Raw genomic sequence first — 144,179 nt, 5'->3', positions numbered from 1 at the left:
ATATGCTCCTTTTTTTAGATTTACCAGGCACATTAGGGCACATTTGCACAAAGTATCGGATCCGTAATCGCTGATACCAGCCTGAATTTTCCTCGGTACTGGATCGGAAAGAAATTCTGTGGTATTGAACAACACTAACAAGCACCTTAAATGTCACACAAGTTGGATTTTTAAAACCATTTATGTGCATTTTTAAATAATAATCTCTACATATACTTCAGTTGAGCCGTTGAGCTCCTACAGTCACATTCTTCTATGTTCCTGTTCTCTTTTTGTGCCATATCACGCGTTACTGCATTCCTGTAGAGACTGATCGTGCGGGCACTTACTTAATCATTTTTTTCTTTGTACATCTACACTCCATCAGAGATGTCCAGCAACAATAGATGACTATATCAATTATATATGAATATATCGATGTCTATATCCCACTGAGCCTTGTGTCTGATAGTAAACCAACAGCGCCCTGTGGACACTAAGGTACATTTAAGAGTGGAACAAAATTATGTTAAAGCTTTGCAATCAGTGTTTTTGGAATCGTTTGCCTATATTTACGTGGGTTAAAATGACTTTTCTCAGCATAAATAAAAAGCTGCAGTACTTTTACATGAGGCCCAACAATGTACCAATAAACAAAGAGACATGAGCGTGTGATATCATGTTGTCTTCTGGTGAAAAGGTAGTGGAGTGTTTTTTTTTTTTTTTTCCGTGGAAGTGCATAAAGAAAACACTGATACATGATCCTACGGGAGGCGTAGGACATAAATGCACAAACATACTAAAGTACGATCATTGACCGTCTCGTGACATTTCACTGTTCTGCTGGAGACCTGCCAGGGGAGACAATATTAGGAAGGTGGTCTTAATGTGCTAATGGTTATACATCTAGATTGGCTGAATTCTTGCACAACAGCTCTGTTTCATACAAGGAAATACAAAAGAAAAGAAAAGTAGAACAAGTTATCTAGGCGTGAGTTCATTTGTAGTGTTCATTTTGCAGGGCGTGAAGTCAGTTAATTATTGTGTTGTGTATGGATTAAACACCTGACTGTTGTTGATGTAGGTGAAAAATGTCCGTCTCACTTTAATAAAGCTCTACACATCCTCTTCATGTGTTTCCTTGTTACACTTTACAGTCTATGAATTGTTTACTTTGACATAAGTCCAGAGAAAAATATTTCAGTTTTCTTGGACAATTTCTGTCATTTTCTACTTGAAAATGACAGAAATCGTCTGCGTCTGATGAAACTTTCTGTTACTAAACTGCTACTGAACTTCATTGTATTTTTATTTGTTTACATACGAACTGAAAGAACAAGCTCACACCAACACGGAACCTTTTTATCTTTAAATACCCTCTTATAAGATTAAACAAATTCCAGCCTTAATCCAGGCGAGTATTTGCTCTCTTCTCATCAACAGAAGCAGTGACAAAAAAACAAAAACAAACGAACAGAGGAGACTGTAAACAAACTTAACCAGAGAGAATTGCAAAGGAGCAAATGTCCTGACGCTGACACACAGAGACCTCCACCGGGTCGCACGTGAGCTGGGAACAGGTCCAAATTGCCAGCGTGCAGCCGAGCTCCTCTCCACTTATTTACGCCTGCAGATCAGACTATTTATGTACATTTAAATGCAGCTCTGTCTGTCTGCGCGCCTCAGCAACAGCTCGGCGCGGAGGCTTGATGGGCCTCATCCAAAACGCAAACAAAACAACGTGCTATTTCACTCAAGGACTGTAGGTTTTTGAGGTGAAGGACAACCAGCTCACTCTCCACCTTAGCTCGGAGTTCGAGGTAAAAGCTGGGACCGGTAATTCTGTCTGTCGTACGCAAACCACCGTCGAGCAGTTCAGCGCACACGCGCGCGTGCCGCTGCGTCTTTTTTTCATCACCACCGGTACAGAAAACTGCGATATTTAAGGGAATATTAAGAACGGTGAATCTCTGCGCTTTGGCACACACTCACTTGCCACTTCATTAGGTGCATCAGCCAATCATATGGCACAATTCAATGCATTTAGACATGTGGCGGTGATCAAGACAACTGGGTGAAGTTTAAACCGAGCATCAGAATGAGGAAGAAAGGGGATTTAAGTGAGTTCTGAACGTGGTACGGTGGTACGGTGGTACGGTGCCAGACGGGCTGGTCTGAGTATTTCAGAAACGGCTGATCTACTGGGATTTTCACACACAACCATCTCTAGGGTTTACAGAGAATGGTCCACTTGTTAAAACCAAGGAATGCAGAATACCCTCTCTGAACGCACAACACCTAGAAACCTTGAAGAAGATGGGCTACAGCAGCAGAAGACCACACCGGGGGCCACTCCTGTCAGCTAAGAACAGGAAACTGAGACTACAGTTCACACAGGCTCAACAACACTGGACAATAGAAGATTGGAAAAACTTTGCCTGGTCTGATGAGTCTCGATTTCAACTGCAATGTTCAGATGTCAGGGTCAGAATTTGGCGTAAACAACATGAAAGCATGGTGTGGGGGATATTTTCTTGGCACACTTTGGTTTAAATGCCACAGCCTACCTGAGTATTGTTGCTGACCATGTCCATCCCTTTATGACCACAGTGGACCATATTCTGACGGCTACTTCCAGCAGGATAACGCACCATGTCATAAAACTCATATCATCTCAAACTGGTTTCTTGAACATGACAGTGAGTTCACTGTACTCGAGTGACCTCCACAGTCTCCAGATCTCAATCCAATAGAGGCACCTTTGGGATGTGTTGGAACAGGAGATTCTCATCATAGACGTGCAGCCGACAAATGTGATGCCATCATGTCAACATGGACCAAAATCTCTCGAGGAATGTTTCCAACACCTTGTTGAAAGTATGCCACGAACAATTAAGGCAGTTCTAAAGGCAAAAGGGTCCAACCTTTTACTAGCAAGGTGTACCTAATGAAGTGGCCGGTGAGTGTATGTGCAAATGAGCCGTATGTGCAGTTTCTTTCTCAACCTCAGTCACCCGGCTCTGTGCAATCAGAGGAAGCATCTTCAGACATGACGATAGTCTAACAAATACGAAAGATACCGAAAAAGGTTTCTTTCACTTCACTTTGATTCAAGTTTGTCTATAAAAAGCGATCCAGATTGTGTAAGAAAGAAGGAGGAGAGGAGGACAAGAGAGCAGCAGAGACAAACGGACAAACTGCACACATGCAGCAAACAAGAGCACGTACACACTGTGCTAATAAAGCTGTGTTCATAAGGACGATCAGAAGCACAGAGGCAGAACTGTGTTGACAGTTTTATTACAGAGAAGTAGGCTGGCATATGGGCATGAATTACAATACACACGAGTAGTAAGAATGGCAAACTAAAAAAAAAAAGAAAAAAAAAGGGGCCGTTCCACTACTGATTATATGTAATTAATCACAAATAGATGTGCTTCTAGTCTGGGCGTTATATTTGTCTACAACTTGTCATTTGACAACCAAAGAATTAAAAGCTGGAACGATTTCATTTCCAGACACACTCCTATTTTTTTTATTAGCGTTTGTACAAATCGGGTTTTCAAAGTTTTGAGAATCATTTTGCGAGAAGAGGGGGGGAAAAAAAGATTTTATTCAAACTTTATGCGCAATAGCCTTTTGTCTTTTTCAGTCAGACGCACTGTACCTTTGTGAAAACGAGACAAAGATGTCACGATTACGGTGGTCACATACAAAACGGAGGAACTTGGGGAGAACTGACCGACAGGTGGGGGAATATGAGGGTGCTCCGACAAGAAATACTGTATGTTCGTTCATACGAGAAACATTTTAACTCCTGCAGGCACAAAGACACGCATACCTACGCTGGGTTGGGCTGAACTCAAAGAAAGCTTGACCCCCCAGGGTAGGTCACACCCTACATTAAAAAAGAAAAAAAAAGTATCACATGCACACTTCAAATGCTTCCTCGCAGCTCCTGGATCTTAAGTGTCTTTGAGCGACTACAGCTGCACAGACTTTAAAGATTAGATTACACCTAACTCATCTTTCTTAAATGCAAAAGAAGGCACTTACATTTTTGCAGCTGAGCACAGGGATGAGTCGGCGAAGTCACAACAAAATTTGCATTATCGGGACGCGTCCACGCGATCTGAGTGCGTTATCAACAGCACATCAGGCCAGAATGGAAAATGTCTTATATTTTGGTGGAATGCGATGAATTGCAAAAAAAAAAAGAGTTGTGTTTTCAGTTATTAATATATTATTATATTATTTTACGAGTCAAGCCTCGCGCTACCTGCACAACCGGGTAGAATAACACAATCTACGGGCGCTGGAATGAGGGCGGTAGAGGTGGAAAGATGGAAACCTGTGCCAACAACACACACAATTAAAAAAGAAAAAAAAAAAAAAAAAGATGACACGGAAACGTTGTTCTGTGGAAAGCACGGGAGGCTGACAGGGGGGGGGAGGGCAGGAGGGAGGGAGAGGGAGGGGGTGGGCAGATGGCGAGTAAGATTTCACTGGAAGTACAGGCCTATCAAAGCACTCAGGTGAGATGCGTCGTGATAATTCCTGTGCACAACCGGAGCTGCTGCTGCTGCAAGAGTAAATAAGCAACTGAAACTGAAGCAGTTGAGGTATTTTTCTTTGACATTGTGATCTCAGGTCTCACCCCGTATTCGGATTCCTCAAATTTTGATCGTGATTCACGACCTTAAAGTAATCTACGTTTTTCCATTAAACCTCTTTTAAATCAGATTTTTTTTTTTACCCCCCCCCCCGACATAAACTAATCTCTTGCTGATCTTTGCATGTTTTCCGTCAGGATTCTTGTCTGACAGCATCAATCATTAATCCGTCTGATTAGCTCCAACGTTGCGTCACTCCAACATGGGCAACGATAATCACAGTGACTTAAAAAAACAAAATCAGAGCATGATAAGTTTTCCTCTTATCTCTCGTCTCTGGTTAAAGAAAGACAGGCCGTCCAGGCTGCCGGGCGCCGCTGCCACTTTGACTCCGACTGTTTGTTGTGCCGATTAATTGAGCTCTCAATCGCTTTCATGGTAGGCGCAGTTGTAACAGGAGACCCACACCTGAGCTGCATTCACTGGCACTTTTCTAGTCATACAAGGTCAAAATGCTTCTCTTTTTTTGCAACACTTTTCATCTGAATTTATTTGGCTGAGATACAACTTAATTTTGTGTTCAGCTACATATATTGGGATTTAATTATTCCTGTGATTTGGACATTTCCAGGACATGCCAAGCTGTAGATAAAGAGGTGGTGTTGGACGAGGGCTGATTATACTGCTTGGCTAAAAAAGACCAACAAGCGTACACGTCTGTACCTGTGCGAGAGGAAGTGACTCTCCTAAGCAGCAGGTAGCAATGGTTTGTACTCGCCTTTCGAAGAGGAGACTCTGGAGGAGAGCCGACGCTGTTTCCTCTTCCAGATGTACACTGCAAAAACAGCATTACTGGAAGGAAGCAAGATATTCTTACATTCAATCGAATCATCTTGCATTAAGGACAAAACAAAATCTGCCAATGGGTTAAGGAATTTTCGCTCGACAAAAATGCACCCTTCTCATTTGTGGGTTTGCTCAGCTGATCAGCCAGTCAGAGCGGTTTATCTGTCACCCATCAACTGAAACCTCCACTGACAAGTGAGATACACACACTGCAAAAAATAAAGAAAAGCAGCGTCACAGACGCTCACAACGTTCAAGCATCCCCACAGTTGTAATACTCGTCGTGTGCATTTTAAGTTTCTCTAAATGTGTGGTTTTTGTGTTTTATTTTGAATGTTGTTGTTTTTTTGGTACATGGCAAGCTTCTCCATACAGGAACAGATAATATACAAATAAGTAACACATTTTTGTCTCATGAACATGTACAAGATAGAGCAGCAGATACAAAAAGCAAACAGAATAAAAATACTGTATATAATAGTGGGGGTCATTATCTACCTTTATACAATCCAGAGTGGAAAAAACATGGTGCATGTATCAGTAAATACAGCGAGACCTTAAAATGTGGATTATCAGTTCAATTAAGGACAGTTGGACTCAACAATGATCCATACGAACTAGTGTGGTTTGGAAAAGTGGATTAGACTCAGTTTCAGTTGGTTTTAGCTCATTTCAGTTATGATAAATGTAGCTAAATGGAAGATGCTAACGCTAACGCTTTACTAAGAAGTAACGTTAGCCATACAAAACTGTAGCGTCCGTCTGACATTAAAAGGATGACGAGGAGTGATCACAGATATTCAATTTATTGTCTTTTATTGACTGAAATAGTTACTGTCGGCCGCAACTACGCTAAAACAACAACATCAACAAACTCATCTAACAGCCCTCCTGAACGTAACTCAAGAAGTAACTTAAGGTTTGACTTCATCAAAAAAAATAAAGCATAAATTAATATTACCTGACACTAAATGTGAACCACAACACCAGGTTTCTGTGCCTGGATTCCAGTTGTTTCTTCCTAATGCAGCGTATCCATTTACTTCTCTGCTCGTTGGCTTTCGGGAGCCTGTAAAAATATATCTCTGACTGCTTTTCAAATCAGTTAATGGCACAACAACTCTTCTCCATATTTTAAATTCATTTTACAATTTAAAGCCTATGTTTCAAACTAATGCTGCTAATCCCCATGATCATCTGTCACTTTTTGCCGCTCAGTGGCCGTAACTATGGAGACCCACGAGATAACCGAAAAGCTGCACGTGGTTATATTGTGTAACCGAGATTGTGTTTTGAATGCCTAACTTGTCATGATAGGGATTTGTGCGATTGTTCCTCGCGAGCCCTGTCAAAGAAGAACCTCTGTCACCCTTAGGGACAGACATCGCCGTCGGTCCGCCTCAGCTCGAGACAAAGACACAAACGGCGTGGATGTTGTGATTCACGGATAATTTGGGAGTCATCCGTGGTTAGCGAAGGGAACTAAAACACCTCCCTGCCACTCCCTCGCAGCCCTCACCGCTTACAAGCAAGTGTGCGAACTCTCACACTCGTAAATTTAGGTACTTGAGAATTTTTTTTCCCCTTTGTTGAGAATCACAGTCGTTGCAACACCGATGCAGAACGACAAGAATAGACAAGATGCTGCAGCCCAGTTTTTTCTTTTCGTTTCTTTTCCAAGGCACTGTGTCGTACTCTGTATATATTCTTTACAGCTCATTAATCACAGCTTCACACAGTCAATTGGAAACCGCAGGGAGGGGCCACACCCTTCTGCCAGTGCTCCACCTGCCCTGATATGATTATTGATTTATATCTGATTCCAGACCGATAAGGGTGGTTCTGATGAATCACGAGCTGCGTGTCTGTGTTTCTCACTGGCGGATACGCTGAAGGGGAGAGGCCGCCAACGAGGCGAGGGTGCTACTTGTGTGTTTTTCACTACTTGACAGGTTCTGCACCCTCGTGACTCGGGAGATAATGAATTTCGAGGGAACACACAGGAATCTGTGGGGAGGTAGGCGGGAGGGAGGGGGTGGGGGTGGGGGGTGGGGGGGGGGGGCGCTCTGGTTGCTTTGTAATATGCAGAGTGACAGATTGAGATAATGAAGTGCCTTCATTATGTTCTCTCCTTTCCAGCTTTATATTATATGAATGCAGGTGACGCTCTCTCTGAGCTATGTCATGGTGTCTTAATATCTCCAGGGGCGAACAATCGCATCTCTTGTCTATAGGCAGCGCGAGCAGGGCGGTTAGACATTATGGCATAACAGCACACATAAGAGTAAGAACAATCACTTGAATTGTTCATATGTAACTGCACATCTTACAAAAAAAAAAAAAAAAGAAAAAAAAAGAACGCTTGGCTCCAAAACTCCTCTGGCATCTAAATGTTCCCAGTACAGGTGTATTGGGAGAAGCAGTTGTGTGTGCATGTGGTTTGTTATTGGAGAGCGAGCTTTGCTTGTGGCGATATCACTAATTGAAACATGAAGTCAGCCTGAGGGGAAGTCAATCCGCCCTAATAAAGAATGCGTCCACACACTCACGCATTACAAGCAGCCATTGTTCTTCATCTTTTCTTGTGCGTCGTGACTGACAGTGACTCAGGCAGAAGTCGGGCCCGTCTAATCAAAGGCTCGTTTACGACCGATCCGCTTATCGGGTTAACGACAAACTTGATTTATGTTGACAACAACAATGTCAGGAAGCTCCCCCGGTTTCACACCTCGGCGCTAAAAGGCAAAAAATCGGTCATTAATTTTGACGGTGCAGATTTACGATTGGCAGGGCGTGGCGGAGATCATTATAAGCATCTGGTTTATTCATGCACGCCCAGAGCCCAGCATGTCTGCACGTGTAAGTGGACTAATTGCTTTATAAAATCTAAATTAAAATCTCGTTACTAATGTTTTTCTTTGTGCACAAAACGTGTACACAAAGTCAGAGATTGGGATTTCCTAAATGCTCTTACTGATAAAAGAGTTTTGGATCCATTACAATGCATTGCATTATTTTTTTTGTATTTAACCTAAACATTACTGGAGTCACTGCATTTGACTATATATACATATATATGTGTCTTTTGCACAGGTTGACAACTTAATGTTTACCTGCCTCCTCCTGCCAACAATTTAAGCTACAGTTTACACCCATGTCGTAATTCATGTCATTTAAGACTAATGCGTTTAAGAAGCCCCCCTGAGGATATTTTTTGATAAATGATACCGCGCTATAAAATAAATAAAGGAGATTTGATTTGGAGCTTTGTTATTTTGTCATGCAACCAAATAGCGCGTCGGTTTATTGAGAAAAACAAAAAACAAAACAAAAACTGAGTCAAATTAAACTGAGAAGAGGCTGAGATCTGAAGTGTGGGAGCTTCACACACGTCGTCGACATGTCTGAAGATCGAAACAATCACTGCAGTTTCAGGATGTGCACCGTATGTGAGAATAACCAACCCGGGGTGCGACCACAAACTTCTCACCACCTGTTATCTGTTGAATAAGGGCCAGAAAAGTCATTTTAAATGCACGTATTTAAAATGTAGTCCCAATTAGCATTTTAACATCTGTTCAGTTCTTCTTTGAGTCCTGGTGATTGTTTGAGACACAAATGAAGAAATTCACAAGGCTTTCCCTAAGACAGGGATCTTCAGTGTTTTTCAGGCCGAAGGACCCCCCTACCTACAATATGTGCTCTGTATTGAACTGATAAATATACATTATTATCATTTTGCATTCAACATTAAGCTACTCAAATGATACAGCGATACACAAACCTAACATCTCCTGCCTGCATTTAACCCTTTATGTTGGATTCATGTGTTATTGTGTTAAATAAACTAAAATTTGTGGGGGACAAATAAAAAAAAAAGTATATATATATATACATAAATGTCTAATTAACCCCCATAGGGTTCACGGAGCCCTTAGTGAAGACCACCTATGCCCTAAGATATCCTGCGATACAGGCTACATACATTTTTACAAACCTTTCAAGGCGCTGAAGAAACCCAAACACCCTCAGAGAGGGGAAAACCGGTGCCAGCGCTCCTCCACTTTGATGTAGAGCCAAAAAGCTTTAATGCACCGAAGATAAAGATGCGCTGTTCGCATTAGGCGCAGAGACTGAACACACGATAATCAAGATCATCATCACAGATCTCTTCTAAAGTTTTTATTACAGTCAGACAGAAAGAAGCGATACCTCCCCGGTGGATAATTCTTCTGTAATTCCTCAAGGAGGGGGGGGATTACAGAGGGATATTTGCATAAAGCAGGACATATTTCTCTTCTAAACGGTGTTGGCTGCTTCACCGGGCAGATCAGTGCAGGCTGGCTCGCTGTCAATTAAAGCACTGCAGGTGAAAGCAGTGCAGTTTAATGTATGCCTACCAGATGACTAATCCTCGACATCACTGCAGTTACACTTTCAACTTCCTCATGTTGTTCTTTTTTTTTCCTTGCCAGTCAATAAAGAACTTCCGCAAGTGGTCACACGGGTTCAGTGTGCATTAATCATCGATACGAAAGAATGCTGGTTAGTCCCAACACAACTGAAACTGTTGAAGCATATACAGAAGTAACACCTATAAAAAAAAAGAAAGAAAAAAAAAACGCCTGTAGTGTTTTCCCCTCCTATAGCTTTTTTTTCTTGTGTCATGTCTTTAACTATGTGCTGTTGGAACATTTATTCTGCTTCTGATGTCCCAAAAACTCCATTTCAGTCTCAGCACAAACAAAACAAAACAAAAAAAAAAACTCCCCCATGCCTTTGGGCAAACTTGTTGTAAGTTGTAATTTCTGTTCTCTGAGCCATTCCCCCCCATAAAGTTTCGACTGGTGAAGAACCTGTGCAGCCTCTCCCACCTCAGCCTCTGATATTTCTAACTAGGCGTCTCTCGGCGGCCTCCCTCAGTAGTCTCTCGTCTGGTCGGCCACTTTGTTTGTGAGTGGGCGGAAATACGCGTGTGCTATGTCCCATATGTTTCACTAACCACGGGTTTAACTGCAGGCTATGTTCAGGGACTTGTACTTTTCAATTACCTTTCATCCTCTGAGACACTTGCTTGTCATGCGGTAATTGTAGCCGTGATTAATGAACAGAGGCTGCTGGTATGTATTCACGTAGCCAGGTCACTAACCCAACATACCGCAGCGTTATAGATTATGATTGCGTACATCAATTTAATTAGAATTCTGGCAGTAGGACTTAGCACAGACATCTTCACATCACAACAGGCCAGAAATATGCAGGAATTTCATAATTATTGCTCCATACGTTCCATATGTTCAATAGCAAATGATACAAACTGTACGTGTACATGTGTTACTTAATAGTGTACATATCTCTCTCGCACACGATGAAAGTGCCTTGTTGATGTGAGAGGTCAGAGGAAGCGCTGCTGGTGGTGGTGTAGTGATGTGGGGGATAATTTCTTGCCACACTTTGTTCCCCTTAGTACAAACTGAGCCTGGTTTAAAAGCCACAGCCTACCTGAGTATTGTTTCTGAACCGTGTCCATCCCTTTATGCTACTTCCAGCAGGATAATGTCGCAAGGCTCAAAACTGGTTCCCGGAACACGACAATGAGTTCACTGTACTCCAGTGAACCTCCACGATCACCAGCTCTCAATTCAATAGAGCAGCTCTGGGATGTGGTGGAACCGGAGATTCTCATCATAGATGTGCAGCCGACAAATCTGCAGCAACTGTGATGCTACCGTGTTAATATGGACCAAAAGGCAGTTCAGAAGGCAAAGAGGGGGTCCAACCATTAACCAGCAAGGTGTACTAAATAAAGTGGACGGTCAGTGTATATATTACGTCTAATAATGTAACTGTATTGGACATTTGACAGTTGCAGAACTGGACAATCATTGAGTAACTTATGCAAAACGTACCTCACATTACACAACATCAAGCTAGCTTAACGAACCATTTCTAAGAAGTACCTCCTCTAAAAGGGATAATTACCAGAACCGGAAGCCATATAACACCTGGTGTCATAATTTATGGGAGCTGGACCTACAACTCAGACAATAAGACCCAAGAAATGGTTACGTAAGAAAAGGCTTTAATGTTTGTGGCTTCTTGGTAGATGACACTACCAAGAAAGCAGGCTGACAGTTTGGCAGTGAGTAACGAACTGAACCGGGCTTATATCTAGGGGAGAGTGGAAGTGGTTGATTGTTGGCAGGTGGCTTGATTGAAGATTTTGACACCTGACATTTCTGGTGAAGTGATTTACTGCTCGGCGTAAGACAACAAATCAGACAGAAACTGCAAGGGAAAGAGTGCTGGAGCGCCGCCGCTGTGCTGCTTTATCAGTGGAGGAAATAAAACCAAAACAACCAGCACCCACACTCATAGGGGATGTGACAAAGAGCTGCTCATGAAGTGTATGCAGGTTGTTGAACAAGCGCAAAGCAAGTAGCTACAGGACATGTTAAGTACAGCAAGTGAACGAAAAAAAATCAGCCAGCACAGCAGTAGGTAGCTACTAGGGAATGATTCCAGTGAAACACAAAGACCACCAGTAATCTCCAAAGAGATTACAGGAAAAAAAAATAAACCACAGCCACTCTGACTAACAAATTAGCATCCTTTCAAAGCTGGCTAGAGATTGCCTCGTCCTAAATTGGAGCATGGACCTGTGCAGGAGTCCAGTCAATCACAGCGGAGGACAGGACGAGGGAGAATGACAGGAGTCCAGTCAGTCCGTACGGCCGGGCAGGATGTGAGACTAAAAAAAGGGTTTAACTTGGTTGGAGGGATGGACAAAGCCACTGTGGCCACCATCAAAATGTAAGTGGGTCCCCTAAACGTGTTAGCTAGCGATGCTACGCTGAGTATTTACACAACACTTTCAATTTAGTTCAGTTCAGTTCAGTTCAGTTCAGTTCAATTCAATTCAATTCAATTCAGCTTCATTCGTTCCCAAGGCAAAGGCCAAAAAAAGCCTTGAAGAAAACCAACACTCAACATTCAACAATAACAACCCTAACACTGTCAGAGATAACATGCAGGTGTCCTCCTATGTTTCCCAACAATACACAACTGCTAGGTGCATTAGCAGAAAATGAACAAAAATGTAAAGACAGTACGCATTAAAAAGTACGTATTAAAAGTACCTTTGTAACAAGAGACGGATTTTAGATTTAAAAGTCTAATATCAGAGGGGATGATAAAGGATCTAGAATAATGATAAATAGATCAGGAGAACTTGTTTTTACCCTCCTTCAGACATGAGCTAAGCTGAACTGCACGGATTCAACCACTGAGCGTGTTCCTGAAGCCACTGCCAGTCATCTGGCAGCTCTGCTGTTCAATCAACTTGTTTACTACCTTCCATCCTGTTGTTGTCCAGCCCCTTGTACTAATGAGGATCCAAAACTGTCTCTTATACACCCACACACACACACAAACACACCTGTTATCAGTTAAAAACCAGCTCCACCAGGAGCCAACGCCCCTGCTTTGCATATAAGTGGTGGTGTGTTATTCAGTGAGTGCTGTCACGTCACATTGCACAAACTGTATCGCGCCCACAGATATGTCTTTTTTCTCGGTTACATAACAAACAGCTTTGTACAGGCAGGTCAAAAACGCAGAGCTCACTTGATTTTTACGATTGGAGTTTGAAGACAAATCGAATCGGTGCATAAAACTTAAGGGGCGTCCTTGAAAAAAAAAATAAAATAAAAAATATCATCCTGGTTTTAAGACTGGTTTTTATTGTTAGTTAAACAAAGTAAATTTTAAACTAAATTGATCGTTTAATAGATTTTTTACACTAAACGCTACGAGAGAACAACTTTTTACAGTCCGTTAACTCAGTCATTAGTATATTTTTAGATGCACTGGCCCATTTAAAGCCAGTAAATAGCACTAAGCACTATTTACACATGCAAGCGTACTGTATAGCCCTGACCATCATTTAAAAGACAGACTGTTTTACAATTGTATATATATATATATATATATATTATAAATTATTTAAAAAATAAATAAAAGTAGGGACAATTCCAGGACAACGACAGTGATAGAAACATAAGCCCATCAGTCATATTTATATTCAACAACATATTCTCACGTCTTTGTATAATATTAATATAATATATAATATAGTATTGATTTAAGACTCTGGTCACTCTGGTGAAGTGATGTAGTTGCTATATGATGCGTCTGAATGAGGCCTGTGTTTTCCTCCTGTACTGCTCCAATATTAAAAACAAAATGCGGATGAGTATTGACAGTAACAAAACACAGTATAAAGATGTGTGACAGGTGTTACTATCCACCTCCCTGTAAGTTAATTTCAGCAGCTTTGGTGATTTCCTGACTTTTCAGGAAAAGCCATTGTCAGGTTTAAACTCTGCCTTGCAAAGGATTTGGATTTATGACTAAATACTTGCGAAACCCATGACATGTTGTTAACAGGATGACACGCTCAGTTGTGTTCTGTGTTCACTAGACAAATCTTTAAAAAAAAAAAAAAAAACAAGCCGCCCTCTTGGCCTCGAAAGTGGAGTGTAGCAATCACATGAAACTTCAAGTATTCCCCCCGAAACTCTGTCTAGAGACAGAGGAGCAAAACAGCCTGCCAAAAAGTACCAAAAACTCAGAAAAACAGAAAAGTAGCATGCATTAATAGAGCTCTTCTGTGTTAAACGCCTCCTGAGACCCTGCGTCCTCATATGGGGACATTACGTTTTAAATTTGTGGCCCTTCCACTATCCTTCACTATCCTCCATTATAGTAATTATTATCACTATAGTTATTAATTGTTTTGTGTCTGTCTGTTTGTTTTGTTATTTCTTTATTTATTTATTACTATATTTTAAAAATTATTAATGGAAACATTATTTTAGTTTATATATTCTAACTATAATATAATAATGTAATAATTTTATGTATTTAATGATCATATTCTATTACTATTTAGTTGTTTTGTAATAATAATTATTATTATTCCTTTATTATTATATTCATAATTTGCTGGTAAACATGTAATTATCAAATGTAACACCATGAAAGGTCTCACACACACACACACACACACACACGCACACACACACACGCACACACACACACACACATTGTTCATACTTTGTCCATATCTGTATTGTATTGTCCAATAAAATAATAACAATAATAATAATAATAAAAAAACATTGTGGCCGCTTATTCTGCTTCCTTTCCTGCTGCTTCCTTTTATCTTCATAACTAGATACTAGTTGGTGTAAAAACACGATAGCAGCCATTTCAGCTGATTAATTCTGCAGCCGATCACGTGACAGAAATGGACATGGTACAAAAAAGTTACAGTTGAAACTTTTCTAGTTTAATATGACATGAGAAATAACATTTTGAGATTTTTTTTTTTTTTTTTTTTTTTTTTACATGTTGTTGACTTTATTATAATATTGAGTGAAACAATCCCCGTGTCCACACATGAGGACATATTGTTTATTTTTCAAAAAACACTTCTGGTTCCAAGACGATGCTTGGCTTTTATACTTCCTAATGAAATGGAGAATTTGAAAATGCATAACAAAGCTCAGGTCTCAGGAGGTTAAAGGGCGGCGCAATAACTGTGGAATGTAGGTGTCTATTCTATTCTATTCTATTCTATTCTATTCTATTCTATTCTATTCTATTCTGTTCTATTCCGTAATCGAGTGGAAGAAATCGAAGAAGAAACAACAAAGAGAGTTCAGGCTCAAAGTCGGTCAGCAGTGTGCAGCTTACAAGTTGTGTGCCTTTTGAGGATCAGTGTGTGTGTGTAATGCACGCAATTGTGTTTTTTGTGTGTGTGAGTGAGTGTGTGAGCGCATGTGTGTCTGTGCTTTGGGTGGGGGCTCAATGAATCGTCTCCCCACCCTGCAGGGAGTAGTGCTTCCTCTCCAAGGTTCAGAAATAACCAACATACAGCTTTATTGTTCAAGAAAACCTGCCCCCCCCACCCCTCTCTCTCTCTTTCTCTCTCTATTGCTCTCTTTCACACACACACACACACACACACACACACACACATGCATGCACACACACAAAGACCCCCTCTCCTTTTACAGATCTGACTAACTGACAAGTAGGAGTCTTGGTTACACCCTGACTCTGAGGAAGAGAGTGAGAAAGCGAGAGAGAGAGAGAGAGAGAGAGAGAGAGAGAGAGAGACCGAGAGACCGAGAGAGAGAGCGAGAGAGAAAGACCGAGAGAGAGAGAGAGCGAGCAGGGGGCAAAGGGAGAGGTTTTGTGGACACTTGATGTGCTGACAGGACAGCGGCGGTCACACCCAAACCGTGGCGCCTGACCTTCTACAACAAACAGTAACACCCTTAAGCGCACGCACACACACACACACACACACACACACACACACACACACACACACACACACACACACACACACACACACACACACACAGTCACATCATCTTTCCCTCTTTTCCAGTGAGGATGTTTTCTCTCTGTTCAGCCTGCTGGTCCATGTTAGCAATTTGTGACTCAGCAGGTCGACTACAGTCTGCCTCTTTCATAATCTGGGCCTCTCTCTGCGTAACTGGGTCTGATGCAACCTCTGCAGCACATCTTTAGATTCACTTTAAGCATTTACATTTACATTTACATTTTTAAGCATTTACATTTTCACAATTCTACCAAATTAGAAGGATTTGAAAGATATAGTCCACATCTGACACCATTGGTTTTGTCAATGGGACGTTCACAATTTTAGACTGAAGCGCTTACGAGGCTCATTTGAATCATTAGCTGAGTTCACATGGAGACTTTTTTCCCAATCTGATTGAAGGTTTCAGGTCAGCTGTTTACATGTGACGTAATCTATTCAGATCTGATGTTCACATGTTTCACTATTTTTAACGGAACAGACGTTTTAGAGACGTGTGGAGTCTCTAGTCTAATCTAGCAGCGGTTGCTATTGTTTTTACAGTTTCGTTATTAAAGCAACGGTTTGTGAGGTCATATCCACTTGTGCTATTGTGTTGTTTAGCCTCATAGTCGCCGGTCTTCAAGGTTTTTCTCAGCAGTTCTGAATTTACGTTGCATTTAATTCAAGACAGAGCATGCTCAGACAGAACGGAGCATGACTTCATTCTGATTCACGGTTTGCATCGTTGACTTTCAATCGGTTTGGGAAAAGGAATATTCTAAAGCTGTGAAACCGAATGAAATGTCATTTGGTTTGGGGTTCTAAACCAAATGTAATCACAATATTTGGCTCCATGTAAACCCAGCTATTGTTAAAGTTCAGAGCAAAGAGATTGTCTAAGTCTTGACTGAAGCTTCCTGTATAAAAATATACCTAAGACTTGATGAGGGAACAGTGAAAGTGACTGGCCCAAGATCACTTGTATGATGCTATACTCAGTCTATCTCAGATTGTTTTGTCAGGACAAGGCCCGAAACACTAGTAAATCCTCCTTCGACCAAGGAAGGTGAAGCACTGGAGCGCATCCTTATCTGATACCGGTGCCAAACTGCTACGTTTGAAATGGTGTCCAAACCAAACCGGTGCTTAAAGAATGGAAAACATGCAAACTTTCGAGACTTCGAGCACTTGTGAAGGTGAAGTGACCGTTTTGCCTTACCCTGGATTCCACCGAAAATCTGCGTTGCTTTTCGGTCTGGTTACCACCGTTTGCGTCTGTACCAGTGCCAGTACGGTATCGGTACCCATCCCTTAACCCTTAGTGGATGTCCTACCACACCAGAGGAGGGGAGTTATCGTTACAGTCAAAAAGTGCTGAAAGTTAATCATTGTGAATCTGCTAAAACACTTTGCTAAGCTAAGACACAGAATCATGTTTGTGAGAGAACGAGACCAAACCAACCAACGAGCGACAATGATCCTAACCATAACCCTAACCCTAACCCTAACCCTAACATGTCCAGCCCTTGCATTAAGATCTGATCTGGTCGATTCGATCACGTAAAAAGACAAGTGTGAGCACTCCCAGAACACATCGGAGAGAACGGACCTCTATCCCTCATTTGGACGTGGTCTGGGTCTCATGTGTCCGGAGTCTGTTGGTAGTGTAATGTGCCCTAGGTCACATTAAAGAGTGTATGTATGGAAACAGCCAGGGTTTTGTGAAGGTCTAACAAACGTCAGGGCGGAGATAAAGAATCAGCTTTATCAGCTTCATTGGCCAAGTGTGAGTGCACATACAAGGAATTTGACTCCGTTGGTACAAAACAAAGCACTTAAATAAGCACAAAAAATCAAGCGTAAAAAACCTCATAATCATGACATGCACAACATAATTAGACTTTCAGAATAAAAAAAATAATTATTAAAAAATAAAGATTGGGATGAGATATATACAATGGACTTGAGTTTGAGTATTTACAAATAACGTAGAGTTACTGTCACTGAGAGTTTATCAGAGTTCCTCAGAGTTCGTCAGAGCGACAGCCCCGGGGGAAGAAACTGTTTTTGTTGCGGGCGCTTTTGTCATACAGTGTTGTGTTCTGCCGCCCTGAGGGGAGGAGTCTAAACAGAACGTGTCCGGGGTTAGTGGGGTCAGCGGAGATTTTACCGGTACAAGTCCTGGATGGAGGGAAGGTCGGCACCAATGCCACCGATCCCAATGTCCTCAAATGTGTACTTGTGAATTTGTTAAATTTGCATGTCATATCAAACTACACTAGCTAATAAGCATAAATAAACAAGTGTATTGACCTTCGGCTGCCAGTACATGGCAGACAAAAGTGTCTCCTTATGAGGACAACAGGTCTGAATGCAACAAACCTAAAATGTGACGTCCCCATACGAGGACGCCGGGTCTCAGGAGGATAATCTTCTCCGCAGACCTGATTGTTCTCTGCACGGAGAGATTAAGTAGGGACCCCCTACCTACTATATGTGTTCTATTCAACTCGGCCTAATACTATTTATAAATATAATTATTAATACAATTTTACATCCAGTATTAAGATATTCAAATAATACACAGGTCCAGATATTAATTTCTTTATTTCAAACTTGTGCAACAGTCGGGTGGCTAAACTGTGGGGGAACATTAAAAAAAAAAAAAAAAGGTCTAAAAAATGTCTAATCCATTGGAGCCTGTAGCTGTTACTCTACTGAACCCTAGATGATGTTTTAGTTTTAGTTTTATTTGCACAATTAAAATTAAACAAATAATACAGACATAATAATAATAAGACAATGCAGGGAGAGGCAAAAAAAAAACAACCCACAGTGGTATTACAAGCCTCCACCTTGTAATAATAATGAACTGATATTTCAATTCAAACATCAAAAGGTATGACTTCATGTTGGGATTTATTTGCATGAAACTGAGATCGGACGTGGAAACGCATGTTAATGTCAAGTATGAACACAGGTACCTACAGCTGGTCGCCTGATGACACTCAGATAGCAGCGGGAGGAGGTCCTGCCAAAGCTGACGGTGTCGTGTGAGGAGCAGATACGGTGCATGACTGGTGGATGTGGAGCCCACGGCCTCACTCCTTGGTCTGGCCGCCCAGGCGGGTAGTACTATCCCACCCATCACCTCATAGAAATATTAGTATAAAAACACAGCTTAAAGTTTCCTTAATTCTTTACAACACACTGAATCTTTTTTTTTTTTGTTAAATTTTGTTACCGAAGATCTTAGCTTAAATGGTCTTGCTCTTATATAGCGCTTTTCTACCTACCCAAAGGTACTCAAGGCGCTTTTACAGTCAGAGACACATCCACCCATTCGCTCACACAAGCACACACACTCACACACCAGCGCCAGTTGCACTGGGAGCAACTGGGGGTTCAGTATCTTGCTCAAGGACGCTTCAGCATATGGCACACTCGGGGGATTGAGCTGCTAACCCTTCGGTTCATGGACAATCCGCTCTACCTACTGAGCCATAGACGCCCCAGCTTAACTCTGTCCAATGTGTTAAAAAAACGGCACAATCGTCAAAAAAAGTTCCCTCTGATCTCGTTCCCATTGAATAATTGCAGGGGGTTCGTCCTAACGTACCTTTTTCTGCTTTTATGAGCTTTTATTTTGCACGTGTAGACGAGATCAGATTATCAGCAGCAATGAATTATTGTTCTCTTAAAATTCCTGCTGCCAACTCAAGCAAACTCTTATCTTCTCATTTACAGTTCACCACCTCAAACACGCCCTCACTGGCTCACCGTCAGATCAGCACAAATCACAAAGGAGAGCTCGAATTAGCTCCTGTCGACGTTTTCGAAACGCTCCATTAATTTGATTTCCCCCAGCCGTTTAACAATCCGTCTGTAAAGTTATGGACAAAAGTCCCAATAAGGTCCTAATAAGACTCAAATGACAAATGCTCGAAATTACTACGCGTTCGATAAATTGTTAGGATTCATTTAGCCGCGAAGACGCAAGCGGCAGCCAACACAAACAAGGCACTGTTGAGGAGCATCTTGAGGGAGCCGCTTCTGCTGATCAAAGGCACGAGACAACCGAGGCTAAAATAAGAAGCGGCGTGGAGTTCCTTGAAGGTGTTCGCCAAATAACTCGAGCTCATGTGTCACAAACTGCGCCTGCGGATTTGCGTAACATTCACCGACAGCAGCATTTGAAGCGAGCAACAGTAACAAGTCAGCAAGTGGTTTAGACATGTGGAACTGCAACGTCTTGGTGGCGCGTTGGAAAAATGAGAGAGAAAACAACAGACCCGCATGCACAGACGGTGATGTTGAAACGCACAGGCTGGAGTTACATGTTCAGATTCGTTGCCAACTCTTTGACATTTCTTTTGATGTCTGATGCTTTGTTTTTCTTGATAATTGGTGCTGCTTCATGAATCACGGCTCGCCGACTCTTTCAGACGAACCACAGCGCCGAACAAATCAAAAAGAGATAATGAACACATCGATCGGGCATAACATTATGACCACCTTCCTAATGTTGTGAAGGTCTCCCCTCGTGCCTCCACAACAGTTGTGACTCATCAGAGGATGGACATGGGTCTTCTGAAGGTGTCCTGTGGGGTCTGGCTACAAGATGTTGTTAGTTTGAGGGAAGGGGCCTTTTTGCGGATCATCCCATAGATACTTGATGAGTTTGGGATCTAGTAAATTTGGAGGCTGCATCCTGCTGGGGGTGGCTGCTGCCCTCAAGGAGTCACTGGGTGGTAGATGTCCAGGCGACATGAATTTCAGGTCCAAAAGTCTCCCAGAAGAACGTCAAATTGTCACAAGATGGTCGACGTTCACTTTCGGCCGTCGGGCTCCAGAAAGCATCAGGTCGGAGTTAAATTCAGAATCAAGGTTTCCAGGCTTTTCTAGACTAGTCATTAATGTTGCGGCTGACCGGCGCAGATTTATGTCAAAATATGGCTACGGGGGAATTTTTTCCAGTCAGTCAGATTCACGTTAGGACTAAAGTTTGTCGGTGAGAAACAGTTAAAGCTTCACTTTATAAACGTGCTTAAAGTCCTAGTGTGTATACGAAGGCTAATATAACAAGAACTTAGAGCACAAACGAAACAAAAGCGACGACTGAATGAACGCATATAAAAACAAACACGATGAATGGCTCTAATTCAATCTTCACAGCTATTAAATCCATTGACCTTTATAAGCATCGCTAAGCTGTAGTTAGAGCTGCTTCATTTCATTCCATGTATTTGTGCCTCCCTAAGCCACGTTTGCAGCGGACTGAACCATGTGCACCTTTCGCAGGGAGATATTAAGAGACTGCGCCGTTAGAGGAGACTAATGACACAAAAGCTTTCTCACTTAGAGGGTTAATATTAGAGCTGGTGCAATTAAGAGGGCAAAGGTAAAATTAAAGAGCAAGGGAAGAAATACAAAAGCAACGACAGACCTGCAGCCAGTAGCAGTACGAGTGGTTGCTGCGGAGGCAATAAGGCAGAAGTGTCTATCAGGAGTCGACATGCATGGTTGGTGTGTGTGATAAATGTACAAAATAAAGTAAAACAGCGGATTGTGCAGGCGGACGAGCTGCAGCGCAATCAGGATCTGATCCGATCCAGGTGCGTCCTTATCGAGAATTAGTGCTGCGGTGGCACTTTTATGAGCCGTTAACCGACCTTTTGATCTGACCAGCGCTCCCTCGCCGGCGATCGTAAAGCGCCTCAATTACTTTATGTGTCGCATAAAAGTGTGAAGCTGATATTTGTTGGCGTATAAAGGTGAGCAGATAAAGCTGTGGCCACAGCTGGATACTTACACATCCTAGTGGATCTGAGGAGGCCGACGTCAGCCAGCAGCTCCGGCGCAGGATTGCGTTGACAGACTAATTAACTTAACGTTAATAACCTTATCTTTTTTTTCCCCTGCAGATTTCTTATGATCTTATTTATTACAGCAACCAGTCCATTAGTTCATATATTGTACTGAGTATAAAGAACAGGTTTGTAACGTCAGAGAAGGAGGTTTTTACACCAATCAGCCACAACATTATGACCACTAACAGGGGAAGTATGTTACATGTAGCAGGATGCAGCCTGACACGGACACACACACGAGTCAGAAATGAGGCAGTTTTAGCTTGGAGCTGCTGCTCTTTTGCTCCATAAGGGGCTAATTGAGGTGGTTCAGGTGTCTGGTGAGACCACCCCCCCACCTGGGCCTGTGCCTTTTACCGAGGTTAACCGAGGCAGGCCCAGCTGACGGGGAGACCCCGCCGTTGATCCAGAATTTGCTGGAGGGCTTGCGCTGCATACCTCCACTGCTCCTCATTAAGAACTAGAACGCGAGCCGAGAGGGACGCCGGGAGCACCGATCTAAGCGTGACCCCCAACTCGGATGAGCGGATGAAAATAGAAGGCCGGCTCAGGTATTACGTTACATCCGCGTTCACTGACATCGCCGCGCTAATTAGCTGCCCAAACCCACCACGTGGAAGGCAGCTGGAGCTTCGAGGAGCCTCTGCGAGTGGAGTGTGTTTTAATCAGGTTTCTAGGAGGATCCAGGCGCGCGGTGGAGCTGAGCTGAGCGCAGGGCAGGGCCGAGGCGGAGTGTGGCATAGCAAACACAAGCCAAGTCAAATAAAACAGAACTGCGAGCGACGGCGCGGGAGAGAAGAGACTCGTCGACGCGCTCCCGTGGGCGCCCGCCGCACTGTTTACAAAGCAGAGGCAGCGATCAAGGCGGCAGGTGATTCTGCCCGCTTCTCGGCGCACTTAACCAGATTATCGAGAAGATCCGTCCGACAGATGCAGAGTTTCAACCACAATCACGCGAGAAACCACCTCTCCGGGGTCCACGCCTTCAGCGCAATTACCGGGGAGAACACAGGGATCGTTACAGATCGGCCGCATTAGCGCTCAGCGAGGGTGGTTACGGTGGTCGGCAGGGCGCGGCGCAGTCGTGCTAAGCAGCCACATCAGCAGGAGGAAGGTGTGCGCTGTCTGGCTACTGGATGTTATTCAAAGAACTTGACTCTCTTTGTTGCCGCCTCATGGAAATCTCCATTCTGCCGGAGTGTTTGCTTTGGATCAAGACGTGAGCCGCGCATTTACGAGCCCGGCGATCAGCGAAAGAATTTACTGACAGTGTTAATCACGGGGCGGTAATAAAATAATAACAATAAAAAAAAATAAATAAATTGCACGACTTTTGTTGAGCCCCGGAGGGAAAGCGTTTAGTCTCACAATGCAGGTCAGAGGTCAGAATTTGCAGGCCAGCACTCCACAAAGAGATGATCTTTGTTCAAAAATAATAATAATAATTGTCTGTAGTTGCACACTGGCCAGTTCACACAAAGGTTGTATTTCCCCTGACAGTTAACATGTAATTGTTTTTTTTATTATTATTATTTTTTTTTTATATCCACAACATAATGATCTCTGCCACCTTCATCTCTGGTCTCCTGAGGCAAAAACCTTTCAGCAGCAAATTTTTTTTTTATTTCCTGGTACAAATGACAAGTTGTCAGTTTTTGATTGTTCTGGTTTAACAGCTGCCTGTAAAACGATAAAATTAAAGTAGCTAAAAGCCTTAATGAGAGAGCAGCGCGGATGATTCATCCCCCGCTGATCCATCGCCATCACTACCCTCGTAGTGTAATTACAAACGTGCAATCAGTTCGTAATTTGAATGCATCGATCAACAAAACTTGACCCCGGCAACAGGTGCTTTGCTTTGAGAGGATTTAAAGGCGCACGATTACTGTAAATTGATTCTTGCCCACAACGTGGATTAAACGCACACTTTTTTTGTGTGTCGACACGTGTGCAAATACCTGTAATTTTGTTAGAGGCGATCGTGTGCGTGTGCAGTGACTTCCACGTAAATAGGCAGCTCCGACCTGAGCGGCTGGATCTCTAGGAATGTTTAGATGTCCGTATAATTGTGTATCCATTGCTTGGAGGAGATGCATTCCTATAAAATGGAGAAAACAAAGGAGCAAGAGGAGGGTGTACGTGCACATGGCAACTAACAAGTCAGGAGGAGGGAATGTATAAAGTCCCTAACGCACTGTGCATATCAGATTTTTATTTTTGAGAACAAAAAAAAAAACAAAAAAATGTCCCCGATCCTTAACTGTCTTCGGTTGCAGTGTTTTTTGCCTGTTGTGTATACACGCTTACAGTACGCGATGGGAGTCGCAACTTGCCCGAGCACGCTTTCTTTCCCTTCAACCTTCGGGAGGAGGAGGAGCCGCTGGAGACAAATACAAGTCTGTGGGTTAAACACCGTATACAGTGTCTTTTCCATATGTTCGAAACCTTATATCAAGCCCGTAGCCGTCAGAGTGACTGGCATGTTTAGACAGGAGGTGCTACAGTCTAACAGTCGCAACACAACCGCGCACGGCAGACACTCGCACAAACAAAAAAAAAAAAAAAAGGACATCTCGCTCCGGACGTGCTGAAAGAATATGAAATGTATTTTTAAAGTACAGGAGGACGACAACAGTAATAATCAATAAAACACAACACATGTGCAAAGAGAGTCGAGGGTAAAAAGCGAAACGTCTTTACAGTGTAAACCGACAGGTTTTTGTTGCAATCAGTGGAGTGCGCGAGGACACACGGTAACATTCATAAACAAACACGCCAAGCTGCAGCTCGGGTCAAAGGAATTCAGTGTGTTGGATACAGTAAATGATTTACAGGCGACAGATTGTCTCAACATCAGAGGTTTTTTTTTTTTTTTTTCTATGTGAAGTTTCAGAACTAATTGTCCTTTGCAGTAAATTGGAGCAGCTGACTGGTGAAAGTCTGTACCACCCCACACACACACACACACACACACACACACACACACACACACACACACACACACACACACACACACACACACACACACACTAGAAAGGGACAGCTAGCGTTGCAGATTTTCCCATCTACACAGATGAATCGACGTGCACTCAAAGGTGAAAAAACAGGATGTGAAATGGACTGGATTTATTGTGTTGCTCTTCCTGTAAGGTACTGTGGCTAAATGAGGTCCAAAACGCACCGGGTCAGGAAACAACACATGTGGAAGACTATCAATGCGGAGGAAGGGGCAAAAAATAGTTCACCTCGGACCTCTGAATATGAGCGCCGCCAGCCAAGGTCTAACATCATTAATGTCAAACTCAACGTCTATTAGAGAAAAGAACACTTTGTCATGAAGTCTATTACTTCACCCGTCCCTCCGTCGCACTTTCCCGTCACAACTTTCCTTTGGATCGATTCTTAACGTTTTGTGTAACAGCGATCAGTAAAAAAAAAAAAAAAAAAAAAAAAAAAAAAAATACTGTATAGCGTACAGAGTCTTTGTTGTTTTAGCTTCTTGTTCTTTACTATAGAGTCTTTGGACATTTTCATCTGGTTGCAACTAAACACACTTGAATATGTTTAAAGTTGCAACAGTAAAGGCAGGTGCAAATCTAACTGTTGTGTTTTTACGGTTGAGGACCAGTGCTATCTTTGGGGAATCTCAGTCACACATATATTTAGATTTGTTAAAGCCTCATTTATTTTTCTCTCTCTCTTTTATCCTTCCTGCTATATCTCCACTCCTCCATCCGTCTTTCCTCTTTTTTTTTTATTAAAATATTGTGGAAGTGGGAGGAGTCTCGAGTCCTGGGTCTCCTTCTCTGGACGACCTTACCATCCGGTAACATTATAAGACGCGGTTTACGAAGCCTTCGGGAGAAGCAGCGTTTGGTGCAGGGCGTCCACCGTCCGTTTGTCCAGTCCCTCTCGGCCGTCCAGCTTTGACGCCGCGGCGCCCGCGTGCTGCTCGGACGCCGCGGGGAGTGTGTGTCCATCTTGGTTGGAGTGTATGCCGAGGCTGCTGAGGAGCTCCTGGAGGCGCGTCACCGTGGTCGCCAGCTGCTCCTTCTCCTCCTCCAGCGCGGTGACCTGCTCCTGGAGCCGGCCCTCGGCCTGCACCAACGCCTCCACTCGGCTCTCCAGGCTGCAGACGCGAGCTTGGGACACCTGTGTTGAAGCGAAGGTGTAAATGATCAAAGCAGAACGAGGAGGTGGCTCCTGTGTTGGTTAGCGTGCATGGAGGGGAGGGGGGGTACCTGCAGCTCCTCCAGCAGGTCGAGGTTCTGCTGTCGGAGGCTCTGGTTCGTCCTCTCCAGCTGGGCGGCTCGCTGGTGCTGGTTGAGGGTGGGGGGCGTGTCCAGCAGCTCGTCCTGCAGCACGTGGTACTCGACCTCGTAGGCCTGGAGCTGCTTGGACACGTCCATCTCGCAGACCTGACACCAAACACGATTTAAACAATTAAACTCAGTTTCCAACTCCAGTGTCTCAAGGCTCATTGAGTCTCGCTCTGTAAAACCACCACCCAGGCGCTCGTGTCTATTTTGCCGGTCGACTTCACCCTCAACAATGGTGACTGAAACTTTGGCCAAATTTTTGCCGATAATTCACCTAAGATGAGTCGTACAAATGTTCGTATCTCCAAACCTCATCAGCTTCCTCAATGTGTTTCATCTTTATTGATCCAAAACAATCAGCCAGAAATACTAAAATGTAGAGCTGGGCGTATCAAACTAAATATCGATAGTATCGATACCATCATGGCTAGTATCGGTATGAGATCGATACTAACGTGATGAGATCGATGAACTAAAGGAAAAGTCACAAAGTTATTCAATGATTATGACATTTTAAATAAAAAGTTATCGGTATCTGCGATACCAGCCCTGTATTTACTTCCCAGTATCGGCCACTGCTACTAAAACAGGAACACGCTCGTACCAAGCGGACCAATCACAGCTCTGCGTGGTCACAGTGCATAGTTACACTTCAGGGGAGGGGCACATCAGCTGCTGGCATCTGTCACCGTGGCAATGCCGTCAAATTGGCGTGCAAGCCAGAGCTTCTCTAGCACATTAAGATTTCGTGGGTGAAAAGCGTTTGCTTCGTTCTGCCAGGTCAATTAAATCATTTGGGAGGGCTTTATTGCACGCAGCCATACACAAAAGAGTAACACCGACAATCCGCGGATTGTTGAGTTTAATTACTTTACAACGAAATGACTCTGATTGTTTATCGGACTTTTAACTATTAACTGTAATGAGGCGTTTCTCTTCATCAGTTAAAAAAACGCCCTGCGTCCGTGTTACCAGAGTCGTATTTTGACAAGAACTGAATCTGGCTTCTCTTGCTTTTTGTTTGCTCACACTTGTAAAACAAAGCTGCAACATCTGGGGCGGGAAAATTAAAAAAATTACTAATTGAGGCTGTTTTAGAAAACTGTGTCAAAACTTTACAGGAGAGACGAAAACGGGTTTAGAGCCTGATTTACGAGGAGGCTGGTAACAGTTCAGGAACCGACACATTCCTGGGAGAAAGTCTTCAGCAGGGTGGAGACTATCACCACAAATGCACGACTGTTAAAGGCTTTAATCTCTTTTTATTGCACTGTGCTCACTCTTCTATGCAACGCGCATGACATCACGCTAACCTGTGACAGTGTTACCTTATCACTACCGACAGGAATGCAGGTCAAAACAAGGAAAAAAAAAGCTGCGTGGAGCTGGAATTCCCCCCGTTTATGTGTCATGGACACAGATTAAACATACTTAGCACTTCGTCCCGTACCCATGAATTTCACACTGTAGAAAACAGGGACTTACATCCTGTGCGTACACTCCCAGCTCTACTCTTTGTGTGTCTGTGTGTGTGTTTTGGTGGTGAAACTGTGAGTCACTCTACAACTAACATAGAAACAGCCTGGTGTGGAAAAACGGGCCTGGAGGGAAAGTACCCGCGGATCTAACTCGTACCCATTTGTTATCGCAGAAACTTTACATGATGCATACCTAGCGTACCTCGATAGCAATTCATCAGAAACGTCTTTCATCTCCGTGCATCTCAAGGGGGAAACAATAAACCACATCACTGTGAACTGCAATTGTCTTCTTGGCATCGACTTAATTGAAACTGAAACTCGTGAAATCATTCACACAATAAAAAGGCTGATCATAACTCTGAGGGCTGGCTGCAGGAGGCGTTCAAACGCCTGAGCCTGAAGTTATTGACACACGGTAGTTTTCCAATTACTGACGCAAGAGGTAAAGGTTAAATGACTTCACTCATACTCCACCCAGCAGCTGCTCTAGAAAGCGCTGGGTGTGGCTCCCACTGATAGCTCGTGTCACTCAAGCAGCTTATCATGTTGTAGTTTTTTCCATTTTCTCGTTGCGTTGCCGCGCGATGACATTGTCCTCTTGCCGAAAGCTAAAAAGTTGAACAATGAGTTGAAACACATCTGTTTGTTGAACTTGAGATCGTTTCTTGTGGACACTGAGGGCCACTAAAACAACAGACAGCTATTTATAGCTATTAACAACGTAAGAGGCTGGTTTCCTAACTGACACCAATCAGGGATAACATTATGACCACCTCACTAATATCGTGTTGGCCTCCAAAAACAGCTGTGGCTTATCGGAGAACGGACATGGGCCTTCTGAGGGTGTCCTGTGGTGCCTGGAAACAGGATGTTGTTAGTGGAGGGTTTTTGGTTCATATGGGTTGAGGGGAGGGGGGCCTCTGTTCTGTGGATCATCCCACAGATACTTCACCAGTTTTGGATCTAGTGAACATGGAGGTCTTGTGATGTTTTTCACGTTTTTTTTTAGTTGTTACTAAACCGTTTTTTGTGTGTGTCTGTGTCCTGCTGGGTCACTGCTATGTGGTGGCGGTGCCCCGTCTGATCTAGGTGGGTGCTACGTGTCTAATTAACGCCCACACGAATGGCAGTCCCTAAAGTTTCCCAGTAGAACAACGGACCGTCACAAAGTGGCCAATGGTATTTACTTCTCCTCCTCCCGACGGTGGTCATAATGTTGTGGCTGAACGGTTCTCAGAGTCGACAGCAGGTGGGAAACCCTGGTTGCACGCGATTCAGAATTACACGGAAAGCCAGAATCTTTCAAATGTGAATGCATGTGCGCCATTTAAAAATCTGTCAGGAAGGGAAAACGTGATCCCATTCCTCAGAGTCACTCTGCCAAATCTGAACACACAGAAATAAGACACATAATTGCAGAGTCACGGCGCAACAGTGGATAATCTAAACTAAAACCCACCCTCAGATTGACACACGAGAAAATGTATGTCAGAGTCAGCAGGTTGATTTATCTGGATATCCACTGATACATTACAAACAGGAACTGCTGGCTGCTACTTCAGCATAGTTTTGACGGTAAACAAATACAGGGTACAACTAGAATTACCGCTTCTGTTTGTGATTTAATGAGGCGTTCAAAGTTTCACTGCAGCAGCTGTGTATATGTACACTTGCCTGACTTAACCCCAGAGAAGAGTCTGTGATAGTGTCAGGTAGGGAGGTTTTGGGTGTCAACTACCAACCAATCAAGTTGCGCTTCACGTCAATCCAGGGTTTTAATGACCATGACCTCTACGGACATAAAACGCAATCACGTAATCTCACGAATTGTTTGTGCGTAGTAATTAGCATATGAGTTATTGTGTCGAAGCCAAATTCTAATCGGGTCAACCAAGATTCCAAGGCGTGTCCCATAAATAAAGTTTAAAAGCATGAGACGGGCGACTTGGAAACTTGACGGGTGTGGCTTGTTTTCAGGTTGTCACATAATAGCCTGGCCACGAGCGTCACATCTGCAGCGACGTGAAAACTGAGCTCAAGCCTAAAGTTAATTGACACTGCGGAAAAATTCTTGTTCACAAAGCGGCTCCGGTTTGTCTAAACAGTGAAAGTCGACGGCAAATGTGCGTTAAAGGTCGGCTGACTCGTCGCAGGGAGTGAGGACGATGGAATGACGTCCAGCGCGCCTCCAAACGAAACTCCGGAGGAGCTCGTGGTTTCTACCTGGGAAAAAAAATAAATAATATCCTGCATTCCATTGATAACATTTACCGTAATTTGTGAGAACGCCACAACTTAATGACGGAAAGGCGCAGGTGTAATTAAAAGATGAAGCAGTTAGGGAATGTCACACAACTACACAACTAAATCACGACACGTTAACCGACCATCCACCTCATCACAAATCAGCTCCTTAAAGGAAGGGTCTGTCAAATCTGCACTGCACCCCTCCCTCCCTCCCCCTCCTCCCTCTTCTTGTTTATATGCTGCAGATACACTACTCCCTCCCTCCCCCATGAACACACACATCATGGAGAAATTATGTAGTTACACACCATGGCTGAATCACAGGTAAAGTACTTCACCTTTCTATCGTGAACAAAACTGAATTTACTGAAGAGGCACAGAAGTTCTCTCATAACGCTTGAATTCCAATGTGCTGAAAGGCTGTTATTGAATTTGGACAAAATTACGCAAAAAAAAAAAAAAAATACATACCCTACCCTCAATCAAAAAGTTCCATTTAAGAGGTTGTGCGTACCACAAAAGGGAGCCGTTTATAAAATTTCTGATAATTTCGTGTGAACGTGCATTGACCCTCCCGTTCCCGGAGTTTCTGCGTGTGCTACACTATTATTGACAGTCCTTCATTTTTTTTTTTTTTTTTTTAAATTGAAATGGGAATTGATAAACTGTTCTCTCAACGCACAATTGACACAATTTTTTCGTTGAGAAGCCTGGATCGGGGGGAGCCGGACTTCCCTGACTGGGACTTTTGCAGCTGGCTACACATCCACATCCAACGTCTTCGCCGCTTTTTTACCCCCCAGTGTGACGAGCGGGTCCACATCCGGCGCCTGGTGGCTGCAGGAACGGATGGCTGCTTGCTTGCCCCTCCCCAAGTCACGTACCCCTCGCCCACCTCCCACTGACCCCCTCCCCTGATGCAAGGCCTGAGTTTTGCTGAGGTGTTTTTTTTTTTAATGTTCCCACACTGTTCTCCTCACAGGAGCATAGAGTGGGGGTTGCTTTTTTCTCCTCATGTCATTTGACATCTGTCTTTTCCATACCCTGTCTTCCTGTCTTGTCTCCGCCCCCTTGTCAAAAATGTATGTATGTTTTTTTTTTTTTTGTATGTGTAGGGACGGGTTGATGACTAATTTCGCTGGTACTTGTAACTAGTGACAACAAAGGGTTTCATCATCAAATTGTTCTAAAGTATTTTAGTGATTTTTTTTGCTTGCATCAAAAACGAAACTATACGTTTTCAACCCGTTTTCGAGGATTTGTGTTTTGTTAAGTACCACTGTAAGTTTGGAGGACGTTAGGCAGATTAAGTTATTGTTAGTTTTGGTCTTTTCATTGAATTTGGATACAGAAGTAATAAAAGGCTCTTTTCTCTTTGTTTTTAATTATATTTTTGAGTGAACAAAAATAACCAACTCCGTCTGCATTTCTAACCTGGTTGATGGTTTTCTCCATCTGCACCAGGCCCAGGTTGGGCAGCGTCGTCTTGATGAAGTCCACTATGGACTCCAGGTTGTCCTGCTGCAGGATCAGAGGCTTGTGGCTCCCCAGCAGGCTCAAGGCCACCTTGAAGATGACCTCTGAGCCCTGCAGGAACAACATATCTGCAAGGAGATGCAAAGGGAAACGCAGGAGAAATCAAGATATGCAAGACAACGAGGTTGGAAGAGGCTTTTACCTAAGATGCCTTCTTTTAATTCCACATGTAAAACAAATGATGACAGGTGCTGACAGCGAAGATTACTGCATTTATTTGTGACTTAATGCCTTTTCTATGGAAATGGTTGGTTTGACGTCAGTAACACAGTTTAAACAAACATAAATATAGGCCAGGTTAAATTGAGAGAATCAGAGGTGGTGTGTGTTTGTATGTGTGCTTTGAATGCATCAGGGTGTGGTGTGGGTTAGGCAGGATTGCATGAGATCATACACAAGATTAAGGAATGGGAGCAAAGGTGTGTGAGCTCCACATGTGATATCAAAGACTTGACAAAGCAAACACGATGCCCTTCAAGTGTTAAACACGCACACACACACACGCGCGCACACACACACGCGCGCACACAAACCCACGGGTTACGCTCAGATGAGCACGAGGAGCCAGTGTGTCTGGTTCAGTGACTAAACACCATGTATGAAATTAAGCATGAAAAAAAAAAAAACAGTAAGTAAGGAATGAGGGAGAGAAAAGCAAAATAGGAAGGAAAAAAAAATCATATAGCAACTGTGGGTGTGATGGTATTTACACAGACAACAATGGCCAGTAACTGACTTACCTAATATCAAATATGTGTGTATGTATGCGGCTCACTGTTAGAGACTAAGAAAACATTTTTAAAGAGAAACTACACATCATTCTGCTTCTATCAACGGTTCTGGGATTCTCACAGAGTAGCGTGATGACAGAGCACAGCCAACGGTGTGTTCTGCAAATACAGAAGTGTGCAGAAATGCAGGGGGGGTCTAAGACTCACCAAAGACTCTGGCCACGAAGCCGAGGGGGAAGTGCGAGGCGAACACGGTGAGGAACCAGGGGGTGGCGTACAAGCTGGGCCCGATCTCCTGCTGCTCAAGGTGGGTGTAAAGATCTCGGTGGTAGTCGTGGAGCAGCCGAGACAACTGGTACATCTGAATCTGAGATGAACGACCGGAGATAGACTTTTTACTGGTGCGACGCTCGGTGTGCTTTTATTATTTTTATACATTGCGTTATAAGAAGGATTTGCTCCGCATTAATGCGCTGGGGGGTCCGTGGTAGCTACGCCACAAACTCAGCTCTTGCTCCTTTAAGTTCGTGATGCAGGTGGAGGCTAAGGCTACATTAAGCTAGCTCACAGAAGACTTGACGACATAACTATGAAAATCTTAGACTGCATAAAGATGGATGACAGAACTGCTCTTTTGAAGTGAAACCAAAGCAAGTAGAGCTCCCCCTGGTGTCCGGCTGCTCAAATAATTAAAAAAGAAGAACCGTGTATAAGCCAACATTTGCTTGTAACAGGAGGATGTGGAGCAAACCTCAGTATTAATTAAATGAAAATGAGTCTGGCAGAAGTGTGGGCAAGTCATTGGTATCGTGACTCAGCGTGGCTCAACTCTCAGGCTTTACTGTGCAGACACACAGCAACATGTTGGATGCTTTACTCTGCCCACATTTGAATACTCCAAATATAGATATGGAGGTCATATTGGGGCGGAGCTAAAGCAGCTGGGACATTGAGACCTGCCCACCCAACTCTTGTTAAAGACTAACGAATGAAGTTGTTGTTATTAGAGTTGAGTTTTTAACATGGGGGTCTATGGGGATTTGCTCCACTTGATAAACTGCAGCTTTCTGAACTTCCACATGGGCGGAGGTTGCCGTCAGCTCTAAAGTTGCAAGATGGCACGGCCTGTATCCCTGGGAAAATAGTTTAGCCAATGCTAGGAAGTGGGGTTATGTTGTCCATAGTTATATACAGTTTATGGTGCAAACACTACTTCTGCAATAGACTCCTTTTTAGTAAACAAACGTCCCACTGGGGTGGACGATATGGGCAAAAAAAAAAAATCCAATTATTTTTTTAACAAATTGCGATAACGATAATCCAACGACATCCTTTAAAATGTAATCTCTTTACATTCGTAAGTGGCGGAACCAGTTTTTCAGCATATCTTCCAAATAACTATATAATTTGACCAGTGTCAGTCAGATCAAAACCAAACCAATTCCAGATAAATAGATAGATTACTATATTTGTCCCCGAAGGGAAATTAGGTCGTCATAGCAGTCGGGTATTTGAATACCATAAAATACAATAGAATAAAATACTGAGGTATAAAAATAAAAGCAAAGATAAAAACATAGGCAGATAAGGTGCAGTGGCAGGATGATGGCAGTAGTACTGATGATATGATGGTAATGTTATCGTAACTAATCAGTATATAATAGTAGTATAGTATATATAGTATATAATATAATAATAAGAAGAAGAATTAGAAGAGTAGTGACATAGGCCCACGTTTCACCACTAACTCATTTGCTGGCGTCAGAGATTCCTGCATATTTCCTCCATGTGAGACTATCTATCACCCGCCTGTGTTTTGTTGGGACATCACGTTATTGCCACGTGAGTGAATCCTGCCTGCTGACAGGCTTCTGAGGCACGAATTGGGACTTTCACGAACTTCTCCTTTACCATCTATGCGTCTTTTGTTTGTTTTCCGTTCAAGATTACGATGACGTTCATGATACTATCACGGACGATACTATCACAAACCTCCATTTCTTGTTTTCAACTGCATAAGTAGCTGAATGTGAACATAAAAAGACAGCGAGGGCTCAAGCGTTCAAGCACGATGTTGCGCCACCACGTACAGCGCGTCCGTCTAGAGTCGCTGTAAAAAGGAGAAACTCAACGCTAAATTATAACCGAAATCCTTCACTGCAGGTACCTGTGACGGGAGTATCATTAACCGCTCGAGTCGAGTATTAATCCAACTAAATTCCCATGCAAACCAAGCATCGGTAACCTCATCTGAGCCTCAATAAAAGTGCCACAGCATTGGTGGGAATTCTTTTTTGTTTAAACAGGAGAAGGTAAGAGGATCGCCGCCAATTCTGAAAACATAAAGGAAGAGACGAGACACCGGAAACTTAATATAGATGGTGTGAGACTGATAAAATGACAGATGAGGAACGTTTAAAAAAGACAGATTCTGTAAAGGGGAAGGATGGCAGTATGGTATGGGCTGATCTCTCATTAAATACCAGTGTAATACTTAGTACAAAGGTCACATGTTTGGTTTGGGTTAGGCAGATACAGTGAGGGTTAGGGTAAGAAGTTAAGGAATGTGTGTGTGTGTGCATTTTACCTGCAGGATAATCATGTCGGGCCGGTACTGTTTGCGCAGCCCTACATCATACATTAGAAATTTGAGCATGTTGAAGGCGTCCTCCTCCCCCATGTGCAAAAGCAGCACTCCAGCAATGAAGGACAGGCCCTGGCAGTAGCCCACCTACGACAACAATAATAACAAGTTTGATGTCCGCAACACCGTAAAGACAGCTGACGGTTTATCTGATCGAAGTGAGGGGGGGAGAGAAACATGCAAAAAAACGAAAGCGAATGCACAGAAGAATTGCACCGATACCTCAGGGTCAAGCAGCGAGTACGCTTTCAGTATGTTATACAGAGACAGCTGTCCTGCCCCCAGCTGGGCTTGGAAATACGGATGAGTGGGAAAAGTGCGACCTGCGAACAGAAAGATAGAGCACGGATCAGAATGAGCGCGAAACGCTATTTGATATACAACAAACGGTGTTTTAATGGAGTTTGTCTGCCAGGCTCCTGGGGAAAAAAAAAAAAAAAAAAAAGCTCTCGGGGCTTTTGAACGATCCATGAGATACAGAAGCCTCTGGGTGTCTACACGTGTTGGAACACAGGGTGCAGACTGAACTTCGCCTTAGGATGTGAGGCTTCACACTTGGCTATTGACACGAAAAAACGCTCAGTGCCCGAGCACGTGTCGATTCATTCCAAGTCAGCATCGGGTTAAAAGATCGGGTTAAAAACACTCACACGCATGAGTGCGGTTTTATACAAATACTTCGTATTATAGAACTTTAACACCGAACGGGACACGCTCCATTCAATGTGACAAGATAATGAGGCCTGAGATCCTTAAAAAAAAAAAAAAAAAAAGATGTGGGCGGTCTGATAATTGGCAGGTGTGTGCGTTTTGGGACGGAGGACTTCTTGACTTATAGTGTGCGATTGTGGGGGCTTGCAGATGACAATGAGGACGGTGTGAGCGTATACATGTGGAATGCACTGTTGGGGCTTTATGTTTTCGAACGTAATGCCACGGCTCCCTCCCCTGCCTGAAGGAAAGTGTGTTTGTGTGTGTGTGTGTGTGTGTGTGTGTGTGTGTGTGTGTGTGTGCGCAGTAGGAGCGCCTGAAGTCTGATAGCAGCCTCCTGCTTGTTTATGCGAAGCGTATGCATTTTCTACCTGCATACCTCCGAGACGCTTCGGTGCTGTAAAGACTGTGTGTTTATCTTAAAGCGCATAACACCTTTCTATTAGACGAAAGCGTCAGTGCGCTAGCTGTTACCTTCTTTTTTTTTTTTTTTTTTTTTGATGTATTGTGAATAACACGATAGGCGGATGAAAGGCACAGGGTCAACAGCAGAAAGGCGGGAGGGTAAGTGCTACAGGGATGCAAGTGTGGGTGGATGTGCCTATGTATGTATGCATGCATGTATGTGGGTGTTACATGGGTGGGGTGTAGGTAGTGAGTGGTTGCGGGTTTCTGGGTGGGAGGTGCAGCATACATTTAAGGGTGAAAGTGTTAAAACGAGGTTGGAGGAAAATAAATTTGTCGAAGCGCTTCGATCCAAAACCCAATTAAATCTTTTTCGCTCGCCCCGAAAAAAAAAAAACAAAACAGCGAGGATAATAATAATATTTATTCGACATCTGCGTCATTCGCGGTGTATCGATTGCATCTGACCAATAAATGCTATAAAAAAAACTCTGCAGGAAATAATTAGCACGCCTCATGCACACACAACCAGCTGCACAACTTTACTTGCAGTATAAAGGTGTATCACAGTCACAATCTGACTTATCGCTAATGTTTATATCAGCCACAAATAAATTGTTGTATCTATGTGCGCTCGTGTGTGTGTGTGTGTGTATTACCCAGGTCTATGAGGATGGCGTGTTGCTGCGAGGTGAGCTGCTTCAGCAGCTCCTTGTACGGAGTGTGGTTGGAGGGGGGTCGGGAAGGGACCGTCTGTCTGAGCAGGTACTGTTCGGAGAGGAACTTCCAGATCTCGCCGCGATGCTGCCTCGGGACGCCTGTCAGAGATGACAGAGATGAAGGACCACAAGGGCGCGGTAGTACAAGGTAACCGCCGCGTGCTAACACGCTAACTGACAGGCGCGAAGCAAAATCTATTCCGACGACTGACGGTCCTGATTTACCAAAACTCTGCTAAATTTGCAGAAAAGATGACGATGAAAGAACTTTAAAAAAAACAAAAACAAAAAACAAAACCTCACATCGGCGGAGTAATTAGTTTCAGACAGGAAGTGGTTTGTTCGCCTAAAGACAGTGTTGTACAAAAGATTTACAGGTATTAACGTATGAAGATGCCAAGTACAACCACAGTCTCATCATTTTGTTTATCCTCCAACAGAGACTCAGGCAAAACAGTCAATGTCACTTTCATGGCTGTGAGTTTAACTATAACAATGACCAAACGAATAAAATTTAGTCAACCGTTAAAATTGACATGACTTGGCCTTTTACAGTTGGCTACACTATGATAATCAGCTTCCTGGAATCTTTATTTACATTTGGCGACTGCTCAAGAGCGATTCTTGTTTTTCCCTCTACTGTAATAATGTCTTTATTAAAAGGCTTCAGTTGTGCAGACATGTCGATTTTATTACTGTCTGGAGTCAAACTGGAAAGTTTCCCTCCATTTGTCAGTCTATGTGCTAAGCTAAGCTAAGCTAAGCTAAGCTAAGCTAAGCTAAGCTAAGCAGTTGCTCGATGGCTACAGTTAGCAAAATATTGAACAGGCAAACATGAGTGGTATAAGTCTCCTCACCAAGTTCTCTGCCAACAAGCCTATTTCCTAAAATCTCAAACTTGTTTTTTATCTATTCAGCTCAAGGCTAGTAGTAGAAGCTGTGGAGAAACTAGTTTAAGATACTTCTTTTTATTTTTGTTCAGAGCAATCTGGGCTAACTTTTCTGTTCTCTGTGAAAAACGTGCTGATACTAGAAAACGGACTGAAGAGAAAGCCCTCGTTTAGAGACTCAGAGCAGTAAAACTGTTGAAGGGGAATACGCACTGATTTTTACTGTGACTGCAAACATTGGAATAAAAACATTTTATTGCATTCGTGATCTTTCCGTTTGCTGTGTTTTGAAAGGGCTCCGAGCTGAGGCAGACGATAAGAAAGTAAAAAAATGACAAAACATATTTTCAGTTTTGGAGTTTTATACATTAAGCTTTGGTCAATATTTGCCAATACCTGCCGAAAGAACACACACATCCATGAAGAACTGATATACGTATGTGCGGAGCCAAATGTGTACCTTGCGCAACGGCAGCATGTATGGTCTCAGAGTCAAATTTGACCTTTGATCTTCCAGAAGTTCCCAGCATTTTCTCCCACACCAGAGTGACCTCCTTCAGACACGGTGTGATTTCCTCATAGTCCAACTTCAGACGCTTGTTCTGCAGATCGCTCTCTGAGGCTGCAGACATTAACACACAAAGAATATATGTCAGTAATGCAGCAAGTCCTGCACCCTGGTGTCTTTTGTTGCAGGCTGTGCAAAGCCGAGGAGCCGCCGCTGTCACAGGCCACCGTTCTGGAGGGTGACTTTAGCTCCCGCGTGTGCGCTGCTGCTGTCTTTCTAATTTCGGTTTGGTTTTTGCACTCAACACGAGCCTCTCGGTGCACTCGTGCACTTTCACAAATCGCTAGAACTCACTTTCACACGCTCTTTGTTGTGGCATGCCAGTGGTCCTACCAATAACCAGAGCATTTAAAGCTGATTAAAAACCGTCTTTGATAATTCGCAACCATCCTTTCAACTGGGAGTTCTGTGAGGCCGAGGGGAGTCGCTGCAGAGTGTCGTCGCTACGGGGCTGATCTGGACAAGGCACATGTCTAAGTAACATCCACACAAATGCCTTTTTTCTTTTACACGATGAAAGAATGTTGTGGCTGATCGGTGCACATTGCTGTTACCGTCACCTCTTTAATGCACAAGCTCTGCATTCGATGCACGACGGCCAAGAGGGATGGCCTCCTGTAAGACACTCCACAGCATCCAGCATAGCTGGAATGAACAAACTCGGGAACTTTATGCCATGTAGCATAGAAATTTTTATTATATCCAGTCATACAACTTTTTTTTTTTTTTCTTTTTTCCCAAAAGGCAGACATTTTGATTTGCCACTGCGGGGAAAGTACAGATTTAATACTGAAGGAACATTTATGGCTCAGGTCCACTAAGTGTTCCAGTAAAGCCACGACCAGCGTTCACAATAGCAGGACCTCCCACATGTGGAATGCAGCCGTCATTAAAACATCTGCGCTTTCAGTAACAAGTCAAAAAATGTCTGCCGCCAAAAACAGGTCTATTCAGAAATTCGACAGTTTGACACGTACGCGCATAATACCGAACGCTGAATTATCAATAATTGTCTAATGCAATGTGTGATTTATAATCGCAACACCGCCCCTGATGTGTGATTTGTTTTTTCTTTTTCTTTTTTTTTTTGCATGGGGTAAACCCTTCCCCTGGACTTTGCGATCGATAAAGGGCCCACGAAGCAAACAAACACAGAAACTGTGAATTCCGTTGCAACGTGTTGACACCAGCGATCAAAGAAGGTGAGGGCACACCCAGCAACCCTCATCTGTTCCTCTCTTTTTTGACAACACCCTTCCTCTCTCTCCCTCCCCTAATCTCTTAACCCACAACCCATCTCTTCCCCTCTCTCACATTTCTGACGACTCTTTTCTTCACCGTCAAATCGCGCGCTCGTCCATCAAAGGCGCTCGCTTTGGCGCGGCTTTCCCCTGTGGACGCCCCCACCCTTTTCCGCTCATGAGCGAGGTCCACCCAGCGGCCAGCTGCGACTTGGCCGCGTTCGGGGGACAGTGATATCACTACTACGGGAAAGGACGGACACAGCAGGTCACATCCCGGCACCTTCCAGGAAACAGGGTATGTTAGGTGTGTAGCGAACGGGGCGAAAATTAGCTTTGTCCCGACGACATTTGACGAAAAGCGAACTGGAGCGATTCGATTACACCTCAGACGTAATAAAATAATTACACTTATTCGAGGCTGTTTTGCACAAAACTAAACCAGATTCAGAGAATTTGAAGATTCCCGAATACTTTTTTTTTTTAAATGAAGCGCTGTAAAATTACAGCCTCGAGAATCAAAGGCAGAAGTAGCGGGAGTGACCTGGAAGCCGAAGCCTGAACAATAAAGGAAGAGAACTTGGACGGAGCAAATAGCCGACACACCCAGAGTAAGAATAGATGCTGTCGGCGGGGCAGTGGCTGCGCTCGTCTGTCTTATCACCCGTCTAGAGCGAGCAGAGTCTAGCCCGTCCGAGAGCGGCTCGCTGGCGGCGGCCCAGCCAGCCGCTCTCTCTTTCTCCTCGCCTCCCACTCTCCGCTTTCTCTCCCTTTCTCTGCTGCCGGAACACTCCACCCCTGATAACACACAACAGGATAGGATACCCCACCCTGAGGCCAAGAGACACACACACACTTATAGAAGTGTGCACACGCTCTCACAGTTGACCCATAAAGCTGGCGGCAGCAAGAGAGATAAAAAGATAGGATGGAGAAGGGGGGGGGGGTTGTTGAGCTCCACCCAGACGAATAACGAACATGAAGGTGGAGCGCACCCTGTGGGAGGAATAAAACATATATTCTGGAGAAAGAAAAGTTGAATAAAGTGCGACTGTGGCTGCACAGCCAATCGTCACGATTAGCGCGACAGACGACGCGTTGGGTGTTGGGCGTGACTTAACATCACAGGTAAGTTTGGGGTGTGTGTTTTGTGGAGCTAGGCGCGAGCCAACTAGGTCACCGACGAGGTGGTGATTTCGCCACGCCCTTTCGATATGCCCAGCGGCAAGCACACACAGATGCGCGGTGTGTATAATTTGCGGCGGCTCTACGATTTTGAAAGAAAGAAAAGCAGGTGTGAACTCGATAACCTAACCTCGCGGGGCGCGCGGCTGGCGGAGGCAAGGTGCCAGAGATGCCTGTAAAGACGGACTGGTTTGCCTCGCTGTTGAGAAACCAGATTATTCGTGTAATCCAGCGGCGTTAACAGACAGACCGGCGAATTCAATATAACCATGCGAGGGCCTGGCAGTGTATTGTGGTTAAATAATACGAGGTGCTTTTACATGAAGAGTCATCTTTCTATTTAGACTGTCAAGTTTTCACTTCACTTTTATAAGCCACTGCTGCATGCACAGTGGGAGGGGCGCTACAACGCCGTGCGCTGCAGTGTTTGTGTTAACGGTGACTGTAATAACACAGTATTGCTTACTTTCTTTTCTTCTCTTAAGAGCGCAAAAGAAAGAGTCCGTTCAGGCTCCCAGCGTTTCGATTCCCTCAATTCGCCCGGCTCACCTTGGAGTTTCTGGTTCTCTCTTTCCATCCTCTGCAGCAGGATCTGCTGCAGGATGGCCTTCCTCCACAGCTCCCTCAGCTCCTCCGAGCTCCTCTTCGTCCTCTCCTCCGGCACCGCTCGGATGGTCGAGTCCCCGCTCGCTCCGCCCACCACCAGGCCCATGCACGCATGGCCCCCTTCTAAACAGGGATCCCCCCGCTCTGAAAGACACGTTACAGCAGCTTATTAAAGTTTATCAGGTTGTTCACTGCAGCAAAGAAGCTAAATTACAACCAATAACAGTTACATTTTACAATTCAACATATTTACATATGTACTTGACTCAGTATTTTCAAGGGGTCAGTTAATCATCTACAGCACATGCACAGGTTTCTATTATTTTCTGCAGACTAACTGACCGATCGGTGTTTTAGAGTCAAACGCACAGATTTGCTGACATGGTTTACGACTCTTTCACTATAACAAATGTGAAAAAGGAAGGCTACGGTCAGTGTTAGTGCAGGGAGGCACTCGGTCGAATTTTCCATTTCCACCGGATTAACGCTTCACTGCGTTCATACGTGCCGACAAACTTAAATTCAGGGCAAACAACTTCAGGTCACCAACTGAAAAGCGGCTGCCTGACCTCCTTTCTCTTTCTATCAATCTCCCGGACACGCAAGTAAAATGAAAACAAATCGCTAAACATAGATACACTTGACACAGTTGGGTGCAACACACACACAGAGTTAAAAAAAAAAAAAAAAAAAATGTGTTTGTGTGACTCCACCCCAAAGTACAGGGTGGATCCCAAACCTCAAAATACCCAGTGTTGTTTAGAGGAAGGACATACCAACTATCCAGATAGCACTTGCGTCTCTTTCAGTTCGTAGGAACATCATCATCAGCGAGTTTGATCCCGCGCCCAAACACGCACACACAAACACACGCACATACCTGAACGCGTCTCAGGTATTTAAATGATGTTTGTCTTTCCAAAGACTTTTCTGGGGAAAATCTGAAATATTTACGTAACCTATTAGTAAAACACAGACAAACCCAGTTATTGTACTGCAAAGCGTACGCACACAATGACAACTGTGTTCTTTGTATAAGATGACACTGACAATTACATTCTACTATATATATATATATGTTCACCAGTTGTCCTTTGTCCAAAAGTTTCCCAGCTCGTCTCCTGTCACTGGTATTAATGCTATGCCTGATCAGTGTGCACACACAATGACGACAGTGTTCATTGTGCCAGATGACACTGACAGTGATGTGCTGCCATATATATATATATATATATATGTATATATGTATATATATATCTATATATATATATATATCTATATATATATATATATATATATATATCTATATATATATATATATGGGTCACAGACGGTTTACAAGACATGCTGAAACCAGCAGAGTCCATGTACAAACTGAGGGCCCATCAGCTGCAAGAGAAGCGAAGACAAACCAGACTCATATGCGACACAGACGCACTCACAGACAAGGGCATTAAGGCCTCTTAAGAGAGTATTTGTTAGACAAACAGAGGCTGCTGCACTGTTTAAACAGAGCGCCGCTCGGGAGTCGGCTTTTTAGGTGTAAAAAATGCAAACGCAGATGTGAGCATGCACACGAAGGAGGCTCTCCATTGACAAAATAAATATCTTAGCCCCTTACCCTAACGTGACCTTAACGCAAACACGAGCCATCACACACACACTCACACACACACACCCTCGCTCAAAGTGGCGTGATCCACTCCCTCAGGAAGCGACTTGGACAGAACCAGGCTGCAGCGCGCGCGCACACACACACACACACACACACACACACAAATAACATAACATGCAAAGTGGGTCAACAAGGCTGGCGCTTTACTCTGGCGCTCTTTCTGTGTAGACTGTCAACATGACCTTGAGACACCGCCACCCCCTGCCACACACACACACACACACACACACACACACACACACACACACACACACACACACACATACACACTCACACACGACACACCCATGACCTCATATATTTAAGCACATATAAATACACGCCCAGCTCAACCCAACTTAGCGCCGCTTTCAGAAAGCGCACTTTTTCCTACACTTGATGGAAGGACAGATTCTTTTTTTTTTTTTTGGCCCATTTTAATTGAAAGGGACACTTAATGCACAAAGGCAGGCCTGAACCGCACTAATCCCCTATAAAATGCACATTCAGTGGGAAAGCTAATAAAAGAGCGAAAGAACACACAGGGGCGTGTCCACAAGTGAGCAGAAAAATGGGAACGCAATAAGCCGCGAGATTATATTACTCTTGCGAGAACACCTTTGTAGAAGTCATATGGGTATGACTGTGACTGTATGGGAATTTATCTAGTGTGAAAATGTCTGTAGGTGTAAGGTGCTGTTACCTTTTGGTAACGTGGCAAAAGTGACACTGCGGTGAAGTTCACGGCTTTCTACGCACAGTGACTCAAACGACACGTATCTTATATTGTAAGACTCCCACTGACCTTTTGGCCTAATTTGTCGTATTATCTGAACATAGGTTGGATGAAAATTAAGAATAGGTGGCAGACTGTGGTTTCAAACAGCACTGGCCCGGTGTGACTGCGTCTTCAGAAGCCATGTCTATTTTTGGCGCGGCTTGTGTCACTGCAGGTGGATCCACCGCTCCATGACAAAATGTGACATTGTTTACTTTTCGGAGCAGCTGACACGTTACGTGAGATTCACCAGAAATGCACCGCGGCCGCAACTGATGTTTTATCCTAAATATTCTTTGGCGCTTTACGCCGTCGCACCATATAATTTCCAGCCTATTTGCAGGGACGCATCGAGGCCTCAAAATGCTACTTCAGTGACGAACGCTGCACATAACTGTAAAATACCGGCCGCATCTCTCACGGAAACACTCTAAACGGGATGCCTCTGCGGCGGTGTTGCCATCGTGGGCTTCGTGAATTTATTCCAGGCCTCTTTAAAGTCTTTAAAGTGTGCATCCTACCTAAGACTCTACATCTAAAGGCTTCAACATTAATATCACTGATAATAAATAAAGAGCTGACAAGATATTCTTTTTCCTTTTCTTGAAATATATAATTAGAAATGTAATATGTTTAGGGTTTCGGGACGTTGCTGGAACCGAACTGAAGAATGTAATGCTGAGAAAAAAAAAAAAAAAAAAGAAGTGAACTTATAGAACGTACAGGCACTGTGTATCAACATGTTTTTGTGTGAGCATACGTGGCTCACACGTTTCCTGCAGGGAGCTCGAAGGCGTTGCAGTGTGACCAACCCATCTCAACTGTCAACACTTATACTGTCTTATGCACACACGGTACATATAATTATGAGAACACAGGATACAAGCGGACATGCAAGCACAAGCAAGGTTCCCATCTTTGCATGGGCTTCCATACACGCAGCGCTGCGTCAACATATATCGGGAAAGGGCAAGTGATATCTGAGGTGAAAGTAATACGCATCGCGCTTTTTTTTTCTTCTCGTAACACGTTTGATAGGCATGTCAGGCTGTCGCCAGGCCGCTTCACTTTTTAATATGCTCGAGACATTAAACAAGTTGGGCTCATACTTTTATACAAAGATATAAATAGACTGTGAGCTCCTAATTTATTTAGAATAGCACTGACTTTCCTAAACATGTATTACATTTATATAATTTCTGGACAAGACACTCCAGATTTGTAAATAAATATATAAACTGTTCAGTTCTCCTTTTTCCACATGGTGTTGACACAAGACATGATTATCAGGGAATGAAATGGTCCCATGAGCCACTGCGAGGAAAGAAACCTGCCAGGATGAATGTCATAACCAGTTCGAGTTCTTACTAGAGAGAGAAAGAGGTGTAATAAAGACAACTATTCTCACTTCCCTCCTCTCTTCCAAACATCATACTTAATGAAAGAGAGACACGGGGTGGAAGGTTCTGTCATTACACCCAAAGTCTACATGTGCACACGTGGTTTCTGTTTTCAATGTGGCCACAAATAAATATATAAAAAAAAATGCATTGTGTTCTTCAGCGTCCTGGATATCTGTTTCTTTGTTTCTTATTTAGATAAAACTGTAAAGTTCCTTTAGTTTCTCCATATTTTTACACAATTACATGTGTTTTTTTTTTCTTTTTACATGAAGAGTGCATTCACAATACTAAAGTATATGTGTTTTACTACGGAGGCTGGAAATTGTGTTTAAAGGAACCACATTGGAGTGATATGAATCTTCTTGAGGTCAATGATGATACTTTGACTAATTAAAAAGTTAATCATGGAGTTCCACACGGTTCAGTGCTAGGACCATTACTTTTTTATGTTACATGTGTTTCTCTTAAGTTGAGTTCAAAGTGTTTTTTTCTTGCTTGGTTTGTTACTGAGGTTTATATACACTGATCAGGCATAACATTATGACCACCTTTCTAATACTGTGTAGGTCTCCCTTGTGTGTCCAAGTTGTGAATCATCAGAGCATGGACATGGGCCTTCTGAGGGTGTCCTGTGGTGTCTGGTAACAGGATGTTGTTAGTGGGGGGGGGCCTTAAGGTCTAATGGGCTGAGGGGAGGGGCCTCTGTGGATCAGGCATTGTCACAAGGTGGTCAGCGTTATTTACTTTACCTGTCGGTGGTTGTAATGTTATGGCAGATTCTTGGCATTCACAATTTGAATGCCAAGAATTTTATGACACTTGAATGAAGCACGATACATAACGGCCTACGAGTGTCGATACCTTTTTATTTCTTACTACATTTTATTAGAATATCCTGTGCTGCTAATAAAAATTTCACTCCATTCATTTGTATTCACTAACAATGAGTGTGATACAGTGGCCATGTACCGATTTAAACAGGATCAGCGTACGTGTGTCTATTCTTACCGTTGGCGTCCGTGCCTTTTTGAGGCGTAGCGACCCGTAGGAAGATCTGCTGCCTCCATGAGTGGCGGTGGCTGCGTAGAGGACTTTCCCCTACGCAAGATGCTGAATTTGGCGCAGAGAGAGCTGCTACGTCACTGAGAGCACACACAGGAGCAGATCAAAGTCAAATGACTTGATAAAAACGTGGAGTACATATCATTATCCACCGCACACACCAACGTCATACTGCACACACTGATGGGTGTACCTCTTTTTCAGGTCGGGACAATCGTTCTCTTGAACAGGGGCCAGAAATTGAAATTTCAGAAAATTAGGGACAGAGGAGGAGGAGTGGAGACGGGCACGGAGACCACCGAGAGGACTGACATAGGGGTGATAAAAAAAAAAAAGGAGATGGAAAAAAGGAAATGAGAAAAGAAACATGAAACCCGATTCAGGCAGAGGCATGCGTTCAGGGCATCACCCTCATCTCGTTCAACCTTCAGAACGACCGAATCACCTTTCACACAGGAAACGGATGAGTGATAAGCTTAGCACGTCTCTGCCTGAACGGGTGCTTTTACAGTAATGTGGAAATATGCGGCAAGTAATTACGAAAAAAAAAACCATATTAGATCACGTAAAGATGGAGCGAAGATAGAGAGCATGGTATGAACTGAAAAGCGGGTTCTCACCTTCTCTTACTGAGCCGGGCTCCAGCAGAAGGTGAGGAAGGATGGCGGAGGAGGAGAGGAGAGTTGGATGAAGGGTAGGGAGGAACAGGAGGAAGGGCAGAGTCGGAGGGGGCATTTCTGAGAATCAGTGCGAGTGCGGAGACCGTGAGAGAAACAAGAAAAGAGAGTCAAAGATACTGAGCAATGCATGGGGAAGAAAAGAGCGAATAGATAAACGAGGTGGTAGAGTAGGCGTCTCATGGAGCGTATTTCTCCTTGGTTATCAAGTTGTTTTTTTGTTAGTATCAGTGTATTACACAGACTTTAACAAAGGGAAGACAGTGCAGCAGGTTCAGGTTGAGGAAAGATGGAGCTAATGCCCAAGGGCGAGGCGGATTCTTCTCTGACAACCACTTAGTGCAGTATGCTAGCTGCACAAGCAGAAGTAGCTCTCAAAAAAATACTCTCGATTTCCCCGCTCGCCTTTGACACTGTTACATGTATTACAGAGAAAAGTAACACATGTCACGCTCTAATAAACATGTTTGGCAACCCAGGAGGCTGACGTCACGGGCTAATTCCTGGTTGTTGTTGTTGCCTCAGGTCTGCAAGTATACTGCGTTACACATCGCTGACAGAAGACAAAGAGTCAGACGACTGCAACACACACTGAAAACAGCAAGTCATCTTCATCTTTCTGTTGCTGTTAAAATAGATCAGATTGAACAGATCAACACGTTGTGTTTTTGTCCAAACTGGCTTTGCAACTACCTCCATGAGTTGTGCGTCTCCGACTTCAGTCGTAAATGACTTTCCCAGCCGGGGATTAAAATATTTACAACGTCTCAAGAACAAGAGATTTAAAAATATCCTTCGTAAACGAGATAAAAGTTTTGCGTACCTGCTCCTAACACTGAATAAGTGGCCTTATCGTCACTGTCCACTGTATCAAACGAGCAACAATCTATTGTTTCCTGTTTTGAGTCGGCACCCAAACAAAAAAACATATAGAAAAGCAAACACACACACACTCACTTGCTCTGGTGTGGCGTCTCTGTGCTGACGGAGTAGTGTCGTACGAGCTTGGGCTTGGTGGCTGCTGTCGGCTCCTTCGGTGAGTGAATTAGCACGTGCACCGGGGAGCAGTCGAGATCGGAGGAAGGAGTCGGGGGGTGGCTGAAGGTGCTGGCCCGTCTCCTGAAGCCCTGCGGCCGGGCGTCGCCGGGCAACGAGGAGGAGGAGAGCGACAGGGGAAGAGAGCTATCGAGGTCCTTCAGGTCTCCTGTGGAGTTGTGGCACCTGGAGATAAGGTGGGGAACGACCGTGAGAGGAACGACATGCCAGACTTCACGCATCAGCTGGACTTGACTAAAGGTGCATTCATGCTCCTGCGTCGGATACAATCAAGCTTCTCTGTGCGCTTCAAGCAATGGTGCTTGGAACTGAGCAGCATGTGTTGGAATAAGAGCCAATAAATGCTACACTGAGTAGTTAGAAGTTAGAAGTAACAGAAAAAAAGGAAGAGCTGCAATAATCTAGTACTGTATAAGGATGTAAAGATGCATCATGAGACTGTTAAAAATAGGTACAAATGTGTGACAATTCTGGTCAGCTGAGATGAAAAATGAATCGTAATGCCCTTTTTGAACAGCAGAGGGCGTAGTCTAGTTTTGACTTCGTACCTCACTGTCAGGTATTCACACAGGACCACATATGCTGATCTTCCTTAAAGAAAAACATGTAAATCCCAAACTAGGAACACATGCAAGCCTTAGTTTGTTTATCTGAAGAGATTTTGTGTATTTGTATTATTCATTTAGTTAATTTGATGTGTTTTAAAGATCTAGTTTTTTATTTATTTTTTGTTGTTAAGATAAAATGTAATTTCAGTTGCACTTTTAAGAAGGGGACAAATGTGTTGCATTGCACAGTTTACGCTACGTCAGAGAAATAAAAAGGGATTCTCTTTGATATATTTGAGGCGGAAGCATAAAACTAGGAAGTGTGTAAAGCAATAAATCCCTACAAGTGGTGTTTCTATCAGATTGAGTCTGACCTGGTCTATGGCTACGAAAAAAAAAATCATAAACTGCAACCACCAACCACAACTGCTCTGACCCGATGTATGAAGTCAGTGCGCGGGCGTGTAGGTGTAGGTGTAGGTGTAGGTGTAGGTGCTTACCTGAGTGGGCTGGTGGGTCGTAGATGAGAGGAGCTGGACAAGGGGTCGTCTAGACAGGCCTGGTCCTGGCTGCTGTTGACAGTACAGACAGAGGAGCCGCTTTCACTTCCCTCGCTGTTGTCCCTCTGAGCTCTGGCCTTGCTGCTTCCCTGCCAAGAGCACGTTTGCCAAGATTATTCACTTGGGTTATTAAAAGAAAAAAAAATGGACGTGCACATGCCACAACAATTATACAACAATTATATTATATATAATTCTTCCATTGTTTTATTAATTTTTTAATTTCATTTATTTGTTTATTATTTTTTTCCTTTTCTTTCATCTATCTATCTATCTATCTATCTATCTATCTATCTATCTATCTATCTATCTATCCATCCATCCATCCATCTATCCATCTATCCATCTATCTATCCATCTATCTATCTATCTATCTATTCATGTCTCAGGCCGATCTGTCTCCATTACTTCAACACTTATCTGTTAACAACCACATCTGATCATAACAACAAGAAGAACTATGTACTGTAATGTATATTGTAGCTTGTATATTTTATGTGTATTGCATTATCTGTCCTAGGAACCATGCTGATTAATATCTGGCAGGGGGACACCAATGTAAATCAGCCCTTGGCTGCAATTAGGAACATCTACATTTCCTTTCTCTCTTTTTTTTCTTTTTTCTTGAAATGAATGTTCATCGACGAACACTGTCCCTGCTTAAATAAATAAACTGAAATTGAATTAACATTTTTAGTGTCTGTTCATTGCAATGATTGGCACATCTTTTCATGCTCGTGAACAGTGTGTATATATATACAGGTGTGTACTCGAGCATAACTGCACATAAAGTGTTACCTTCCAGATGCCCTCCAGGGACTCGGTGAGCGAGCGCTTGGCTCGGCTCTTGAACTGCTCGAGTCGCTGTCGACTGCTGCTCTGCTGCTGAGCCTCCAGAGGTGCCGGAGCCGCATCCTCACACGCCTACATACACACACACACACACACACACACACACACACACACATACATAAACAGGAATAAGTGGTTTTCTGAGCTGACTTTTCTGAGCGAAGTAACCTGTTTAAGAAGTGAGAGTTTGTGAGTAAGAGTGTGCTCCTGGTGTACAGTACTGCGTGGGTATATGTACGGGGTCTGGAAACGAACCCGTTTGCTGTCTCCAGGTAGTGTGTGCTGATGGCTCTTCTGTCTCTCTTCATACAGGCTCCTTAAAGAGGCCATCACCAGCTCATTCTCCTCCTGATCGCTCTTTGGACGAGCCCGCTGAAAACACAAATACAAAATATAAATATAAATATAATATTAAAAAAAAGAATATAGCAAATATCTAGTTGTCATCACTAAAAATGTAACTTGAAACATTGTGCCCTGAAAATAAGTATATGTCTGTCTAAGTTACTGGATACATTAGTGCTATTATGTGCAAACTGCTAAGTTGTAGTTCAGCTTCACCACCAGCAGGTGTCAGCTGAGTCATAGAGAAATATGCAACTTCACTCCCTTTGCATTCTGTTACTACTGTAACATGTCAACTCTTACTGAACATCACTACATCCAAAGTCTAAAAGGATCAATTCCAAGAATAAATTAAGTAGAAGTGCTTGATTTAAACAAATCCACCGGTGTTTCGTGAAAAATACATAAACGCTAAACAAGGTGAAGTGAGATCGAGGGACAGAAAGGAGATATCGAGACAACAGAAACATTTAGGTCACGTGTACAGAGGAATGAGAGCATCACTGTGATGTGCCACATGTAACAATCATGTGATTGAGTCAAGATAAACTCTGATAAAACTGTTGACCGACTGGTTTGTTTTCTTAAGAATTTGCAGCCTGCTCTGCGGGTTGGCAGATGGAGCAGATACATTACCACGGTGTTCTCAAAGACAGAAGCTTGCTCCTGGTTGTCCAACGTAGCCAGGTGTTTCTGAAGCTCCAGTTTGGTTTTAGATGGGTGCAGACCTGAGAACGAACCAAGAACACTGTTGTTTATCAGGTCCTAAGGCCCGAGTCTCTTGGTCATGTGACTTAGCAGATAAACATAGGATTCAGTCTGTTTAATTTGTTGACGAAAGGCAAAATTAAAAGACTTGTTGTGAATGTGTAAAGATGATAATTAAAATCATTATATGTGTCTGCCAGCGACTCAAGTCGTATATAGACTGTACGAATGAAGAAAAACTGAATAAAAGTAAGAACATTCTGATGGCACACTAAATTGAACCATCAAATGTAATCACATCATAAATGAATCCCCTATTTTAATAATCACTGCACAACTCAATAACATGTTTTGACCAATAAAATTCTAACTAAGACTTCATTCTTGAGTCATCTCTGAGATATCATTCATTAGCATTGGATGTTTACGTAGACAGACGAACACACAGACAACCTGAAAACACAGTAACTTCAGCCACTGCTGAGGTACGAAGAAGTTCATCCCCAGTTTGACCTCAGACTTAGGGCTTATTTAAGGTACTGTGGGACTAGACGCCTACTTCCTGCTTCATTTCACTCTGCGTTCTCCATCTTTATTGATCCAAAACAATCAATTCAGAAAATGGGGAGACGGAGAAGCAGCTGGAAATAATAAAGCAGAAACACGCGACTACCAAGTGCTCCAATCACAGCTCTTGCGGTGGCCGCGGCACATTACATTTGTGGAGAGTTAGGGTCTGAGGAAGCTCATCAGTGTCCACACAGAAGCTTAAACCGCATACTGGGCCTTTCTAGTTTGTGTTTTTGGTTAAAGTCTGTTCCTGGCCATTTACAAACTTGTATATTGTCCATTTACGGAACACATTTGATAAGGAAGTCAAACACTGCCGCGGCATTAAAACCGTTCACTTGAACGTGATAAATGTACAAGGCCTGAACAAAAAGATCAAAACATTTATTCACAAGAGTAAACATCTGAACGTAGCTGTGTAAATGTCACCTGTGGACGAGGTTTAGAGACGTGCTCTACTGCTCGTAAACGCAGACTGCAGTGTAAACCAACGCAATATCTTTGACAGCTCTTCAAATCTGTGCCGTCTGACGTTTCAAGGCCAGTTTCCTACCTTCTATCCGCTCGCAGAGCCGGTGGAGCTGCTGCATGGGGCAGCTGTCACACTGCTGGCTCTGGGTTTTCGCGTTCTGCTGCAGGGCAGCGACAGAGAACGCCTGCTTCAGGGTCAGCATGATCTCATCCACCTAGGAGAGGAAGACAAATACGTCACCGTATTATCTGTTAACTGGAGTTAACATCATGTGGATCTGCTCCTATCAAACAACTAATAACACTAATACAGTCTAGTCTATATTCTATAAAGTTTAGGAAGTATTTTGTTGCAAAAGACAAAGTGCTGCCAGATATTCAAACAAGTTTCTACAAGTTTGGAAGGAAATATTTACAAAAAGGGAAACATGGCATAAAAAAACAAACTTGCATGACACAAAACAGATAGAAATGCCTCAATGAACAGGAACAAACATTATGGTAATGATGAGGAATACGGATATTTTGGTTTGTCCGCATTTCAATAGTGAAAGATTTGGATTTACTTGCGTTTAACAGGCCTCATTTAAAAAAAAAAAAAAAAAATCAGGAAGTTTACAATAGAGACCTTTTATCAAACCAAGTCTTTTTTTTTTTTTAGACCATGACTCAGCGGAGCACAGATGCACTGAGTCACAGATCCTATGATCTGGAGCTGCATTTAACCAACAGAAAACAACAGCAATTAAGAAACGTCAGCCTCACGCCTCGTGGGAACCGAAATCTGAATCCGAGTCAAAGTTGTGAGATGTAAAATTAAACCGTGTTGTCAGATCAAACAGGAACACTGAGTGGGGAGCTCTGATATGCAAATATGGGGAAATTAGTTACTGGAAACAGACGGTGTTCAGCTGCGAACTGTGTCCGCACCAACGGCTTCAGCAAAGCCGCTTAGAAGCAAATACAAAATACACTGAAAACGTGTGAATGATATTCACCAATAATCTAAAAGCAAGTACTATTTTAAGCCATCTCACCAGTGATTCATCAGTACACTGGAAGATATAGCACACAAAGTGCCAGTTTCCCCCTTCAACCGTTTCCCTGCAGATGAAGCCGAAGTGATCCACATGGTGAATACCCTGGAAAGAACCAAAGAAAAGTTTTCCATCGCTCACAAACACAAACTTTTGTAGACGCTTTTGTATAAAAACAAGCCCGTCTTACCTGTGAGCAGAAGGAGATTTCTCTGAAACTCTTCTCTATGGCAACTTTCTTAGTGTCTGGACTAACCAGGAAGATCTGAGACCTGCCCACCTAAAAGAAAAAACCAAACCACGAAGAAAAGACAGTTACACCGGTGTGTGTGTGGTGAGAGCTGCAGCTGGGCCTGTATTACAGCATCAGCTCATATACTGTATCAATCTGTGTACACATTTTTGTAAAACAGTCTGGATTAAACCTCATCTGGTACAGTTACTATACCGTACCAACGTTATCTGCATGGAAAGAATGGGTGTAAATATGTGTTACTGAGGCTCATTTGGCTCAGAAAAATATTTCAGTGAACATTTTGTCTTGAACAACATTGCACCTTAGCCCAGACTCCCCGGAAAGACGCAGACGTTGCAGCCAAATACACAAATCCCACCGCGACATCACATGCAACATGCAGTTATGACGCCGTCTGTTCCGACTCCACTTGAAGAGTTAACCAGAAAAATTTGGTCGTGTGATTTTGTGGTGACTTCCGACCAAAGAAGAAAAAAAAAAAAAAGAAAACAGAACCACGGCTACAGAGCAGAGCAACGTACGCAACTTTATCTGCAGCTGTCAAAACACGCTTACGGCTGCTTACTCAACCCTAGGTCGTGTATACATACATTTATCAACTGATGTGAAGGCTAGTTCACTTACATCAACACTGCGGCATCTCTGACATCTGACTGGAAATGAAAAACGCATTTTAAATCGATTGTTAGAACTCATCAGTAAGTGTCTAAAGCTCATTTCAGATCTTGCATTAACATCCGTAATGTGCAACACAATAGCGAGATACCAGCTCAAAATACAAGTGTGAACAACACCCGGGACATGCTGAGGACACCTGCGAGTGATCTGATCGCAACTGCATTTGTTTTGTAGCGTGAACACAATATTGTGCTGTAGTTACGTTAAAGATCACTTTCTTAGCACGAGTGACGGAAGGAAAGTTTAGCCTCATTCATGCATTTCACTAAAAAAAAACTAATAAGATGATTTAATATATCATGTCCTTGTTGCTGTCAAAAAATAAACTATCGTCATTGCGTCATTAAAAACATGCTGGCATTATTCCTGTGATTATGTTGATGCATGCGGACCGTCATGTGGTTAAGTAAAGTATTTCCTCCTTTCCTAAACGCATCATAACTTAACCTTGGCTTTCAATGACTGAGTGAGAGACGTTTGTGTGTTTCAAAGTAAGCATCACTTCACGCGTCATCGCGCGCTCACAACAAAACAGCCGTTCATGATCCCGGTAAAACGACGGCAATTCAGTAAAGACGGCGGCTGTACACAACAGCACATACGCACAAAAAGACGTTGATGTGTGTTTGTAATTCAGAACACGTTGAATCTAAGCTAAGCTAATCTAACATATTATATCACTGGATTTGTTCTTATTCGAGATGCAAATACCAGGCTTTAGCTGTGATTAAACTATTAGCGAAGCCCAAAATAACCTACTTCACTCAATCTGTCAGATGAGGCAGTTTCATTTCTTCTATTCTCAAAAAGCACCAATTAATTTTAGGATATTTCCACCTCAGAGGGGTATCCCCCCTTTCACACATCATCAGGGCCAAAAGGAGGACGGTACATTATTTTCTCCTCTCAACAAGTTCCAAATCTCAACCCCCATGAAAAGACTCATTCTAGTGGAAAAGAAGTTTTTAATATGGGTCATCAGAAAGTGAGGGAAGCGGTGACATCACCAGGATGAGCTCACCGACTGTGGCTTCAGCAGGATGCATCGTGATAGTCAATAATGAGTCTAAATCTGCTGAACGTGACAGCGACGAGCCCTGGCGGTTCCTGTGCCAGTGATGACTATTTCCTGTCCGACGAACAAACAGGAAAGATGTTGTTGCCGCCTAGTAAAAGGTCAGTCAGGGGGAGCATGACTGGGCTCATTTTAGGCAGCAGTCAGCTTTTGCTCTTGCTGAGTGTTATAATATTCTTGTCTGTTTTTGTTATCTTCCTCCGTGCTTCATGAGCGAAAGCGCTGAAGGAGGCGTTTTTTAGGGAATCCGAAACAGGACTTCACTGCCACCGCAAATGTCCATCTTACTCTCAATAAAACTCTCAATAAAACTGCAAAAGAGTCTAAACCGAGGAGTGTTCAGCTTAAGGGAAGTGGATTTTATGATTATATCATGGATTCATTTAGATTTTAGGGGAAATACTGTATGAGGTCATTAAATTGTGGCAATATGTGACAAAAATAGGACAAAGATCATTTCTGTCAGCAGGCCAACTGCATAGAAAACAATAAAAAGGAACTAACTAGAAAGAAATTCACTGAAGTGAAAACACAGAAAATGAAAGTAGACTAAAATGCATTGCTATCTACACACAATGTTATAATATTTTACCACAACGTAAGGCCACTGTCAGGACGGCTGAGCCTCTCAGGGACTGAAACACAACTTCAAATGAGTCTCAACTCACTAATGATCAGCATTACTTCTGATTTCAGGTAAATAATAATATCTAAGTACATGTTCCCTCTATGCAGAGGTAAAGTAGTGGTAATAAATACCGTATTTTCCGCACTATAAGGCGCACCTAAAAACCTCCAATTTTCTCAAAAGCTGACAGTGCCCCTTATAATCCAGTGCGCCTTATATATGGCCCAATATTGAGCCACAACAGGTCTCGCAACTACGGTAAGCAGCCGCCGACTTCATTTTCCCCCGTAGAAGAAGAAGCGCGCGGTGCATGCTGGGATATATGACTGCGCGAGGCGTGCCGTTTCATTTCCATTTGTGTGTTTATGTAAAGACCCCAAAGTGGCTCCTATTAAGAGACACGCTTACGACGCAGAGTTTAAACTCAAGGCGATCAGTCACGCAGTAGAACACGGGAATAGAGCAGCAGCGAGAGAATTTAACATGAACGAATCAATGGTGCGGAAGTGGATGCATAACGTAACCCCAGCCTCTACTGTAGCGTCTATTCTATGCGCCTTATATATGAACAAAGTTTTAAAATAGGCCATTCATTGAAGGTGCTCCTTATAATCCGGTGCGCCATATAGTACGGAAAATACGGTACACACATAAGGGATATGAACCACACAGTCACAGCATAGTGTGTGTGCGTGTGTGTGTGTGTGTGCGTGTGTGTGTGTGTGTGTACACGGCCACTTACCGTGAACAGCATGGTCCTGTTCTCCCTCAGGCTGGTGGGCTGCACGTCAGCAGGGCGGGCATGCGGATCAGTAGTGTTGGTGTTGGAAATCTCCGGTGAAAGGCCGTTCTCATCCAGAGCTTGCAGACACGGGAAGCTGGGGTCCCTCTTGAAGAGAACGTGACGAGTCCCCAGGGTGGGGCTCCCCGAAGCGCCGTCACCGGCGGCGCCGCCGCCACCGCTTCCCAGCCCGTTGGACTGGAAGCTCAAAACCCTCCTCAGCCCCCCCACCAATCCTCCGCCTTTGTCGGCGGCCGCCGAGCTGTTCAGCTGGCTGAACTTCTCGATGCACTCGTCGATCAGGGCGGGCGGGGCCTTCTTGTGGGCGACGCTCACGCGGCCGCAGAACAGCACCTCGAACTTCTTGGCGAAGGCCGTCGGAGACATGACGGGAGCGGGCGCCGCCGAGGTCGTCGCGTTGGAGAAGGAGGAGAAGCACGTTTCGGAGGAGTCGCTGTCTCCGGAGCTGGTGGACGTCTTGGCGGAGACGGCGGCGACGTCATTGTTGCGCGCCGAGCTTTTGCCGGCTTGCCTCAACGTGCTGATGATCTCAGGGACCTGGAGGGACGGAGAAGAAAGTGATAAGGACCTCTCTGTAATTTTGTAATTGCGCGTCATTTAGCCGGTGTACCGTTACTGATTGGGTTGTGCGTCCGTGTGAATATGATCCCGAGGCAAAGAACTCGGAGGCCCGGCTGGCAAAGCAAAACCGCACAACACGTATCGTACAACCAGTTCTTATTTTCAAAGCGGAGAAATCATTTAATCTGTGTGCACTGATCAGCCACAAGATTAAAACCGCTGACGGGAGAAGTAAATAACACCGACCGTATTGTGACAGTTCTGCTGGGGAACTTTTGGACCTGGCATTCATTCACGTGGATGTGACTTAGACACGAACCGCCCATCCAGACCACAACCAAGCCCCCCCCCCACCCCACAGAAGTGACAATCCTTGATGGCAGGATGCAGCCTGACACAGGCACACAAACACACACAAAAATAGTTTAGGAACAACTAATAAAAAAATGAAAAACAGCACAAGGTGTTGACCCGACCTCCGACGGTCCAACGCACTGGAACAAGCCTGATCCACGAAGCCCCCTCCCCTCAACCCATAGGACCCAAGGGCCCCCCACTCCCAACATCCTGTCACCAGACACCGGAAGACGCCCCTCAGAAACGTTTAAACCCTATTAAATCAGCGAAGGATGTTAGTAAGACTAATGATATATTCTAAACTCACATCTCTACGAGCTGCTTAATAACAGTCTCATTGCCGCGGTATCTTTCTTCCGGTATTTACTTTGATTTTTACTACCCTATTCATTTCTCGTGAATTACACGTACGCAGGCTACCCAGAAACAGGTGGCTGCTTACAGTAGCAACAGCGGGTAAACAAACACACGAAAGACAACCTGGTCCAGAAAATGATTTTTCCATGCAGATGCCACACCTCGCTATGAGCTAACCCGCGGTATAAAGTGTGTTACGGGTCCCTGGAATAGAGCGGCCCTTCTGCCTCAAAGTGGGCTTTGTGCTCTCTCTCCCTTTCGCCCTCATTTGATCCCCCTTTTCTTTCCCTTGTAAACTTTTCTTCGGCAACGTCCATTTCTTAAAAAGTGACCATTTAAAGCCGAGCGCTCAGCAGTATCCCAACTTTGACGTATTTCCACTGTGTATCTTGGCTTTCCGCATGCGAGCTTAATACTCGGTGCGAGAGACTGTTTATGCGTGCGAGAGGAGAGGGACCGGGAGACCTTTCCAAAAATGGATCTAAGTATTCCTGCCCGCTTTGAAGAGCTTCTCCATGAACTGTAATACACTTTCACACGCACAATTTTCTCATATTTCGGGAACAAAGTCGTTTTGTGTGCACTTAGTTGCTCAGATTGTATCAGCTGCTCTGATTTAACGCACCGCCCTGGAGTGTAAGTGACCTGAATTAAACACGCCCGGCGTTGCATGAACAGGTGAAGGTAGACTTTTACTTCCCATGCAGCCTTTCATCGAGACAGAACAAAGAAGATCAGTCGAGGGCAAAAGTATGGAGGACTTCATGCCTTGCAGTATAATGTTTTAGTGCGCACTACACAAAACAACTATGAAGATTGTTTTTGCTTGGTGCATGCCAGCCTTTCGGTCTGACGCAGGAAGTGAAGTGCTGCCGGTTCACAGGGAATGGGTTTTTTATTGTTGGTTTGGGCATAATTGCTCAGAGCAGCTCATCTGTGAGAATCCACCAGAACATTCATTAATATTTTAATACGATTTATACCGCAGCCTGAAGGCTGATTTTTCTTCTTCTTCTTCTTTATTTTTTATGTGACAGTTCTACATTGTTATCACCACATGAAATTATTTTGCATCCTCTATAACCCATGTCCTCCTTTGACATAATGCTACTGTCTTACCAAACATTACTTCTATTTTAACACAATTCCAAAACTGATGTAGCGGACGACAAAAAACACATTGCACTGTGGGCTTAGGGGGCAACAGGAGTCTTTTTAAAAAGTCTGTTTACGTTGTGCGATGCTGCGCTTGTGTTTTACTGTTGCCCTTTTAGTGTGTTAATATTAATGTTAGTGATATAAAATAGAGGAGTGAGTCTAAAGGAGCGACTCTTCTTTTCGGCTCAGAAAACAAACAGCTGCGTTTTTAGACTGTAACCGAAACACGATGCTTTCTCCTCTGGTGCCGGAGCAACGCTGTGGGCGGGGGCTCTAAGGGACAGGTCGGGTAAAACGACACGAAAACGAGACGAACACGCCGAGACATTCGGCCCTTACCGACACGACTGATGGCCTGAGCGGTTCATCTACTGGCGCTGCTTAAAGCGGCAGATTTCTGAATGGAGTAGCAATGTAAACAAACGATGTTTGACTGCAAAAATGGCACCTGCGACCCACAATGCAACTTTCCCACTGAAGTGTCAAGAGCTCTCACAGAATAACTGAAAGGTTAAAACATATCGCTGTTGGTCTGTTGTATACTACAAGTGACGTGGCATTATTATTAAGCATTATTGCCGTTTTAAGCAGCTGTGCTGAACATCAAGATAAACAGTGACACACGGAGCAATATTAGCATTCAGATCAGCCAGGTTTTTGGCAACGTGGCAATTATAATCGATATCCAATTTCTCCTCTGGCTGTTGACTCTTGACTGTATTTACTCTACATCATCTGTTGACTGAAATATCTGGTTATTAAGTAGGTGAATCTTCTTTCTGTGGTCATGAAAGCCAAAACTATTTAGCGTATTTCTTTGTTCAGTGATGCACGTGTGTCGCTAACCTTTGTAATCTGTGCCAGCCTGACTATAAGTGGACGGTCACTGAGGGTTGAACGAGGACGGCCCAAAATAAAACTAAATAAGTGAACCATAAACCAGAGCTCTTGCTCACACGTCTCCTGCCTCCACTCTTTCCATGATTAATAGGGAAGATTTCCATGACCATTAACAGTGGTGCTCATTGATGGGGCCAGATTTAAAAGGACGCGAGAGCCTTTTATTTCACCTGCTAATGGTGACATGATGATGAAATGCTAAGTTTAGAGTAGCTTATCGCCAGAGTGTCACGATGAAGCTACACCTGGGTGTCAGGTTTAGCGCGAACAAGCATTTTCTGAGCCTGGCGTGTCAGAATATGGGTCAGTCAGCTGGGATATCGCCACGGGGCATGTTTCAACCAATAAAGACAAAAAAAACTACCTCTGTGTGCATGCAGCATCACTGTAACATGAGCAAACTGCTCTCTGGAAAAGGAATCGGGGCTGATGTGAGAACCGTTACTGTAACAGTGTTGACTCTGCTGCTACAAACCAAAATTTCCAATTGGAAAGTCACATTTTACAGGTGACACACTTTGCAGGAAAGACCTAGCTTCCACTTTTGTGTGACTATGGCTGGAGAGGAAAATGTAAGAGGTTCAATGACCTGCAAAGATTGATGGAAAACTTTAGTTTGGGAAACACTTACAAAAAGGTTCAAGATCACATTATGGCTTGGTAAACACTAGTCTGTGAGAAAGTTCAGTGTAAGATTTAAGGTTCTCTATACTTTATACTGTACAGTATACAGTGCACATATCCATCTAGCCATAAGGGCATTTGGTTCAGTCCAAGTCATTACAAACTTTGGTTTGATAACAGTAACTAATCAGTCAGAACGGAACCGCGACTTTAATTCGATCTGCATCACAAATCCAGACCGAAAGTAAAGTCATAAACCTCAAACTGCAAGTGTGCACGTTTGACCACGACCTTGGCTCAATCCCAAGCCAAGTCAGCAATAGTTCTGTGTGGCTGCAAATGCTAACGGCATTAAAGGAAGGAGAAGAACCCATAAAAACCATGGATCGTGAATCACTGTCGACCAAAACGGTAAAAATAGCAACAACCCCATCTTCTTTTGGTTTTGTCAAATGTCAAACCAATGTCTTTGGGATAAACACCATTAAGTTGAGATTACGGAGACACTAACTATTTTTGTTTTGTTCCATGCAGCACTCTGTGATCCTTCACACACACTGTGCTGTTCATTTGTATCCTTTTGCTTGCGCGTTGCTACATCAGCAGTGATCTAATAGTCAGAGACATTTCTGCTCTTATCTGAATAAAAATAACTGGGCTCAGCCTAGTTAGACTCAGGCTTATCATTAGGCTTCTTTAACCCAATCGTGTGGCACATGTTTACTTGTATTTCTCTTTGGAAAACATGTCTTCAGACATGATTTAGCGTTTCCTGTGCTCCTACCTACCGCAGCTTCCCCTATGATAATAAACATAACTAAAATACAGGAACCCCAAAAAATGAACAAAATTGTCCCAGAGTGAGACAAAAGAGGAAGTTTGTACTTTTGGTGACCTATGACCATCACCACCACTGACACACCGGGTTGGTCACACTAAATAATGTAGCGTAGCATCCAGTGTTGCGTATCATCTAAAAAAAGGAGCTTGTTAGGACATATGTTTTGATTTAGTTAAACAATAATACTGGAGAAAGTATATTATCAGTCTCTCCTGTCTTATTACCAGCGTTCATGCTCGCACAGTGGTCCCAGTTGTACACAGCACACTGGAAGCTTAGCAGACCGGGGGAAACAAAAAGGAGGAAGTGGACGAGCGGAGAGCCGAAGCAGAGGTTGAGTCACATCGGGTGATGTCATCGAGGCGAGATGCCTGAGCAGCTACTAAATCTGCAATCTCATAGAAACACGGCCAGCCCGGTCCTGCTCTGTCTTGCCTCAGTACGAGGTGTGCTCAACCCATGCTCTCATGCACTTTTAGCAAAACAACACACGGTGCTATTTTCTGTCAAGGCAAGCTCCTCTAGAGATGTGGTGTCAGTTAAAAACATCAAGCATTATTAATGAATATGGTTTTGAACGGCGGAGCAACCTATGTGCATTCGCTAAGTTACCGCATAGTTTTTAGTTATTTCACTTCATTTCAAGTCTTTGAGTCAACACTGCGGCACTTAAGAGCATTCCTGGGTGACATGCCAACAGTCCAACCTTCATGAATCCTGTCTATTAGATATAATCTCCACCACGGAGGTACAGAAACAGACTAACTGCTCAAAAACATGCTTTCCCCCCCCCCAGTGGATTTGTCTGTGGCAATGCCTGTGTCTGTTTTCTCTGAATATTCTACCAACAAAGAAACAGTCTCCGTATGATAAAGTGGTTAGGAATACAGACTGGTTTTCTTCAGCCCCCGCTCACTTCCTGTTTACATAGTGATCCGTGACAGGTGAGGTGACTTCACCACCTACTCCTAGATGCAGGTGCACCGCGGCATCCAGCGGAGCTTTGTATTTGTCTTGAATACATCCACTGAAAATACCGTTGAATAACTTTTAAATTACAATTACTGCATTTCTTTTAAAACATCTTTCACCTCAAGTTTTCTTTCCTGACCAGCTCCTACTTTCATCTCTACATCTTTCTTAAAATTAACAACTACCTGTCTACCTTTCCTTGTTAAAAATCACATTTTTATTGCACTGGTAGTGCTTAAAGGTAACAGAAATACACAAACAAATAACAATTTTAATCAATAAAAAAAAAAAAAAAAGCACAGGTCGGACAGGTTTGATCATGACGTGCTCACAGCTGTGACTTCAGGTGCGGCTACCGGTGGTGGTGTAACTTTAACACTAGGTTGTGGTGGCGCAATGCTACCGGCACAGAAGCTAACAATGGATAGCTGCTGCTCGCGGTGGCTAACAGTGGCCTTGTGGCTAGCGCCATGACATAAGCTGCGTTCATAATATAATAGAAAATGTAATAAATGTATAAATTCACACACATTTTTGATGTTTTTGGACTCAAACTCAAAATCTAACTACATACCTTCACATTTTAAGACCTCATAAAGTCAGGATAAGACTTTTTAACACTTTATAAGGGTCTTAATGTCTCCAAAATTGAATGATCAACTTTTAATACTTTTCGAGACCCCGCGGATACAACAGCGGCACCAAGACACCACGATCCTCCCCGTCTAGCCTCCATTGTCTTCTCGCGTTTAATCGTCCTGCCACTAGTCTACTATCTGTCCACTGGCGACAGACTCTCTCTGCTTTGCCAACCCCCGTCCATTTACCTCGTCTTTTTCCATCTGCTTCTGCTACTTGACTCTCAGCAACACTTCCACCAGCACATACATTCAGTCCTCGCCCGTGGCTCCCCCCCCTCCTTCTCTCCTTCACTCCTCCGATTAAAGTGATGCCAAAAGCTAGTCCGTCTTTCACTTACTGTAAAGCCCACCGTCTCATTTTTACTCCCACTGCTTTCTTTGGCCGACATCTGCCCCTCAACGGCTCAGCATTATGATGTTATCACTCTTGTACTTTCTCATCGGGTCACTCCCTCCCCAAATGGATTTTCAGTTGAAATCCCCGTCTGACTAAATACATTTTATATGACTAGAAACGGCACACAACTCAGTCTGACTCGCAATATGTCAAACAGTTATCCTGCTATAAATCACTCATCGTTTAATCCAATTTGAACAGCAATGATCCAGATAACTGGTCGATAATGTCAAGCGATGATAGCAACATTGGGTGGCACCAACTTCTTAAATATGACATTTAAATAATCACATCAGGCTCTGAAAAACTGATTATTGCATTATTTTGGGATTTCTATGATGAAATGTTTAATAAGTAGTGTTAAATTAGAGTAGAGTTAAGTAGAGTTAAATTAAGGGGATTTATGGATCTCAAGATTGCAAACAGATGATTTAGTTCTAAACTACTTTGTTCTTGCGTTTCTAAATGGGGGTGGGGGGGGTGGGGGGGGGCATACACTGTATCTTTTACAGGCAACGTTTACAAGAGGCTGGTGTCAGCCAGGAAGGCAGCTGGACACGGCCTCAGTCAGTCGCCCGCTGACTCGGCCTCTCGCAGAGGAACGACGCCGAGAGAAAAAAAAAAAAAGAAGCTTGGTGTCTCTCACCGTGCCAGCATTAAATAGAACTACTGTAGTAAAGACCTTGAAAAGAAGGAAGTTACACAAGTAGCCGGCCACTAGTAAAAGAGAAGCTACAGTTCAGTGCGAAAAAAACAAAACAAATAAATAATGAAACGTTTCGGTGGTGTTTGCCAAACAGAGCAAACGGGAGGATATCGTTTGAGCAGATTCAGCAGCGGCAAAATTATTTAGAAAAACTGACAAGGGCGATTGTGTGATGGACACAAATATTTCTACAGTCTTGTCAGACTCACTTCAGGCCTGGTCAAAGATATGTAAACATGGGCTGCCTATATTTAGCATTTGTAAAACCTCCCTTGTTTAAAAACTTTTAAAACACATCTATGCCACCATGCTCACTGAAAAACCTTTCTCGGTTTAAACGTTGAACCGTTTCATAAATTGCATCTCCTGCATCACAAACAGTACTGTAATTGCAATGCAGGCTTCACGTTTCTACATCACGCCTGTATAAACTCTAAACCGAGGGGTCCGGGGGGGATTTGAAATCTTCAAATCTGGATGTGCGCTATCTAAAGTTTATCTAATTGTCACGTTTCCAATGCTATTTATAAGTTTGAGAAACTCCAGTGCAGTGATGTGTCCCACATCTATTAAACAGCACTAGGCTGACGTGACAAATGTAAAAAAACCTAATACATAAAACACAGAAATGCCACATGTTTTAATGTGCGAAAACATCAAAAGTAACTGAACTATAGAGTCGACTAGAGACGCCAGAAGGAAAACTTAACAGAAAAAACCCAGTGACACACCAGCCTGCCAAGAAAACCTTCAACATCAAAGACAAAGTCCCACTTCCCATGGTCATGTGCCTGGGTCTTGTGCCTCGCGGAGCATAGTGAAGTTCAAAGTTCAATTACTTACAGCAAGTGAAGCGCAAAAACAGAGAAAGGGGAAGGTTTTAAACGTTGCGGTGTAGTCGTAAAGCAGAAAAAGTCGGTGGGCGACCGAACGCGGTTACCCGCGAGAGTCCGACACGCTGACATCACCGCATCACTCACTGAACTGCTTCCCGGCACAAGAGACAAGCATCGGTGAAAGCGTTCGAATGTGATAACAGGGGCACAATGTAGGGGCTTGTTGTCAAAGTGAACTCTCGACGGGGAGTAAATTGGGTCAGCAGAGCTCACAGACGAGCTCCGATGTTTTCATCTGAGAAGAAAGAGTGGGTAGTGTGGGAATGTTAGGTGTAGCACCGAGACGTCCAGGTCGACAGGCGGGATGAGAAGCTGACGAATGCACCCAGGTAAAGACGGACTGCTCGGAAAAACAGGCAAAACAGCAGGTCGACAACCCCTCAGGGTTAGACTGTCGGTCATATAAAGACAGGAAGGTGCCCCTGGTTTACCAGCTTGTTTTTACTACAGGCCAAAAGTGTGTCACATGGAGGGAAGTCGCATAAAACGAGAAGGGAAAAGCACGTGAGGCCGAAGAATTAAAAAGGAAAGGGAACGGCCAAACGGGAAAAAGGGGGGGAATTCAGAATCCGACCACTGAACTATCACTCGGAAAATGTGGGTATTCATTAACTCAAAGCACTTCTAGAGAGCAAGTTGTTTGTCGAAATCAAAACGCTGACTGTGGCACTTTCCGAGCCGAAACTGAAATCTGTTGTTTCAGCCGAGAGGCTTTAATGCTACCTATTTTTCTAGCATCCCTTTCGCTGAAGCCAACTTCTGACAGCTCTGCAGTCCGAACGCAGAGTCCCTCTTCGACACAAAGCTTTAAGCTGGGCGTGCGAGCGAGAGCGGCCACGACAGACTCAAATCAGACCGTGTGACTAATGCCACGGACTGAGCGACTCGCCTCCTGTTCCAGGAGTAAAATCCTGGAGGTGATATCACCGTGACTCACTCACACGCTCCCTCACATACACCTTCTTTTGACTCGCGTCTGCAGCAGCTAAGCAGGCGAGCTGGATTTTTTTTATGTACACAGCTTTAAGAAGAAGACAATAAGGAGCCACTGCTACACAGGATCAGCAAGTGTGACACCGTCCAGGAAAAAAAAAAAAAAAAAACTGTTCTGCGTCAGGAGGAAAATGAGTGAAACTCTGAGATGTGATGCATTGGCCACAGTTTTCTGAATTTCTCAGAAAAAAAAAGCATTTACCTAAAGATTAGTTCAGTGACAATTTTCAGATGGATTGTTTCCACCCTTGCATCAAATAAACAAGATAAAAAAAAAACATAATCAGACAGTACATGCAGTGTTTAACATGCATCTATCAACAAGTTTCAACACACCAGGGTTGAAATGAAATCTACCAATTTAAGAGGAAGTTGTCCTTTTAAATCTAAAGTAAACGCAGCTTATGTTTTCTTTCTTTTATATATATATAAAAAATAAAATCCTGCACGACCCTCGAAAAACCACAATTCACCGGCAACAGTTTGTCAGTGATGATATTTTACATCAAGCCATTTTAGTAAAGAAACATAACTTAACCACTTGTGGCCTCCAGTTAACAGGAAGAACAGGCACAACGAGAAATAAACAGAAAAATACGTTGACGTTAAAATCAGGGCACACGAGTTCATTACTTGACAGTAATTAATAAAATAAACAACTACTGAGGTGGAGTCGTGTGACGAGCTAAGCTATGAAAGCTAACTCGGTGAACTTGGCTAACTGTCCACTTAACATAGGACGAGCAAACTAACAAACACAGGCTTCTCAAAACTTACATCTTTCTGTTCTTGTTTAATGTTGAACAGGTTGAGTCGCTGGAGTCGCGCTTTCATCCCATCCGCCATAAACTTCCCCCAAAAAAAACAAGAGCTGAGCAGTTAGTTACTCTTCCTGTAGTGTGGGGCACGTCTGTACCATTTCATTGGAAAGTTGGTTTTGCTCCCCGAAGCGGAGGAGGACCCTGCGGCTAACTGTCAAACACCACCGCGTCCGGTTTAGAACTTTCACAGTAAGATACATTCCAGTAATTAAAGTGGACATCCATTTACACTTTGTAATATTTCCTTTTATTTTGAAGGCGCGACGGATCACTTCCGACATTGTTCCACGACTAACTGTGGTGACTTTGACGCTAGGGCCGGTCCTCCAATGCGTTGATAGGATGGGGTGGACACAGTTCCTGTCCGGGAGCAGTCAAAGTTTAGGCGGTAGACTTTCTGGGAGGCGTTCATCGTGCCTGCATGTGTTATCTTCTTTGGTATGACCAAATATAAACAGTGTTTCCTGTCCGCAGGCAATCATGCAGGAATGGATGCCCCAGGGGCGGAGATGAATGATGAACTTATCCCAGAAATGTTAATGACAAGGTCCTTTGGTCAACATTTGACACAATGTGCACAATTTATAACAGTTAGTGCAGCAGATAACCGAATCGTCTCATCCCCATGCCCTCAAATGAATTAAACCTTACTTTAAATCTGAATCTGAAATACAAGAATCTGTCTACAGGCATCATTTGTCATCACTGAAAGATGCTGTAATGCTATAATATTTGACACAAATTAAACGTACGATTAGTGAAAGGCTTGTGTAAGTTCTATTTAAAGAATAGACAAAAAACCCAACACATTTAATTCATTCTATTAATGTGTTACTTGCTGAAAATGCAGAGATGATATGCATACAAGCATCAATCAACAAATTATTATCATTATTATCATTATTATTATTATTATTATTATTATTATTATTAAAAAAATACTCCCACTCCCAGTTTAGTTTTAACTCCCCTGGTGTGATTTCAAAGTAATGAAAATCTTGCTAAAAATAATCAATTTAGTCATGCACTGATGAGGAAAATAGTTTTAATTATCAAGTCTAGCAACAAACTACAAGCCTATTAAGTCTAGTAGCAAGTAATACTATAGTATCTCACTGCACTTCAGTCATTACCATCTGCTGTCTAACAGTGGATTTGTGATGATAATAATTAAACTACATTTCTAAAGACAGACGGACAGACAGAGACATTTTTAAGAACTAGTGATGGAGATTAAAACACACATTTCAAGCAGCTGCAATCACAAAAACAAAGAAACAAACCCCCCAAAACACAACGAAAAATACTTTTATGCATATAAACACCTCTACGGCGACACCTAGTGGCTTTTGCTTTAACCACCGTGGAAGCAGGGGGAAATCCCACAGACCCGCTGAGAGTACTTCTGTTCCCAGACACAGGGGAGGTAGTTTCTCTTTATATCTGCAAAGCGCACAATTGGAACTGATGCTACTTATTCTCGTGGCATTTATTTTTCTATCCCACGTTCCGACACCCACGTTCACAAAATACACAGAAGGACAAAACAAAGCAACATGATACAGCATACTAATAATTCTCTAAAAGCAAGTCTTAACCCTGAACAGACTGAAAGAATCAGTTCATCTAAAAGGTTCACGTAGTGAGTGTTCTGGTCAACTTTAAACATTCACTTGCAAATAATTACTTTTTTTTGTATTAAAGTTAAAACATGATTGGCTAGTATTAAAATTACTAAATAAAATCAATTCAGGCGATGCTACATACATATTCATCTCATGACCACACGGTAGAGAAAAAGTTCAAGATGTTCCTCTTAAGATTCAGCCATTTGAATACCTTTGTTTTGCATGCAAACCCCACGTATAAAAACCCATTTGAATATCTGCCGCGCATGAAATTGTGATGAAAATGAAACCGCTCATTACTGTACCATCACCTCCCCGACCTGAAAGTGACAGTAATCACACACATGTGGTGTCATCTTGTGCGCGCGCGTGGTTTAGCGTTTTCTCAGAGTGAAATTATTGGCGCGACGCATCGAAGACATGACTCTCGGAAAACGTGAGATTTTTCGAGGTCTGTCCGTGGGTGATAAGTCTAGATTATTCTGTCGCTGTGTACGTCAAATGGTGAACAATGCATTTAGACTGAGTACTGATGCTGAGTGTGTCACATCAAACGACTATGTGTGTGTCCAAAGCTCTCCATTTTCTCTTCCCTCTCCTCTCTTTTCTCTCAGGCTTCAATGCTCAGACTATCAAGTGTCCTGGGACCTTTCACTCTCTCCTCGCCTCTTGGTGACTCGTGCCATCTGATCTGGATCTTTGTATGCCAGGAAATTCAGCTTTGCCTCTTGTCTTTCTTTTTTTTTCACTCTCCCTTGCCTTCATGTTGTTCTTGTTTCTCTCTCATAGACGTGTGAATGTGTGATTCGTCCCAGGAAGTAAGGCTGCACGATTCTGGAAAAAAATGTGAATCACGAGATTCACGAGATTTTAGAATTGAGATCATGATTCTTTAGCACGATTTTTTTTGTTTGTTTGTTTACAAAATGTTTATTGCACTGACGAACTTTAACAAAACAAAGAAACAAAACAAAACAACAAAAAAAAAACATTCAAATGGTCATGCAAGTTGCCTTGCGGTGCTGCAATGAGGGCAGAACACACTTTGCAATGCACCTCAGACTGTTTGTCATTGTCTGGCTTAAATCTAAAATACTTCCACACCGCCGCATGCAAACCTTTTTTGGGCACGAGTTCGGTTTGGGTCTGTGGGTGACTCTCGCCACTACCACCTGGGGTTTCTTCATTTAACTCTCTTTACCGCTGACTTCTCTCTGCTTCTCTCCCTCACTGTTTCCACGCACTCAACAGCAGGCGGGCTTCCTCCACTGACAGAATCACGTGTTGTAAAGACGCTTTAACATAGGTCAAGGGGGAGTCAGCGGCAGCGCTGCCTTTAGGGGCACTTGAAAAAATCCGGGAAGAAATGGGAGCATTTGTTTGTGATGCCTCAAGTGAAATAAAATGCTTAAGAATTGCTGTGTTTTGAAATGAGATCACGCATATGTGTGAATCGAGATCGCGATTTTCTTTTTAACGATTTATCGTGCAGCCCCTACCAGGAAGGGACCCGGAAGTCGTTTGATGCCCTCCGGATCAGATTCTTTATGTTTGCAGTCAATAGTTCAGTCACTTTTACAGTCTGCACCGTAAATCTGCTGCTTCTCGACACTGAGTGACACATATTGCATGATGTATACATATTTATACACATGACCCTTCATTCTCGGGACGTTAAGGCTGTTAAATTGGAGCATTTAAAAAGACTAAAAGAAGTCTGTGTTAATGACACAGCAAGTATATAAAGCCCCACAATGTTGCCCACTTCATAATTAGCTTGCATGTAAACGTGCAGGCGCGCACGTGTGTTTGTGCGTGTGAGCCCAGCTTGACAGAGCTTGAGTAACAGGTGGTCAGCCAGACATCATCATTGGATTTTTTTGAAGGTCTAAAAAGACAGTGCTAACAACAAGCGCACACACACACACACACACACATCACAACAGGTGCTGGGCCACAGGAAGTGGTCGCCATGGTTACATGGTTCCACGTCCTGTGCGGTTGGCGTAAAGTATGCTTATTTACTTTCAATCGCACACACACACACACACACACATGAAATCATGAGAACAGTGAAGCTCAACAGTGAAGTGTATGTGTGCATTTCCGCTTCATATGCTGCAGGCCATGTGATATTTACGGTACACCAAACAGCATATGCAGGCAGGACATAAGCCTGCAGGTGTGTGTTATGCGAGCCCAGGCATGTGCACATGTAGCAGAGATTAAGGTCAAACTGCCGTTTTGTGTTTTGACTGATTTAGTTTCACGTTACCCTTCATTGTCTCCATTCTCCGTGATTTACCCACCCTTTGAAGTCCTCAGTATGTCGGGCACGGCACGCTATCATATGTCTCTGGCCTTCCCCGGACACCTGCTGCAACTGTGGCTTTAGCGCGCCATGTGGAGGAGAGGTGAAACGATTAGAGGTCAGGCGTGTGTTGGTCGGCGGAGTGTGACGGTGTACACAACTGTTGGAGGGTTATATGCCTGTTGGAGGGTTATATGCCTGTTGGCGGCGTTAGCGCGAGAGTTGTCGCGAAGAGTAAAAGCGAATCAGTGGGATGCAACTGAGCCAAAGCCAAAGCCAAAGCAGACACCCTCGTGCCGTGTCATAATAATAAACAGCTGCTGATGCGGGCGCGCCGAATGTTCAGGAAGCTTTTTGACATACAAGACTATTTCCAGGCTGATCCCGGCCTCTCTGCTCTGGAGGCTGAACCCGTTATTTATGTGTTGACATACTTCATGTTATGACTAAGCAGTGCTTGTATAACTGGAGCGCAGAGGAGCCTGGAGATCTTTTAACTGTCTCGTACCTGTTGGCTGGCGCTGGTTGATCACCATAAGAAAAGTAAATAATATCTCTGTGTCTTTTTTATTTGGTTTGTGTGCAAGGAATCTTATATGTAGTTATGTTTTCTAACTGTGATGTGGGTATTTTAGAGCATACCAGTGGTTTGTCTACAACACAAGACGGCGTTGTTTGATTTCATGTCATTAAATTCATGTGAATACTCTTACCTTGGTGCTGTCCTGGCACCTGAAGACATAGCAGGCACACTCTGGCGTGTCCTTCACCAGACAGGCAAAGCTGCAGGGCTCCTGGCTGTTGTGAATTAGCTTGGTCACTTGGTGAGGACGACATTTAAACAACACCGTGTGCGTCAGGGGGCTCCAGAGAACTCCCTCTCCCAGGACGGACACACACCGCACCCACGACGCCGACACGCACAGGAAAACTGTCTTGTTGCGTGTGGCAGGGTTCAAGGGAACACCACAGCGCACCCCGGCGCACGGCTCCTTCTCTGCAGGTTGAGACCGGCTGATTTCAGCCACCACCCAGGGCAGCATGGGCATGGTGGTGAGATGGTGCACCGGCAGAGAACCGATCATTGTCAGTTTGTACCGTACCTCCTCCTCTACTTCATCCTCCACCTTCGCTCCCTCTCTCGCGCCTCTCTGAAGGCTCTGCGTGGAGGAGGTGGGATGGGAAAAGGACGGGCAGGAGAGACGGTTCGGAGTTAGACCCGGACGGGGTTTGTCGGAGCTCCGAGGGCCCGGGGCTTCGTCTTTTCTTGACTTCACTTCAAAATACAGGCCTTCCATGGCTTCTGTGACCGCAGGCAGCGGCCCTCCTCCGTTTCACCTGCAAAAACATTAGTTAAACATCTGATACCTTCATTGTCAGTGGCTCAGCTTCAGTCCTCTCTCATAAAAATCCCTTGTAAAAATTGTAACATGTAAAGATGTCCGGTCACCTGTACATAGTTTTTCAACACTCAGCTCTTTTGCACAGACATACACGTTAACACAGTCTTATACACATCACCAGTCTTCCTTTTCCTTTTACACTGCCCTTACTATTTTTTTTTAATTGCTGCTATTACTTATGTTGATTTTGATGGTGTGTTATGTTCCCCCAGCTTATGAACAAAGTATTTTTCTATTCTATTTCTGTTCTATTCTAAGATAGAAACAGGAAGATAGTAAGGCGACGTGCATTTTTGCTGTGTGTGGTTTAAAGTTGTGGCTGGATTTGTGATCTACTTTGTCATGCATCTACAAAGAGGACAGTTTTCCCAGGACACGGAATCAGCAGCGTGGAAATCAAAGGGTGGTGGGGAGGCTATACTGCAAAGTGAGCACCTGCTATTTACTTAAGCAGTGACATACAGCTCCACTACCGATGTGGACCTTTAGTCTCAAGGACACACAAACACATGACTGCTTTACTGTGAATATCATATTCGGCCAGGTCGTGTGTCAAGAGAGGGAAGTAAGAGATCCGGCTCTTCTCCCCTGCCCTGCATTTCCCACACACGCGGGGGATGAGATCAATGTGTTTCCATTGGTGAAAACGCACATCATCATGAAAACATCACTTACTGGACACGGCGAGAATGCTCTATGGAGATAAACATCACGCCGAGGTCTGTTTACTCACCTCATGGCTGACCTTGCAATGTAAACAAATCCTCCACTAAAAACGTCGTATATCAGAAAACGGGTCCGTGCGCTGCGACAGAACATCATGCGGAAGTGAAAACTACCTTTTATCGGAGGGGAGCGCGGCCGCTCGTGCCTCCCATCACCGTTATTGCGATTTTACGCACGAAACAAGCTATTTTTACGCACGAGATTGCGCGGAGTGTTAAAAGACGCACCGCGTCAATTCCAAAGTTACACCGCGTGCCATTTAATCGGTCGACCGTTATTTCGCGTTCTCTCCCCGTCCCGTTTCTCACCTGTTAGTTCACTCCTAGTCCGACGTGCGTGGCGCGAGAAGAGTTAACGCCCGTAGTTTTCAGAGCGGCTGCACACATGTACACAGAAGGGAGCGAGAGACCTTTGCGGCGCACTAGTTGTCCCTAGTTGGAGTTAAATATAGAAGACGGGGCCAATCCCACTAGCCCTCCTTTCTAGGCTGGCACTGCAAGTGCATTCCGTATGCATGCGCGGCCTGAGGATGCAGGAGGCGAGGTGTCGGCACGTAGTGACAGTAAATATATAGGAGTGCATGTACGTGCTTCCGCGTTGTCACTCTGTGTTAATGAATGGTTAGGAACTATTTATTTTATTTTATTTTTACTGAGCATGACTATTTTTTAAAGCACACACAAAGAGGCAAATAAATAAAAGACACAGCCTTGAGTGAATTTCAACTTGATATGTTGTAACATTTATTCAGATCATGGATCATGGTGTAGGTCGTGGGTGTATGTAAATCCGATACAAACTGTCCACTTAGTGGCGCTCTAAGCTTTTAGGCTCGTTCGTTCTCCACACCAGCATCACTGCAGTCCACAGTGGCCATTTTTCCCTCCACATACTGCACTAACACAATAATATATCACCAATTTCAGTGCGGTTTATTTCTATTAATTAAGATATTACGCATTCAAAGTTTAAACAATAGTTTTCAATGTTCAGTTAAGTTATAGTTCCAGCAGTCCGCTCTCTTTTAACTCTTTATATTAGCAGCAGTGCAGTTAATGCCCAAGCAGTGCAGAATCATAATAAAGGCGAATAAAGTTGACATCAGGAATGTGTCTCTAGAATGGTCCAACATTTTATCTCAAATCTTCAGCACAAGGTACACTGAATCCGTGCATCACTTCCTGGACAGATAAACTCAAACCGAAGGCTCCATGAAGCCATGAATTCTGTAGATTATTAAAAAAAAAAAGAAAAAAAAAGGATAGAAGTAGAAATGGAGATCTGATGCTTAATGGTAAGAATGGCACAGATATAATGTCAGATTTGTTTAAAAGAAAAAAGAAAAAAAAAAGAGCCTGTACTAAACCAAGAATCTCTTCTGGAGTAATTAAGACAATTTGTGAAACGCTGGTCAGCTCGTCCTGCTTGTTGTAACTGTGCGTCTGTCAGTGCTACACTGGTTTGGGCTGAAGCTTGTTCTTCTCTGGCTCAAAGAAGTCTTTAATGATGGCGTCAACCAACTCGTCCAGTTCCTCCTTCAGGTGCGTCACATCGCTGATGGAGAGACAGAGAGTAAAAGCTAAATAACGATATAATAAAGTAGCCGCTACACAGAGCTCAGTGTAGCGTAGAGATTTAGAGGTGAAACAGTTGATTCATAAAATATTAACAAGCAGCTCAATCGGACATTTGTCTTTTATATCATTTTACATGTGATATCTTTGGGGGTTTGACTGCCTCCTTTTAGATTTATAGCTGTGCGTATTACTGCCCTCTGGAGGCTAAAACTATTTACTACAATCATCCTCAAGTTACAGCATTACTGCAGATTTCATCACTTCCTGATTTTCCTGATTTTTGGGCTGAGGCCATGATGAAAAAAAAAAAAAAAAAAAGCAATAAATACATCAGTCTCTTGCTGGCTACGTCTCCACGGTGTCTCACCTGTTGCCAGGAGCAGCACACAGCTCTGTGTAGTATTTGATTTTTGGCTCAGTGCCACTGGTCCTCATGGTGGCCACGCCGCCGTTAGAGAAAGAAAAGGTGATCATCTGGCTGGAACTGGAGGTGGGAAGAACCTGGGAGACGAGAGGAAAGAGAAACAGGCGGAAAAAAACATTGTGTCACTTGGAGATTCAGCTAAACACACGCGCTCAAATGTTATGTATACAAAAAAAAAAGATTCTTGCCACTCCTGCAGCGACGTCTGCCAGCTGGACTAAAAAAGGTTTGAAAGCTGGGACAACCACTTAAAATTTATTTAGTCAGTAAAAGCAGCTTTTAACTGCTGCGTCTCTGGTAAAGAACATCCACCCAGGCTCCATAAATTCTCTTAGTTAAAAATTCCTGCGTTGATCTCCACCGACAACGGTCTAATAAGGTCAAAATATGCCCTCAGCCGCCCGTTTAATGGGAGGCAGCACACTGCGCGGCTATAAAAGCACTTAGCGGGTTACTTGTGAATGAACTACACGTGTCAGTTGTGTGCCCTCACAGCCTTTTTGTCGGGTTGGTTGCTGTCGAAGCCCGTGGTCAGATCCCGCACGGCGGAGACGGCGAAGCGGCCGCACTCGGACGGGTACCAGTCCCTCTGGCCCTCGTAGTTGCGCAGGCGGTCGAACAGGCCGCGGATCACGTTCTGGTCGTGGCAGATGAAGTAGGAGTTCTTACTGATGTGGTAGCCGTACCTACGAGGAAGACGCGAAGAGGCAGAGTCAGCGTCTGCAGCTTCAGCGTGTCTGAGTAACGGGAGATGTACACGAGTGCATCTTACTCGTCGTAGATCGTGGTGAGCTGTTGAGAGAGGCTGATGCTTTTAGTGGCCAGATAAGAAATCATCTCTCCTGCTATCGCCGCAGCGCTCACTCCATCCTTGTCCAAAACAGAGGGACTACACATGTAACCTGCAACACACACACACACACACACACACTTTGAGTTTATTTCCAGTCTGTGTAAACGTCCAGTCTCTGTACTCAGCTGTCACTTGTATTAAAAGTTTGTGAAAAGGCATGCGACTCCAATTACAGCCTCATAATCTCGTTACGCAGGAATGTTTCAGGCTGCGTGATGGAGGAAATGTTTGACCGGTTATCTGTGACATTAACCTCAAACAGCCCGGTGTCTCGTGTTTGACCGTAGCTCAGAACTTGAAACGACAAAGTCCTCAGTTGACATAAGCCATGTCATGGTTTCCATTAACTGTACGAGTCTGTGTGATGTGGCTGGAATAAAGGTGCTAATGCACTGTAGCCGACACGCAGAAAGGAGGTTATAAAAAGTTGACAGACTCTGACTTTTGATTTGATAAATAAGGGTAGAATCATCCACGTTATTATACAGAAACAGGGTTAAAATGTAATTTATTTACTTCATTCATCAATTCATTTATTTTCTGTATTTGTTTTAACATATTTAAATGTAAACTAACCTTTTTTTAGTTATTTGATTCATGGATGCAGCGGTTACACAGGTGTGTTGTTCCATTCACACTTTTCTCAGTGTGCTGTGAAACGACCCCCCCCGCCCCCGTCTAGTTTAGATCTTGTGAGCCGGCGAAGGGATTTAGTTAACACTCAAATAGTAAGTTGACCTTGGTCGTCATATGAATCTACATCACTTGAATAGTTTTCGGCAGATCAAATTAACTCGGCCTCTCACGTTGTGGAGCTCATTACGTGGACACGAACTTATAAGGTGACAACACGGGACTTCTTCTCTGTGACTCTACTAGTGAATTGTTTGTGTGTGTGTGTGTGTGTGTGTGTGTGTGTGTGTGTGTGTGTGTGTGTGTGTGTGTGTGCAGATACCTATAGCCTCCTCAAAGGCAAAGAGAACAGTCTTGCCCTGATCCAAAAGTTCTCTGGCTCTGTTCCCCATCCACTTGAACCCTGTCAGTGTTTCCTGTCCAAACATCAGAGACTTTTGTTAAAGCAGTGGTGAAAGTCACAACGTCAAGTCCACAATTAGTTTTACGTTAACACATCTTGTCCCAAAGTTCTCAAAACATTTCATTCCTAAAAACCATTTCAGAGGATCAACATGAAAAAAAATAAATAAATCGGTGCACCTTTATAACCATTAACACTTATTTCTTTTTACAAGTCGTTATTAGTTATTTATAGCTGATTATTTGCAGCCCCATGTAGTTAAAAATGCAGGTGAAACCGCATCTTTTGGATACGAGGGAACGGAAAACGCAGCTCAAATCATTCCTGATCTTGAACGCTCCAAACGTGCGACGTGACAGCGCGGCGCCGGCTGCTTTACCTCGAAGTGGAAGCCCTCCTTCAGAGCGATGGCGCGCAGTATTTTGGACGAGACGGTGCTCGACAGCATGTAGAGGTTCTTCACGGCGGCGGCGTCCGGGTTCTGCGCTTTCCAGCAGCGGAACATCCACCAGCCGAGCAGCGCCCCCAACTCGTTGCCAGAGAACACGCGCCACTGTCCACTGATGCGCGCGCGCACACACACACACACACACACACACACACACAGGCAGAGTTTAAACATGATGTCATACACTGTATCATCATCATCAGTCTGTGATGAGAAAAGCATTTAGACCACAGCTGATCCATCGACTTTACATGACGATTATGTTTTTGGGGTTAATTCTGATGTTTTTTGGACATTTTTAACTTTTAAAGCTTTGCACCATCAACATCCTGCTCTGCATATGCTCATGATTTACAATGAATTGTGTGTGACCCTGATTTAATGTGCGTACCAGTCACTTTAAGCTGAGTTGTTGGTATTGACGTTTACACAAATCCTTGTTTTATTGCTTTGAACTGTGGGTCAGGTCGTAGTTGTAGGCCACTTTATCTCTCTAAAGGAGTGAACAATGGGACCTTCAGCTGATAGGGGCTATAAAATAAATCTATTTTAGGAACTCGTTGCTCATTTGCCTTTATCAGTGCTTTATGATCTGTCTGTGGATTCTGGGTTAAACGTTTGCTTCCCTGGGATTTTTGTGACTCCTGCACTCTGTATTTGTCCCTGATAACAATTCTCTCCTTCTAACTTATTTTTACTCAGTAATCTGCCTTCTTAATCAATGACTTATTGGAGTTACTTTAAAATTTGTTAGCGAAAGAGTGTGAACCTATCTCACCAATTATTGTAGTATATAAGGTTTCTGAAGGTTTCAAAGTGAAATTTAAGACTTTTTAAGACCTTTTTACGACCTTTTTACGGGTTAAACTATCACATCTACTCAGGACGTCCCTGGAAACATAACAGGCCGGGGCCAGAGGGGGGTCACACCGCAAATGAAGCTGTAAATGGACGTAAAGATTTAAGACTAAATGTAATTTAAGACCTACAATGCTTGTATTTAAGGCTTTTTAAGGCCTTAAATTGGGATGATCAAATTTTGGACTCTGTGGAAACCATGATATAATTAGGACGGAACAAGGATAAGTGACACAAAGCGCAGTGTGTGGGTCGAATTAGCAAAAAAAAAAAAAAAACAACAAACAACAACAAACCTTTCCTGCTTCTCAGCGATGGCCAAGCGATCAGCGTCAGGGTCATTCGCCAGCACCACAGAGGCTCCCTCCTTCTCCGCCAGAGCGAACGACAGCGTCTGCAAAAGCAAACATTTATTACAGCGCTGACCGTAACGCAGCCGTCTACCGCTTTGACACAACGTGACGTGCTGCGCGCTGACATCACCGCGTTGACGTCCAGTACATACCAGGACTCCTTCCCCCTCCTCAGGATTGGGGTATTTGACGGTGGGAAACTCGGGGTCGGGAACTTTCTGCTCCTCCACGGCGTACGGAGGCTGAAGGTCGAAGGCCTCGAAAGCCGACTGGACAAAGTTGTGACCGACGCCGTGCACAGACGTGTGCACGATTTTCACCTCCGACTTCTTGTTTATCTCCCTGTGAAAGACGACACACGGGACTACTTTTACCTGGGGACCTACAGTCATTTATAATAACTGCAGGGGTCATACGTCATCTTAATCCAGAGCAAAATGGCAATGTATGTAATTCGTAATGTAAGCAAATGACCCTTATTATCCTAACACAGCAACTCAGAATCTCCTGTGATTTGGGGGATGTAGGACTTTTTTCTGGCTTGGAGCTTATTTAAATACTCTCAGGTACAATACTGGTCAAAAGTTTAGTATAGTTGGTCAGAGCTTCATCCTACAGCAGGATAATGACCAGAAACTTTAGTCCAAGCTTCACCAGAACTACCTCAGGATAAAAACATGATGGAAAGCTTGAAAAGTGGCTCAGTCTCTAGACTTTAACCCCGCTGAGCCAGTTTGTGATGAACTGGACAGAAGAGAAGAGAGAAAGCAGAGTACCTGACAAGTACCACACATTTCTGGGAACTTATGCAACAAAATTGGGAAGAACTCCCTGAAAAATATTTCATTTCCATTTAAATCAGCCAAAATAGTAAGTTTGATGAGTCCAAAGTTATATTTTGGGTTATATATTGATTCCAAATTCAGTTGCTTTCATCTCATTTAAAATGAGACATTAACAGTATACATTTATAAAAAAAAGAAAAAGAAAGAAGGACCCGTTTTGACCAGTAGTGTAGCTCGTAAATTGTCCCCGGGGATAAGCACAGTCTCATCATATCACAAGGAAGCTAAATATATAATATTTACTCTGACATGTAGTACAAGCAGAAAGTGGAGGCCGGGGTAAAGTCAGTAATAGTAGATGTAGGGAGGTAATTTCTACATCACATGACGTCTTTAGGTAAAACTAGTCCCGGGCAAACAGGGCTAATGTCTCCGTGCTACCTACCTACATGGTGTGTGAACAAATAATAAGCATGGACACAGTCATCGTTTATGTGTCCCTCAGCCTCCGGGTATTTAAACAGCATATGCTGCTCAGCAGTTTATCTATGAAGTACCTGTGATGACAGTGCTTCTGGATGGCTTTGAAGTACTGCGTGTTGATGTCCTGGAGCGGATCTTTAAGCAACGGGCTCTTCAGGGCCTCCTCCGTGTTCCAGGACTCGGGCCAAGGCTTCAAGTTCTCCTCAATAGCTGCAGCGATACCTTTATCGTGAGGAGAAACGATCTGGGCCCCGTTCTCCCAGTACACCTGGGATACACACAGACCAGCAGAGGAACTACATTTAATTAAATGAATGAAATTAAAAAAAAAACTGAGCCTGAAATATATTTTCCCACAAAAAATACAAATTAAAAATGAATAACTAAGTGTTACCTTGTAGCCATTGTCCTGTTTGGGGTTGTGTGAGGCGGTCACCATGATACCAGCACACAGACGCAGATGGGAAACAGTGAAAGGCTGCGGGAAAAAAGGGGGGACACATTTTAAGCAGACAGACAACGGAAAAATTACAAAGAAGCATAGCAAGGATAGTCTGATATAAATTATAGTAAACTGGACCGAAATCATTGTTGAAAACAGACACAGTTCTGCAGAGAGACAAATACTTGAGCTGGTGTTTGTTACAAGTTGTCATGGAGGTCGGTGGTGAAACACGGCGTTAGCTTCCGCACGTTCTTATCCTAAAAATTATTAGCTACAAACTGCACAGAGGGAACTGTGTAATACATAACTTTGTAAATCAATGTTCCCACAATTACAGCGAAAATGATGCTTAAATTAGATTTATCACAGACGTAGGGATCTGAGACAGATCTTTGACTGAACGTAACCTGCTGAGTCACGTGTGCGTTACGCAACGCGTCGTATACTAGACTGGAATTAGCATTTTGAGTGGAATTTGCCCCGTAGCTTCTGCCCCACTGTCATTGGCCCCACAGGCAAACACGACGGCAGACAACACCAAATTATCTCAAATATATATTATTTACTATTCATGATGTAATGTTTTATCATTATCTGTGTCTGCAACGTCCACAAAAACCCCAAAATGAGTATCTGACAAATATTCGAGCCATTACCACAAAGGGTGTCGGGGTGATGTCAGAGAACAGGTGGACAGGAACCCCTCGGCTGATGAACACGGCTGCAGCCAGGCTGGCGAATCGCCTGCTGCCACCGCCGCTGGGCGGGTGGGCCCGAGCGTCGTGGCCAATCACCACCCCTCGCTCCTTAAGGTTCTCAAACTTCTGCTCCAGGTAGCGACAGAAACCCTGCGAGGGAGGAAACAGGAGGAAGGGGAAGGAAGAGTGGACTTGAATAATTACATCGAATAAAAGTTTTATTATAGAGACTACTCAAAACAACGTTTTAATGTAATAGCTTCATTAAACCACTGTTAAACAATTTGGCGCTGAAGGGTCAGATCAATTATTAAACGATAATAATAATAAATAATTAGGTTACGACTACAACAGAATGTAGTAAAATGCTGCAGTTTCAGGCCTTTAGTCTTAACCTGGGACTGAATTGCTAATTTGTAGAGCAGCTATTGAGTGAAATAGAGTTAATCTATAAAGTGGTTTATAGCAAGCAGTAAAACCTGCATACACATAGGAATGAAAGAGCTACGCTTTTATCAGCTTTATTTGATTACTCCTGAATACGCTGACTCTCAAGGAGATCAAGTCACGAGAGCAAAGGCCTTTAACTCGTGCGATTACACGTAGGTTACAACGCCTGGTGACAAGATGCTGGCTCGTCATCAGCGAGCTACGCACTCGAGAGAACCACAGAAATCTATAACACGTGCGTGACTGGATGCCTGATGTGTAGCGGGAGCTTATCCATTAACCAACCTGCGTGGTCTGGATGATGGTGAGGTCATTCATGCAGGATACGCCAGGGCCCATGGCTGCTCGCAGTCCCGCGGTGCCGAACTCCATCCGGGAGGAGAAACATTTCTTCAGGCTGTCTACTTTTCCCTCCTTCACCAGGTTCTGCACCATCGACACCGTTTTGGGGTTCTGACGATGAAAAGCAAACCCGCATCTCGTCACAACACAGGGACGAATCCGACAGTGGTTATCGGCTGTCAGCTGCCACCAGATACGCATTCATTGTTAAAATCCACCCACAGTTAAAAAAAAACCCAGAGACATTTTCCTCATTAGCAAACTTTCACATCTGAAAAGGTAACGTTTGTCCATTTTTGACATTTTTAAATAGTGATTCCTTTGACAAATTAGTAATCAAGTAATTGTGTGTCAGTCGACTAATTGATTAATGGGCAAATAATTATACCTCAAACTCAGAATATGTGCAGGAAACGTGGAAGTTTAAAGAGTACATTTCATTTCCTGCTTGCAAACTACTTATCAGGCATTTTCTAAATACAGCAAGAAGTCAAAAAATAAAAAAAAAAATAAAAAAGTTCCAGATAGAAGTGAAATTTTTGCTCCCTGACCAAACTGTCTGCATAGCGTTACCACAGGACTAATGAACCCGGGTTTCTTTTCCAATGCGACCTAATTGGTGGCATCCCCTCTTACAAAGAAGGACTGTCAGTCAGAAGGCCAGATGCACGTTATTCTGATTACGTGTCCATTTGTGAGCACTTAAACATCATGTGACCAAGCAGGCTCTTTGTGAAATTACTAATGGTCGGTGTATCAGCCAACGACGGCAGCTCAATGGAAGAGTTAAAGTGGCGCAGGAATCTTTTTTAGGTTTTAATAGAACAGACTACACGGATCGTTTTCTGTTGTCTTGTGCCGTGACTTTGTGAAAAGAAACGTAGTATTCATAATAATAATGAATGTTTTCTTTGTGGAGACTCGTATGTAGAAAAAAAAAAGGGGGGGGGACCAGGGATAGAGCCTTGGGGTACGTCACAAGTCTGAGAGCCACTTAAAATAAATAATCCACTGGGGGCTTTACTGAGGAATGTGTTCCTGATGTAAAGTGAGCAGAAATAAACAGCGATGATTATTCATTATAGTCAACTGTGTTTAAATTAGTTTAAAGTATTTAATAAAAAAATAAAATAAAATTAAGAGATGGGTCTTAAACTCTAGAGAAAGGGGCTGACTACTGCACGATATTATCAATAACTAATATTATGGGACTAAATGTATAATATATATATATATATATAGAGAGAGAGAGAGGATTAAAGAAAGGACTTAATTTTGTCTTGTCATTTAGGTGCTGAAAGGACAAGTCTTGTCATTTACCTTGGACCTTGACATAGTTTATCAAGTTCCCAAATAATAGAAGGGACCTTAATCTATTGTCTGTAAACTGAATGACAAAACTGATTTGTAAAAAGGATCTTTGGTGTACGACGGTTTTGCAAAACGATGCTTGAGAAACAGGGGTTTGCTTCTTCTTAATGGTGGTTTGGACTTCTGCTTTTTTTTTTTTTTGAGCTTCAAATACAATTTGTCCATTTTCCATTAAATAAACATTTAACAAACTTAAGCAATGAACGTGTCAACTTCTTTTCTACTGGGTGTGTGTTTTCATTTAGGCAAGGGACGGTTTTAACTGGAGCTACAGGATCAAGCAAACTTTAGCTTATTATTATTATTATTATCAGTGTTAGTGGCAGAGATGCTAAAATAAATAATATTGCAGAGGAAATAGCTCTAAGCATACATTGATTCATTATTTATAAATTATGAGGAACTTCTCAGTGTTTGTGTAATGCTACACCAGTGATATCTGCAGTGTTTTAAGTTACATCCTGTCTAAACCCAATCTTAAATAATTCATGCATAATTCCGGATGCTAAATATTGCACAATGACATGGAACATTCGTGATAACTAAAGAGCCCAAGTCGAAAGCGAAACTAAAATAACTTTATACAGACACACAATTTTGCCAATTCACGTCAGCACGTGTACGTGCTAAAAGTTCAAATTCAGACAGGTATGTGATTTAAAAGAAAAAAAAAAAACTTCATGGACAGGTTAATATTTGATGCGTGCAGCTAACCAGCTGCTAGCTGCCAGCTCACCTTGTCATACTCCAGCCACTGCTGGACGGCCCGGTCCAGCTCAGTGTCTCCGGTCGAGGGGGACAACCCGTTATCCATGTCTCTCGTCGGTCCGAGTCAATACAGCTTCCAGTTTGCTGCGTGTGGTCCCAGGAGGAGGTGAATGAACACTCACCCTGAACCGATTTCAACAGCGGAAGAAGGAGTTTAACGGGATCCGGTCGAGGGGCGGGGCGACGTGGTGTGTCGTCACGTGTCTCGGCATCTGCCGCATTGAGGAGCTTCCGCAATAATCGTTATTAACAGGCGTGAGAGCTTCACGGACTATCTCTTGAAATTATTTAGGCCAAATTCCATTTGTTTTAGTGGAATTAAGATCAAGTAAAAATAAACTTAATAAACTAATTAAAAAAACATTAATTTCTTAAGAAGAAAGAGTACAAGTTGAGCACATTGCTGCCTGTTTAGTACTGGCTCCACCTCTCTTACTAAAACAGTGGACAAATTAGGGATAGCAGTTGTTTTCCATTGAAAGATTGCCAATTTATGTGTAATTTTCACATTTTGCAAATTCATGCTGCGGGCCAGATTAGATCCTCCGATGGGCTGCTTGTTGGCACCTTTGAACTAAAGTATTGACAGTCCCTTTTTATATATGTGTCAGAATGTTACATTAAGTACACACAGACTCATGAGTATGACTTACTGTCTATCAAAGCAATCTAAACTACCTATAATCTCTTAACTCTTCTGCCTGAAAACGGGTTGAACACTTTGCACAATTTGCACACTGACGAGATGATGAAACAGTAAAAAATTCAGCTGGTTCCTACCAAGCTGGAAAGATGAAGTATTTAATCATGGCGATACACTATATATGTATTGAGGTACATATATCAACAGGATGGCTCCCATGAAACCTTCAGATGACGTTCATTTAGTGAAGAAAATGAACTGGTTTTAATGAATCGTCTATATGAATTACATCATAAAGGCAGAGTGAATTACTATTAAAGTCTGCACTATTACTAATTAAATCAGTGTGAACACGTATTAAATAAAGCACACAAACAATCCAACAGTTTATCCCCATGAAACACAAAGCAGATGAGTCACACAAAGTCAATTCACGTTTTATTTTGTCCAGAGACTTTGGTTAACCAGTGTTCATATCACAAAGGAGCTTCACTCATGTTTCACAGATTCACTTTCTTATAGTCAGGAGACAAGTGATTCATGCTGTCCAGAACTGGTGAAGTGAGACTGGCATTAAATACAGTACAAATGTATTTACAGCATGATTGTGAGTTTAGATAAATTACAAATTACAAAAAAAGGTAATTCCTTCAGTTTGAAATGAAAGACAGATACCCAAGAGTATTTTGTTTGTAAAAAAATTCACCAAAAAGCTACAGCAGCAACAACTTTAAACTGTGTTCAGAGTAGAGGTATTAGTTGGGAAATTTCGCAGTGAATAGAAACTAATGTGAACACAGCAATGTTAATAACACTTGGAGCAGTGGCAGCACGTGGTGTTAGGTACTTGTTCAAGACTCCTCAGCTTTGGACACGGGGAGATTCAAACCTATGATCCTTCTGCAGTAAACCAATACACCACTACCTCTATGAACTCTTAACACTTGTTACACTGCAGCGTAACTTCTTCTGCATGAAAATAAAGAACAATTAGTACAGAACAGTTACAATTTGTACTCTGACCATAAGGCGAAACAGTAAAAAAAAAAAAAAGCAGCTTGGATATTTTGACTGTATTGTGAGTTAGACTGAGAAACCCTTTGAAACTGAAGAAGCAAAACAGAGGACAGCTCTCATTAATTTCACCTTTTAATCTTGTTCTTTTCATAGTCACAGGTCAAAATGACCCATCAGGCTAAAAAAAATGAGCTGATATCAACAAAATGTCACATTCATCTTCACACAACCTGTGAAATCCAAACCTTTGCACAAACTGGTGCTATCTTCTGCGTTTCCTCTGTTTTATAATGAACAGGTTCTCATCCGTCGGGTACATCGGTGCAAGTTTTTTGGCTCGACTATTCCTCCCTTTCTTCTTCTCTCCCTTCGGCCCTTGCCTCTTTCTCCCTACAGTCAAGAATAAGTGGTCTGGCGCGTGGTACGCGTGTCCCTCCGAAGGCCCCTGCTTCATTTGATTCATCTTCCTTCTCTTCCTCTTCGTCTCAGCGCTCTCTCCTGCAGCCCCTCCTCTGGGAAAATCCTCCGCTTCATCCAAAATGAGCTTATTTGGCGTGTGGTGTCTCGAGGTGGGCACGGGTCTCTTAGGTTTCCACGGCTTCGCGCTGCCCGCGTGCTCCTGTTGCTTAAACTTATTCTTTTTGCTTGCTTTGGGCGTTGCGCCTCCAAAGTCATGGTTGTCGTTAAAAAAGATGTGGTTGGGGTTGGGTTTGTGGTGGCCGGGTGTTTGGTGAGGCGTCTGGTGGTTGTTTTTTTGCCTCTTCTTCGGGGGTCCAGGAGTGAGAGGAGTCTGAGCGGGAAAAAGGCCGTTTTTCTTCAGATCTGTGAGAAGGAGAAAAAGAAAAGATGTATTGTAGAAACTTATATTATATACACAGACAATTAGCATTAAAAGGAAACATCAAGGTAGAGAAAACAAGATTTAAAGCACTAGTTTTGAATATATTAAATGTTCTATTAATTAGGAAGCTAAGCTAAGCTAACTGTCGCGAGTCTGTCTTCATCTTTAGCCCATTTAAAAAAAAAGATACTAATTTAAACTGTTGAAATAACAACTCATTATGGGAAAAAGAAGCAAGTTTAATTTTTCTTGACAGTTACACCTAAAACATATCTTATGGCAATACCAGCCTAAACCAATACACATGCATCCAGAAGGACAACGGCTAACAAACAATATCCGTGTGTGACTTACCTTTAACTTTGAACTTGGTTCTGTGTTGTCTGCTTTTAATGTCGCCCGTGGTATCATAGTGGTTAATGAACGGGGTGGTGGGATAGACCCCTCTGAACATCCTCTGCTGGGTACAGGCCTGAGGAAAACCAGCGCAGAAATCATAAAAACAGAACAAAAAGACAAAGTCAGCATAACGTTGACAGATCGATCTTACCAGTCTCAGATTCTTACGTGTGAATGTTACTTCTAATCTGACTAAAACCTGGTCTCTAAAGTTTGAACTTAAAGAAGTTTGATGTGTAATTATTAGTTAATTTGCGCTCTAGGGGCTGATCAGAATAGACCTGCTCACATATACTTTTGACACTACTGTCAAAATATTTTACTACAGAGGCTGGAAATTGCGTTTCAAGGAACCACATTGGACTGATGTTAATCTGCTCGAGGTCAATGATGATACTTTGACTAATTAAAAAGTTAATCATGGAGTTCCACATGGTTCAGTGCTAGGACCATTACTTTTTTTATGTTACATGTGTTTCTCTTAAGTCAAGTTCAATGTGTTCTTTTCTTACTTGGTTTGTTACTGAGGTTTATATACATCGATCAGGCATAACATTATGACCACCTTCCTAATATTGTGTAGGTCTCCTTTGTGCCTCCATACACAGTTGTGACTCATCAGAGAATGGACATGGTCCGTCTGAGGGTGTCCTGTGTTGTCTGGTAACAGGATGTTGTTGGCATCAGACTTGTTGCAGTACATCACACAAATACTTGATTAGTTTGGGATTTAGTGAGGCCAGGTCAACACATTGTTTGGTTCTTCGTGTTTTGTTAGTTGTGCATCTGCACTTGCATCCTGCTGGGGATGGCTGCTGCCATTGCTATGGAGTGGGGTGGTAAACGTCTAAGTAACTTCCACACGAATGCCAGGTCTAAAAGTTTCCCAGCAGAACACTGAACCGTCACAAGGTGGTCAATGTTATATCATATTTGGTTTTAATGTTATGGCTGATCGGTATATATACAATTGAACTGAATTTACTGATGCCATTCTGAACTTCCTCTACAGGCCTGACAGAAACATGCAAAATGACAATCACCGACACAGTACGACAGGCAGTTTTAATGTTTTTTTTTTTTTTTGCGAAGACAGATACTCACGTGTCCAAAGTGTCCTTTCCTGGAGCAGTTGTAGCAGTAGGCAGGAGATCGGCCGTGATCCTCTCCCTGCCGCTTCACCGGAGGACCCGTCTTAGTCTAAGCACAAGGAGGAACATTAAAATAGCATGTTACTAGAAAACCAATATGGTCTGAATGATTTTTTTTTTCTTTCTATGAATGGTACAGACACAATGAAACGGAGGTTAAAGCCTCCATTTGTCTCCCATTCAGCCTCTCTTCTACCATCATTCCCATGCTCTCCATTCACACACACCGCTGAGTATTGTACGGTGAATATGGGCGCTGATATAAACCAGTGATTACAGAGGTATAGTTAGAAGCCTGTAATGACCCGGTATGATAAGTAACAGTGCGTGTGCCTGTGTGTGTGTGTGTTGGACAGAGGGTCCCGTCCCCTATGGGCCAGTGTCCTGAAAGCCTTGCACGCTTCAGCGCCCACACCAAATATACACTGATAAAGAGAGAGAGAGAGGAGACACAGGCAGAGTGCATTTACTGCTAATGTTACACACACACACACACCTAACGCCACTCTCTAACACACACACACACACACACAAAGCACCTCCACACTCATCTAAGGTGCCCCCTCTTTTCCTCTCTCAATCCTGATTCGGAGATTACAAATGATTTGTGCCCCACGTTATTTCTTAAACATAGCTTAGCTAACCTTCCCTCTCTCCTGCCCCTCCTCCCCTCCGCCCCTTCCTCCGTATGCACCCCTGCAAACCCACATCTACCCCTCACAGTTGTTTTTTTTTTTTCTCCCTCCTCTCTCACCCTCTCTCTCTTTTCCGCTTGAGTAGTTTTGCGGCAGAAAGGATGAATGCTATTAGAGCGTCGCGTCATTATCGGGTCAGGCCTGCCGGGCCCATCTCCATCACAAAGGCCAGGAGATCACAGACCTCTTGCAAGCGCACACACACTCACACGCAAACACACATGTGCACCCTAAGGAGATCACAGTCCCCGTCTCAAGCCCCCCCCTCCACCCACCTCCCTCCCAGACCTCCGCCCGTCCTGCCCCTCTTCCCATTCATCTTTCATGTAAATTGGCTGCAGGTCTCCCTCTGTCTCTCCCTCCCTGACCTTGGGCTCGTCTTATCTCCGCATACTCTGATCCAGCACATAGACAGAATGAATGAAAGCACGAGAAATGAAATCCCCTCCTATTCTCCCATCGACCTGTGGTAGTTGTGTAAAAGCCGGGCGTTTAACGTGGGTCGTCAGTCAGACACAATATTAATCAAGTGGGTGAAGCTTCACCCCTCTCTCATTCCTACTCTGGGTTCTCAACTCACGCAGGTTGAAGCCCCCCAGCAGTTCGGTGTGGAGAAGAGTCCTACAGAGTCTGGCTAGGCTGTGAAAGTGTGGGGCAGCTGTGAGTAAAATCGCAGGGTTGGTAGTTTGATCCCTGACCTAACATGGTGAAGTGCTCTTGGGCAAGACTCTGAACCCGATGACGGGATCCGAGTTCCTTGCGTGGAACTCTAATGGCATCAATTTATGAGTGTGATCGGATGAATGAGAAACATTGTAAATATACATCGTCATTTGTTGAGTTGATACAAACTGCCACAACATTAAAACCACTGAGAGGAGAAGTAGATCTAGTTCACTAAAACCCAAACTGATCAAGTATCTGTTTCCCTCAACCCATAGCACCCAAAGACCCCCACTAACAACATTCTGTTAACAGACACCACAGGACACTCTCAGAAGACCCATGTCCACTCTCTGATGAGTCACAACTTGGACACACAAGGGAGACCTACACAATATTAGGAAGATGGTCATAATGTTATGCCTGATCGGTGTATATAGCCTCAATAAAAAAACAAGCAAGAAAAAAACACACTGAACTCAACTTAAGAGAAACACGTGTAAAAAACTGTAAAGAAATAAATAAAAATAATAATAATAATAATGGTCCTAGCACTGAACCTTGTGGAACTCCACGATTAACATTTTCATTAGTCGAAGTATCATTATTGACCTCGAGTAGATTCAAATCAGTCTAATGTGGTTCCTTTAAACGCAATTTCTAGCCCCTGTTCCACGAAAAAGGTCAGAAAGGGTAAAAAAAAGTTTGGAAAAAGTTGCAACCACAGTCCATTTCCAGCGGGTAACTGTCATCTATCATCTCCTTGATCGCCAGGCCACAAATTACGAGACAAGTTTTCTAAAGTGAGACATTTCTGTCACACTCTTCATCGAACTGATTCAGACTGATTTTAAACCGGATAAAAACGGCCTCTGTTCGCACCTTTTAAACCATCCACCACAACCGGTTTCTGGATAAAGTTGAGAAGAGGAACAGACTTTGCAGTTAAATGTTAAAAAGATAATGAGTCACAACGTCATATTAGTGGTCACAGTTCCAGGTGACATCCAGCGACCAAATTCAGGACTGAAAACTACCCGTAAATATCACATGAAATAAAAACATCATAGAGAAAATTTAATATAGCAGTTCTGTGACTAATGGCTGGTGCACTTTTCCCATTACCAGCGAAATCTTTTCTTTTCTTGCTTGTAAAACTTTCAGCCACAACGTGATTTACTCTGCTTTTTATTTTTAATGAGCAGACTGTAAAACGATTCAGTAATGTACCATTATAGGCCATATGGAAAACAGTGACCTACGAGCTTGTTACCATTTGGGCTTTCAGGAGATTTTTATTATTGTCTTGTACTGTAGAGTTTAAAACACTGTGGTACAAACAGTGTCCATGACAACGATGTTAAAGCCCGGTTACCTTTAAATTTAGTAACATTTTTATTCCCTACCAATTTAAACTAATAACTAATATTAAAACAAGTTTCCAAATTTATGTTTGTTTGTTCATTACCTTAATCGTTCTTTAAATACCGCCATCGCACATCGTAAACATCCAGAATACTTGTTACATGACTACAGAGAAATTAAATATGCAGATCACCATAAAATCTGCTTCAGCTGCTTTGCATAATTTCTAAGTAACATATTCTTGTTATCTCTAACATTTGGTAGGAACTATTATCAAGAAGAAGAAACATTTATGTTATGTCAGGGCCCGTGTCTGTGTCAGTGTAAATACAAAAAGACGTTAATCATCAAAGATAATAAGAGGGTTAATGCTGTACGATTTCAGCCTGTTCCCTTTGCTGCATGTCATGTCTCCTCTCTAACCTCATAATTGCCCGTCTATCTACAATGGGACTATCAAATTAAGGCGAAAAGAAAAGCTCAATTACTGGCTACTGTTAACACATTGTTCTTGTGTTTTCATAAAACTCGCGCAACACCTTCGGGCTCGACAACAGAGCGAAGCTTCCACTAACGGTAACATCCCGCCGATGCGACGTGAAGAGCTTCAGAAGCTGTTCAGACACATATTAGGTACACACACCCCACGAAAAGGAAAAAAAAGAAAAAAAAAGAAAAGAGGACAGAAACTGGAAAGAAGGGCTGATGGTTTGGCTGAGTGTCTGCGTGTGTTTGTGTGGGAGGGTGTTTGAGAAGGTCCTCGGGGCCTCGCCGTGCGGACACAGACAACCAGCCATCCGTGGCCGCTCGCGCACGCGCGCGCAGACGCACGGGCGCGCGCAGACGCACGGGCGCTCGCTGCCCGTCGCACACACACACACACACACATGCGTTTTCCCACAGTCGTCCCGACACGCGCATCGTGTCTCTCTAAGCCTTCGCTCTCCTCCGCTCCTTGCCTTGGCTGCTGGTGGCAAAGCTGTGATAATCCTTCGGCCAACACAAAGCTCAGACTGTTACAGACTACAATCTGAAGGAACACACACACACACACATACACAGTTATCAAACAAAATCCGAGAAGCAAACAGGCTTGTGTGTATGTGTATATGTGTGTGTGTGTGTGTGTGTGTGTGTGTGGAGGGGGTGGGATCTGAACGGTAACGGGTGGTGGTGGTGGTGGTGGTGGTGGTGGGAGAGCATGGGGGCCGGGGCCAGCAGCACTGTTTTGCATATGTTATTGCAGCAATGGGGAGAGGTTTGCATATGTTACTGGACCCACAGGGGACCAACTCTGCATGCTTTATCATAGAGAACAGCCTCACAACACAACACAAGACTACTGGGCTCATACCAAAACAAACAGACCTTTGTGTTGTGTGTGTGTGTGTGTGTGTGTATGTGCACAACATGCCAGTAAGTACATTTTAGGTTAACACAGAGGATTAATTAGACTGTTGCGAATTAGTGCGGTGAAATGGCTATAAGGTGAACATCTTCCCAGACAGAAGGCTCTGAACCGGCTGCACCTAAACAATAATCCTCTTATTCTCACCGAACATGATCTGTGATGTTCCAGGAATTGCAAAGAAACTAAAAAAAGAAAAAGAAAAAACGAATTCCCCTGCCTACGAGGCTGTTTAAGGTTTAAGGTGGAGGTGTAAACATGTGCAGATGCAGAAGGAGGAGGAGGCGGCGATGGGGGGATCTTCCAAATAACCAGATGTGATTCCTGCCCCCTTTGTGTCTGCCAGTTCACAAAGAGTCAGACCGAAGCCCTAACCCCGCGCCCTGCAGGAACACACACACACACACACACACACACGTACACACAGTGTAATTCCCAGAGGCTCCTTCTATCTCCTCCCGTCAGTCAGTCAATCAGTCTGAAGACAATCAGTTTGAGTCCTGATTTTCTCTTTAGAGGGAGACATGAAGGAAGGAAAAAAAAAAAAAAGCTCCTGGAATGTAATGATAATGTGAAGCAGGGGTGAACGGCGGTGGGCCGCCACCTCTGGAGATCCCCCTCCTCTTTCGAGGGGCAGCAACTGGCGGTAATCTGGTCACACCGTGGAAGAAGGCGGAACAGAGGATACAAGCTAATCTATTCAGGCCTAAGTTGCACGCTTTCTTTTCTCGCCCGCTCCGACTTCAGAGGCTCCTCTCCAGCCGCGGCCGGCGCTGGGTTTGTGTTTTATGGTAATACCGCGGCGCCCACTTCGCTTCCCGCCAATTAGACGGAGAACGACACATGTGGACATGACAGGGATTTAGATGTACCATATACAGATGGCCCGGGTCCCTTATGCTCCGGACGGGATGTTAAACCCCCGATTTTACATCTCAGCCAACCAATTACACACAGCCATACACGCGCGCACAAAACCCACACACGACAAAATCGACACCATCCAGCTAAGCGGAAAGTCACAATGACCTGGGTCGCCTGCAAGACCTCTGATAACACTGCACCTGTGTGTGGCTGAGTGTGTGTGCGTGTGTGCGTGTCCGTCAGCATGCGCATTTGTGTGTGTGCATTCCTATGGTTGTGCGTGCGCCATCCGCTAGTGTAGGTGAAGACAATCGGACCGGAGATTAAATTCCTGAATGCACGTCCTTCTGAGTGAGGACAGCAAACTGTTTGCAAGGATCAAAAAGTTACACACACACACACGTATATGTGTATATATATATGTATATGTATATATATGTGTGTGTGTGTGTGTATATGTGTATATATATATGTATATACATATACACACACACACATATAATTAACATACACTTACAGATTTTTCTCAAATATTCTCTTATTCATTTTATTACTTTCTACTTTTTTTTCAAAAAAAAAAGATTTGTTGAATTTGTGGCTTATTTTCACAATCAATTAAGTTAAATTATTTCTTCATTGCTTCATTGTTTGACTTTTAAAATAGTGAAATTACAGTCTAGTATACAAATACTTGCTTTGTCTGCTCCTATTTTCGAATTATAAATCTGAGATGTATGAAAACCATATAAGCTCTTACGGCAGATGCTGCTATTTCTCTGTTTGTTTTGCTTTATTCCGTCTATTGTCCGAACTGAACCGACATCATTGTGTAATCTCCTGTATTACTTTACCCCCATTTCCCCGACGGCCGCCGGCCGCTAATAAAACTGGACGCACAAAAAGCCGCTTCCTTTCACGAATGTGCCGTCCCTTTGCCTCCTGCGCCATCTGCGTCTCTCAGTCTGAGGGAGAATAAAGAGCCGAGAGCCTTTTGAGAAGGCCCGGACGGTCTGTACTGTACAATGATGAGACAGCAGAAACAGCTCAGCTGAATGGACGTGGATTTAAAGGATTTTTACAGACTGCGCTGTGTGGACTGAGCACTTTCTACTGTAACGGGAATGAGGGAGGGGGGGTCAGCCGCACAGAGGGAAGACGGCCGGGCGAGGAGTGAGGAGGAATCAAGGTCAAAACTTAAACCTGGGAGTTTAAGTTCAGAAAAAAATGACAAAAGACTCAATGAAGACTCATTACTAGATAGAAAAGAGAGGTTCTGTCACAGCATTTTAGTTGAAAGGGGATTAAGTCTTTAACAAAGTCAGTTTCTCCATAAAAGTTATAGTTAGCTTTAATTAAGACTATTAAATTGTAGCACGTTATAATAAATGGGCTCAGTTCATCTTCATTTCTTTGCAGGTGCTTTTTCTTTTTTTAAATGTGATTCAACAGCAAGAACATTTTTTTTAGGATGTAGTTTGCGGTGCTGGATTAAACTCAATGAAACACAAACGTATTTCTGTTCCCGCTATAATGTGGTCGTCAAAATCATAGAAACTTGCGTATAATTCAACAGTACTGGAAACACAGCCTCCAAAAAGTTGTATCCTCGGCTCTGCAGGTCGTATGAAACAAACCTTCATGAAGCCAGGATATTACGCAGGACTTTTATTTTAAAATGCATTCGCTTTCACGTGTGTACCTAATAAACTGGCCAGTGATTTGAGCCCAATTCGATCCCCTCCACCCTGTTGCAGGATCAGAGTGTCTTTTCTCTGTTTGACCACTGAATGGCGCTCTACCACCACACAGATTACAGAAAACCTCCAGGCCCGTTTCAGCTGCTGGAGGCCGGACACGCGCTCAGCCGGGAGTTGTTCATTTGTCCGACGACGCGGCCGCTTTAAAACGTGAACTTAAAGTCGTTACATTCTTCTGCTCGTGTGCAGCTCTTTGCGAACAGAGCACCAGGAAAAAAAGAAATAAAAAAACAAAAAAACACACTTTCATGCAGCTGGACGTGTCCTGAAAAGCTCAGAGAGTTACAAGTCAGTGGAGCAAACAATGATCCAGAAACACAACACAACATACAAGGCTCCGAACTGTGAACACACAGATCAGTTTTAATCCCACGACCGTGATCTGTGATTTACAAACCTGCTTGGTGACTGAAGTTAGTGCAGTACAGCCGGCATGCTCTGACTTATACCGGGAAAATATTTGCATTAATAAACCGAAATCAATGCAACAATCAAGCTGCTGTTAATTGATTTAATGTTAAATGGATAGAAATGAGCTCATTTTACCATCGATGCATCCTGGAGTCAGCTTCACTGACAAAACAATAACATTTTAAAATTGTGTTTAATCGTTTCATTGGGGTAAATTTTGCACAATGCAAGGGAGATATCAAGACGGAATAAAATTATGATTTTTTTTTTATTATATTAAAAAAAAAAAGATTTTTTGGACAGTTTCACTAAAGGCCTGAAGGCCTTTTTTAAGTATGGACACTTAATGACTATTTGAAAGTCAAACTCCTATTTGCAACTAATTATTCCACAGAACCAAACACATACAAAGAAAAGGAAACGAGCCGCTCTGAATGTCTCCGACTAATGTGCTTTAATTTGACATTAACAACCTGAAATAGTACTTTTTTCTCTCTCTCTCTCTCTCTCTCTATGGAAAATTAATGGCATTTTTCGTTTTTAATAAAAAATAAGAGGATTTAAGGGGACAAAGTGTCCTAACCTTGGGGCTAACAAAGGCACGTGTGAACAGAAGCATACCTGCCGAAGAAAGACGGACAAAAAACGTATAAGGAGGTACAACATACTAAATGAAAGGAAGGGGGAAAGGAAGGCAGTCAGGTGAGAAGGAGGGCAGTTAAAACGGCTTCATTCCTGAGACGGACGGGAAGGAAGGTCACAGACTGTTTTTTTTTTTTTTTTTTTTTCCACGAGCACCCTCAGACATTAACACACACAGACACACACACACACACACACACACACACATACCTGTCCCTAAGGAAAAGATCAATACACACACCCTGATAGTACCACGAGGAGAAAATCCGCTCAATACACACACACACACACACACACACACACACACACACACACACACAGACAGACACACACACACACACACTGCCGTGGGCAGAGGCGCCGATCAATAAACAGCAACATACAGGTGTCACTGCTACTATCTAAAGAGAGGCCAATCAATGCTCGCACACAGATATACCTGTACCAATCAGCTGCTGTGCTCTGATTCACTCTACTCTACCCCCCCCCCCCCCCCACACACACACACTCACACACACACACACACACACACACACACACACACACACCTCGTCTCTTTCACTCTGCCTTACACACACTCCCCCCCTCCTTGTTTCCCCTTCTCCAGTGTCTATTATAACAACACACTTCTCTCTCCGCCTCCGTGCCTCTGCACATACATTGTACCTGTGCGTGAGTAATGTCACACCCTTCTCTCTCTCTCTCACACACACACAGATAATTTAAAAGACACATAAAGGTGTTTGATTAACGCACATCCACAGAGGAAAAATTCTCTTAAAATAACTGCTGGCCCAAAGTGGGAACGAGCCTCTGCTTCCGGCAGCAGCCAGCAGGTGGCGCTCTGGTCCAGCGCAGCGAGGTCCGAGGATCGGGGAGGGAAGGAAAGCTAAGTGTGACTCGTATGTGTGTGTGCATGATCTTTACATGCATTAATGCAGCGAGTGCACAGACGGCAGGTCACTAAACTCTGGCCTCTCATGACTGCTCTCCCTCCATCCGTCCATCCATCCATCCATCCAGTTATCTTACTCCACCTCTCTTCATGTCTTTCCTTCCGTCTCCATGTCCTTGAACCTCACACTCTATCTCTTCATCTTTTCTCGTGTCGCTGACCCTTGTTAACCTTCTAAAAACCCACAGTTCCAACACTACTTGTGCAATTTTGTTTTTAAACCAGTGCAGCTGTTTATCGGGTCCTTACGCTAATAATTCACCAAAAACCACCTTCTATTAGTCACAAATGTTCACTAAAACACATGTGAATGGGAACCATTATGTGCAGCCTGAGCCTGCGTGTTTTTTGTATCTTTGTGTGGCGGCAGGATTGTCAAATGATTTCAGCAACAGATTTTTTTTGGCAACACACTCACGCATCACTGTTTCTGACCTCTGGACGTTTAAACAGCGAAGTCTGACCTCCTCATCTTAAACCGTTTCCATCATTTCTACAACCAGTGCAAAGTGTGAGAAACGTGACGCGTCTGAGGGAAATGACCTCTGAAACAGAGGCGCAGATGCGACTCACAGACATGCCCAGATAACGAGTTTGAGTATTTTTTGAATTCGCAGCAAGGGATTGTGGGAAATGAAGGCAAAGCAGTCAGAAAGAACGCATGAGACGTAAGACGCGTGCGCATCCGCCGAGCTTAGCATTCGGTGGAAGGTGAGAGAATATGGTGCGATGGAAGGAGGTGAAGAAAAAGAAAAGGAGTGTCCTCATAATGTGAAGCTGCACGAAAAAGAAAGAAGTAAAACCGGGGGTGTGTGTGTTTGTGTGTGTGTGTGTGTGTGTGTGTGTGTGGGCGAGTGAAACAGTTCTCAAAGCACGCCCGTTCTTTAGAAGAGGGCAAAAAGAAAAAACTGTATTAATATTAAAGTCGTGTTAAAACGCGCTCAAACGCATACGACACCAACGCGATGGAAATGTCGTGGATATCTTTTTACTCCATTTGCCGCTCTATATATTTGTAGAAGTGTGTGTTTGTCTATGTGTGTCAGTATCGTACTTTCTCAGTAAATACCCTGGGGCTTTGTGGTCTATACTGTGTGGTTTGGAGGAGTTTGTTAGTTGAGGGCCAGGTGCAGGCAGACAACACATACACTCACAGAAGATAAACGGACCGAGCGCACACGCAAGCGAGCGCACACACCAACATACACACACACACACACACACACACACACACACACACACAAACGAAGGATAAATGGACCCAGTAGCAGGGAGGTCTGACAGAATGCCTTTTCACACCTGGCTGAGCCCAGCGGAAGGTGACAGAGTCACATCTCCCAAAGCGAACGCACACACACACACTCACACACGCACACACACTTTCTCACATTGGGGAGTTCAGGGTCATAAGCAGCATCATGAATAAAATGAGCCTGTCTTAAACAGAAGGAGCCCGGTGTATGCATGTGTGTGTGTGTGTGTGTGTTTGTGTGTGTGTGTGTGTGTGTGTGTGTGTGTGTGTGTGTGTGTGTGTGTGCGGGCCCCTAACCCCCATGCCAGTTTGGATCTGTAACGACCTTCTGTTCCCAGTGCTTAAATGGCTTAAATACTTCAATTAGACCTGGGTCACAATCCTCCACCCGTTAAAGCACACCGTCTCACACACACACAGACACAAACACACACACAGACACACAAACAATGTTTTATCACAGAGCGAGGCGACGAGAGACTTCGTTCGGCATCTTCTCCGCTCGTCTCCGATTCAACGTGGAAACTTCACAGTAAAAAATCAACACACGAGCAACAACTAAACTCGAATCCCATCGTCTCTCTGCCAGCGTCTCCCCTGGAACTTCTCCGTCTCTGTCCCTCCTCCTCCTCCTCCTCCTTCTCTCCGTCTCCTCGTCTCTCCCATCGTGCTACCCCAGCGCTAACGATGCTGCCTTTTCATTAGACAGCCCCTGCTAATTAATCTCCATAGAGGAGAGTGACAGACCTCGCCCACAACGCACACACGTACGCAGAGTGCACGGCGAGATATATGCAAACACACACTCCTCTTCCCTCTCTCCGACTCCCTCGTCCCGCGTGGTGCTGGCAGCCCATTTCATGCTTTATCACGTCTTTTAATTGACAAACAAGCTGCTCTTTTCTCTTAGGCTGAGGTCTATATCACCCCCGCGCTCAGATGCACACACACACACACACACACACACACACACACAATCATACACACACACAAGTAAGGAGCCAAGAAAACTACTTATCCTTTCAGATTTTGAATAAACACACACACACACACACACACACAAATAAGCAAATGTCTTCCCGCTGACATACGGCCCATGTGACTGTCACACACTTTCCTACACTTTGACACATCGTTTCAACACACGCGCACACACACACACACACACACACACACACACACACACACACACACACACACACACACACACACACACACACACAGAGCCAAAGATGTCACATGTGCATTTGGGTTGAAGCAAAAAAAAACTAAAAAAAAATGTCCCTTCACTTTTGGCGCTTCCTGCAGTATTTGAGTTTTTTTATTCCTCCGCCGCGCTTCAGTCATCTGCTACAGGCCAAGGTCAATGCCAATCACAACTCCCTTATCGATTTGAAATGTGATCACGTGACATTTGCCTTCGCGACGCCTCGCGGGATTCTTGGAGGCACCGCGTGCTAATCTGCCAACCCTTCTTAAAGACAATTTATTCTAATAACAATTTCAAGACTGAAAGCATAGTGAGAAGTTAAAGGGCCTTGTATTTATAGAGACCACTGACATCTGAAGTGAATAACATTTAAAGTCGTGTGACAATTCAACGTTCTGCTGGGAAACTTTTGGACCCGGTGTTTGTGGTGGACGTTACTTAGACATGTAGCACCCATCTAGACCAGACCAGCCAACCGAAAATGGTTTAGGAACAACTCAGACAGCACAAGGTGTTGACCTGGCCTGCAAATTCACCAGATCCCAAATGATGATCCACAGACGTCCTTCCCATCAACCTATAAGACCCAAGGTCCATGTCCATTCTCTCAGAGTCACATCTGATTCGGAGGCACAAGGGAGACCTACACAATATTAGGAAGCTGGTCATAATGTTATGTCTGATCCTGTGTACGGTGCTTTTCTACAGCGCACTAATCATTATGAAGTTTAAAGCCAAACTGAAGTCTATTCAAAGCTTAATAACCTGCTAGATGTGCGATTAGTTAAGACGTATTTCAGGTGGTGAGATTTCATGTATTTCTATTGTGACCAGGTACGTTCTGCATGAAAAAAACTTAAAAAGTGTCACTGGCTGTGAGCGGGGCTGTGTTTAGAGAGCTGCTAGCTTAGTCCCCCCCTCCTCCTCCTCCACCACCACCTTGCTCTTTTACATTTCTCTGCTCTAATTGGGACCCTGGGTAGAACGACTACGTCTGCTGGGATCACATCTGACAAACAAGCTGAGTTTAAACAGTTAGTGCACTCTAAATACGATCTGTCACCTTTGAGTTTCATTCTTTTGTTTGGGACACAGTTTATCACAGTTTATGTCCCCTGGACTATCGGTGTGGTCCTCTGTCCACCATATTGTCTCTTGATCAGCCTAATAATAATAATTAGAAAATAACTGTAGAATAGGTTTCACTTAAGTGTAGTTTTTTCCACACACATTATCAATATGTGTGATTAAGCAGGAATGGGACGAAGACACCGCTCTGCAAGACTCAAGTCTGTCCACATAAGTCACAAGTTCCACACCTTCAGTTTCACACCTTAAATGAGTCACACCACGTTTCCAGCTCGACAGATGTGACGATTTTTCTTTCTTTTCTCTTAATCCTAATTCTTTTAACGTTGTTAAGCTGGCATAGTGAAACTAACTTGAAACGGGGTTCCGGTAACAGTACAGTCATTTAGAAAATGATGTGCGGTTTGGTTTCAGGTGAATGCAAAAGTGCAAGTTGGGCACAAAACACGCCACAGCACTCACCTCTGTCTTAGTAAAACAAAACCGCTGTGCGATGGCTGGAACAGAGACTGTGTTACAGCACGTGTGGCCATTTAACAGAACATTGTGTTAATTTTCAATGATATAGTAAATGAGAAAAACATACTAAAATGTGTGCATCATGACTTTTTACTTGTAAGGCCAGTGAGCGTGCGCGAGAACTTCTACACAACTGTGTGCACACTTTGATCCAACAGGTGTTTCTATAGGACTGCGTTGGCAAAGGCACCATGAAAAGGCCAATGCATTCAGTTTCACTGTAGGCACTGTTTATGAAATACATATACTACGGGTTAAAAGTTTGGAAGCAACTTCAAGTTTCTGTCCACAACACTTTTCTGAAAATCCAGCATGAGTCCTATGTCCTTTGAGGCGTATTTACCAGACCACTGCTGAATTAATGTCAGCAAAAGAAGAGAAGGGCTTAGTTTTAGGGTCGGGAAAATTAGCAAGAGTCACAAATTCAGTGCAAAAGTAAAAAAAAAAACAAAAAACAAAACAAAACAAAAATCACAGTTCGCATTATTCACATTAACTCTTTGGCTTTTGAGAGTCTGCATACAAATATCCCTTGTGGAAAAAATGCCTTGTGTATAACATGCTGTTGTTAAAGCCAGAGGAGGGTACTTTGAAGAAAAAACTCTTGTGTTAAGTTACTCCTTATATAATAATCCTAATTATTTTGATGCAAACTAAACCAATGAATGGTCTTTTATGTAAAATCTGTGCTCAGGTGAATGTGTGAGAGAAGTCGTGGTATGAGGTGTTGCTGACAGTAGAAGATACTCACTGTAATGTGGTACTGTCTCCAGATCTCTGGACAAGCCTGAAAAGAGATAAAAAAAAAGTCAACGGACACATAAATACAACCCTCAGTGTGGTTGTGTGTGGGTGTGTGTGTGTGTGTGGCTGTTAACTTGACAGACAGTAAAATAAAACCTGTTTGCATGAAATAAGTGAGAGATGCTATTAACGGAAAAGCAAAAGAGACGAGCAGGGGACAAACTGAAACCGAAAAACAGGCCCTGGCGTCATTTGTTTGTCTTAGCGACTCTCTTCCTGCTCGTCTCTGTCTCTAAACCCTGATTTCTCGCCAACTGTCTTTCTGTGGTCAGTCACTCAAACAACAGTCAGTAAGGCAGTCAGTCGTTTTGTCCCGGTGTGGCCAAAGCATTATCTCCGGGGCTTCTCCACGCTGTTCCTTAAGCGCTCCGACATCCGCTCCCAACCCGGCGACGCTTCCCACTGGGAAATTGAAAAATGCCGCAGTCGCCGCGGGCGACGAGATTTATCTACTTACATACCTACTGAGTGAGAGACGCGGGAGGGGAGAGACGAGAGAGACGAGGCAGACTGGGGCTCGCTCTCTGAGGGCTGCACTCAGTTTGTTAAACAAGTTCCTCAACTAGATTTGGGTACGTCACGTTAAACTGTTACTAATTCGGCCTCGTTCTGATCCTGACCTTTAAAAAGGCGCCCGGACAGAACGCTAGGTACTTTTTTTTCCGGCTTAATTTGATCTCTTCCAAATTGAATACAGCGAGGAACAAATATGAATTTCGACAGCTGTATCTTCCTCCACCTCTCATCTAGCTCTTTTCTTCAACACACACACACACACGCACGCACACACTCACGCACACACTCCCTCCCGTTTTGCTCTCTCCCTCCAGACCGCCAGGGTAGTGTGTTGTTGTCGAGGGCGACAGGCGAGGCGAGCGACACACTCGCGCTCCATCAACCGTCTGTCTTTAATGAGAGACACAGAAAGGCCCGGGGGACTGAGACCTGACTCTGTCTCAAACACACACACACACACACACACACACACAGTATAATTTGTGAGTGTAAGAGAGGAGAAGAAAAAAAAAAAAAAAAAAGTTATGCGTTCCCAGAAAAGGGTAATTACAAAACCGCACAACTTTGCACCTTTGTTTGCTGTTGACAACGATATGCAAAAGAGAGGGGGAGGAGAACGGGAGGATCTGGGTGAAGGGGATGAGAGAGAAGAATTGGGTTATGTGTGTCCTGGTCTACCCTCTCCCTCTGGTGTTCACCTGGTTACTCATCCATCACACAGAGCACAGTACATGACTGACTGACGGAGAGACAGGGTGAGAGAACAGGGGAGAGAGACACAGAGAGGAAAGAGGGAAGGGTGGAGGGGGGTGAGGGGGGAGGGTGGGGGGTGAGGTGTGGGAGACACAGGCGGCGGCTCTTTACATACACACCGGGTTTCACATTCTATGGCATTAGTGTAAATGGGCAAGGTAATGAACGCTGTGGTGGGATAATTGTCATTGGTGGTCATTAGATTCACCCTTCACTGGGAACGCACACAACGCACACGCACAAACACACACACACACACACACACACACAGCTGGAATACGCAGCATGGCAGAGACATAACTAAGCTGTAATTGCTGAAGTGTATCAATTAATGTGAACAGCGACGTGTGCTGACCCCTGGTCACTCATTATTACTGGGAGAGGAAGTGGAGGGGGGAGAAAGGGGGAGGAAATGGGGGAGAAAGAAGGGGAACGGGGCAGTGGGAAGTAAAAGCGGAGCACATACAGTTGGTGCATCATCATGTTTACATCAGCAATGCTCTTTACTGCAGACCTCAGCTTCAAACTAGTGACGATGTACAAATCTGAATTCTGTTTCCACCGCAATACTTAATTCTAGAGACTGACCGATATACCAACATATCGGGCCGATATTTGCGTTTTTTTTTACTGGTATCGCCGCTGACCAACATCAGAGTTCACCAATACATATATATTTTTTTCCCACCCGGCAAAACTTACAGGCAGATACATCCACAGGAAGCCTTGTGCTGCTGGAGACACTGTGGATCCGTGCAGCCCATACATCGCCTCTCCCCCATTAGAAGAGTAAATATTCTTTAAGTTTGATAAATGTTTAATGTTTTGGGTTAAACCGAGACTTGTAACATTTGTTATCATTGTGTCATTTTTATCGAAAGAAGTATCGGCTCCAAATATCGGCTCGGAAAAATCAGCAGCACAATCGCCATTGGCCAAGGCTAATCGGTATCGTCCCTAAAAAAAATCTGTATCGGTCAATCTCTTGTGCCTCGTGTTCTCTCTTTTTTGATTATTCTTATTGTTTTCATTTATATTAGGGTCATGGGATGAACTTGTGTCTATGTGCTACTTAGGATTACAATTTTGGAGATTACAGACATGTACGGATGTGTTGAAGAGTTTATTATGCGAGTTTATTTTAGAGGAATCTGGTCTATACTGAGCTTTATTGACGAACATCAGAGACAGAGCTCACTACACAGATCCGTAGATATCTGTAGTATACTTCTACAGATATCTACGGATCTATGTAGTAAGCTCTGTCCCAACTTTAAGATGCTGTGGCTGAATGAGGCTAAATCCTGGCACCAGTTTCAGGGTTTTTGGAATATAATGCTCATGTGTGTGTCATATAACGTAATGATGGGTGATTACACTCACGTCAAAGAAGTGTCCCGTCATCCCACAGCGGTGGCACTGTTTGTGCCAGTACGCCCTCTCACAGCAGGACTCGTAGAGGTGCCCGGGGAGGCCACAGTTGTTGCAGTGTTTACTGGGACATTCAATGACCATGTGGCCCGGGAGGCCACAAAGGAAGCACACCAACAGCTTCTGAAAACACACACGTATACATGGTTATTTTAGCTTTACGTAGGCACACACAGTGTCTTTAAGGTGGTACTGTGCACTGATGTGAACTGACCTTGGGATCGGGGCAGTTCTTGGAGAGATGTCCGTTCTTGTTGCAGTTTCTACACTGGACGTTCTTGTCGGTGTAGTATCTGTTAGACGTCCGCAGCACTGTTACCCTGGCACCCTTGTCTTTGTTATAGATCTGAGCCTGAAACAGAGCCGTGCTTATTACTTACACACAATCTCGTTAATGTACAATTTGATGGATTAACTTATTTATACTGACTGAAAAAAAAAATAAAAATAAACAAATCACTTTTTGTGGATAAATTCGGAGCTTCACAATCGCACTTTATATTTTTTAATAGAAACATTTTACATATTTGACTTTGCACGTCTCCCTTCCTTCCTGCTTTACAAAAATATTACTGTCATTTAGACCACAAGCAAAAATGTCTTTTTTTTTTAAATGACCTCAGAAAACAGAAGTGGCTAAATGTCAGAGCACAAAATGACATACATTAAAGGCTGCATATTACCACCTACCTCTTTGTCTTTGTCTGAAACCAACCAACTTCCCCCTTCTTCTTCAGCATCTGGCAGAAAAGAAAAAAAAAAAGAAACATGCACTTTAAATATTGTCCAGACTCCCAACACTTTAATACTGTAAAGTCTAGAGGTTGACTGTACAGATAAATGAATGAATTGAAATGGGAACATTATAAAAACGACAGTTACTTAATCATGACATATACATTTTAAAGCCGTTCTTGGCTCCACAATACTGGGTGCAGTGCCTTCAGCTTTGTATGAGAAACATCAGTTTATTGAAGCCTTAAGCTTTACTCAAACAATATGACACAATTGGATCTGAGATTTCGATAAGAACCAGAGGAGAAGGATTCTAGACAACATCCAACCCTATTAAGAACTCTAAACCCCGAGGAATAAGTTCAGCTTCCTGTAAAAGAAGGACGCACACATACACACACACACACACTGAAACTGACACAGTGGCAGCCCAGCACATCTGTATGATAGTGGCACTAACAGCACCCTGAGGGAGGCCGCTGTATTCTCGTCAGGCCCACAGAACTGTAACTGACATCCAGAACTCCTAACGTGCGCACAAATACGCACAGACACGTGTACTCGGCATAAACGACGCGCCGATGGCGATGACCCGCGCATGCTTTCACAAACACGTGGAGGCGCGCCCACGCATCGACCCCTGCGATTAGCTGGTTGACAGTCTTTAGCCTTTGGACAAACATGCAGCCTTGAGCTACGATCAAAAAAAAACACACTCTCCTTCCTGCCATCGCCTCTTTCTTTCATTCTTTCTTTTTCTGACTCCGTCTATCCATCTCCTTATCACTATTCTGCTCAGCCCTCCTTCCTTTGCTTTTGCCCCCCCCCCCCACCACCACCAACAAACCCACCCGCCCCACTTCTACTCCCCGGGTGCACGGCTGCAGAGGGGAGGTTATCACCTCTCTTCCCTGTCAAACAAATTAAAATGGCTGCTGTTTGGATGGGGCTCCTTTCTGCCACGACCTTCACCTCCAAAAACACGCACAGAGGCGAGAAGCTCGGTGTTATCATCACACCGGTGACTCAAATTTTTAACATTAACAGAGAGGTAATTGAGACCGTTCTTGTTTTATTCATATATACTTCAAATTTGGTCCATCTTTAATCAATGCATTTTTTAAATTTTTTTTACAGTTTCTGAAACATACAAACATTTTGGAGTTCATGTCATCTACAAGTGCATTATGAGAATAACTTCATAATCAGATATCGAACCACCAAGGCTTGAATTGATTCGCTTTTTCTTGTCTTTCACCTTTATTTATTCAGGTAGAGCCAATTGAGACGACTCATAAACAATCCATCAGTGGAATATACAATTTAAACATAAAGCAAAGCAAATCATAGATCGGAAGGTATTTAAAAAGAACACGTACACATGGAATCCATGATAATACGCTTGAACTGGTTAAAAATAATCAAACATCCAGCTGGAGTTCTGACTAAAGATTATTTCATTTGACTGGTGCAAAATACTCAAAGTCAACCTCTCCTACCTCAGTCATAACATTTGGGATATAATGGACTGAGAGCACGAGTGGAGTCACTGAATAACTTAAAAGTAAGTACGTTTGTTAGATAAACGGGTAGTGTGTGAAGTAAGGCCTCATAAATAAACAGTAAACAATGTTGTCCTTTTCTCAGAGTCATTGAAGTCCAGCTGACACTTCGGTTCAGTTGGCAGTGATGGATCATGAACCCATCACCACTAATAAATCCGTCGCATGATAAACTGTGTCCAGTGGTTTTAGTTTGACTGATGTGTTTGATGTTAGTCCAAGTTAATGGGGACAAAATCAGTCTTTTCCAAACAAATTCTAATGTAAGGCAACGTATCTACTGAAACCAAACCAGCAAAGCAGGTTTTAATTAACTTCTAAGAGGGCAGTAAAAAAATATGTAAGTATTAGGTTGGTATGTTTCACTTGATTCATTAATTAGTCTACAAACGTCAGGAAATATCTTCTTTTACCTAAGTGATTGATGAAAACTGAAACCCTAAACACCAGGAGAGTTGGTAGGTCGGTATTTTAACTTAACATTAATATTGTTATCAGCTAATCCAGCTTTGGTTTAGTCTTCGGTTCCTGTCGTGTTATGTTCAACTGATGCTTTTCAAGTACGACTGAATATTTCATGGGTTTTTCCTGCCAGTGTTTACACGTCCCCGATGCCTTTACATTTATTGCTTGGTGCCCACTAAAGATGCGTGTGCTGAGGTTTTCAGTGCACTAGCGTGATGCCGATTGTGTGTTCGCGTGGTGTTTTTTTTCCATCGTTACGCTACGCTGATTATGTGAGTTTAGTAGTTTTGGTTAGTTTTGTTTGTTTTTTTTTGCACGGGGGCCTTTGCAGCCCTTATCTACTGTGAGCGGACTGGGGGGCCTGTGTGTGAAGTGTGTGTGTGTGGAAAATATATCTATATGTGTGTGTGTGTGCGCGCTTAGCTGGTTAGCTGTCGTTACACAACAACCAGTCAATGGGCAGCTTGAAAAAAGACACAGGGGTGAGAGGTGTGTGTGTGTGTGTGTGTGTGTGTGTGTGTGTGTGTGTGTGTGTGTGTGTGTGTGTGTGTGTGTGTGTGTGTGTGTGTGTGTGTGTGTGTGCGCGCGAGAGAAAGAGAGAGAAGGCGTTGGTGACTCAACGAAAGTCATTCCCAAAGCGTCTCCCGGGGGGACTCCCCAAATAAAGAGCAGGAAGCTTTCCCTTAATCTAAGGGCCCCCCCACCCCCCCACCCACCCCCTGCCCTCCCACCTCCCTTCCCCATCTCACCAACCCAACACATACACGGATAAAGGGTGAAGCTCTTTGTCACGGCCGAGGAATCAAACACATGGGTGAGGGGTGGAGGAGAGGAAAAGGAGGAGAGGTGGGCAGAGGGGTGGATGGGGGGGGGCTGTTGTCTGTACACAGGGTGAAAATATGCTAATAAACCTTGAGGCCCCCGTTTAAAACCAATACCATCGGAGCCTCGTTCCATCGCGGCCCCGCAGATCTGCAGGAGTCTGGAGCTGAAAAAAAAAGCAGATGGCGGAGGCTTCGCCGAGCAGCTGAACGGACTCAGGAGAGGCCGTCCGCCATGTTGGCTGCAACTGTTCCAAGGTTTTTACTTACAGCCATCTTATAAGTATAAGCTCAAAGATCCTGAATGGTGAAAAAAAAAAAAAAAAAATGGGTGCGCTGCAAAACCCACATCCGGGGGAACGACGGACGCATCCGAGTGAAAAACGGGGAGCGCCAAGCGGCGACAAAGTCATCTGTTAGAAATCTCCACAAAAAAAAAAAGAAAAAAAAAATGTTCGTCAGCGTCCCATTTACTGATTTTGATTCCGCGGGACAACTCGAACATTATCTCATCACCGTGCCGTCGAGGGAAATTGAACACAATGGCGCGGAAGGGGGGGGTGGGGGTGGTGTGGGGAAACAGAGGGAGAGACGGATCAGGGGAAGGAAGGCGACAGATGCTACCTGTCTGTCTCATAGGTACCCTGATTACTAGGAGATGAGGAGGAGAGGGGAGGAGGCTGCATGCCTGCTCATCAAAACCAGCAGAACAAAACAAAACAGAGGAATCGGTGTGTGTGTGTGTGTGTGTGTGTGTGTGTGTGTGTGTGTGTGTGTGTGTGCGCTGAATCCATCCCTTCTACCAGTGAGAACAGAACGGAAGTGTACGTGTGGCTAATGAACCATGAACACCCTGCTCTCCAGGGGTGACACACACACACACACACACACACACACACACACACACACACACACACACACACACACACACACACACACACACACACACACACACACACAAAAAAAAAACGTGGGGTGACGTCCAGACAGGACGGTTTAAGTCCAGTAAACCAAGGACAAGAGTGAAAACGTCAATGACACACACACACACACACACACACACACACACACACACACACACACACATCCTTGAGTGTGGTAGTCCAATCAAAATCACCTGCAACTCGAACCATTAACCCATTTTCTAATGTGTGTGTGTGTGTGTGTGTGTGTGTGCGTGTGTGTTCCCTCAGATCCCAACAACATCAAAGGCTTAGACTGACCCGCCTTACCCCTATCTCTGTTTCCCTGTCTCAACACTTAAACAGGCATCCCGAGCCAGCCCGCCCATTGTACCACACTGTTGACCGGGCCCATTAACACACCAACCAGCACACACACACACACACACACACACACACACAAAATGGGAGGGAAAGAGGGGCCTTGTCCCCCCCCCCCCCCCAACTGGAGGTTATGTTTGATACTGAAGCGACAGGGCCGGATTAGCAACACTATACATGACAATGGTGAGGGTGGGTGGGAGTGTGCGGGCCCTGTGTATGTGTGCGTGTTTGTGTGTGAAAAAGTGTTTCCTTTGTGACATCACCCTTGCCCCTACACAGCCGTGCCGTGCCCTCTCGGGGGGGGTTAAACACACCAAAAAAAGGTTGGCTAAGTCGGACGCACGCAACCAACGCCGCTTTTCTCCGACTCCTCTCCCTCTTTGTCTGACGGAAGAGTCCGTCTGAGGGCGAGAAAACGGAAAAGAGCGGAGACGGAGGCAGCGGGAGGCTGGAGGGTGGAGGGTGCTGCAACGCAACAAGAGTCCGACCGGCAAAATATCAAGCAAAAAGCATCGTGGTAGGGCAGTGTTTGAGGAGACTGTCTGTAAAAATAGCTGGGGAGACACTCATTTAATGCTTTTCCATTAACATATCTATACTTCACTATCAGAGCTGTGACGTTTACAACCAAATGTTTCCATCCAATGTCAAAAATGTAGTTTGTTTGTTGAGTTGATTGAGCCATTAGGGAAAAAGGGAAGCACCACGGTGATATAGTTGAACTACACAGAGCAGCCACAACATTAAAACCACTGACAGAGACGAGAAGTAAATAACATTGATCATCTTGTGATAATAGAATGGAAACGTTTGGACTCAACATTCATTCCTCATGTGGACGTTACTTAGACATGTAGCACCCTCCTACACCGTACCAGGCACCCCCACCCCACAGCAATGACACTCCTTGATTTCAGCAGCCATCCCCAGCAGGATGCAGCCTGACAAACACACACAAAAACAGTTTGGGATCATGCAAAAAAAAATACATGAAGAACAGCACGAGTTTTAACCTGACCTCCAAATTCACTCGATCCCAAACTGATCAAGTATCTGTGCGATGCACTGGAGCAAGACTGGTCCACTGAGGCTCTTCCCCTCAACACAGTGAACAACATCCTGTTGCCAGACACCAGAAGACATCCTCTGATGAGACACAACTCTACATAATATTAGGAAAGTGGTCGTAATGTTACGCCAAATTCACTAGATCCCAAACTGACCAGGTATCTGTGCGATGATCTGCAGGGATTCTTCCCCTCAAAACATCTGGAGCTGATTCAATGTGTGGTATTGCCACTAACCCTGTGAATCCAAGGAGCAGGCAATGCAAGTAAAACATACAATTTTGGTGCTGCAAAAAAAACAAAACAAGGAAATCCGTCAGAGAGATGCCAGGAACTGTAGTAGTGGCGTAATGAACGGTTACAAAAGGGGCCACAGCTGGTGACAACTGCTTAGGTTTTCACAGGAAACAACCGTGCTGGATGATCGTAGGATTCCTTCCTAGGTAAAAGAATCATCATTATTCCAGTTTACAACAAGACAAAACCATTCGTAAGCTTCACTCTTTGCGCAGATGAAACGCAGATTAACTTGAAGCGGAATAATCAAAAGGAAAAAGTCTGGAGACGGTTCAGGGCGACTCATGACCCAAAGTGTATCGTAATCTATAAAAGAACGCTGAGGGCAGGATGCAGAAATAGGGATGTACAGTCTGCTCAGGCTAATGAAGGAAGACTGATTCACAGTAGAGACTAACAATGGACTAACAACGGTTGAGACCATGAACAAAGTGAAGACTTCTGCAGGAAAGAGTCGCAAATGAGTAAACCCATTCATTGGCGACGTCCATGACTGTAAAGGACGCTTGAAAACGTACATAAAAATGCAAATATAAATTTGACTCAGGGTCCAAAAACCTCTAGACTTATGCGTATACTGCAAGCAGCCCCTAATTTTACAGCCATTGCAGGTGGTGAAGAACTGAAATGCGGAGAGATGCCATCACCCTGGTCCCTGTTGAGTCCACCCCCGCGCTCAGGCCAACACATATTTCTGATTATCTGATATCCATCTCTCCCCCCCAGTGACACATCGAGTGTTCACCCCTGCCAGTCTGCGCCGCCACCTCCTCCCTCCTCCCTCCCCCCCCCTCGCCCGCTCCCACACCATGTTGGCAGCCAGGGCAGGGCAGGTGGCCAAACCTGTCAGTCAAAGCACCGTCGCCACACGGCAACACCACAGACACCAATTACCACACAGCAGGGGCGCGGCCTGGCAACCGCATGGCAACCACATGGTCCAATCAGGGTACACAACAACAGGGACTAGAGAAGGCCAAGAAAAGTGAGAGGGGTTGTGTGTGTTGGTGTGTGTGCGTGTGTGTGTGTATACAGCGTAACCATGTTCACGTTAACCGAAACTGAGCCGCTAACGTGTCTGCGGGTTTTGACAGAAGACAGGTAGTCACTGTGTCTTTTAATATCCGTTAGCCGTCCGGTCGGTGCAGATTTTCAATTCAAATGCAAAACGTATCCCCGTCAGTCTGTTGATAATCGGATAAATTCTTATAAAACACACAATGCTGGCGTGCAACCAGATCCTCTGGTCTCAAAATGCATGTTTCAAACTGAGGCTTAATTGAAATTTGGCTCATTTAATTACCACGAACACACTTTGACAGCCCGCGTCAATGACACATTAACGGGTAAAATCAGGTCGTTTTTACCTGATAACATAGTTTTGCTGGAATACTGACGCACTAGCGACTCAGTTTCATATTAAATCGATGACTACATCTGATTCGATGTAGTCAGAGTCAGAAAATCTCGTCAATTTGAATTTGAATCAGAAGAACAACCGGCCTACACCAAGTTTACATTAAAATATATGCGGTGAAATCACAGCGTCACGTCGGAAGCTCAATTTAAATGTATTTTCAGTAACTTGTAATCTGACAAATTAAACAATTAGCCAATTCATCAAAGAATCAAGGCGCATACAGCAACTTAACATAAATGAATAATTTGTCATGAATTGCTTCAGGCGTCTAAACTGTAAAGTTTCGCTCACATTCGTTTGGGTGAAGCGACGGTAAATTGAATATTTGGTGATTTTCGTTTGACAGAACGAGCACTTATTCAAAACATTTGCATTTCCATAAAGGGTTAAACTTTGCGTCTATGTCACGGCTGCATGTATTCAACAAGTGTTTGTATTTTAAGTTAAACTTGTGTACACCGCAACCCCACCCGAGAAATGTTGAATGAATAAAAAAAAAATTTAAAAAAAGTGACCAAATTATTCACGCTCCCCCCCCCTTTTTTGTCGCGTGCGGTGAAACACACTAACACACATCTTCTGCGAGGGGCAAATATATTTTAATAAAACCAGTGAGTTGCAACCTCAATTTCATTTTGATGAATTTCCTCCTGCGGGAGTGAGCCAGGCAGTGGGCGGGAGGGCAGGAAGGCGGGAGAGGGAAGCAGGGTGATGGGGGCTGGGAGGCAGATAGAATTTTCATGATTGTTATTTTTGTTATTATACAGAAGGAGGGTGCGTGCGGTGGCGGTGGCGGTGGTGGTGGTGGGGCAGATAAACGGCGTTGGTTAATCTGAGCCATTTTGTGGAGCGCTCCATTATCGGGCAGGTTGGGCACGTCGAGGGGGTTATTTTTCCGAGGGATCTTTGGCCCCGGTAATTAAGCTCCATTCACCAGGCCCTGTTCCCCAAATTAAAAATTTGTCATTAAGTGGAATTTACCATAATGCCTTTTTATCTGCCGGCGCTTCAGCATGTGTGCATGCGTGCACGTGGGGCACGTGTGCATGTGTGTGTGTGTGTGTGTGTGTTTGCATGTGTGTGTGTGTGTGTGCAGGGCAGGGCAGGGGCGAAGGAGGGGCCACGGGAGCACGGCAACCAATAAGGGGTTACACTGTGGTCGTGCACACATACACACAACGCACACGAATATCCACACACGCTTTGAGGAGAAATGGCAAATTGAAAAACTGAAATAATCCTGGACAGCAGCACACGTTTGTACGAACACACACACACACACACACACGCACACACACACAGGCACAAACACACAAACCCTTCAATCCTACAAATCCACAGCCTTTAGGGTAATTAAATAATGGTGCTTTAAAGTTTTAATTTAGATTTGTCTTTTTCCTTCCTCCTCCTCCTCCTACTGTATGCCACACAGCTTCCTCTCCCCTGTGCGCGCACACACAGACACACACAGACACACACATACACACTTAACAGTCAGTCACAGTGTCTTTACAGACTTCATCCACGGAGATAGCCCTCGGTGGGCAGGGTACGCTGGAGGGAGTGAACGATGGAAGAGCAGAACCTCTGTCTCCATAGGCTTTATAAAACAATACAATTATTAGTCTTTAATTAGAGCGGTCCCTCTGTGGGACAGGGGACAGACGAAGAACAATGGAGGATTAGAAGAGGAGCGCCTAATATGGCTCTTTTTATCACTTCCTCCAAATACACTTTCTAAACGTCCTTTCGGACCTGGCGGGTCAGAAGTTGGAGGTGTATTTGGGAGAGAGGCTGGGAATAAAACGAGATCGCCCAGTAAGAAATTTTGATTATTATTAACTGATCTCCAGGTTATGTCTTCATTCGATAAAAAAACACCACAATAAAGGGTCGTCCCTGGTGGTGGCGTAGGACTCGAACCATGAAGCACAATGTTGTGAGTTTGACACTTAAGCTCTCTCCATGTTGTCTCTCCTCGTCTTAAATAGCCATGTCTCTAGAAAACCTAAAATGCCGCAAAAATGTCGTATAAATTCCCATTTTTAATTACAAAAGAGAGAGAGAGAAAATGTCTAGATAATATATTATCGTCATGGGAGGATGCAGACTGCAAGAAAAGATGAACAAAAAACAAATAAAGCTTAAATAAAGGCCTGGTAGCATGATTAGCAGTGTCTTGCTAGATGATGATAACAAAAGCGGTGAGGTTAAAATTTAAAGATGGTCGATACTAACTCGACAAGTCTTTATTTACGTCTCTTGAAAATTACGAATAAGGACACAGTTTGGACAACTCCTTCTTAACGTTTGTCCAACTCACTGAGGAATGATTAAATATTTCACATCTCTGTGAATGCCAACACAGAGTGAAGGTGGGAAAACAATGTCTTAAATAAAAAGAGGGGGGGTTAGAGCAGAGGAAGCGCAGAGGAGGAGGAGGAGGAGGAGGAGGAGGAGGAGGAGGAGGAGGAGGAGGGGACGGGTGAAACGGAAAGAGTAGGAAGATAGGAAGAGGAGGGGCGGTGGACAGATGGCAGAGGTTATGCCTGGCTGAAAGGGGCAAGACGGGAGGAGGCTATTCTGGATGTGTGTGTGTGAGTCTGTGTAATGGGAGGAATCACTGTGATTTTCCCTCATTTCCCCACAACTCATCCCTCCCCTCTTGGTCATCTTCCACGCTCTTTTTTTTTTTTTTTTCCACCTCCATGATGGCTTGTTTGTATGATGCCAAATGGCCATCAAAATGCATTTAAAAGAAGCGCCTGAGACACTTTTCTGCTCGTTTTTTTTTTTTTTTATCCCATGTCGGCTGGAGATTGAATTCAGTGATGAACGAAATAATTACGTCCTCCAGCGTCTGACTGACAGATAAAACCTGGTCAAGGTAAACTGAGAAGAAGAGAAGAAAGAGCTGAACAACAACAGGCTGTCAGAATCTCCAAATGTGTGCGTTTCTCCAAAATGAAGCGCAGGGAGGGATGGCAGAATGGCAGGGAGGGGTGGGGTGGGGGGGGAGGGGGGGACGGAGAGATGGATAGCGGGGTCTTATTTACTGTCGTTTAATTTGCTCCCCTCTTTTCCATCCTTCCCTGGGTGTTTCTGACAGGTAATAAAAAGCAGGAGCGTTCCTGACAAGCCCATTTGAATTTGGATTGAATAATATAACTGTAGGGTTTCCCACATAACGCTCTGTCCAAGCGTGCAACGGAGCACAGACACCGCAGACACCGGGAGCCCCCTCTGCTGCCTGCCAGGGCGAGTTCAATGTGCGAGTGTGTGTGAATGCACCGACACTCTCACTCACAGGTGATTACGTCATAGTAGTTAACGCAACAATAAGAGCGATTTCCTGCAACTATGCACAAAACCGATTAGGGGTGGGTATTGGTCAAGGACTTCACAATATGCTGCGATACTTCAGTCACGATACGATACATTATTGCGATATTATGATATTGCGATATATTGAAATATTCTACATAGTTCATTGAGAAATTTTAAGTGCAGTTTAAAGTTAAAATGGGATATAGGTTCATCAGATGATAGTGATAATTCATTAAACAAATTGAGTCAAAAAAAAAAAAACAATATTAAATAATGTTAAATAAATATGTGGACATAGGGACTATTTCACTGTATATTACAATTTAAGTCACAAATGTGTAACCAAAATATAAAACTGTGTTGTTGTATTGCAGAGGCAGAATTGGAAATGATGAAATCCCACAGCCTCAAACGAGTACTTGTGAATTTGTTAAATATTCATGTCATTATCAAACTAGAAAAGTTAATAAGCATAAATAAAAAATATATTGACTCTTTGTTACCAGACAAAAGTATCTCCTTATGAGCACAACAGCTCTAAATGAAGCAGAATAAGCTGCAACAAACCTAAAACATAATGTCCCCGTATGAGGACGCCGGGTCTCAGGAGGTTAATCCAAATGATCCATTTCCGATTTATTGCACTTGTACAGAAAAGGTGGTGGCGGAGGTGCGGAAGTCGTTCCCGATCGGCCCAAAACGTGACTTTTTTCCTTTTAAAATCGATATTGTATTGGAAGAAAAAATATCGCGATATATATCGTCATATCGATATTTTTCTTCCCACCCCTAGTACCACTGCAACATGCTAATATCCACATCCAACACTTTCTCCCCCTCGTTCATCACACCCTCTCCTTCAGCACCTCTTACAAGATCCTTTCATCCCTCCACCTCCTCTCGCCCTTACCTCATCCACCACTCGCACTGCCTCCCCGTCTCCTTCCCTCCTCCCCTCCTCGCATCTCGGAAGCCGCTGAAATCCCATTCCCCGTGGGGCAGGCTAAATTGAATTGGCGCGTTTATATGAACAACAGGGCCGTTGCTTTAATATACCTTAGAGTTTATGCCTAATGCCTCCGTGCTAATACCGCCGGAGCTTCGAAACTCGCTCTGCACGCGTCGCTTTTATGGAAGTCATGAAAGAGGCAGAACGGAGAGGGACGAGGATGGAGAGCTACTCGGGGAGTATGCTTGTGTTTGTAAACAAGAGAGGAGGAAGTGAGAAGCCTGTTAATGAATCTTAACGAGTTATCCGTGTATCATCACACCTCTTTAAAAGATCCCAACACACACACACAGATGCAGACACACACACACGCACACACACTTCATTCCTCCATTGTGAATGAAAAGAAAAGAGGAGACGCCGAAAGACAGGAAGATTTTTTTAGATTAGTGAGTAATGCTGAATAAATATCCGGAGTTTTGGATGAGGGAGTCGGTCATGCTCGTCGACTTGCAAACATCCTCCATTTTCTCTCCGCACCCCCCCCCCCCTTTTTTTTTCTTCCTTTTCTTTCTCCATCTCTTGTCCCTTTTCTCTCCTGGCCCTGTGTCAGCCTACAAAAGGCCCTCAGCACAAAAGGAGAGAAACAGGCCAGAGACACTCAACCCAATTACTATTGATCAGGCTCCGCTCAGAGGACAGAAATGCACTCACCTGGCGCACACACACACACACACACACATACACACACACACGGCTGCGCACACGCTAATCTGTCAGGATATAACAAGTCCTGTAAGGTCAGGGACGGTTATTTGTTCACAGCTGATTTTTAACACTAGCCACAAAAGGTTCTTAAAAACAGGAAAATAAAAGGAGCGCTTTACGCGGCGACTCGACCCAAAAATAGCGAGTGTGGAAAAAAAAAACCCAGCTCGTAGTTTGACTTTCAATATTCAAGCGGTAAAAAGCTCCACTGATACAGACTGGATGGTAATGGTGGAAAAACAAGCCGTGTTAAATTAGATGCCACCCAACAAAAACACAGCAGTGGAACAGTTCAGGTGCAGTTTTGCTAATCTAATTGTTTCCTGAGTGTTTCTTCTCATGCAGCTTAATTCAAATCTATTCAGTTTTCCTCTATATTTGGAATGTTTTATTTAGTTGCAAAGCAGGTTTAGGATTTATCATCCCAAAACAAAACCCGTTTTAGAAAAATCGTCTTTGACGACGAGAATTTTTCATGCAAGTAGCCTTAGTTCAATTCTAATATACATACGGATATTGAAATAGGTGGGAACACTGACATATTTCTACTGTCCACCTTTAATAATAATATTTTTTTTATTTGTTTTAATTTAGTTGTTAACTCGCATCTGTGCAAACTGCATTTTTCAGTGGGATTATTCCAACTAGCCGGGTGCAACAAATTAAGTCTTGAGTAACAGATTCTTGCATCGACTCCACTAACTTTAATTGAAATTAAATGCAAGTCTGATTTTTAAATCAGACAAAAGCAAAGAAAATGCTAAAATAAAACATTTCAGCGTGTAGTTTTAACTCATTTAATTCTGCTGGATGATAAAACGTTAAGTAGTGAAGTAAAGCAAGTAAAAAAGAAAACCTTGATTACATTTCAACTGATCCACAAGGGGGAACGAGACTAAATCAGTATGTTAAGACTGTGTAAAACCCCAATGCTCTTTGATCCCCTCACCAAAACCTTTAAAAGTTTCTAAAGCCGGGGCTCGCGAGTGTGTGCACGCGCGCACACACCTCTCGCCTCACATTAAGGCTGTGATGAACTCTGCATGTCGTCTGGAAGTCTGTGGCGAAATATCAATGACTAAAACTCCCCAACGAGTCGGTAACTATCTCCTTCGCCCTGATTTTTATCCCCAATAATTAATTTTCTCTCCCAAAGCAGACTTCGGCTTTATCGGTAGCTCGCCGCCAGAATCTCAGCATTCCATTTAACCATAATCCCCCGGATAAAGGGGCGGCCTAGGTGTGCTAATGCGCAGGCATGCGTGTGCGCGCGCGGGGCACACGTGCACAAGCGAAGACTTTTACTTCATTCACAGACACACACAAGGATATAAAGCCCGTTACACAGGTGTGCTAGTCATACCAATGCTGAGGAAAATTTACTCCACTGAGAAATCAAGTGTTTCCACACATCGAAACCTTTTATATGAAGCCCTAAAACATAAAAAAAATGCTGTTTGACCTCTAAAAACTCATCCCAGATCCGAGATGGATTAGCCCGGGAAAGCCTATAGCCGGGAATCCTGACCCTGCAAGCCCACCATAGCAACAGCCACGTAACCAGGGCTTGGTCTTGTTGGATGGAAGGGCGGTTGGGAACGGGAGTGGAGGAATAAAGAGATGGGACGGAGGGAGGGGTGGAGCTGAACGGTTAAGGGGAAGAAAGATGGGAGTGTGCGCAAAAGATACGCTCCTGATGTTGAATTTCCGACGCGCTCTTAGCGGCGTGTGCTCGTTTTGGCGATCTGTGGGAGATCCCGGCGATTACCCCCCCCCCCCCCCCCCCCCCCCCCCCCCCCACGACCGCCCTGAAAAAACGCCTTCACTATCGATCTCGGCAGCTGTTTCAGACGTCGCCTACATCTAGGCTCGTTTGCATGAGGGCTGAAAAAAATTTTTTTTTTTTAGTTTTATTTAGTGACAGCTCGCAACAGAGATGTGACTAAAGAAGCATGACATATACCACCAGATAAACACCGCGTGTCTCAGTGTGGCTGATTAAAGCCATGTGCTCGCTGCTTAAATGCATAAATAGATCAGCATGAAAATTATGAAAAGGCCACAATCCTGATCGGTGTGCTACACGTAGCACCTCAAACCTGGGTTTTACAAGTAATCAAAGACTTGCATACACACACACTTCAATTTTATTTATTTATTTTTTAAATTTTAACAGTTCTGCACTAATGTTAAGCTGCATATAGATTATGATGTCCAGTTATTTTAGAGGTTGAGGTGTGATTAAAGTGTAATGAATCAAACAGAAAGGGGTTTCTCTAAATCTCCGTAGTCCATTGATTGTGATTGTCAAAAATAATCATGGGTGCAACACAGTACGATTCAATAGAACTACAAACCACAAAAAAACAAAGACAGCTCTCACATGTTATTTTAACCAGTATATAAGAATATATTTGTTTCCACTACTGTACCTAATGAAGTGGCAAGTGAGTGTATATGAATAGCTCGAAAGACGACGACATCTGTAAAAGGCCAAAACCCTCAAACACATCATTCATGTAACGTCCAACTCAGGGCTCTTCAATAGTTTTCAGGCCAAGGACCCCTATATGTGTTCTACATTTAACTTGGCATAGTGCTGTTTATAAATATACATTATTATCATTTTTCAATGTTAACCTATCCCTTATCCCTTTACTAAAATATATATGATTCATGTTAACGTGTATTTAAATACATTTTAATTTGTGGGGGGAAAAAAAATATATAAAAAATGTCTAATCAACCAAAGATTTTGCGACCGCCTTGCAGTACCTCCACGGGCCTCCTAGGGGTCGCGGACCCCCTTTTGAAGACCTAATGTCTATAAGTGATGAAAGACACAGATACGTTACGTAGACGCCTGCATTTTATCTGCATCCCACGGCGACCGCTAAGTATTGCTCCGCCACACACACCTAAATCCTGGTATTTAAGGGGTTATTAACTAGCAATCTCCCAGATCCTAATGGGACTCCTAATTAGTGCCTTATTGAAGGTAGGGTGTAGTGGAAAGGTCAACCAGCTAAGCTTAACACGTGTTAAGAACATGCAGAGTGCACCAGCGTTAATATACAGCCTAGTCAACGGCAGAGTAGGCTTTAAAAAAATAAATAAATAAATAAATATCTGAATTCAATGTGTGAAGAAGAAGAGTCAAAGAAATCTGCAAAAGGGTTGAGATAAAGTAGTGTGGGGAGGAGGAGGAGGAGGAGGAGAAAAGGGAGGAGGAGGAGGGCGAAGGAAGGGCTGGATTGACTGAAATTATAGTGAGTGCCAGCAAGACCAGACCAGGCCCAGCTGGTCTCTGTCTGACGAGTGCCTTAATTAAGAGACATGGGGAGAAGCCTTGGAATGGCCACGTACACACAGGCCAGGAGCCTCTGGAGAGGAAACTGCTAAACAGGCACACTGTGTGTCTGTGTGGTACACTGCCAAGTATCTCTCTCTCTCACACACACACACACACAGACACACACACACACACAAACACACACAGTCATCCTCGGGGACCTTGTGAAAAACATTGCCCAGCTATTATTAGGCAACCCTTTGCATACCGGAGCAAGCAAGCTAACCCTAAGTGTATATATATGTGTGTGTGTGTGTGTGTGTGTGTGTGTGTGTGTTTGGGGTTCTCCCCCTTATCCTGTTGACTGTTAAACTGAACTTCTTATTCCAAAACAGCTCTTCCCCTCAGCAAGCGCCCAAAGAAGTAAGAAAAAGAACAGGTGAAAGCCGAAAAAAAAAGAAAGGGGGAGAGGAACGGTGTGAGGGGAGAAGGGGTGATTTTGTGGATCCATGACTGCCTTTGCACCCCCCCCCACCCTCCTCCTCCTCCACCCCTCCCTCCCTCATCCGTGCCTCTTCCTCTTCCCAAAAAATGTATTAATATTAATACATCTCCCTCCAACCCCGTCCCCTCGACTCATCCCCACCCCCCAATTCTTTAAGAAGAAGAAGAAAAAAAAAAATATCACCACCCTAGGCTACCAGTTAATAAAGCCCTCTCGACGACCCCTCCCAGCCCAAAAAAAAAAAAAAAAAATGAAGGAAAGACAATAAAGGGAAAGTTCTCTGGTCAAATAAAAGAAGAGAAATTAATACAGTCCCGCGGGACGTCCCTCTGTCCCTCTGTCACCCCCCACAATAATTTGATTTCCTATTAAGTGATTGCTTAATTATAATGATTATTATTAGTAATTGTAATTGACATTTTTTTTTCCCTCCCCTCTGCTCTCCGTCCCTTCACTCCCATCCTCGATTCTTTTTAAAGGACAAGACGGTGAAAATGCACAGGGGAGACGGGAGGCAATTCATCTAAGTTGAGGTAAATTGGGCCAAACACAAAACCCCCACTCGACAATAAGCTCTTAAAACGCCGTTATAGTCTCACGCCAGGCTCTCCGCCCACAACGCGCGTTGCGGGATTAAGGTGTTGGGGTTTAGAAGTTTTATTTAATCATACACGAGTGTGTTTCGGTGTGTACACCTACACGCTTTATCCCGTAGCTTCGGGGCACGATGTCTGCTGCAGGTCTCCTTAGAAAAAAAATAAAAAATGTTCTCGCTCTCAGTGGGATATCCTGGTTAAATAAAGGTTCAAGGAGAAGACAGGGATTCCCTGCTCTGCCCCACCCACACACACACACACACACACACACACACACACACACACATTAAACTACAGCAGGGACACGCCGGTCTCCAGTTTATTACCCCTTCCTCCAGGCTACAGTTAACGGCAAACAGGCCGTCTCTTCAGCACTCTTCCTATAAAAGAAAAAAGAAAAAAATAGAGCCTCTCATTCACCCGGACACCTTTCGGCGTCCGAGTACGACGTTGGGAAATAACAACAAACCGCAGTCGAAACAGCAGGACGTTGGGAGCGCCGCGCCGAAAAACCATTTCATTTAAACGTCACATTCTTTCTCTATTCGGAACTAAAGACGGTGAAACTTGGTTCCAGTGGGCCAGGCCACGGTTATTGGGCTCACCTCAGGCGTGGTGAGGCTGACACCGGCTCGTACGCACATGCACACACACGCACACACACACACACACACACACACACACACACTTTTGTCTTTAGACGTACGCACCTTCACACTCCAACACACACACAACCTCGCATCACACCTTCACTTTCGCTCTGCGTCGTCCTCTCATTCCTGCGACGCAAAAAAAAAATATTAAAGCCGCCGCGGCCGGCGAGAGACATCTTTAATGGGAGTCGCGCGTTGGCGATCGACTGAATGAATTACCGAAAACTATTTGAAATTCGCTTCAACTCGAAAACCGAAATGCCCCTCACCCCCTCCCCCCTTAGACGGAAGGACGCCCGGTTTCGAGGCGGCCGACACCGGTGTCTGCTGAGGTGTCTGCAGAAATGTTTTCAGCTAGATTATATTTAAATTGGGCTCCCAGCCCGCTGTGATGAACAAACAGCCACGTCGATACAAATGAGCACCTGCAGCCGCAACCGCAGATGTCTGTGGGTGTTTTTTGGTCGAAGTTTCCAAGAAAAAAATAGAGAAATTTTCATAGATTATTTTGACAAAGATGACTTTCAAACAGGATGGACTCGTCCCGTCCAGATGCAGATAAAGGGCGGTATAAATAAACCAGAGCTCGCAGCTCGAACAGACGCTCTCTGTGTGAGAAGAAGCGCAGCTGAGATTAAACGTGTGGTTGTGAATTCGCAGAAATGACAAAACGAAATGTTATATTTAAGTAAAATGAACCATATTTGTCTTGAGTTCATGACCTGGACCACGAAATAAACTCTTTACGTCAATCCACTGACAGCTCAATGTGCATTAAAGAAAACGGAGCAGGTAACAAGTCTAAACCAAAAAAATATTGTTTAAACAGCTTTGAAACCAGACTGACGGCTTTGTTTAGCGATGAAGAAAACGCACGACAGTCAAACCGCCGGCCGCACGCAGAGAGGGCCACAACGGAGCTGGGCGTCAGCTTCCGCAGACAGAAATCCAGCCGCGCCGGAGCCGCTCTGAGACCCTAGTAGCCCGGAGACAAACCGTCCCTGACAGCCCGGCACCGTGGCCGATGCCTTTCCAGGCCTGTCTCATCCACTTTAGCTTTCCCCGCTCTCATCTCTTTCTCCGCCCGTCCGCGGCTGAGCCTCGCTAGCTGTGCGTCCGCGCGCATATCTGACTCTCATTCCTGCTGGTTTGATCTGAATTTCCATGGCCTCAACTTACACTTCTTTTTGTCTTAAAACACAGCTCTCATTAAGATGGTGTGAGGAGCTAATGCAAACACGATAAAATCAGTTAATTTAAAATGAGGGTGCATCAACAGTGCTCTCGTTCATTCGAAAAAATAAACGGCACACACAAAATAAATAGCCCGATGTCCTGCAGCGACGAAAAGGGACGAATATATTAAGTCAAAGCAACAATATTACACATCCTCAATAATCTAATGACGTGACGGAGGCCTTATGGTGAATTCACGTCCAACATCAACTCCTAAAAACTAGAGCCGAGGCAGAGCAGCGCTGCTTAGTGAAGGGATTTTCCTGTTGCGAGGAAACTGCTGCTTCATTTACTAGATTCCTGCTGTCATTACATTTCGGAGGCCGCCGGCGTCGAGTGATTGTTCAATCACAAGCTTTTTTAAATATGAAAGCATCCTGGCTTTCAGCTGAATTTCTACAATTTATTTTGCATGCGCTAATATTAGGGCCCGCACGGTAGTCTCATCCGATTTGCATATCCTCTGTACAAAAAAAAAAAAAAAAATGGATAATACAAGTCAAACTATGGCACAGTAATTTCATGGTGTGTGTGTGTGTGTGTGTGTGTGTGTGTGCCTGTGCAAACACACTGTGTGGTGGTGTGGGTGTGGCGTTACACCTCGTGTGGCACTGGGCAGCCAAGATAAGAGCTGATCCTATCCATGTCTCCCTTCTGCAGCGCCCGCCTGCCCGCCCACCCACACACACACTCACACACACACAACTCTACCCCACACACACACACCCACACACAAGTGTGGTACCCAACATGCCACTGTAATCTCATTGTACGATCCCGATGCCCTGTGCATAAACATGCACTCACACACACATAATCAGAGCCATAAACACACGGCCGACTAAATCCATACTTCGCTCTGTTCGTACTGTACGTTGGCACGTGACTCTGAAAAGACACTCGGGGTCTCGGACGACAGAGAGGACGAGCTTTAGGCCTGAAGCAGCGGCCGCAGACATGAAAACTGAAAACAGTTGTAACGAGCACTTTGGAGAAAACATCAGGCCGTCACAACATCACAGCAAGCTTATAATACAAAGCAGAACCGAGAGAAGAGAAGAGAAGAGAAGAGAAGAGAAGAGAAGAGAAGAGAAGAGAAGAGAAGAGAAGAGAAGAGAAGAGAAGAGAAGAGAAGAGAAGAGAAGAGAAGAGAAGAGAAGAGAAGAGAGCTTACCTTCCTCCTTTCTGGGATAGACAGATCTAACCTTTGGACACAAACACACAAACACACTCCTCTCTAATTCACCAAGACTTTCACAGAAGCACACATTCACACACACACACACACAAATCACCCTGTGATGTGATCGGCCACCCCGATAGCAAACCAGACCCGGACTCTCTAAGCCTCAAACAAAGTTTGGTGTGCACTGACCAAGACCATGGGGACAAAAAAAAAAAAAAAAAAAAAAGAACTGGGGGGAGCAACAGAGAGAGGAGGAAGAAGAGGGGAGAAGAAAAAAAAAAAAAAAGTGTGACCACCGAGTGAAGTTTAACCACTTACGATTCAAGTTTAGCTTCTGCGCACCACGCCTACACCCCCGGATTCATTCACGGGGACGTACGCGCACACCTCTCCGGGTGGGAGAGCCACTGAGCTGGATTTTTTTTTTTTTTTTGGGAAGCCCTGTTTTCTCTCCCTTGTTCCGTCTGGCTGCTGCTGCATAGCTGCCGGACAGACAGACGGCCTCTGCTCATCCCCCCTTTTCTCTGCGCTATCTTTTCTCCTTTTACTTATCCGATGTTCTTACAGATCCGCCCACTAACAGCTGCCCCTTACAGCCAGGTGGTGATAGACAGCAAGCGTGTTTGTGTGAGTGTGTTTATGTGTGTGTGTCCGTGTACTCGATAAAAAAAAATAAAAAACATATTTGAGGTGGTGAGAAAAGATTAGATAGTAAAAGTACGTGAACAAGTCACACCGTGTAGGGAGGCAGAATGAGAAAGAGGATGAAAGGATTCAATTTCTGTAGGTGAGAGGGGAAGACTAAGTGTAGTGAATGTGATTTGATGGTGATGCTGAGATGGGGTTTAGGCGTACAAATACCATTAGTCACTGCAGCGCAAACCGGTTACCCAGGCACACACATGAATGTGAAAACACACGCCGGGGCTCCCGGGCTACAGAAGTCAATTCACAACATGGCATATAGAAAACAGAAATCAATCTTTATATTTGAGGCCCCGGGTTATGGATGTAACGGTTATTGTAGTCATGAAAATTCAACCAGCCATATCTCACGGGCTTAAAATTGGCCTTTCTCTTGCTGAATTTCTTTGTTACCCTTTATTTCTTTCTTTTTTTCTTTAAGAAATTCCCTGAAGAAAATGATTCAGCCATGCAATCCTGTTTTTGAGGCTGTATAAAGTGTGTGCTATACCACACTAAATGTCACAGCGCACTGGTTAATACGCAGTAAAAATCTACATAGTGATCTTTGAATTCCACTGCTCATTAATGTTTCAGAGAGACAAAACTTGTTTTAAATATTTCAAGATTTAATCAAGTTTTCAGGGATCTTCCCAGTTCTGTAACCCCACCATGAGGCTGTGATCATTTCGTTGCTTTCCCTCTGTGCATTGCATCGAGGAGGAACCGATCAATGGCACGCCCAAGCATTTTTTAGCTTGCACACTTTCTTTTTTTTTTTTTTTCGTAAAGAATACCATTTGGGGAAATGCTGTAGCCACTCAAATCCTCAAGAAACTTGGCTTAGAAAGTCACAACCATATTCTTAATTTCAAGACCTTAGCCGGGGAATGTTGTATTTTTTTATTTTTTTTTCTTAAATCATCAAATAGGCTCCAACAAAATCTCTAAACTTGAACCCATTTGTTGGAAATAAAGAAGTAAACCTTAAAAATGAATGATAGGTTTATGCTTTTAAAAGCAGCCTGGGTAGTTGGAAACCGTTACTAAAAAAAAACAAAAAAAAAAAAAACAATTACCAGTGTATTTGTTCAGGTTAATAGACAATTACTGCAGTATTCCAGAGGCCATGTTTGTGATAAAGAAGGAACGGGTCACCCAGCGCACCAATCTTTAGACATTAATGGAGCACAGAGAAATTAAATTCACAGACACCACTGTTTATAAGAGTGGGTGTTGGCAGGGACTTCACGATACTTGAGTCACGATACGATACGATATTGCGATATTATGATATTGCGATATTCTACATAGTTCACTGAGAAATTGCAAATGCAGCTTAAAATACAAGTTGTATATAAGTATATCAGATGACAGTGATAATTCATTGGGCAAATTGAGTCAAGAAAACAATATTAACCTCCTGATATCAAACATTTGTTTGGAATGCATCTTAATTTCTTAAAGATAAGATTGAGGTTATTTAGGTATTTGGGATTTGTAGGACCTATGAAGTGTAAAAAAATAAGTGTCATCTTTAAACTGGAAGTAGTTTTTGAAATAAATGATGTGGACGCAGGGATTATTTCACTGTATATTACAATTTAAATCACCAATGTGTAACCAAAATAAAAAAAACTGCTTATTTCATTGCAGAAGCAGAATTGGAAATGAACAAAGCCCAACGTCCTCAAACGTGCACTTGTGAATTTGTTAATTTTTCATGTCATATCAAACTAGAAAAGTTAATGAGCATAAATAAACAAATATATTGACTCTTTGTTACCAGTACATGGTGTCTACTTTTGAGGACAACAGCTCTAAATGAAGCAGAATAAGCTGCAACAAACCTAAAACATAATGTCCCCGTATGTGGACGCCGGGTCTAAGGAGGTTAATACAAATGATACATTACCGATTTATTACACTTGTGCAGAAAAAGTGGTGGTGGAGGTGCAGAAGTTGTTCAAGATCGGCCCAAGACATGACTTTTTCTTTTAAAATCGATCGTTATCGTATCAGAAGAAAACGTATCGCGATATATCGCCATATCGATATTTTTTACCACCACTAGTTTATGATACAATAATTATAGTTTTTTTTTGACTAATTTTAAACAAAACAAACAAACATATTTTGTTATTTTTCCCATGGTGAACACACACTCTGAATAAGGGAATAGCACAGAACCGAAGCACAGTTCAAGACTACTGAGGCTCGTCCCTTAATTTCCTCCCCTGAATTTCTTTCTTTTTTCTTTTTTGGACAAAGCCCTCCCCCATTCCTCTCACTTTAAGACCCCCTTCCACACCACAGCCGTGACCCCCCATGTGCAGACATGAGGTCAAGCTCCAAAGATCACAGAGAGAAGCCAGACGAAAGAGAGAGAGAAAGACAGAGACCTAAAATCCTCCTTTCCTCCCAAAAAAAAAAAAAAAAAACAGGCCAAAAAAAACCTCCAGCCTTCCCACCAGCTCCAGACCCCCTCCTCTAGCCCAGTTGTGTGTCGAGGAGGCAGTGAGCACTCTTGCAGAAACATCAGCCCAGGGAAATTCAAATGAGGGCGAAACGGTGAGAGAGACACAGAGAGAGGGAGAGCATGAGAGAGAGGGAGCACAATAGTGAGAAAATAGGATAAAAGAATGAGATGGGTGAGCGTTAGGTAGGGAGGAGGAGGAGGAGGAGGGAGGAAGAGGGAGGAGGAGGTGGGAGGAGGAGGAGGAGGGAGCTGAAGAGGTTGCTGAGGCTGCAGGTTAAGATAATGTGTAGATCTGAAGAGATTTGCAGGGAACATTTTTATTCATTTTTTGATTACTCCCACCTCTCCGACCTCCCCTCCCTCCACCTCCTCCCTCCTCCTCCTCCTCCTCCTCCCGTGCTGTTGTTTCTCCGTTTGTTTGTTTTTGGCATTAGCGTTATGACTGTTGGTATCCATGTGTACGTACACACGCATGCTGATTAGAACTGGAATATTTTATAAACCGCAAATATTCAGACCCGCCAAAGCCCGCGCACACATATCAATACGTAACGCGCACAGACACACTCAAAGATGCATCAGAGGAGCAAGCGACTGGGCAGGCGGCGTCGGGAATGCTAAGAGCTTACAAGTTGGTAAACATGCAGACGCAGACATACGTGCATTCAAACCCACGGCTGTGTGCGCGCCTTATCAATGCGCTGCAGGTTGAGCAAGTGTTCTGAATGAGCTGGACCGCGCGGAGCTGCTTCTGCTATCCTGGTCGCACACAAAACAACGCAAACAGGCCCAGAGCGGCCTCTCAGGCACACATAACTGAGGCCACACACACAAAAAAACAAAAAAAAAACAAAGACGCACCTGCGCTGCCGTCGGACCCTCCTTCCAGGTTGAGCGAGATGGACTGGTCTCCGTCTTGTTTCCCTCGACCCAGGATCATCCAGCTCTCCAGGACGTCGGAGGAATCGGAGGAATCGGAGGAATCGGAGGAATCGGAGGAATCGGAGGAATCGGAGGAATCGGATTCGGACTCTGAATCGGACTCTTCTGATTCCGATGAGTCTGATTCTGAGCCGCTGGAGGCAACGGTCACCGGCAACCTCCTTTTGCGGGTTTCCTAAATGACCAAACCAATGAATTAGACGTGAACACACAGTTTTCGGTCGCACCAACACTGAGCCGATCAAACGACTATTAGACTAAAGTGAATGAAAGGAAACACAGACTGACACAGCAGACCTCTGTCAAACCATTTCCCCCTCGTTCTGTGACTGCTAGCATGAAACGTTCAGTCAACAGCTGCAGCAGCTTGTCCTTCACCAACTTTGCTGCAGCACAAACAAGTGCAACAGAGATGGAGCAGCTTGAAACCAAACAACTGGACCTGCTGCACGGTCACTTTCACTTCCTACAGCTTCATAGTTTTGGGATTAGTTGTTGTCTGAAACTGTCTTTGCTGTAATCAGTTTTATACTTATCACTCACTTCACTTCCATATGACTTCACACGGTGACGTCAATTTCTAATGAGCATCCAGTTTAAGTCAGATCAGCCATAATATTATGACTAATATTGTTAGTCATAATATCATGACTAATATTGTTAGTCATTATCCATTGTGCCTCCAAAACAGTTGTGACTCATCAGAGAATGGACATGGGCCTTCTGGTGAATGTTGTTAGTGGGGGTGTTTGGGTCCTATGGGTTGAGGGGAGGGGCCTCTCTGGATCATCCCACACATACTTGTGACTCATGGTGGGTTCATCATGTGTTTTGAATTGTCCCTAAATAGTTTTTTTGTGTGTGTCTGTGTTCGCTACATCCTTCTGCTGAAGGCTGCTTTCATCTATGATTGTCATTGCTGTGGGATGGGGTTGTCTGGTCTGGTCTGGTGTAGTTGGGTGGTACACGTCTAAGTGACATCTACATGAATGCCAGGTCCAAAAGTTTCCCAGTAGAACATATATGTGTATTGCTACAAGACCGTCAATGTTATTTTCTTCACCGATCAGTGGTTTTAATGTTGTGGCTGATCGGTGTATGTACTCACATTAATCTGGAAACCGAATTAGGCTCAAAGTTTAATATATTTTTTATCTTTTTGAAAAGGGTAAAAAAAAAAAAAACCTGTAGCAATCAAAACCAGTTTCACTGTTCACACGGGCAGAGTTACTGACGACATCCAAACTGGATGTCATCCATTATTTATTACTGCATTTCCTTCAAAGGTCGTGGAGGGGATGGAGCCTATCTCAGCTGACACATTAGCCAATTTAGAATCACCAATTAATTAATGAATAAGACATTTAATTAACAAATGTCTTTGGACTTTGGGAGGAAGCCAGAGCACAAAAAAACGCATTTGGAACACGCAACCTCCAATAGTATCTTCAATAATTATAGATACACTTCCTCAGCTGTAAATTATTATTTACACTTATTATCACTGTAAATGTTTCAGGAGTGGAGCATCTGTTCTTTAGCAGCTACGTTTCCAAGTATTTTTTTTATGTTTAGCCACGCTGAACGCACAGCTTGTTTGGATGCTTTTGATGTGATGACTCAATTGCTCCATTGCAACCTCACGGTAAAGTTGTTTTTTATTTTGTCACCAAAATGTGATTTTATCTGCCTTGGAAATGACTCTTCGTCGACAACATAACGTAAACACTGCATCTGAGTATCTCTTCTACCTGTTGTGACGGGGTGGACGTTTGCAGCCGATGCAGGCCTTGACCCTTCAAGGCGCAGACGCCCGAATCGCCGTCGGAGGAGTCGTCCTCGGAGATGGAGATGACATCAGGGCTCGAGTCGATCACGATGACCTCCTCGAAAAGCGACGCCGACAACTGCTGACCTTTGGCGTCGCTTTTCCCTTTCTTTTTTTTATCCAGCTTGTCTCCTTTCGCCTTCTTCTTCTTTCTCAGGAGTTCCTCGGCAGCGGGTGACGGAGGCTGGCTTTCTGACGTGGGCTCTAGCTCTGCGTCAGCATCCTCGATCTCCTCGATCACCTCCTGTTTCTGGACGTCCCGAGGCTCTCCGTCCTTCTCCTCTCCGTCCTCCTCCACCCCGTCCATCCCCTCCATCTCCCCAGCATTGGAGGAGTAGTGGAGCTGGCTGTAGAGGCGGAACTCCAACTCACTGTTGGCCTCCGACCCATCAGAGTCCCCGTCATCCTCTTGGTAGAGGTCGTCCTCCAGCTCCTCCCGGTCCTGGTAGGCGCAGTACATCACCCCGACACCTGGTCAACGCATGCACGCACATGCACGACCCCTCACAAAGGCCCACAGCCGGGGCGACCGTGTCTTCCGTGGGTGAAGCCAACTGCAGAGATAAAAATGGACGAAACCACGTTACTGCAGCCACCACTTTCACCAGATACATTTATACTGCTATGCAATACAGCACAAAGGTATACTGATATATGCAATTTGAGATAATGTTGTAGTAATGAAATTAAAATGAGGAGCAAACGTTTGCGCGTTTCTAGAAAAAAGGTTTGAATTCAATTCTTACGCCCCATTTTCTGAACCTCAAAGTGACGTCTTCAAACCGACTATTTTGTTCGACAAATAGTCCAGAAGGCAAAATATACTCAGTTTATCATCACACACAAGTCAAAGAAAGGAAAAATCCTCACAAATAAACAGCAATAAAAAAATAACTTAATCAGATAAAGACATACTGACAGATCACCCATTATATTTTTCAAATTATTTTTCCACTCTCCAGGTAACCACTGGTTACCGTCTCTTAATGAAATTAAGAAGCTTCAGGTAGGTGCATGGCATTTTCATTAAATGGTTATACAGTTTAACGAATGGCTTATTTATAAGTTTTAGTCAAGTCAAGTCACAGGATTGAAATGACGTTCCTCAAAGGCCACGGTGCAGCAACTACACAAAACAAATGTAAACAAAATGTGCAAATGTTGAGAATATATAAAATATAAAAAATATGTCCTATATGAATATAGACTAAAAAGAAAAAACATGACATAGCGCATGACACAGCATGTGGATTATTCAAATGAGTTTAATTTGGCCTTTTTTTTTTTTTTTCAATGCACCAATATCAAATATAAAATCGGCATTTACGATTTCTAACAAAAACGTATGTAACTTAGTGGCACGTACCCCGAATGTGCCGAAGAGTGTCCTGCCCTGAGACACTGAAACCCTAGTTGCTCTCAGTATTTGGCACTAGTGTGTCTTGTGTGACTGAAAAGGTAGATGTGTCTGTGACTGTAAAGCGCTTTGAGTGCCAACAGGCAGAAAAGCACTATGTAAAAAAAAACAAAAATAAAAAAAAAAACAAAAAAAAAAAACAAGACCATTTTTTATCATTTACAGTGACGTTAGGGCCACGTTAATGCCAGGATTATTTATTAGTTAGTTTCCTGTATAAATTAGCCGCCACCTCAGGTGTCTACAACATTCAGTCTTTTTCTGAAAAGCCATAAGACGTTCTTAGAAAAACCAAAACAACACGGTTCAGCTCCACTTTTTTTTTTTTTTTTTAACTTCTAAACTATTTTCATCAGAACTACGCTAATAAGAAACAGCTCGGATCTAAGTTCATCAGCTGCCGGGAGCTGATTTCAACCGGCGCCTAACGCGACATAATCCAGGACCCACTCCGACTGTGTCAGAAAGTGTCGCATTATCTACCTACCACACTGTGTTGTTAATTTTCCCAATCCCTGTCTCCCTTTCTATCACAGAGACCCACACGGAGTGGACGGAGAAGCGGCACCGGCCCATTGCTCTGTCCAGTCCTGCGTGTCTGTGCCATGATGGCTGGAGATGATTGGCTCCCAGGCCGCACACACTGCATAAACGCCACGGTACACGGTCACAAGCTGGCCACCGGGGGATTAAAGGGACAGAAAGAAGAGTCTTACCGGCTGGCGAGGGGCGGCAGCTATGTGTTAAAAGTTTAGCAGAGCACAGAGACCGGGGGCTGACAAATGACTGGCTGTGTTTTACAGAGGTGGAATTTACTGCACTGTACTCGAAGCTCCGGTGCAGCCATGGTCCGCCAACACAGGCGGTTTTACTTAACCCTCCTAATTAAGAATGTGCTCAGAAACGGCTTGTTCTGTACTCTAACGCTCAGCACCACTCCTCTAGCTCTGCTGCGTCCATTATGGAGGCGCCTTCACGATGCACGACGGGTTTTCACAGAAAGACACACACAGGTGCAAATCACACATGCAATAGAGGTTGTATTCCCATTCCAGGACCGTGTCATTATTAATGTTATTAGTAACACCAGTGCACTAAAATTGGTGACGTAATAAAAAAATAAATAAAATTACCATGAGCTTTTTGCACAACCTACAAACAGAAGTAGAGAGAAATGCTGAATTATTGCAAAAAAAAGGCTACATCAGTTTTCCAAACAGTAAGCACAGATGTTTCTATTGGCCAATTGTGCACATCCACAGAGTTAAAGGTGAGTCTCACAGGGATTAGACCGAAACAGGAAATGCATGCTTGAATTTCTCTGTGGTTCAGGTTCAGAAAGAAGAGAACGGGAGCTGGAGCAAATATCTGACTGAAGACTGCAGCGTACTGTTACACTGCGCATCCTGGGATAAGTCAAATTGTCAAACTAATAAAAAAAAAAAGTCCTTCTCTGTGATGGAAAACTCACACCACAGGTCAGTACGAGACGAACCTAACGAGAGGATTCATTAACCAGAATAACGTAAAACACGTTAATTGCATGCTATTGTAACGTAATATTCTGAGAGACCTTTTCTGTTAAATACCAAGCGTTTACGTTATAAAAGCTAGTTACTGTCCAGATTACAGGGTGTATACGCTGTAGAGAGAACAGACCAACGTGTAGGGCCACTGGTTTCAATCCCCTCTACATCCATGGCTGGCGTACGCCTCTAAAACTGCTCCCTGGACACGGTGTTTGCTGCCCACTGCTCTGTGTGCAATAACGGTTGGCTTTAATCCAGAGAGCAAACGCACATGTAACAATATGTATAGCACAGCTTGGTTTACATTTACGCAATCTATTATTTTCCAGCGTGTTCATTATGCATATGTACAGATTCCTGTACTTACTTATTCTTATCGTTAGAATATTATTGACGTCTTTACTCTTTTATATTATCCCCGTTGTGTCACTATTAAATCAAATTTACAATGTATCTATGTATTTATTTATCTGTTAAAATATGAGGCCACATTAGAAAGTTAAAACTACTTCTATGTGGACCAACAGTAAAGTCTTGCTTATTTGTTACTAATAGTGATCCAGTGGTTATAATCCACAGAGTGGAGTTTCTGCAAAGTGAGCACTTGTACTTGTGATCACATATGTTGCTTTTACAATGAATGCTTCACTTACAATGCTTACATGTATACTTACTACTCAAAAGTTTAAATATCTCCAGAAATCAATATTTCTCCCCAGAAATATCGATTTCTGGGGAGAAAATTAGATTAGCTTCAACTTTATTGTCATTACACATGTACGAGTACAGAGCAACGAAATGCAGCTCAGCATCTAACCAGAAGTGCAATAAACAGTAAGTGCATGTAGCATAAATAGTGTGGTATATAAGTGATATGGAAGTGTTGCTTTTAAAGTATATGGACAATAACTACCAATGGAAACCCATGTACAGGTGAGACCATATACACAGGTGAGTGATCAAGATATACACAATGATTAACTCGGGTACTATGAACATATTACACAGATGGATTCGTGCGTTAATTAGACTATACATAGGAACCATAACATAATTTACACTAGAGGAAACAGCAGGTGATACATAATACAGATAAAATACAGATAATCAGTGCATAAATAATAAGCAGTAGCCAACTAATGTGATCGTTAGTTTCTGATTTAAAAGTGTTTGTGATCAAGAATAAAATAGTTGCCTAGTGACATAACACGTTCCAAAATGTACAGCCGACTGGCTACACAACACTGACAAGTAAAAGAGCAGAAATTTGAGTTTTCATAAGTATCCATGCACCCTAGTGCTATCTGTAGATAGCATGGTGGCAGCTCCGGCTAGCTAGATGCTAACGAGCTAGCAGACTGGGGCGCACGTTTGTACTTCGGGAAAGTCGTATTTAAACATTTTGACACAATACGCGGGGAAATAGGGAAACTGTCGGAGAGTAATGACAACTTAAAAGCCATCTCCGCGTGTCAGCAGTCTCTGGGTAACATGTGTCCCTGTTCTGCCAGTCCACGTGTTTACAAGCTGCCAGCAGCCGGTCGGATGTAAACAATGGAGCTCTACTGTCCCAGACACTCGTGGAAGGCAACACATATGCGGGGATAAAGTAGCCTTACACAAGCTACATGTATACACGTTGAATATTTAACGACAGTGTGCATGAGCTCACCTTTATCGACAAACTGGAGACATGCAAGTGTCGGAGCGGCTCTTACGCTTCCAGCCAGAAGGAAACAGACAAACAACTTCCGGGTTTGTCCGAGGTGAAAATTGGTTGGCCAACCGTAACACTTCACTTGGGTAAATCCGTGGCCGTGACAAGAAGGTTATCACAAGGACGAATGTAAAAGTACATTCAATTTTTAGAATGTATTTCAATATTTTAGTTGGTCCATTATTTGGATAATTTTGTCCACAAAAATTAGTCGCTGTGTTTTACATTAGACTGGATTTTACTACTTTTTTTCATTGGTTTTAAAACATTTGTTAGTTTTTTTCTTCTCATCTTATTTTGTAAACTGGTATCAATCTGTGATCCCTTAGGGTTTAGGATAGTAAACTACACTTCGATGGACTGAACTACTGACATGATAATAATCCCAGTGTTTGCTGTGGGCCTGAAATCACAGTAATGAAATGTGCCAGCACACAGTTACATTATGCGAACACACTTCTTTAAAGTACATGTGAATTAGAGCTTTTCTCAAATTATAAACATGAAAATGTAATGTAAAAAGAGAATATTGTTGTATTGTGATTGAGTTCCTCAAAAATTGTAGATTATTTACTGACCTTTGAGGAAAATTCTGTACAGACCCTCACACGAATACACACAGAAAACATACACATTTAAACATACATACCTATAGTGAACAGGGTCTTTGGTTTAGTGTCCCTGTGGCAAGGAGGACAAAACTCCTTCCACAACGAGCCCGTTTCCAGACCAGGGATCTGTATCTGTGACCAGATTGGAGCAGTGTGAAGAGTGGGTAGAGGGAGTGACAAACAATTTAACTGCGGAGATTTTCCAACCATGATGTCACAAAATAACCTGTGAATTTCAGACCATGTTTATTTAGACTACAGTGGCTGAAGTTCATTATACCTCCGTCCGAGCATCTTCGGGTGTTTCTATTTCTCTTATAAAAAGATATAATAAGTCAAAAAATAGGTACTGAAGGAATTTTTCTCAGTAACTGGTCCTAAAAAGGCTGGTCTGGTTGTCAAGGGGTTGTAGACACTGATCATGTATTTAGCAGTGGTTCTGCCTTACCTCCATCTCACCTTCTATCTAATAAAGTTAATTCTGAGCACTAACAAGAACATAAGGAATATAAATAGTAGTACAAGCTGAGCACTATGGTTATGATAAAAATTTCACAGAACATCTTGAAACCACATTACTGTGAAAAGTGTAGGCTACTTCCTCTTATTATAAAATGATCAAAGTTAACAGTGAACAGTCCGCTAGGATCCAGGGTGTCATCTTTGTTCCTGTTCTGTTCTTCACCACACACACTGTTCTGACTCTGATGGATGCTTCTGCACTAGGGCACAAATATTAGCTATAAAATGTCAGAACGTGTGCACGTGGGAACTGGGTGTACACATGCGAGACTGACTCGTACGGACCTCCAGGCCTGCGCTATTATTACATGTTGATGGGAATGTAAATCTATATGTAAATGTAATTCTACAGACTGGCTATCGCCATCAGTCATATTTACAGCACGTAGAATACAGCGAAATTATGCCATCCTGGCTCTCATCCAGACTGCGCAGCATTAACATCCATCTTCTCCTCCCTCCCATATCATGAGAATAATTGTGAACTTTGTATATCCAACTATAACCGACGCCAACGTAATAATAGTGAGCGAATGGCGCTATGATAGAGAACCAGAGGGTGAATGCCATCTGATTCCAGGGGTTTCTCCATGCGTGTCATCACGGGAAAGGCCATCACAGAGTTGAATTGTTTCCTTCCAAAGGTTAGGCTATACCTCGTGTCACAACACTATCACCTCTTTTAGTTAATGTACCCACCTCTCTCTCTCTCTCTCACACACACACACACAGACTCACACACATACTTAAAATCCTGCATCTGTTTTGTTTTTGGGGAAGTGCATGCGGGGGCCCTCTGCCTCCTCCGCTCCCCCGTATCTCTCTAAATTGGATGCAGGTTCGGGATGCCTCACTGCCCCAGTGAAATTGTGATGTGTCTGCCTGATTTTGGGTTCCATGCATTTGCCGGTATTTACTATTATTATTTTAAAAAGGGCAGAAGAGGCCGGCTGAATGGAGGCACCTGGTTCAGCGGTTCATCTCCAGGCCAGTGGTGCCCGAACCGGCGGCGTGTTGAAGATGGATGGATTGTCCGGGGCAGGGATTTGAAGTCCCCTGATTTCCAATCACACATTCCAGAGGGGATGGTTCTGCCTGATGAATGATCTTTATTGGGGAGAAGGAGTTAAAAGAAGCATGTCATTGCTCTCGTTTGATGGTGTTTGTATGTGCCGCGGTGGATCCTTCTTCCATTTGGCGCCAGGCGCCACAGCAAAGGAGGGTTTTATCAAAACAGGGTTGCCGTCAGTCACTCCGGCGTATTGGCTATACTCAGCAACTGATGGTCAAATCCCCAATTCTCCTGTGTTTGTTCTCGCTGCTTGGCTTAAATCGGTGTGATGAAACACTTCTTATTTTACAGAAACTGTGAACAAAAAAATGATATACACACACATATATATATATCAGCTCACTCTTACAAAAATGACTTGAGCACAGTGAGAGAAATGTTGAAATATGTTGGAGACAGAAGAGTTGAAACAATCAGTTGATTAACTAGGACATCATCGACATCTGATTCAAGTTTTTAAGCAAATATGTGGAAAGAAAACACAGAATATCCTTTTATTCTGTGACAGCCTTTCAAAACACGACCACGGACTGTGTGATTTCTCCGTTCGAGACCACGAATCGGTTGATGAGCTGAGAAAACAATCTGTATATTTATCTGAAAGCCGGAGTAAAATGACAGTTGGAGCCTTTACAAATGAACTGCACAGATGCGCGTCTGAGCTGCGACTGGTTGCATCAGCTTGTTTCAGTTCTGTAACGGGAGGTCTGCTTTCCTTTCTGCTGTTGCTTCCTTGTTACTGTACGCATGTAAATACGACCATCCAGCTGCGGAGCAAGAGGAGTTCCCTCTTTAAAAAAAAAAAAGACCTGCACTGGATCACCGCTTCTGAACAAAAAATGTCTCCCGTGCATCACCCATATGGGGCCCTCTGCGCCTGCAGTCGTTCACGTATCCCGGATGTACAGCGTTTATGAAGGAGCCCCCCTCAAAGTGTGTTTTTTTTTTTTTTTTCACTGCGTCGCACACTCTTGCAACACTTGAGTGAAACTCTGATGGTTTCAGTCACGTTAGCATAGGTGTCATATTTTCATTAGTTCGAACAGATATCGCAGCATCGCGGGATAAGAAACTGACATTAGAGCGACTCAGTAGATCCAGGAGTTAATATGCCAAGTAGAGCATGTACTAATCAGCGGCAAAGCTCACAAGTAGGAGGAAACAAATGATGGAGCACAACCAGAGGGGATTGAAAACTTGTCACAGGGGGGACATTGCTTGTAATTTTGTAACAGATTTTTTATATTTATTTTTTTTATTATTACACTAAAAGTTTAGCGTCTTTTCCCAGACACAGAATATGTGACTTTGCTTGACAATTAATGACTTCAATTAAGATCAGTGACCAAATATGTGTTGGTTTTACACACTGCCAGTTCATTAGGCACACTGGTAAAAACTAAGATAACATAACTAACATCATCCCTGCACTGTATCTTAGATTCATGAAGATACAAGGAGAGCTGTTTATTCAACCGTGTTTTCATTTTTGAGGCTGCGGTTTGTAGTTATGTGTTGTACGGACACATGTTTCTATTACTACTATTTGACAATCACATTCCAGTCGTATAATTTAGCAAAGTTCAACAGTACCACAATTTGCATCCTTCCAAATGATCGTACAGTTGAGTTACCACACTGTTTTATCATAAACAGAACAACATAACGGTCATTTATTGTAGCACTGTTACATTAGAATGCACAGATACACACATAATGTTTTGGGAAGTGTGTGTATTGCGGTATCGCATTCATCTTCATCATCATCAGCTAGCAAAGCCTTTGTGAATAAAATAATCATATATATAGCTCACCTGCTATTGCACCAGACAAATTAAAAGTGCAAAGAACATGATTTCCTTTAACATTTTGTTGTCACCGATTTGCAAACCTGCCAGGCCAGTGATTGACCTGTACTCAGAAACACGTGAGCTTTAGGTACCAGGGCTCGAACGGCTTGTGGTGAAAGACCACACGCAGATATCGCCCTCACTTTAAAAAGGACCCAAGGCCAAAGATTTGAGAACCGGTGTCAGTGTCTCATGGCCACAAAGACGCCACAGATTTTAGACTTAAAATATTAACTTACAATCACACTTTTTTTTTTTTTTTTAAATCAAATGCAGTTTTTGCACAGGACAAACACAAAAAAATACACAAGAAACACCTTTTTTGAAGCTCTTTGATGAACAATCTGTGCTTTCAGTAGGAAGGGGCAAAAAAAAAAAAAACAAGGGCTTGACAACACCTTTTGAGATCGGACCAAGTGACTTGTGTCTGTTGGGATTAAATTTGTGAACAGAAGCCGCGCACACCCACGAAGCCCCACATACACGATTCCAACACCACACGACGCCACGACACCTCTTTCTCAGCTGCGGGTATAGAACCACACTGACAGGAGCCTTGTCCTCCCTTGTCGAATCGTCACGCTGAAATGTTTACCTTTACATACAAATGGCCCCGGTGTCATGTTGTGTCACATAATGTTTCATGGACAAATAATGTGTCCCATTTCTCAATCTGCCCCGCAGCCCTTAAGCCCTCTTCTAGCCACTATAGTCACAACAACACCCAGGCACCGTGTACGGCTGCAAAAAAAAAAGAAAAAAAAAAAAAAAAGGGGAACCTTGTGTTGCCACTGTGAAGTGCCACCCTGAATTAAATCCCAGGGATATAGAGGTAAGCTCAATCAGCACCGTGGCTCTGAGCGTTTGGAGGATAGCAGAGGAAAGCACCTGAGCGCCAGAGGCAAGTTTTTACCGGGGTGTTAGTACAGTTCTTTCTGTCTCAGTCTGGAGACATGTCACACTAAATTGGATCACAGGCAGTATTGTTGAAACTCTACACAATATGCTTCGAGTCAGACACGTGAAAGCCTCCAGTGGGACGTTTTTTTTTTTTTTAAGACGTTAAGAAGCATAACTTCATCCATGCAAAATGTAAAAATCAAATCAAAATATAATTTGTTATAGTTAAAGGATTTAGAAAAGAAAAAAAAATCAGAGAAATAAAAAATAAATAAAATAAAAAAAAAAACTGACTAGAAGAACAAGATGTTGAGCCCACAACAGACGTTAAAACATGATGTGACTTAAATTTTATGTTTGCAATTTCAGTTCATTAGCAGTAAAATTTACCCAAGTGATGTGAAGTGTCTATAATTTGGAGATACTTCTGCTTTATCGTCTATTATCTGATATTTTCTACTAGAAATGTTGAACTTTTGCTGCTTTTGCTGCACTTTATATCAGGCAGCTGCAGAATAAGGGTACACAAAAGAGAAATGTGGTTAATTATTAATCGAGGAGACATTGTCACGACCCAACGATGTGATGGGCATCAGTATCAGAAACAGCACAATCCAGTAATGCAGTGTTTATAATAAGAATTTAAAACGCAAAATGAAAGCACACTTTCTGTAAACTGTCCACTTTTGCACAGATCAATAAAGCTGAGGGAAGAAGTTTGGCATTTTATTCTAACTTGCTTTTCTTTTCTTTTTCTCTTTTTTCAGTCAAAGCTCCAAAAATGCACGTGCACTCGTAATTTTTAACAGAAATCCCAATCTACAGACACGTGAACACCTCGGACCTCAGGTCTCTGAACCTTTGTTTGTTCCTGTCGTTTACACTAAATTTAAACGGTCTGCTGAGAACCAAAAAGTCCCAGAGAGGGAGGGAGCATTTCCTTCCAGTGTTTACGTGTTTACTTATTGTTCTAATCGTCCCTTTAGTTCTTCTGTCTCGGCTCTAATGCGATTCTTTCCGGTTCCGCTCGGTCAGAGCGCGGGTCACCGATCCAACTACTCTCTCTCATATTAATTACGTTAATTAGCACGGGGATGAAAAACAAACAAGTGATGATTAATATCTAAAACTATGGCGAATTCTTTCAAGGGGTCCTGCGGCCAAGTCAAGTGTGGAGAGACACACGTGAGGGTGAAGGCTGCAGAAGACACATGGAAGCGTGTTAGAAAAACTATTCCTGAGACTGGAACAATAAAAACTCGTAGAAGTGCGAGTATAAATCAAACTTGAAGACATAGTAAAGTCTGATACTGTCTAAACACAGCTCGACAAAAATATGCCCATGTAGCATTACGATTTCGATGAATAATATATTATATGGCATGACGAATTAGTGCGCTCTTATATTTGTTTGTATAAACTCTTCAATTATTGCGGTTATATAATAATAATATTTTTTTTACAGCAGTTTGTGGGATAAAATAAAGATCTATCTTAACTAAGGTAAAGCTTAATTAAAAGCGGCCTTAAACTATTATGTATATTTCTATCAAACTTTATCTACGTTATATATTTAAAAAAAAAAAAAAAAATGTTATTGCGGGAAATTCTGTTAGTCTGTAAAGTGTGTTAGTCTATTACTACATTATATATTAATAACGTGAATTAAAATGTAATAAAATGGCAGATAGTTGTACAATCTTCCCTGTGTGCTTATGAGGTGTGTTGGCTAATCTGCACGCATGGCCATGGATACAGATTTAAGTTTTGGGTAGTACATAAAATGATAAGGATGATCCTGCTTTACCTTACAGGCAATAATAATAATAATAATAATAAAGGTGGTAATGGCAATATATGTAGGCCTAATCATCACCACACACAAGCTGACACAAAGGTGTAATAATGCAATATGTATATTTCAGAAAGTTAATTACACATTATTTACTTTTCAACGTGGGGCTATGCCACCAGCTTCATACTACATCTACTGTACCCCCACTCCGAGGCAGCACGCAGTCATATTTTCCTGATAAAAGTCTATAATTGATTTATCCGTGTCTGTTTCTCAGTCTGAAGGTCAGAGCAGAGCAGAGCCTCTCCTCTTTCTTTCTTTTTTTTTTCTTTTTGTTTCTCGCCATCACCGGGAAACATTAGCGTTTATGTTTTGATGTTGTGGGCGCGAGCCGAAGGTCAGGGTCGCAGTGTAGCAGCGCGAGGCGACAAGCAGAGCAAAATGGGTCGCTGTCTCGCGCTTTGTTCCGCACTCAATTGTCTCGGGGCTGCGCGTGAACCCTGAGACCCGCGGCTGTCTGGAGGCCAGAAACGGAGGGGACGAAAGGAGAAGGAAGAAAGAGAGGAGAGAGACACACCCACTGCTTCAAAATCTCCTCCAAATCTTAATTTATACTTTTGGTCAGGTGAGGAATTTCTGGTGAAATCTTTTTATTTATTTATTTATTTATTTATTTATTTATTTTGTCGTTTTATTCTGGTCTACTTCGCACATTGTGACCTGGTGTGGTGACACTTTGTCGGCTGAAAAACAGAAAACAATAAATATATACGTGTGGAAAACCTTACTTCCGGTTCATGCTGCAGGCCATTTGTTAGTTGAAATATGTCCTGAAAGCGTTCATGCCAAACTTTCATCACTGCCCCCAGAAAATAAAAATGGAACTTCCGTTGTGTCGGCTAGTAAATTTTTCTCAGTTTGGTCCAAAATGACTGAAAAATCTGAATTCAAAGGGAGAGACAAAAAAATAAATAAAACGGAAAAAAAGAAAGAAAAACATGCTCAGGAAACGTTTAATGTCATTGTTCCGCCAGAGAATAAAGTTCTCGACGGGAACCAAACAAAGCTTCGAGTATCAGTACGAGTGGAAATTTTCAGTTGGCAAATTAATATTTAAATGAAATGTTACGCGCTCACAGGTGTGTGTCTGCGAACAATCAGAGCTGAGGACCGGAACTATCCGTTTCGTGACAAACACTTTGCACACTTGCGCACGCGGGAGGAGAAGACTGCTCTCTACAGCTGCACGCACGCACGCACGCGAATCTGAAGTTGAGGATCCACCGCACCTGCTCCGTTGAACTTCAGTCCGTGCGTAATGCGTCAAGAGCGCCGTGCGTAACAGGTGTACCGGCAGAGGAGGAAAGTTTGGGAAACTCTTGCAGGCGGTCTTTTGAGAGTCAACTTTCTTTTTAACAACGTACAAATTTATCAACGACAAAACCTCCACTGTTTTCTTTACGCATTTAACATCTGTAATGATCCCTACCAACCTCCGTATCCATCAACGGGGTGTGTAGCAAATGAATCTAACGTAAAAGAGGTGAAGACACAGAGAGAGAGAGAGTTGGGCGGGGGTGGGAAAGTTTAGTAAAGTGGAACTTGGTAACAGATGCGAGTGAGGGGGGCGCGGCCCTGCGGGGAAGGGTGGAGGCTCTACGTTGTGTGCACGTACGCGCCGCCGAGCGCGTGCGTTACGGCGCATGTTTAATGCCTGCGTGCGAGCGTGCACGCGTGGTGCGTTTGTGTGTGTGAGCGCGCGCAGGAAAAGGAGAGGACATGAGCGCACATTGAGAGAGCGGCTCTTTTACTCGGCGTGATCATTTCACGCTTCCCCCCGAAGCCCTTTTTCCACCTAAAGCGTTTAGTTGCAGCTGACTGAGCACTTGCAGGGAGTGCAATAGGGAGCGGAAGGGTCGAATTATTTCAACCTACAACTCGCCCCAAAAGTACTGTAGGACGAAAAAAAAAAAAAAAAAAAAAAAAAAGGAGAGAGGGCGAGGAGAAACAGTGCCAGGGAGAGGGAGAGAGATAAAGACAGGGAGGGAGAGAGAGGAAGAGAGGGAGACACTGGGAAAAAAAAAAGTTTTTGTTCTTTTCCCTTTTTTTTCTCCCTTCATCGCCTCCCCCTGTTCTAACCGGACACCATGGACCAGGGCCCCAAGAGTCCTGCACTGCGGCTGGGGAGAGCAGGTAGGATGGCACCGGCTCACTCGAGCTTAATTTCACTTTTCATGAAGAGCTTACCTTTTTTTTTTATTTTGTTGTCAAGACACAACGATCTTGTGTCTTAAATTGGTTTTAAATATAAGTTGTGGTAATTATTTATTATTAACTGTTTATAATTTATTTATTTATGAGTTGTGCGAGTGTGGTTCAGATTTATTTGAAGTATTAAAAACTTTCTGAAGTATTCTTGAGCGAGAAAAAAAAAAGTTAATGGGTTTATTTGTAAGACAAGTTCCCCAAGAATGTTTTATCTCAAGTTTGTGACCTTTGTGCGGAGAATGTGTTTGATCAGCTAAACCTCATTTTGCTGTCGTTAATAAATTATTAGACTTTAATTAAAGTGTAAAGTTTTATTCATTTATTTTTTTAATTTTAGTTATTTTTTGGTTGCTGTTTTTTTCCAAGTTTTTAATATGAATTTTGTGAGTTTGATCATCAGTTTTGATTCTTTAATGCTGGAAATTGTTTGAAAAGTGGCTGCACTTGTTGGGTGGCGTTGTGCTTGAAGTCAGGGCCACGTGTTGAGCACCTTAATGCCGGACCAGTTACTCATAATTTAAATAAGTGAATATGGCGAAGGTACGAGGCCTCTGTCTGTATGTGTGTCCCCATATTTATCAAATTCGTGGAGTAAAACGAGTCTTTTGAGGACGGTGGGTGTGTGAGACGATGAAGCCTCGGAGTTTATTTTATGCCCAAGTTTGAAGCTAAGCGATGACTT

The 144,179-nt window shown here is 43.4% G+C and overlaps 4 protein-coding genes across 10 annotated transcripts in view; 1 reads left to right on the top strand and 3 right to left on the bottom strand.

Moving 5' to 3' along the window:
- Positions 1 to 24,292: 24,292 nt before the first annotated feature.
- Positions 24,293 to 72,972, bottom strand: tbc1d1 (TBC1 (tre-2/USP6, BUB2, cdc16) domain family, member 1). 5 transcript variants are annotated; one of them, XM_047578848.1, is made up of 24 exons: positions 71,027 to 71,166; positions 70,312 to 70,391; positions 66,331 to 68,836; positions 56,091 to 56,687; positions 52,902 to 52,991; positions 52,712 to 52,816; positions 51,757 to 51,889; positions 50,562 to 50,653; positions 49,836 to 49,952; positions 49,527 to 49,652; positions 48,669 to 48,817; positions 47,522 to 47,785; positions 46,508 to 46,624; positions 46,081 to 46,194; positions 45,834 to 45,967; positions 40,934 to 41,134; positions 37,851 to 38,012; positions 36,441 to 36,599; positions 34,888 to 34,988; positions 34,609 to 34,752; positions 32,229 to 32,388; positions 31,189 to 31,358; positions 25,949 to 26,125; positions 24,293 to 25,859 (listed from the first exon to the last, which is right to left on the bottom strand). In XM_047578848.1, exons 3-24 carry the CDS (start codon positions 66,397 to 66,399, stop codon positions 25,554 to 25,556), a joined length of 3,687 nt encoding a protein of 1,228 aa, XP_047434804.1. In that variant the 5' UTR covers positions 66,400 to 68,836; positions 70,312 to 70,391; positions 71,027 to 71,166; the 3' UTR covers positions 24,293 to 25,553. The 5 variants fall into 5 exon arrangements, with proteins under 5 accessions (XP_047434804.1, XP_047434800.1, XP_047434801.1 ...); XM_047578844.1 differs by lacking the exons at positions 66,331 to 68,836; positions 70,312 to 70,391 and adding an exon at positions 72,751 to 72,972 and having other exon boundaries at positions 71,027 to 71,651; XM_047578845.1 differs by lacking the exons at positions 66,331 to 68,836; positions 70,312 to 70,391 and adding an exon at positions 72,450 to 72,606 and having other exon boundaries at positions 71,027 to 71,651.
- A 185-nt stretch (positions 72,973 to 73,157) lies between these two features.
- Positions 73,158 to 83,496, bottom strand: pgm2 (phosphoglucomutase 2). Its single transcript, XM_047578851.1, has 13 exons — positions 83,302 to 83,496; positions 81,138 to 81,305; positions 80,361 to 80,552; positions 79,654 to 79,737; positions 79,334 to 79,527; positions 78,144 to 78,333; positions 77,935 to 78,032; positions 76,712 to 76,892; positions 76,252 to 76,345; positions 75,216 to 75,345; positions 74,937 to 75,129; positions 74,387 to 74,520; positions 73,158 to 73,996 (listed from the first exon to the last, which is right to left on the bottom strand). The coding sequence occupies exons 1-13, from the start codon at positions 83,377 to 83,379 to the stop codon at positions 73,894 to 73,896; spliced, it is 1,839 nt and encodes a 612-aa protein (XP_047434807.1). The 5' UTR covers positions 83,380 to 83,496; the 3' UTR covers positions 73,158 to 73,893.
- Positions 83,497 to 84,401: 905 nt separating this feature from the next.
- On the bottom strand, positions 84,402 to 134,528 carry zcchc7 (zinc finger, CCHC domain containing 7). Its single transcript, XM_047578850.1, has 10 exons — positions 134,435 to 134,528; positions 129,740 to 130,370; positions 127,908 to 128,163; positions 104,409 to 104,458; positions 103,933 to 104,070; positions 103,671 to 103,841; positions 100,966 to 101,001; positions 87,338 to 87,433; positions 86,189 to 86,306; positions 84,402 to 85,815 (listed from the first exon to the last, which is right to left on the bottom strand). Exons 2-10 carry the CDS (start codon positions 130,274 to 130,276, stop codon positions 85,256 to 85,258), a joined length of 1,962 nt encoding a protein of 653 aa, XP_047434806.1. The 5' UTR covers positions 130,277 to 130,370; positions 134,435 to 134,528; the 3' UTR covers positions 84,402 to 85,255.
- An 8,323-nt stretch (positions 134,529 to 142,851) lies between these two features.
- Positions 142,852 to 144,179, top strand: part of pax5 (paired box 5) — a 53,630-nt gene continuing 52,302 nt past the window's right edge. Inside the window, exon 1 of one of the 3 annotated variants that reach the window (XM_047579465.1) lies at positions 142,852 to 143,422. In XM_047579465.1, coding sequence (XP_047435421.1) covers positions 143,377 to 143,422 — 46 coding nt within the window. In that variant the 5' untranslated portion in view covers positions 142,852 to 143,376. The remainder of the gene's footprint in view (positions 143,423 to 144,179) is intronic. The other 2 variants (XM_047579467.1, XM_047579462.1) reach the window with 2 other exon arrangements.

This window comes from Mugil cephalus, chromosome 2, assembly GCF_022458985.1.
Source record: "Mugil cephalus isolate CIBA_MC_2020 chromosome 2, CIBA_Mcephalus_1.1, whole genome shotgun sequence".
In the NCBI taxonomy this organism is placed as follows: domain Eukaryota; kingdom Metazoa; phylum Chordata; class Actinopteri; order Mugiliformes; family Mugilidae; genus Mugil; species Mugil cephalus.
The sequence above is the reverse complement of the archived record's forward strand: the minus strand, read 5'-3'. Positions and strand labels throughout refer to the sequence as shown.

What these genes read in the sequence shown, in the direction of transcription:
- tbc1d1 (XM_047578844.1), bottom strand. Translation starts at nt 71,611, where the DNA reads ATGGAAGGCCTGTATTTTGAAGTGAAGTCAAGAAAAGACGAAGCCCCG. An exon ending in CCCTGGAGGGCATCTGGAAG is followed by an intron (nt 48,818 to 49,526) that starts GTAACACTTTAT and finishes TGCTCTTGGCAG; the next exon opens with GGAAGCAGCAAGGCCAGAGC. An exon ending in CTTCGTGGCCAGAGTCTTTG is followed by an intron (nt 31,359 to 32,228) that starts GTGAGTCTTAGA and finishes ATCTCCTTGCAG; the next exon opens with ATATGTTGTTCCTGCAGGGC.
- pgm2 (XM_047578851.1), bottom strand. Translation starts at nt 83,379, where the DNA reads ATGGATAACGGGTTGTCCCCCTCGACCGGAGACACTGAGCTGGACCGG. An exon ending in AGGAGGGGGAAGGAGTCCTG is followed by an intron (nt 78,033 to 78,143) that starts GTATGTACTGGA and finishes TTGCTTTTGCAG; the next exon opens with ACGCTGTCGTTCGCTCTGGC. An exon ending in ATCGCTGAGAAGCAGGAAAG is followed by an intron (nt 76,893 to 77,934) that starts GTTTGTTGTTGT and finishes CGCGCGCATCAG; the next exon opens with TGGACAGTGGCGCGTGTTCT.
- zcchc7 (XM_047578850.1), bottom strand. Translation starts at nt 130,276, where the DNA reads ATGTACTGCGCCTACCAGGACCGGGAGGAGCTGGAGGACGACCTCTAC. An exon ending in AGGGTCCGACGGCAGCGCAG is followed by an intron (nt 104,459 to 127,907) that starts GTGCGTCTTTGT and finishes CTTTTCTGCCAG; the next exon opens with ATGCTGAAGAAGAAGGGGGA. An exon ending in AACCAAGTTCAAAGTTAAAG is followed by an intron (nt 85,816 to 86,188) that starts GTAAGTCACACA and finishes TCCTTCTCACAG; the next exon opens with ATCTGAAGAAAAACGGCCTT.